Genomic DNA, 114,534 nt, shown 5'->3' with positions numbered 1-114,534 from the left:
GGCTTCCTGTCGCTCAGCAGAAGCAGAGCAGGAGGCTGCGTTTTCGCCAAGCCCGCCCTCCCAGACCTGGAGCAGACTCCAGACTTCTGCTGCCATGTGAGTATTTCAGGGAAGTTTCTAGAAATCCATGAGCCTGAATGTCAGTTGGGTCTCTCTTACCTGTATGACCGTGGGCGTGTTAATTAACCTCTCGGGGCTTCAGGCTCAGCATATGTAAATGGGCACACTTGTGGCATTTACCTCTTAGGTTATTCATACGGGTGAAGTACTTGGCAGAGAGCGAGGGCTCACTCAGTGTTTGCTCTCTCTATCACCATGCCACGGGCCGAGCGAAGAGAGATGAAGTGGACCTGGCCTGGCGCTCACAATACTCGGGGGGTACGGGAGGAGGTGGGCATTGGGGCATGTGAGAAAGCAGAGTGGCAAATCCAATGATAGTGATCCACCTGTCCCTGGGATGGGGCCCCTCTCCGGTTCCCTGTTCGATCCCAGGTGCCGGGGCTACAGGGGGATAGGTAGGTCAGGCAGGCCACAGGTAAGCACCGTTTTCCCAGTCTCTCGGCAGAGCAGACAGTTCTGGAACTCAGCTGCTCCAAGATTTGGGAGGAATGTACTCCTCATGGCTCAGGCTCTTAGGGAACACCCTGGGGGGGGACCCTTCCTTTTTAAAAAAAAGAGCAATTGCCCAACAGTTTCAACAGTAGGTGGTGGTTAGGTAGCGGACATCTTGTAGATGGGATAGAATGCATCAGCGGGACGATGCCACGCAGATTGTATATGACATGGAAAAGCACTTACGTGGTACGTTGTAGGGTCGCTGGTCCCTGCTCAGGTCAGCAAAGAGGAGCAGGGATCACGCAGAACTGTTAGCTGTGTGAAAACCCGCCCGTCACCTCGGACTGAGGACAGGAGGGTGGGGTGGGAGGCCTCGACTGAGAGAAGGGGGACGTACCTCAGTGCTGGGGGGGTGGCTGCTCCGGAGCCGAGGAGTCAGTGACTAGAGCTGGAGAGGGACAGTGAGGCACGCAGAGGAAGAAGGATCTGGACACTCAGAGCAGATGCAAGAGCGGTGCAAAGAGCTGGGCCCAGGTTGGGGTGGGAGGAGGGTTGATGGGAGGGGATGGCCAGGAGGAGATGACCAGTAAGGACTTGGCTGGATGAGGCACAGCTTGGCTTTTCTCAGCTGGTAATCAACCCTAATGAGCTAGAGCCTAAAACATTGACCTGTATTCACCTATCTGGTAAGAAGCAACCTTCCCACGGCAGGTAAATGCTAACTTCTAGAAGTTGAAAAAAAAGGTCAGCGGTATTCCTGCTGGGTTGGCTCCCCCAGGCCTGCCTCTCCTTCCTTCTCACCTTACCCCTCCACTCCCTTCCCTCCTGCACCTCTTTCCTCTCCTGGGTGTCTTCCCCTCCCCCACCCCAGCTGCCTCCGGAGCTCCCCATCCCCACTCTCAGGCTGCCAACCCCACCCCCACCTGACTCGGGGCCCTGAAGTCTCTGACCAGGGTTCCTTTACCCAAGAGGGGGCACCCCAGCTGTTTGATTTTGATGGGCATTGGTAAGAAGGCCCAACTTTGGGGTTCAGAGGGAGGGGGCGGCTGGGGTGCACAGGAGGGGCCACGCACAACCCTTGCAGAGACTGAGCCTACTTTTCTGTCTCTTCACGCTTCCTGGGCAGTTTCTCCATCTTCTGGCTTAAACCAGCAGCTTAAACATGCCGGTGCCTCCCAGAACTACACCTCATCTCTGAACTTTTTAAATTTATTTTTTAAAAAGATTTTATTTATTTATTTGAGAGAGAGAGCATGAGAGGGGGGAGGGTCAGAGGGAGAAGCAGACTCCCTGCTGAGCAGGGAGCCCGATGCGGGACTCGATCCTGGGACTCGATCCTGGGACTCCAGGACCATGACCTGAGCCGAAGGCAGTCGCTTAACCAACTGAGCCGCCCAGGCGTCCTCTCATCTCTGAACTTTAGAGCCATGAATCTAAATGCTGGCTGGCCCCTCCACCTCCCCTGACTCTTTCACAAAGCCAGTGTGTCTAAGACCAAAGTCCCATCCCACATGCAGGCTGGCTCCTCCTCCAGCAGACCCTCCATGGGGCCCCTCACCCAACCCACAGGGCCCAGGGCTGAACAGGGAATCACCCCCAACCTTCCTCTGCCCTTCACCCCAGTTCATCCTCATAGATGTAACTTGTCTCTCTCTCCCTCCCCACTGATGCTGCCTTGGTTGACTTTTCTCCTTCCTTCCTTCCTCCCTCCCTCCTCCCTCCCTCCCTCCTCCCTCCCTCCCTCTCTCCCACCCTCCCTCCCTCCCTCCCTTCCTTCCTTCCTTCCTTCCTTCCTTCCTTCCTTCCTTCCTTCCTTCCTTCCTTCCTTCCTTCCTTCCTTCTTTCCTTCCTTCCTTCCTTCCTCCTTCATAGGGCTTATTTTTTTAGAGCAGTTTAGATTCACAGCAGAACTGAACAGAAAGTATCGAGATTGCCCATATCCTCCAGCAGCCCCCCCCCAGCTCCCCCACCATCCCCATCCCCACCAGAGGGGTGCATTTGTTACAGCTGATGAACCTACACTGACGCATCATCATCACCCACAGTCCATGGTTGACATGAGGGCTCATTCCTGGGGTTGTCCATTCTGTGGGTTTGGACAAAAGTGTGAAGACATGGGCCCACCATTAGAGTCTCATACAGAGTTTCACTGCCCTAAAAATCCTCTGTGCTCCACCTGTTCATCCATCCCTCCCCCTGGCAACCACTGATCTTTTTACCAGAGTTTTACCTTTTCCAGAATGTCCTGTAGTTGGAATCACACAGTACGTAGCCTTTTCAGATCAGTTTCTTTCACTTAGTAACATGAATTTAAGCTTCTTCCACGTCCTTTCATGATTCAATAGCTCATTTTTTTTTTAGTGCTAAATAATATTCCATTGTCTGAATGTACTACAGTTTATTTATTCATCTACCGAAGGACATCTTCTTCACTTCCAAGTTTCGGCAATGATGAATAAAGCAGCTGTAAACATCTGAGTGCAGGTTTTTGTGTAAACATAAGTTTTTAACTCTTTTAGGTAAATACCAAGCAGTTTGATTGCTGGATCGTATGGTAAGAGTATGTTTGGTTTGTAAGAAACCACCAAACTGTCTTCCAAAGCGGCTGTACGTTTTTGCATTCCCACCACAACGAACGAGAGTTCCTGTTGCTCCACATCCCCACCAGCATCTGCTACGGTCAGTGTTCTGGACTTTGGTCATTCTGATAGGCTGTGTAGTATTTTAATTTGCATTTTCCAGATGCCATATGATATGGGGCCTCTTCTGTGCTCATTTGCCATCCACGTATCTTCTTTGGTGAAGTGTCTCTTCAGATCTTTCACCCATCTTTTTTTTTTTTTTTTAAAGATTTTATTTATTTATTTGAGACAGAGAGAATGAGATACAGAGAGCATGAGAGGGAGGAGGGTCAGAGGGAGAAGCAGACTCGCTGCCGAGCAGGGAGCCCGATGCGGGACTCGATCCCGGGACTCCAGGATCATGACCTGAGCCGAAGGCAGTCGCTTAACCAACTGAGCCACCCAGGTGCCCCAACCCATCTTTTAATCAAGTTGTCTGTTTTCTTACTATTGAGTGTTGAGTTCTTTGTATATTTCAGATAGCCATCCCTTATCAGGTGTGTCATTTTTTTGTTTTTTTTGTTTTTTAGATTTTATTTATTTATTTGAGAGAGAGAGAGTGAGAGAGAGCATGAGCTGGGGAAGAGGCAGTTGGAGAAGGAGAAGCAGACTCCCTGTTGAGCAGGGAGCCCGATGTGGGACTCGATCCCAGAACCCTGGGTCATGACCTGAGCCAAAGGCAGATGCTTAACCAACTGAGCCACCCAGGCGCCCCTATCAGATGTGTCTCTTGCAGATATTCCCTCCCAGTCTGTGGCTTGTCTTCCTATTCTCTTGACAGTGTCTTTCATACAGCAGAAGTTTTTAATTTTAATAAATGAGTTCAACTTGTCAATTCTTTCTCTCATGGGCTCTGCCTTTGGTGCTGCATCTACTTTTTATGCAGACCACACCAGTGGTCTCCTGACTGCTGACTCCCCAGGTCCTTCATCTTCGGCCCTCCCTGCCCTGCACTTTGAGGATCTCTGTGAACTCCATTAACACAGACCTTTCATGTCCTCAGATGGCTTCACTTGCTGCTGCCTTTGCCCAGCCAGCTCCTGCCCATCCTGTGGAATTCGGTTCATGAGCTTCTTTAGGGACATCTTTCCTGAAGTCCCAGTCCAGCTGGGGTGCCCTCTCCCCATCACATCCCTCTGAGCCCCTGGCTTCTACTTCCTCCCTCAAGTCACAATTGTAAGATGCAGCTTCCTGCTAAGATGTAAGGTCCGTGAGGGCAGATGTAATTTCTTTACCGATCACTGTTTATCTCTGTCTACCACTATGTTTTGATCCTAGCAATAGTGATTATTATTATTATTATTATTATTATTATTATTATTATTTTTTATTCATGAGAGACAGAGCGAGAGAGAAAGGCAGAGGGAGAAGCAGGCTCCCAAGGAGCAGGGAGCCCGATGCGGGACTCGATCCCAGGACCCTGAGATCATGACCTGAGCCGAAGGCAGACGCTTAACCATCTGAGACACCCAGGCGCCCCAGTGATTATTTTTTTTAAAAGATTTTATGTTTATGTAATCTCTACACTTAGCGTGGGGTTTGAACTCACAACCGCAAGATCAAGAGTCACATGCTCCACTGACTAAGCCAGCCAGGTGCCCCAATAATGCTTATTTTAATAGCGAATACATCTATAGCACTATGTGCCAGAAACCCTCCAAAGCAGGTTGCATATTTGACTTAACTCTGCAATAACTCTGTGAGTGAGTATAAGATTATTTTCAGTTCACAGACAAGGTATCCAAAGCATAGTTTGCCCAAGACCACAGAGTTAGTAAGTAGAAGAGCTAGGGTTCGAACTCAGAAAATCTGGTTCCAGAGTTGGTGTTCTTTATTGTACTAGATTGCCTCTCAGGTTCATTACATCTTTGTTGAATAAATGACTACATCAGAGAGAAAGACAGAAACAAAGACAATTAGGAAATAGTACAAGAGAGCAGGTAGTTAAAGATCAGAGTGAATGAAAGAGGCATTTGCCTCTGAAGGGCTCCTTAAGGTTGTTGACTGACTGATGGATGGACTCTGAACAGGGACACTATCCTGCCCCAGCCCTTCCTTCCTTCTGGGATGAGCAGCACAACGCAGATAATTGGTGAGACAGAGCCTGAGTCTTTTGTGAGGGGTGTGTTGGAAGGATGCCACAGGGCACATTAGTCTGAGCCACAGATAATTACTGCGGAGATATTCAGGACATCAATTAAAAAGATTCAGCCAGTCATTCCCAGCAGCTCTGGCTCAGCCATAGCCTTTTTAGGGGAAGACACTGGAGTGTCCAGGGGGCCCTGAGGTCACTGCCCCCATTCCTGCATCCGACCCAGTTCTAGTCACATCAGGGGTCTCTGCCATTGTAGACACTTGGGGGACCCACCTCCCCTTCCCCACTCACCCGTGCCAGGAAAGTTTGCTATCTGTTGTGTCATGTATAAAAGTAATTTGCCCAGACAGTGAAAATATAATTGAGCAGCCTTGGGGAATGTTCTGCTCCTCCCTGGGGAACACCTAGATGTCATACCCGCAATTGAGAAGGCTGGTTCCCTGAACTAACTTGTTCATTCTGTGAGTCAAGCCATTTCTGTTGTTCCTGCTCTTTAAAGGAGAAATGTGGCACTGTTCACATGGGGAACAGGGACTTGGTGGGCCTCTGGAAAGGGAACCCCGCTTTGACAGAGATAAGAGGCATGGGGCAGGTGCTGACTCACAGAGAAGCTGGTGAGAGGGCGGAAGCCCCTGCAGAGATTGCGTCCACTGTAGAGGCTGCCAAGCTCCTAAAAGCCAGAACCAAGATGGTGGCCCAAGACCTCCAAGGAGATGGTGGGCCTCCTTGAACAAGCCCAGATTCCTGCCTCCAGGAGACATGAGGAAGGTGTGGGCAGGCAAGTACAGGACAGCCTAAAATGCTGGGAAGGAATCTAGAGGCCAGATAGAGATGAGCCTTTCCTACTCAGGAGGCTAGGGTAACTCCTGAGGTCCAGGGCAGTAGGAGAGCAGATGACAAGCGTACCCAAGTGGGCTCCCAGTGCTCACACCTTGAGAAGAGGTAAGGGGACAGGTATGGAAGGGTCAGAGGCTCCCCAGCACCAGAAGTTGGGGCCCTGAGCTTCTGTGATTAACACCCACCTCCTAGAGGGTAAGTAAATGGAACTAGGAATTTTGGAAGCTTCAGCAGTGCCATCCTGTCTTGCCTTTTCTACAGTTGGGGATATGTCATGCCATTGTTTTGGACATTCCTGAGGGATTGCCCTTAACTTCATACAGAAGTCCCCCTGCTTTTTTTAAATTTTAAACCCTGAGATCAAGTGTTGCACGGTCTACCAACTGAGCCAGCCAGGCGCCCCACAAAAGTCTCCTTTTAAAACCTTCTCTTACTACGTTAAGAGGATGAAACCTGGCGCCTGGCTGGATCAGTCGCTGGGGGTGGAGCATGCAACTCTTTTTTTTTTTTTTTTAAAGATTTTCTTTATTTATTTGAGGGAGAGAGAGAGGGGGAGGGAGGGAGAGAACACAAGCAGCGGGGGAGGGGCAGAGGGAGTAGCAGGCTCCCCACTGAGCAGGGAGCGCAATTCAGGACTCGATCACAGGACCTTGGGATCATGACCTGAGCTGAAGGCAGATGCTTACCCGACTGAGCCACCCAGGCATCCCAAACATGCAACTCTCGATCTCTGGGTTGTGAGTTCAGACCCCACGTTGGGTGCACAGATTACTTAAAAAAGAAAATTAATTTAAAAAAAGAGGAAGAAACCCTTTATAGCTTTAGGTCCATTTATGTGAAGCTCAAGAACTGGCGAACTCAATCTATGGCAAGAGAAATTGGGAATCGTGGTGGCCTCGGCTGCATGTGTTTGTTACATGGTTGTATACAGTTGTCTAAGCTTACTGAATGGTAGACTCAACATCTCAAATAAATACACAAAATAACCCTATCGCACTGTTTTTAGGGAAGAGATTTTCCCACTCTTCTTCACTGTAGGTAGGTGGCTGGCCAGGCCCCCAGGGAAGCTGTCATGTGTAGTACAAAGTGCATAAGAGACTCTTAATCTTAGGAAACAAACTGAGGGTTGCTGGAGGGGAGGGGGGTAGGAGGATGGGGTAAGTGGGTGATGGACATTGGGGAGGGTATGTGTTGTAATGAGCATTGGGTGTTGTGTTAGACTGATGAATTACAGACCTGTACCTCTGAAACAAATAATACATTATATGTTAATTAATTGAATTTAAATTTAAAAAAAAAGAAAGAAAGTGCACTGACTTTGAAGTCTGTCTCTGGTTCTAATTCTGTTCTGCCACTATCATTGTGACCTTGGATAAGCTGATCTCAGATTTCCTAATCTTTAAAATGAGTTGGGAGGGGCACCTGGGTGGCTCAGGCGGTTAAGCATCTGTTTTGGGTTCAGGTCATGATCTCGGGTCCCAGGATTGAGTCCGGGTTGGGGCTCCCTGCTCAGTGGGGAGTCGGCTTCTCCCTCTGCTTCCACACTCCTTGCCCCCCCATGCGTGCGCACACTCTCTCTCAAATAAATAAATAAAATCTTGAAAAAAATAAAATGAGACGGGAAATTGTTATAAGTAATCAAGCTATACAGCAAATTGCCAGGCATATAGGTGGTGCCCAGACATCACCTCCTACAAGAAGCCTTCCCTGCATTCTCCAGCCTGGGTCAGGCGTCTTCCTCATTCCCACACAACCAGCCTTGGTGCATGTGTAGTTCAGATCTGTGTTGTCACAGACCTCTGTGGTTGCTTATTGAAGAGTCAAACAGCAAATACAGAATCTACAAATGTTAAGCGTCACCTTTATTGTAATATTTTATCTTTCTGGTCCCCACCCCCCATGAGGCTCTCAGATCTTGAGGGCAAGGGCTGGGTCTTGCTCAGCTTTGTATCTCCTCTGCAATAGCAAGTGCTCAGTCCATGTGTGGCCAGTGAGTGAGCAAATACTACATAAATTAGTACAAGCGTAAGTCACTGAATTGATGCAGGAAAGAATGCACACACTAGTGAATTATGAAGAAATAAATGGGTCCATCAGGGCATAAGTGAGGGACCAGGTGAACGGTGAATCAGTGAATGAGGAGAGAGCTGAATGAAGGAAGGAAAGAAGGCTGCTCAAGGAAGAGCCCCCGAGGGAGGGCTCAGTGGCTGGAGCTCTCCAAATACAACCATTGCAGAGACTTCTCTCCCTTTCCTTCCAGCCAGCATCTACCACCGCTTTGTGGACACAGCCGTGCTGAGGAAGTGCGAGGCAGGACAAGCCTCCAGGAGGCAGGGAGCTAAGTCCGTGGCTCCCTCCTCTGACATCACGTCCCCAGTAAATTGCCCCTGTCTTGTCGGCAACAGAGCACAGAAAGGCTGTCAGGAGTTTGCATTATTTATCTGCTCTGTAACATTTACTGGGATGTAGTGTTTAATAACTGTCATTCCAATATAACTTTTCTTAATCCCTTCAGATCTGCTGCTCTAGCAATTTTAAATATTTATCAACACTCTCCGTGTATTTGCTGGTTGGGTTGCAATTTCTGGTAATTAAAGATTTACAAGACACTGCGTGAGATTTACAAAGGATTGGTAGAGATCAAAGGGGGAGCAGAGGAGAGATCAGGTCTTGGAAACTGTGGTTGGGAATTCCCAAGCTGGAGTTTGCTCTCCCCCAGGAAAGATGGAGGCTCCTTCACTGGTTCCCTTTGTCCTCTCCTTTCCCCTCTTTCCCATAGCCCAGCATTCCAGGAAGCAGACCTCGCAGTGAGACCCAGGTCACAGTGTGGTCCTGCCTCTCTCTGGAGCCCCCTATCACTGCATGCCAACCTGGGGCTGGGTGCTGGGGGACAGCAGGGAGTTAGGCAGAAAAGGTCCCTCCTGACATGGGCTTACGTTCTAGTGGCAGAAGCAGACAATGAACGCCAACAAATTTTTATTTATTTATTTATTATTATTTATTTTATTTTATTATTTTTTTTTAGAGAGAGAGCAAGAGTGTGCAGGAGTGCGCAAGCAGGGAGGGGCAGAGGGAGAAGGAGAGAGAGAATGCTAAGCAGGCACGATCTCAGGACCCTGAGATCATGACCTGAGCCCAAATCAAGAGTTGGACGCTTAAGTGACTGAGCCACCCAGGCACCCCAAACGTCAACAAATTTTTTTTTAAGATTTTATTTATTTATTTGACAGAGAAAGACACAGCGAGAGAGGGAACACAAGCAGGGGGAGCAGGAGAGGGAGAAGCAGGCTTCCCGCTGAGCAGGGAGCCCGATGTGGGGCTCGATCCCAGGACCCTGGGGTCATGACCTGAGCCAAAGGCAGAGGCTCAACGACTGAGCCACCCAGGCGCCCCAACATCAACAAATTTTTAAAAATCATTTTGGATTTTGAAAAATGCTATAGAAGGAGTAAAAAGATAGTGACTGTGGATGGGAAGCTAATATCAGAGTTCCTTCCCTTGGGCAATAGAAACTGACTCAGCAAGAAGAAATTTCTGGAAGGATAAGGAGAGTTCATAAGGGGTCAAAGGAAAGGATAAAAGAGAAAGAAGATAAGGGGAGACATGGGAACCAGGGTTATTTTGTGGCAGGCACCAACAGACAGTCTCTTCAGAGGGTGGCCTTTGGGAAAAATGTCTTCTGACCATGTTCTGTTTTTGTGACACTGCCCAGGAGTTACAATCCAGAGACCCAGGTGTTGACTCTTAGGCAGGGGAGAGTAGGGTGTTTTGACTGACAGCTTCACCAGGACTGGGTCCGTTGGGGGGAGAGGTAGTTACCCCAAACAAAGTCTGAGTGATGAACCCCAAAGAAGGGGTCACAGGTGGTGGGCATGCTGGAACATCAGGTGCACATTCATCTCAGAAGGCTTCCCGGGGGATATCTGAGCTGACATCAAAATGATGAGAAGGGGCCGGACACATGAAGAAGTGAGGGACGAGGGACAAGCAAGGGTAAAGCCCTATGGTAGGAAAGAGCTTGGATTTTCAAGGGTCTGGGTGGCTGGTTCTGTCTTCCCTCACAGACCGGGCTTGGGATTGGGCCCATCTCCAGGTCCCCACAGGCATACCTTGGCCATGTTAGGGGCCAGAATTTTGTTTATTCCAGATGGAATGGAGTAAAAGTCTTAGACCCAGACAGCATTCCCTAACTCCTAGAACAGGGAAACCAGTGAGGGTGGAATTTTGGTCAAGTCAAGTCATGTTTCTGGAGGCCGGGGGAGGAAGCGGTGGCGGGGGGAGGGGACTGGTCATGTATTCAGTTTGGTAGATTAAGGATGGATAAGATACAGCACAGTCCTCAGAGCGTGAGATACACACAGATCATGACAGCAGGGCAGTGACAGAAGGAAGCCTGGAGAGGTGATTCGAAACCTTGCTTCTTTTCTACACCATGTATTTAGTGTTATAAATTCCCCATAAGGACTGCTTTGATTTTTGTTTGTTTCTCTAAGTCTCTGTTTCGTCATGTACAAAACAAGAATAATAATAGTACCTTATTCACATGAAATTTTTCTAGGGATTCAATGAGATAATATATGTAAAGTGCTTACATACACCTGGTACATAATAATAAGCGCTCAATAAATTTTAGCTATTATGATGAATAATAAAGGCATGTAAGTACCACTATTCCAATACCAATGATTTTGAGATGTTGTATTTTTATTTTATTTTCATTCAATTCAAAACACTTCCTAATTTCCTTTTGCTTTGGCCCATGGATTGTTTAGAGGTGTGTTACTTAGTTCCCACATCTTCAGGAATTTTCTAGTTATCTTTCTGCATTGATTTCTAATTTATTTCTCTTGTGTCAGAGAGCATACTTGGTATGACTTCTATCCTTTAAAATTTATTGAGTGTTATTTACAGTCCAGAAGATGATCTTTCTTTTTTTAGTTTTTTATTTTATTTATTTATTTTTTAATTTTATTATGTTATGTTAGTCACCATACAATACATCATTGGTTTTTGATGTGGTGATCCACGATCCATTGTTTTCATATAACACCCAGTGCTCCATGCAGTACGTGCCCTCCTTAATACCCATCACCGGGCTAACCAATCCCCCCTTCCCCCTCCCCTCTAAAACCCTGTTTGTTTCTCAGAGTCCATAGTCTCTCATTCATCTCTCCCTCCAATCACCCCCCCCATTTTTCCCTTCCTTCTCCTAATGTCCTCCATGCTATTCCTTATGTTCCACAAATAAGTGAAACCATATGATAATTGACTTTCTCTGCTTGACTTATTTCACTTAGCATAATCTCCTCCAGTCCCATCCATGTGGATGTAAAAGTTGGGTATTCATCCTTTCTGATGGCTGAGTAATATTCCATTGTATATATGGACCACATCTTCTTTATCCTTTCATCTGTTGAAGGGCATCTCGGCTCTTTCCACAGTTTGGCTATTGCGGACATTGCTGCTATGAACATTGGGGTGCATATGGCCCTTCTTCTACCCAGTAGTGCAATTGCTGGGTCATAGGGTAGCTCTATTTTTAAATTTTTGAGGAACCTCCACACTGTTTTCCAAAGTGGCTGTACCAACTTGCATTCCCACCAACAGTGTAAGAGGGTTCCCCTTTCTCCACAACTTCTCCAACATTTGTTGTTTCTTTCCCTGTCCATTTTAGCCATTGTAACTGGTGTAAGGTGGTATCTCAATGTGGTTTTGATTTGGATTGAAGATGATCTTTCTTGATCAAAGTTTTGTGTTAACTTGAAAGAATGTGTGCCCTTGCTATTGTTGGGTAGAGTGCTCTGTGGTGGTGACTAGGTGAAGTCGGGTGAGGGTTGTTCCAATCGTCGATAACCTGGCTCATGTTCTGACTGCTTGTTCTAGCAAGTATGGAGTGTGGGGGATGGAAATCTCTGGTTGGAACTGTGGTTTTGTCAGTTTCTCCTTACGGTTCTATCAATTTTTGCTTCACATGTTTTGGAGCTCTGTTATACGGTATATAAATGTTTACAATTGTTATACAATAAAGAACTATAAAGGCCCCAAATGTTAACTGAGAGAGTTGAGAAGCCATAATCTGGAGCTGATGAGACAAGACTCTTTGATGTGCGCTGTTCGATGCCCCACAGGTCAGGGGTCTTCCGGTGGGGGCTGTAGGAGCAGGCACCATTCCTCGCTTGTGTGAGTGGTGAGCGCTGTTCACCTTAACCCTTTTGGTTTCCTTCCCCCCACACCCCTTCACACAGATTCTTCCCATGCACATGCTGATGAGTACTCAGCTGAGTAACTGAGGGAGATTCTCTTTGTGGATCTCTAGGGTCCGCACTCTGTGCAACTCTCTCTCTTCAGTTTTCTTTCCTGCGAATTCTACCTGCCCTGCACCCTCAGCACTGTCTCCTCAACTCCAGGAGCCCACCAGGCTCCCCTGGGAGCCCCTCCCCACCTGTGGCCTGGACACTCTCTGAAGGTAGTGAGCCTAGGCAGTCATAGCAATGGTCTTGTTTATTTCCCATCTCAAAAGGATCTGCATTGCCTGGTAGCCATGTCCTGTAAATGGTTGTTTCATATATTTTGTCTGGTTTTTTGGTTGTTTTCAGTGGGAGGGTAAGTCCTATCCCTGTTACTTCCTCTTGACTGGAAGCTGGTCCCTTTGGATTTTGGGGACCAATTTTATGATGCTGACGTCACATGTGGCAAACTCAGTAGGAGCATCCCAGCGGAGGTCCTGAGGCATCAGGAGCAAACATATGCTCAATCTCTCAGGTCACTCTTCTTTTCAGCAATAGTTTTGGCTTTGCCCTGGCCCTGATAGACAAAACCCCTGACCCCTGGACAACACGTGAGCTTGCAGCCAAAGCTACTCATCATATGGACCAAGCCGTAAATTCAGGCATGCCCAGCAGCACCTCAGCATCAAGCCCTAATGCTGTCAATGGAACTTGACCAAGCAGATACCAATGACTCATGTAAATTCTAGTAACAAGTCACTCAAACTCCCCAGTGTGCCCACTCCTGGAGCTCTGCCACCTCATCCTCAATCTATATCCACAGATTCCTGCAAAGTTGACCAAGGAGGAGAATGATCAAGATTGCTTTGCAAAATTCTTTTTTTTTTTTAATTAATTAATTTATTTATTTGAGACAGAGAGAATGAGAGAGAGAGAGCACATGAGAGGGGGGAGGGTCAGAGGGAGAAGCAGGCTCCCTGCCGAGCAGGGAGCCCGATGCAGGACTCGATCCAGGGACTCCAGGATCATGACCTGAGCCGAAGGCAGTCGCTTAACCAACTGAGCCACCCAGGTGCCCCGCTTTGCAAAATTCTTCATGATGTATTGATATCCACCCAAAGTAAACTACCTTAGCATTATTGCTCTTCAGAAGTGCCCTGAAATAGAGAACAGATGTCCTCCTGGTGGGAGTACTTTGAGTAGTACAACCTGTTGACTATTTTGCTTGGAAGGAAAGATGGCCTGAGGTAAGGTTCTTACTAATTCATGTGCTTTGTTAATGGTTTGGCCAGATGGTGAAGAACTTGAAAGGGGTAAGATGCAAGAATTGGTGACAAGCAAGTTTAGTAAAAGATATGTGGATGGGCCTCTTAGAATGCGCACAGAATATGAAAATATTTGTATTCCATTGGATATTTACCAAGCTCCTATTGGTAATTGGGCAGACAAGAAGGTCCACTTTGTGGATGTTAGTTAGAATTTTCCCTCAGCAACCCCAGGGTTTGCTCAGTGGGTTTCTGAACTGAGTGACCATGGTACCAAGCTGAGGGCTTGGCAAAGGCTTAACCAGGGAGTCTCACTAAGACTAACCCACCATTGTTAAATGCCCACCATTCCAAAAGCAGAAATCAGCCCTGAGCTCCTGACTTGGTACAATAACCTATGGGGGCTGGTCAGCTGCTTCAGCCCAGGCTGGTTATTTCAGATCCCATCCATGTAGAGGCTAAGATTTGTTCTGAAACAGATAATCATTCCTAGTGGAATGAGGGTCCTTGCTCTCCAGGGTCAATTTGTAATGATGGGAGTCTGCAGACCTTTGTTTGTTTTCCCAAGGAATAGATTCCTGGAATAGAACCAGGCTATGGCAGACAGACTTTGCTGCCATGGGTGGATCATCAAGAAGGTTCAGAGACAGACTGGGAGGTGGTACCTGAGCCAGAGCCGGCTACAGGAGTGAGCGAATAGCCAAGTCCTAAAACGTTTATGCTTTGCAGAGTTCAGTGATTGCTATGGTGTGTGTGTGTGTGTGTGTGTGTGTGTGTGTTGCATGCCAATATCTCATCTTTTTTTTTTTTTGGCCAATATCTCATCTTTCTGATCAGCTGGGGAGGGCTTTCAGGCCAGGGATGATTAAAGAGGTCTCAGAGGGAAGGGAAGAGTGAGGCAGTCTCTCATCCTTGTTTATTCAGAGGCTAACATAGGTTCTGTCACAGAATGAGAAAAAAGAACCGAAAACAAAATGAGTAAATCTTCGGGTTGGAAGGGATCTCAGAGATGATCCAGCACCGTCCCCCACCGTTCCGAGACTCTCCGCCGACCTCCCCCAGCTGGCAGCCCCCTGGTGTCTGCTGGTTGATTGTTCTAGCTACAACTGATCAAGTGCTTTCTTACCCTGGGGAGGGACTCGCATAGACATTAACCTCATAGAAGCCTCATAACCTGAGGAGGTACTTATGCGTACGTACCAGCAAAGAAACCGTTTCAAGTAGCTTCATCAGAGTCACCCAATTAGTCAGTGAGAGAGTCAGGAATTGAAGCCAGATGGATCTGACTTGGTAGCTTGTGGTTGTAAACCCTCTGCCGTCCCGTTGGAATATGCACAGTGACAGAGGTCTCACCACCTCCCACGGTAACTCCTGCTCTGGCTACAGCTGCAGATATGAGCGATCTCTTATGTGCGGCATATATACATCACTTAGCCAGCGTTGGCTGTTGGAAAACTTCCTTACGTGGGGCTGAAGCCTACCTCCCTGTGACTCGCGTGGCCTGTTCTGAGTGTCCTCTGTGGACTCCTGAGAACGGTGCTCCTCCTGCCTGCACCCGACCGTCCTACTGCGGTCTGAAGCTGGCTCTCGCAGGCTGCAGTGTGCGAGGGTCGCAGCTGACCCCACTTCCAGTGCGCTCGCTGACCGGGGCGGGGGGGGCCCAGGTTGTGGATGCCATTAGCATGGGGCGCTCAGGAAAGCAAGGTGAGGTCTGCCCGGTGCAGAGACTTTCCAGACCATTGCCTCCTGTCTAGACGCTGTGCTGTTATTGATGCCATTTCAACTCGCGTTAGCTTTTTTGGCAAGAGAAATTCTTCCCCTGCTCTGGCCTGCCTGGCTGAATGACTATGGAACTTAGCTCAAAGCAGGAAATAATATGAGAGGGCAGGAACGACAAGCTCCCCTGGTCCTGATCTGAGTCACCTGTGATTCTGGCCTCTGGGTCTAAGTGCTGGGCAGGGAGAGGGGGAGGGGAGCTTGCACGTGAGTTTGTAGGGGTGATGCTTGGCAACAGTCTCTTCTGGAGCAGAGCTGCACTCTGTGTGTGTGCGTGTGATGTAGTGGAGTAATCTAGAAAACAGCTGTTGAGCATTTGTCTCAGCCTCGTCGACCTGGGCCTTTCCATTCTTACCTTGGATGTGACTGAATCTCATTTATTTTATTTTTTTTTATTATTTTTATTTTTTTTAAAGATTTTTATTTATTTGACAGAGGGAGTGAGAAAGCACAAGCAGGGGGAAGCAGTAGAAGGAGAGGGAGAAGCAGGCTTCCCGCTGAGCAAGGAGCCCGATGCGGGGCTTGATCCCAGGACCCTGGGATCATGACCTGAGCTGAAGGCAGATGCTTAACCGACTGAGCCACTCAGGCACCCCGAATGAATCTCATTTCACTGGAAAAAGCATCTTCCAGACTGAGCTGAGCTCTGTACATGAGATAACCTCAGACCTTCCCCCTTCCCGTGCCTCCAGTCCTCAGTGCAAAGAGGTAAGTTAGGAGGCTACACTGGGGTGGGAGCCAGGAGGTCCAGAAGCCCAGTTCTGGCCACCCGTCTAAGGCTGCAAGGAGTGAGCACGCTGCCCTTCCACCTGGGCCCAGACAGAGTCCTCTGTGGTCTGTGCATGTGGGTTATGGTTGTTTTCCATAGATGTGTTCCTTGCATGAAACCCCGTGCTAAATGCCTTGGATTTCCTCCTCATTAAGGTGTAACGTGGCTCCTGATACATAGAAGGGAATGAGCACAAGAGCTCCTGGACACTATCGGACTCTCCCAATTCGTGAGATGGGTAAGAACCAAATGCACCCAGGGGTGAAGAGGATGGTGCGTGGGGCTCTGCTCTCCCCTGCCCGCCACAGTATGGCTGTTGAGAGAGGTCAGGCGTCTTAGGTTTCCGTCCCAACATCACCCTCGGCTAGCTGTGTGACAAAGGGCCACGTCTCACCCACCTGCCACATGAGAGGATGGCTTGGGGAGCAGACGGGCTCTGGTTTGAATCCTGGACCTGATCTTGGGTAAGTCACATAAACTTTCTGGACTTTTGTCTATAAAATGAGGTTAATACTCTTCACCTCCTGGATTTCTGGGAGGATCAGAGAGAATGTGTGCAAAACACCTGTCTCACAAGGACGCTTGATGTGTGCACATTCTCACAGGGACGCTTGATGAAGAATAGTAGCTATCACTGTGAGGAGTCCTTGCTGCAGCTCCCAACCCTCTTAGCGATGGCATGGAAGTAACAGGGCTAATGGAAATGAAAGCTCTTTGGGGTCCTGCATGCTGGATTAGTTAGCATGATAACAACAACCGTATTTACATAAAAGTCCCTAGTCCTCTGTGTTCCCAGAATGTACAGCTCTGGGGGCCCTGGGGAGAGTACCAGCACTTTGGGATGGACCCCCCTCTGCACACCTCTCCCCCAGATCATTGCTCTTCCCTTCCAAATGTTCCCAGTTTGGGGACTTGCCGTTTATCAGTTGCTGTAGGGGAGATTTTTGTCGTGCTAAGTCTCTCCACTCTGCAGGGAATGGCCAATTACTGCCAGGCTTGGAGAGATGCATCACCTCACACCTGGCTCCTAGGACCCCTTGGCCAGGTTGGCTCCCTGGGCAACAGGCCATAGATCACAGCTGTTTTTCCAGCCATGGGCAGGAGGGCCAAAGGGAGAAGGACATGATCACTGGGCAGAAACTGGGAGGCCAGGGAGGCCTTGAAGAAACCATAAACTCTTCATTCCTCAGTGTCACAGGACAGGGGACAGCTAGATAAATTCAAATACATCAGTAGTCCAGAGCTTTGGATCAGATTCCAAAGGAACTCCAGCGTTCGTGTTTCATTGCTTGGTCCCCGCCCTTTTTTGCCTACCCTCATTTCCCATAACTTTGGGAAGGCACTGAAGGCCAGAAGACAAGAAAGAAGTCAAAAAACCTGGCTAATTTTAAACTTGACATTAGTGGTTGCACGTTAGAACACTTTATGTGGGTGGAAGGAGGATGGAAGTTGGCCAGCCCACCCCCCACCCCACTCCTCCCGTGTTTCATCAGCCTCATGATTCAGGACTTCATGCATTTACTCACACATTCATTCACTCATCAGAAACTTATAATGAACACCTACACTGAACCAGGCTGTTTTCTAGGTGTCAGGAATAACAAGTGAACGAGACTCTGCTCTGTTCCCAGAACCTAGTGTTTTTGGAATACAAGCAAGTCGCCAGGGAATACACCCAGTGTGCAAATCCTCTCACGATCCCCACGGTAATGCCGAGAAGAGGCTCTGACTCAGAATTGCGGAGGCCATGGAAGGCTTCCTGGAGGAAGTGACACCTAAGCTAAGACCCTAAGGATGAATAGAACCAGCTAGATGAAGAGAGGAAGGACAGCGTTGTGGGGAGAATGTTCCAAGTCGATAGAACACTGTAAGCCATGTCCCAAGATAGATAGCAATTGCTGGATCTCAGACAAGGAGGGAAGTAATAGGATTGGATTTGAATTTTGGAAGGAGCCTCTTGGCTGCTGATTCCCTGCCACACCCCAGAAGGGAGGCGGGGAGGCCAGGTTGGAGACTGTCATAGTGGTGCAGGGGAGAGCTGACGGTGGCCTGGCCTTCTACACCGGTGTCCTCGGCCAGCCTCCCCCGTGGTCAGCCCCTTGCCCTGGGCTCTGACCACCGGCCCTGTCCCCTGTTCCGACCCCAGACCTTTCTCATTGCGGAATGCTCCTGCAGCGGAGGGATTATAGGAGCACCATTGCCCTTGGGCGTTTGCTCGACTCACTGCCTTGGATGTTCTGGTTTCCTTTGTTCCTCTCAGGCCTGCCAGAGCACAGGGCTGGGTCATGGCCATGGGACTGCCCCGGATGTGGACGTGGGGGCTCGGAGGAGAAGGCAGGGGAGGACAGGACCCCACTCATTCGAAGTGAGGTTCTTATTTCAAGTCCAGAGGTGCTGGGGACTCCTTGTACTCAGTGACCTCTGAAAAACAAAGCAGGTGGAGACAGTGGAGCCCTTGTGCTCTGTGGGTGGGAGTGGAAAATGGTGCGGGAATGGAAAACGCCATGGCGGTTCTTCAAAACATTAAAAATAGATTTACCATATGATCCTGCAATTCCACTTCTGGGTCTATACCCCTAAGAAGAGAAAGCAGGGTCTCAAAGAGATGTTTGCACACCCATGTTTCCAGCAGCATTACGCACAAGAGCTAAAAGCTGGAAGCACGTCAGGTGCCCATCAGTGGAGAAATGTATAAGCAAACTGTGGTCTCTACATCCAAGGAAATATTCAGTGTTAAAAAGGAAAGAAATCCTGAGACCTGCTACAGCATGGATGAACCTTGAGGACTTTATGCTCAGTGAAATAAGCCAGTCACAAAAAGACTGTATGATTCCACTTATTTGAAGTCAAAGTCCCAGAAACAGAAAGTAGCAGGGTGGTTACCAGGGGCTGGGGGAGGGGACAGTGGGGACTTGTTAATGGATAACAGTTTCAGGTTTGGGAGATGAGAAAATTCTGGATCCTGATTGCACAACCATGTGAATACCCTTAACACTTCTGAACTGCATGATTAGAAATGGTTATGCTAGTAAATTTTATGTTATGTGTTTTTTAACCACAATTAAAAATTAAAATGAAGAAATCATATCATTTACGTAATTTTTTTTTTTTTTTTTTAAAGCCAAGCAGGGGCAAGGGTGGGCGGTGGGGGTATTAATAGCTTCCCCTTTCTGAGGTCAGCAGGGAGTGAGAGAAGGTCAACCCAGATTCTGACTCCCCTCGCCTGGGCTGCCCCAGGTAAGGACGTTACCTCCCCAGACATCCCCTTGTCCTCACTGGGGTTGGCGAGGACTGAGAGGCACCTGGAGGAGGCGGAGAAGCAGCTGGGCCTTTAGCTGGGACCCACACGGCCAAGGGTCACAGCTGCCAAGTCCTCGACTGCATCCCTTCTACATGTACATTCTCTCTCTCTCCCCTCAAATACATATTTACCGCTTCCTTCCCCCTCTGTATTAATCTTAGCCTGTTTCTTCTCTGCAAAAATAGTGGGCAGGCTGGGAGGGGGGAAACGCCATATTGCTTTTGGTCTCACACTCCCCCAGGGGTGTTTCTCCCTCCCTATTTCTCTCACCTGGTTTCTCTCCAGAAAACTAGCTGAGGTCCAGCTGGAGGCAGGGGATGGCTGGGATGATAGGCGGGCAGCCCCTTTGATCCATCTGGGGAAGAGTAAGCACGGAGGGAAGGCTGCTGCGGATTTCCCTTTTGCTCAAGTGCGACAGCACCCTTCCTCATGCCGCCTCCGGCTACAGCCCCCGGACCCACTGGGGGTCCCAGCCTGGGCCTGCTGGCAGCACGCCCTGATGCGCTGGGCCTCAGGCACCCAGGGGCTTGCGTGGTTTCTCAGATGCACCCTTCTCTGCCACCTCAGGGGTTTCTCCAGCTCCAAGCCCCGCTCTGCCATTTGGCCTGACCCATTGTATGTCTGTCTTGTGGGTCTTGACCATACACACACCGTGGTTGAGTTCCTCTATGTGCCGGGTACTCAGTTTTCCTAAGTTTTGGGGCTTCTCTCCACCAGGATGCGGTGGGTGTCCGTTGAGGGGTCGGCAAGGAGGAAGAGTCAGTGCTGAGGGTGTCTTTCTTAAAAACAGGGCAAAGCCCCCCTGGCCTCCCCAGTCTTGGTTGGTTCTCCCCTTCCGAGCTCTTCATCTGTGTTCCCCTCCATCTACCTCTGGATCGTCGCCGTCTTGTATTACTGGCCTAGTATAGAAATGCTTTCATTGGGCAAGACTTGACTCCCTAATCACAGTAGACTCCCGGGGGGAAAGGCTCTTCACTTCTTCTTGGACTTTGCAGAGGGATCTTAACACAGGTTTTATTTTTTAAAATTTCATAGCGCTTCATCCGTTTCCCATGGGCCTCTCTCAATTTTTTCTATCCAGCTCATTGACTTCTGACGAAGCTGTTGTGTCGTGATCCTTGTTGATTTTCCCGTCTCCAGTTATTTATTGATCCCCCGCCCCGCCGTCCCCCAGCCTTATTTTTCTCAGTGGCTCTGAGGGTGATTGAAACACTGCTCTCCCGTTGGGGGTCGAGATGCGCGATTTCACTTTGCAGTGGCCTTGTATCGCCTTCTTTTGTGTGGTGACCACCACCCACCATCAGCACGGACTGACGAAGACCTCTGACGCCTGGCCTGGGGCTGTGGATAAACGGGAAAGAACAGTGGAGTGGGGGTTAAGGCCACAGTGTGGTCGGTTCCTCGGTGAGTATTTTGTGTCATGCTGACTCTCGTGTCCCCGCACAACCTGTGAGAGCCAGAGAGTTAGCACTCGGGTCACAAGGACCTCCGTCTCGCCCTTCTGACGCTCTGACGGCGATGTCAGATGCACCCCCGATTTGTGGGGTCTAAGTTCCTCCCACCACCGAAGGAGCCCCCTCTCTCACGTGGGAGGGGAAGCCTGGGCTGAGCTGATCCCAAAGTTCAGAGCTAATGAGTAGGAATCACAGGGCCGGGCTTTTGGTTCAGTCCAAGGAAGAACTTTTTTTTTTTTTTTAAAGATTTTATTTATTTATTTGACAGAGAGAGACACAGCGAGAGAGGGAACACAAGCAGGGGGAGTAGGAGAGGGAGAAGCAGGCTTCCTGCTGAGCAGGGAGCCCGATGCGGGGCTCGATCCCAGGACCCCGGGATCATGACCTGAGCCGAAGGCAGACGCTTAATGACTGAGCCACCCAGGTGCCCCCTAAGGAAGAACTTTTCAACAAACTAAACTGGACGGGCTGCCCTATGAGGTCATGAGCTCTCTGTCACTTACAGTATTTAAGCTGGGATGAGACGATGGGGTGGCTGTAGAGAGAACTTCTCTGGTGGGTGAGGAGGGGTGGGGCTGGAGGACTCTTCCAGATCCGAGAGTCGACTAGTCTCTGTCTTTTGTATCATGGTGTGAACTCCTGAGGACAGGGCCTGCTTTATTCATGCCTGCATCCCCCAGACACAGCGTAAATACAGCCCTAGCCCCCTGGCTGATGACTGAGTGAATGCCTGACTAGGTTCACTGGATGCAGGAACCAGGGCTCATCCTCCCAGTGAGCCTTAGCACCTGGCCACTCTAGAAGCCAGAGGCAACGTTGCTTCCCCACAGTCCTTCCCGTGGAAGCCGGAGTGGGCGACTGGGGCCCTGGGGAAAGAGGAGAGGTCCTGAAAAGAGGGGTTGCTGGCTCAGTCATAAAGGTGGTTCTGAATGTATCGAGCTCCTACTACAGTGACTCTCAACCTTGACTGTACATTTGAGTCATCTGGGGAGCTTTTAAAAAAAGTATTAAGGGCTGTATCTCACCCCTAGAGACTCTGATTTAATTGGTCTATGGAATTGGGTCTCAGTGTTTAAAGCTCCTGGGGTGATTCTAATGCAGCCAAGGCTGAGAACCACTACGTTACCAAGTGCCAGGTGCTTTACCTGTGTTTTCTCATGAATCCTCACAACACCTCATGGGGCAGGGCGCAGCGTCCTAGCCCATGGTTTCCCGAATCCTGGGCCTCACCGTGGGAGCCTGTGTTAGAAATGCAGATTTCTCAGCCGCACTCCAGCCTCGCTCTGGGGTGGAGCCAGGCAATCTGGGTTTTGAGCATCCTCCCGCTGGTTGAGCTGTGTGTTCCAGTTCTCCGTGAGGACCAGAGGGAGGCCCCAGCAGCCCTCCCTCCCTCACAGGTGAGGCAGATAGGTACGGCCACGAGGAAGGATCACAGCAGGGATTTGAATCCAGGTGCATGCCTCTGTCCAGACCCGAACGTCCTCCCTTTTACGGGTGGTCCTCTATGGTCAAAGCCAAGACACACCACGCTGCTTGTGGGGAAGGGACTGGGGTCTCCTGTGAGCTCCGGGTCGATTCTTTCTCCTCTTCGCTTGGCGCCAAAGTGTAAACTCCATCTGGAGCCCAGTTGCTCTTGCCCCTAGGGAAGCAAAGGGCAGAATACCCCAGGATTCATTCTAAAAGTTTTATTAGGTGCCTAAAATAGCTTCTAGCAGATGGTGTGTAGAATGGGGGACCGGAGCAGAGCTGCAAATGACATTTGCAAAGTTGTGTGTGTTGGTGCAAGCACACTCATGGGCACGTATGCATACAGCTGATGTGTGTACGTGCAGGGTTGGGGGGTTTGTCAGAGATGTTGAAGAACTGTGCAAGGGGACATGAAGGAGAAGTAGAACAGGATGGATGACTCTGATCTACCTACGATTAAAGAGGAGAAAGTCTTTTTTTTTTTTTTAAGATTTTATTTATTTGCGAGAGAGACAATGAGAGACAGAGAGCATGAGAGGGAGGAGGGTCAGAGGGAGAAGCAGACTCCCTGCCGAGCAGGGAGCCCGATGCGGGACTCGATCCCGGGACTCCAGGATCATGACCTGAGCCGAAAGCAGTCGCTTAACCAACTGAGCCACCCAGGCGCCCCAAAGAGGAGAAAGTCTTGAGATTGGTTTTCCCAAGGCACTTGTGTGAATCCTGTGCCAGCCCTCTGCACACGGTAGCCAGAAAGATGTCGTTGACTGGCCGAGGGATCTCTAATGTGGCTCTTGGGGTTGGGGAACCCATGGAGTTGACATGGGGGTGCAGCAGAGTCCAGGAGCCTTGTAGATTTTGATGAGTTGAAAGCCCGAAGTTGACTGAAGGTTAGGGGGCAGACACAGGAGCCCTTGCTTTGCAAATGAAAACATTGGGAATTCATTTTCCTCATTTTAAAGGAAATGTCTACATGTGTAAATCCGAATCCCACTTAGGGGCAGAGATGGTGGATGTTCGTCATTCGGATCCTCCCTGACAGACTCTCAAACTGTTGGGGCTGTCTCTGTTTCCCTTGGCAACTCCCAACTATACTCTTAAGGCTTTGTACTTGTGAGTGTGACTCTTGGATCTTCTAATGCGGTAGTTCTTGATTTTTCTGAGTGTTGGACCCATTTCAGAGTCTTATTAAATACAAAGTGCCCTCTCTCAAGAAAATTTCATAATCATATACACAGAAAAATCTGTCAGCAATTCATAGAGGCCCACGGACTCTCCAAGTCCGTCTTTGAGCCACTGGCTCTAGTGGAGGGCCCCGAGGAGGTGGGCTCAGTCCAGCCCTGCCCTGAGCCAGGATACTAGAGTGCTCGTTCCCTTGCACCCCTCACTGTGGATAATGACATTGAAGCCATTAGAAGGCAGGGGCCTGAGTTAGAGGACCCTGTGTCTGGTTTCAACTGCGAGAATTGGGACTTCAGCAAGCGGTGGCCGGTGGCCATTGAGCTCTGAAACTAGGACCTGCCACTGAGGCTCCTCAGCTCGGTCAGCTGCACTCTTGCGCCTCCTGGGGCTCTTACTCCCGCCCACCACACATCCATCCCTCTAATCCTTACCTGTAGGAGTGATAGCACCTCCTCTTTATCCTCTGGAGTTAGTGCCCGATTATTGCCCTCTCGCGTCCCAGACCCCCGAGAGGAGAGTACTCCACTCGCTCCCTTGTTTTCGATGTAGAAGATAGTGTGGGTAGGTGGGTAGAGCAGGAGAATTTGGAATTAGAAGACCTGCGTTCAAATTCCAGCTCTACCCTTGTTGGTTGTGTGACCTTGGGTCAGTTATTTAAATTTCCCAAGCCTCAGGCTCCTTACCTGTAAAATGGGGATAATAATCCTATCTGTTCTGCCTAACTTCTTGAGTTATTACTAGGAGCAGATGAGAAAGTAGATATCCAGGAGCTTAGTAATGGGCTACAATGGGCTGCACGTTATTCTTGTCATGAAGTTGAGCCTGGGTTCCTTCTTCCCTCCTTATAGGCTGACAGCCTGGCCCTTTTTGATTCCTGACAATAGCAATGAGGGGATGAAGTAGAGCTCCTTACCACAATGTCCACCTACTCATGTCCTTTTGTGTCAAAGGGAGCTGCCATTTTTCAATGATGGCTCTTTCAGAGCTCTAAGACATTCACCAGCAAGACCACCTCTGTCTGCAGAGTGGTGCTGAAGGTGGGAGTGGGGGACTGTGGGGATTGGAAATTTTTTTTTTATTATGTTATGTTAATCACCATACATTACATCATTAGTTTTTGATGTAGTGTTCCATGATTCCTTGTTTGTGCATAACACCCAGTGCTCCATGCAGAACGTGCCCTCTTTAATACCCATCACCAGGTTAACCCATCCCCCCACCCCCCTCCCCTCTAGAACCCTCAGTTTGTTTCTCAGAGTCCATTGTCTCTCATGGTTCGTCTCCCCCTCCAATTCCCCCCCCTTCATTCTTTCCTTCCTGCTATGTTCTTCTTCTTCTTTTTTTTTATTATGTTATGTTAATCACCATACATTACATCATTAGTTTTTGATGTAGTGTTCCATGATTCATTGTTTGCATATAAAACCCAGTGCTCCATGCAGAACGTGCCCTCTTTAATACCCATCACCAAGCTAACCCATTCTCCCACGCCCCTCCCCTCTAGAACTATGGAATCTGAAAAACAAACTGAAGGTTCTAGAGGGGATTGGAAATTTCTACAAACAAGGCAAGGGGGAACTCTGGGGTCCTTGGTTGGGGACTGCAGGAAAGAGAACCTGGAGGGGCACAAAGACACTGAGCGTGTGCTCGGGACAGAGTGGGGGTGCTGATTCATGACTGTAGCCGGGCTGTGGAAGCTCACAAGCAGCAGAACCAGCTTTTGGATGAAGATAACAGGAGAATAGCTCAGGCGAGTATTGTGCTAGGGCAGTGATCTGGGCCACTTGGCCGGAAGGAGGCCACGGGGACCGCATTTTCTAATCAATGCTATAACATGGGTGTGAAGTCCAGATGAAGTGGTGGCGGGTCCTCCTGCCATCTAGATACTTGCTTGGTGCATTGCTGGGCTCGGTGTCGAGTCTCTGAGGAGCTCCTGACTTGCCCAGCTGCCGTCTGGCTCAGAAGCAATGGAAACTCACTGGCAAAGCTGCTCCGGACGTAATTCTGACCAACAACAAAGAACTGGTTGGTGAGGGGAGAGATCAGACTCCTGGAGGAAGCCACTACGCAGTTCTAGAGTTCACGGTATCTAAGGAAGGGAAAGATGAGGGGGCAAAAATCAGACACACACCCCCAGGCTTCTACAAAGCATGTTTCAAAGATTCAGAGAAAGGAATCAAAACTGTGATTCTCAAGAGAATCGAGTTCAAGAGGTTTTAAAACTGAAGTCCTGACAATGAAGTCACAAATTATCCTGTGTGTAAAAAAAAAAGAAAGAAAGAGGGCAGCATCTAAAAATAAAGGTGGCTGCACAGGGGAGCTCTCCAGTGCACGAAAATTTTAGAAGTTCTTGTGTTCTCGAAAAACTAATGACATACGTTTAAAGTATATGAATTTGAATATAGCTGAGTGGGGTGGTTAAAACTGAGCCCTTGGAATCCCTGTTTGAATCTCAACTCTGCCACCTACTAGCTCTGTGACCTTGGATAAGTCATTTGACTTTTTTGAGCTCTGATATCTAAATCTGTAAAATGGGGCAGTGGTATCCCGTCTATAAGGGAATGAAATGAAATGGGGCATGTGAGGGCCAAACAGAGGGGCTGGCACGTAGGAAATGCTCAGTAGCCACCATTATTAGCATTCTATTAAAAATACCAGACATGCTCTTAATCAGAGGGCAACTGCAAAAGGATCACGCCAAAGGGTTGGAATTGTACGGGGAAGGTGAAAGACAGGTTGATGTGACACTTGGGGAAACCTCTGCGGAACACACCAGGGTTCTCCTGGGAAAATCATCAAGAAGGAAGGCGGACGTCGAGTCTGGAATAGCCAATGAGTTGTCAGAGGCCAACAGAGGAAGGACAGGGCAGGGACTCCTGCTGTCCCTGCAGCCTCTCCCTCAGAGGGACGTGCTGGATGACAAACACAGGATGCAACTGAAGGCCAGTCAAGGTCATTCCTCACTCCCTTGAATGAGTCTCACTCGCTGTTGCGGGGCAGGACACGGATAGAACCTGCAAACGTGATGGTAGGAGCTACCTTGAAGAATCACCGGGAAGGCTGAGCGGTCAGGAGTCTGCAACAGAGCCAGCATGGCTTTGATTTTAAACACGGGGAGGAGGATAGATTTAGAAGATACAGAGGTGCACTTAGTGCCCATGCCTGGCAGAGTTCTAGAAGTGGTGACTACATGGAGAGAATTATTGGAGAGGCCCACCTGGCCCACCTGCTTCTGCCCTCTGCCACCGCACAACTTATGCTCTTCTCAGTGTAGCAGCCAGAGGGATCCCCTCAAGTCCGAGCATGCCACGTCTGCCCAGGAGCCTGCTGTGGCTCCCTCCTACCTGGAGGAAGAGTCCAAGCCCTTCCAGTGGCCCAACCCCCACCTGACCCCCCCCCCCCCCACCTTGTCTGAGCTCAAGTCTCACAGTTGCCCTTCCCTTTCCTCTCTTGCTCTGGCCACACTAACCTTCTTGCTCTTGGCTTTCACCCTTGCTGTTCTCACTGCCTGGATCACTCTTCCCCCAGACAACTACTTGGTTTCCTCCCCCAAGGCTTTGCTCAAATGTCAGCTTCTCCATGAGGCCTTCCCAGAGCACCCCATGCAAGGCCCCACCCTCCCACCCATCCTCTTCCCTGACTTAGGTTTTTCTCCATAGTCCTCATTACCATCCTACATACTACAGATTCTTACTGTGTGTCCTGTCTATCAACTTTCTCTGCACATGAACATGCAAGGTCCACGGGCTCAGAGATTTGTACCTGCATCCCCGTTTCCTACCACTGTGCCACCCACAGAGTCATGTTCATTAACTATCTGTTGCTTGGGAGGGAGGGACAGAAAAGAAAGGAGGGAGGAAGGGAGGGAAGGAAAGGAAGGAAGGAAGGAAGGAAGGAAGGAAGGAAGGAAGGAAGGAAGGAAGGAAGGAAGGAAAGAAGGAAAGAAGGAAAGAAGGAAAGAAGGAAGGAAGGAAGAGGGCACAGTTAGAAAGAGGCTGCTAGACTAGGGTGACCAACCATACCAGTTTGTCCAGGACTGGGAGAGTTCCTGAAACAAAGGATTTTCAGTGCTGAGACCAGTAAAATTCTAACTGGTCACCTACACTCACTTAGCCAACTGTGTTTACTTCTCTGACGCGGGGACTAGGCTGCTAGCTCCCAGAAATGTCTCCAGCTCACTATCTCCACATTTCACAGCCTTCCACAAAGTCTATCTGTGGGAGGATGCAGAAACGTGGGCTGCGAGATAGTGTGTTTGAGCAGCGTGTGGTTGGCTGAGTGGCCGCACTAGACATGTTGATTGATGGAGCCAGTCAGGATGGTGGGAAGGCTGCGCGGTGAGCCACGGATCTGTGTCCTGGCTCCACAGTCTGAGCTGTGGATGAGCACGTGGAAGGCAGGGGAATCTTGAAGTGGCATGTACCAGGGAGGGAAAGCTAATATGCTCAACAATTGGGCCCGGTTTTGAAATCATCTCGATTGATGGAAATGACAGACCCTATGTAACAACTTAAAATGTAAAGGGAAATAAATCCTGCTTTCTATTTAGGGTTAAAGAAAAAAAAAACCCATCTGAAATGTACAGAAGAGACCAGGCTTAATAGCTGTTTTGTTTTGTGTTAGTTGCCCACACACTGGGTCCAGTGTGAAAGCAGAGACTCTCCCCCCAGAGATGGTGTCTAAACCGTCTAAACAGACCTCGAGGGGCGTCGTGGTGGTGCTGTCCTCCCGCCCGGCCCCACACACCTGAGCCAAGTACCGGGCTCGGTACCAGAGGAGAGGCTGCTCGCTCTCATTTGCTGGCTTTCTAGCTATTCTAGGACACAGCACCCGCAAAGCGCCTCTTACTCCTTCCCCCAGCTGGCTGTGGCCTTGAGGTGGTGTCTCTGCGACAGAGAAGAGACCCCTCCCTCCCTCCTCTTCCACCTAAGTTCTCTGGGATAGCCAGTGTTTAGGACTGGGGATTCAGCTGAAAGAGAGGTTCATCTAACTACAACTGTTTCTCCCCCCAAGAAGGAGGGATTCATTGTCAAGGGCGCAAGCAGTGTAAGCCCCACGGCAGTGCGGTGAGTCCCAGGAGCCAGGGCCGCATCCCCTTCCGCGGGGGGCTCACGGCTCCCACCATTCCCCAAGGGCTTCCTGCCTGCAACTGAGAAGGCTGTGCGAAAGGAGGGTAGCAAAGGGGACTCAGAACAGGTGTTCTGAGCTAGCAGGTCGAAGGCCCTGGGCCCCCGGCTGGGCAGGCGGCCACTCTTTGGGTTGCTAGGACCAGGCCCAGGGCTGGTAGGAAAGCTCTTGGTGGCAGTGGAGGTGGCTGACGGGAGGGGGCTGCAGGGCTCCCCAGGCTTCCCGGGGCTCTGGGGGCTGATTTAGGGGGAACGGCACTTTGATTCTTCGTGCCACGTGGGCCGGACAACAGCCAGCGCCCGTTGTCCTAGAGGAAAGGAGAGGCATCGATTTCCGACTCCTGTCTTTCGTGCTCAGCAACAGGCCCTGCCCCACGTCTTCCCCATGGGCTCTGGATTGGGGTATGGCCCCAACCCTCACCTATGGAGAACAAGCTAGATCCCAGAGGCCAGTTCCAGTCAGTGGGCGGGGCTGCCCGGAGTAAGTGACAGGATCCCAAAGCTCATCAGGAAGGAACATGGAGAAGATTAGGAATGTCGGCCCTGGGTGCCCAAAGGGGAGGGGGAGCCCGTCTCTGCTTTCCCAGCCCCCTCCCCTAAAGAGCACATGCCTGGCCCATGGGAAAAAGCTGGCATGAATGGGGCCTGCTGACCTCAGGGCAGAGGGTGGTCATTTCCTAATGGGGCCTGAGCAGCCCACCCGTGGAGGGGGAGGGGCGGACAGTCCTCCAGCCCCTTTCCTGACTCTCCTGGGAACGTACACCGACAGGTACCCCTATACACGCCGGGGCCTGCAGCGGAGGGAGTGAAACATTCTAGCCCCCCCAGGCCAGACTCCGGGGTTCTCAGAGTGTGGTCCCCCGACCAAGAGCAGCAGCGTCACCTGAACACTTCCTAGAAATCCAAATTCCCAGGTCCTCCCAGATCTAGAGCCCAACCTGGCGGTGGGCCCAGCCCCCTGTGTTCCGCAAGCCCTCAGGTGCTTGTGATGCAGGCCGATGCGGGCGCCCCCTGCCTGACAGAAAGAAGGCCTCTAGACCAGCTGCCCCCAAGGGCTGCAGAGGGGAGCCCTGCCGGCGGGCTGGGGGCGAGTGTCCTCTTTCTAGCTTCCGTGGGGCCGACGCTCCGTGTCCACCTGCGCATGCCTTTGCCATCTCCGTGGCGCAGTGGCTTGGAACCGCCCTGTGTGTCTGGAGCGCGGGGGTGCTCAGCCTCACGAGTTGCTTCTTCGGTCTCAGGAGACCCATGGCTTTCCTAGCCCCTTCCAGAAACAAGCGCTGTGGCCCAGTGGCCTCTGCTCTGGAGCTGCAGCCCCCTTGACCGGCCACAGCAGCCTCCCTCCTTCCCCCCCCCGCCCCGGGGTCTATGGCCTTTCGGACAGATGCTCCTCTTCACATTTGGTCCTAAGAAGTCAATCTGTCTTAGCAAACCAGGCTCATTGCAAATGATACCGAAATGGACCGGAAAGATCAATGCAGCAATTTCTTTCTCCCACAGTCCTCCCCTCCCCAAATCCTCTATCACCCCACACCCCCTCCTGCCCCAGTGAGCCAAAGTTCTTGCTGTCTTGATGATTTGCAATTCTCTGCATGACTCTGCCTCTTGGGTTTGTTTAATTAGAAATAGGCCGGGAAGTGCTTCCCAGGCACTGGCATGTTAATTGCTTATCAGGGAAAGAGAAGGGGTGACAACGTTTAGTAATGGAAATTTCCACTCTCTCCATCTCTCTGAGCTTTTCTCCGTTTTCTTCTCGCACCTTCTCCTCCCTTTCCCCATCAGCTTCTCCTGCTCTCTGCCCTTCTGCCCCCAGCTCTCCCGTTCACAGTCACAGGGGCTCTGGGGAGCAGGCCTGGACTCAGCCCTCCAGGGAACACCTGTGCCCTCTGTCACCATCTCCCTCTCCCCTCCTGTCCCAGCCCCTCCCCCCGCCAGCCCCTGGGCTCGCAGAGATTCCAGAGCAGAGGGCTTTACAGGTGCAGGTACGCTTAGTAGTCAAAGATGAGCTTCCTTTTGTTTCCTTTCCCCCCTTATTATTGTTATTCTTATTTATTTTTATTTTTTACAAAACAGGAGAAAAGAGTGAACTGGGTTGGGGGGAGGTGACACATTTCTCCACAAAGGTACAAAATTGCCTATAGAAAGTCAACCTCGCAGTGCCAACCCGGGCTTGCCAAGATGAGGCGTTCCTGGGCATCCCCCTCCCCAAATGTCTTTCAGATCCGGCCGGGGACCCACTGTGGGAGCGGTCCCCCAAGGTGGGGAGGAGAGGCCTCCCTCAGCCCTTGCCCAGGAGGGGAAAGAGCAAGCAACTGAGACTGTACAAAGAAAGAGAAGAGGAGGGGGGCGCATCCTGTTGGCCAAGGGCCTGGGGACACAGGCAGGGGACATCCAAGCAGAGGCCCAGGAGCCTCTGGGCACATAGACAACTAGGGAGATGGGAGGCTCTAGCCAGAGTCCTTCCTGTTCCTCGGAGATGCTCCTCAGAATGTCAGCAGACAGGCCCCCAGAAGGTAACGGGGACTTCGTGGAGGCGGCGGGAGCTGCAAAGCCCCGTCTGTCTTGGTCTGGCTGCCAGGCCTCAAGCACGCGGGTCCCTGTCACTTTCCGGGCAGGGCATCTGGCCCAGACTGCCTCCCTTTTGGTCAAAAGGAGTCCTAGTTACGTGTCTACTGCGGAGAGCAGGCTGAGCTTCGAGAATTTTGCAGCAATGGTGGGGACAGTGTTTCTGCTTCTGAAGACCTGGACAGCTTCCTTCCTGGATTCCAGGCCAGGATGAGGGGCGCGGACACCACTCGGACCGCGGGGGCACTCCAGCCCCAGAAAGCCCAGGCTGGAAGGAGAGGCCGCCCACCCACGCCCTGCCTGGGCTGAGCAGTGCCAAGGTGGGCAGCTAGCCCGGCTGCCAGCAAGAGGACAGCGAGGGCCAGCATGGCTATGAGCCCGGGCCGGTCCCCTAAGGCTCTGTGGCAAGGAGTGGCCTCCTTAGTCCTGGTCCATACGCATGCCAACTGGGTGTGGGCATCAGCAAAGGCCACTTGCAGGCAGGCCCAGTACTCCGTGGCCTGAAGGAGGCGGGTGATGTTGTAGCTGTGGGTGCCCCTCGGCAGGCGGGCCAGAGCAGGGGCGCCCTGGCCCCGGAGGGAAGAGGCGCTGGACCAGGTGAGGTTGGTAGAGACTGTGTTGGGTGGGGGGACCCAAGACAGTAGGATGTGATAAGGGTGGGTCTCCTGCACCCGGAGCTCCAGCCCCCGTCCCTTGTCCCGGCCTGGCTGCAGGGGAGCCCGGCCAACCACCACACTGACCGTCTTACTGTCAGCCCCCACCAGGTTCTGGGCCACACAGGTGTACAGCCCCGCCTCTTCCGCCGTCACCCTCCGCAGCTCGAGGGTCCCCTCGGGGTACACCCGGTACTTCCTGCCAGCACGGGCAGCCGTTAGTCGAACCCCGGCTGGAGTGACCCAGTAGATCTCGGGTTCCGGTTCGGCCAGGGCCCGGCAGTGTAGCAGCAGGCTCTCTCCACTGGCCACCTGGAGGCTGGGGGGGAAGCTGCGGGGGGAGATGAGGGGCAGGCAGTGGTCCGTCATCTCCCGGAAGGGTACCTCGCGGACTGGGCGGCGCTGGAGGTCTGGCGGCTCGGCACACAGGGTGGACTGTGGCTCGATGAAGCGGACACGGGTGCTCGTGGCATTGGCCCAGCGGATGACGCAATCACAGCGGATGGGGTTGCCGTGGAGACCCACCTCCTGCAGGTTGGGCAGGGACTCCACCGTCTGCTGGTGCAAGGCACTGAGAGCATTGTTGTTGAGCATGAGGGTCTCCATCTGGGGCAGGTGGTGGAAGGCGCGGGGGTGGATGAAGGACAGCCGGGGGTTGTTGGTGATGTCCAGCTTGGTCAGCTCGGGGAGGTTGACCAGGGCGAACTTGTCGATGGAAACCAGCTCCTCCATGTTGTTCAGCCCCAGCTCCTTGAGGTGCAGCATGTTGGCAAAGTCCCCGGGCCCCACCCGCTGGAGCGGGTTCTTGTTCAGGTCTAGGAACTTGAGCCCGGGCACCTGCTCCAGGGCCCGCCTGGGCACCCGGGCCAGCTGGTTGTCATAGAAGGAGAGGCTCTCCAGGCTTTGCAAGCCCTCCAGGGAGTAGTCGGAGATCTCCCGAAGGTTCATGCCTGCTAGCACCAGGCTGCGCAAATTGGCCAGAGGCCGGAAGTTCATGTCCAGGATGGCATCTACCTTGTTGCCACCGATCATGAGGATCTCTAGGTTGGGCAGCATCTCAAACCAGCGGCTGTCGATGGCCCGCAGCAGGTTGGAGTTGAGGTGCAGCCGCAGCAGGTTGCCGAGGCCAGCGAAGGCCCCGGGGGCGATGCGGTAGAGCCGGTTGTGGTTGAGATAGAGTTCCTGCAGGCTGGTCAGCCCTGCGAAGCTGTGGTCCTCCAGCCGGGTCAGCTGGTTCTCCTCCAGGTGCAGGCTCAGCAGCTGGGGCAGGGCACGGAAGTCACAGTCTCGAGCATCCGAAAATCTGTTCTGGGACAGGTCCAGCTCGGTGAGATTGGCCAGGTGGTTGAGCTCACTCCGGTCCACACGGACAATGCCGTTGCTCTGAAGGAGCAGGGTCTGTGTGCCCGCGGGCAGCCCGGGGGGCACGGCTGTCAGGAGCAGGTCGTTGCAGTCCACGGTGGTGGCCTCCCGGTAGGACGATCGTGGTGTATACCAGGGCCGGATCTGGCAGGCACACTGAGGGGGGCAGGGCACGTGCCAGGGTACCACGGGCACGGCGGCAGTGGCACCAGCCACCCAGGCCAGTAAGAGGGGGGCCACAAGGAGCCTCATGATGGAGCAGCAGGGTAGGGGACCATCCACAAGAAGAGTCTGGAGTCCTCCACTCTTAGCAGTTTGCAGGCTGAGGGTCAGCAGCCCTGCCAGGGCCTGGGGATCCACCCTCCCAGGACAGTCATTCTACGTGGGGATGGGTGGGCATCGCTTCTTACCCTTCTGGGTGTGGCTCTCCATCCTTGTCCGCTGGGGCTGGGCCGCTCATTCATTACCACACCCCATCAGGGCAGCCCTGGAAGAAGAGGATGCAGAGTAAGGAGGTGGCAGAGAAGCGGAATCCATTCCCTCTGCCCGTGTCACCCCTGTTTGCAGAGGGCAAAGGAGCTGAGAGAGATGGACTGGGCCACAGCCAGGGCTCCTGGGTTCTGTCCTACAGCCCTCAGGCTTTATTTTATTTTTTTAAATTGATTTATTTGTCAGAGAGAGAGAGAGAAGAGAGAAGAGAGAGAGAGAGGACAAGCAGGTGCAGCAGCAGGCAGAGGGAGCCTGATGCAGGGCTCCATCCCAGGACCCTGGGATCATGACATGAGCCGAAGGCAGACACCTAACGACTGAGCCACCCAGGTGCCCCAAGGGGTCCCACTCTTAAGCTTCAGTGTCCTTTTCTATTATCTGCTGGGGGAGTGAGTCTTCATGGAAGGAGGGAAAGATTGAACCAAGAAGCTTCCAGGATAACTCAGGAAGGGGTGTGTGTGCGTGCGTGTCTGCAGAGGAGAGGGGATGCTGGAGTTCCTGTCATCTCCACAGTCCTTCTGAGCCGAGACGTGTGGAATGGATTCTCCTACCTTTCTCACATCTCCCTGCCTCCCTCCTTGGCTCACTGGGTAAATGGAAAATAAAGTGAGAGTTTCCAGGCCTCCCCCTGAGCAGTGTGGGTAGGGGGTGGTGGAAACAGTACAGATTTTAAATTCCAGGGTGGGCTCTCAGGACCCTGGAAGTGGAAAGGCAGTGGTCCCTGAGCCCACACCCAGACTGGCTGGGGAAGGGGCTGGTCCTGCCTGGGGCCTGCTTGGGCTCTCCTCATGTATGGCTTTGGTTTTCCCCACTCTCCCTGCCCAACAGCCTGGCTGAGCTCCCTGGAAGGAGGAGGTGGGGTTAAGAAGCCTGGGCCTGGGCTCTCCCGCTTACCCACTGTGCATAACACTCTTAAGCTGAAGTTACCCTGACACGCCCCCCTTCCCATGTCTCCTTTTCACTGTCTCCTAGACAAGGCCTACTTGTTCTTTGTGCCTCAACTCAAGGTCAGTCACCTCCTACAGAAGCTTCTCCCAAACCTCCCCGCCCCGGGCTGGCCTAAGGGGCCCGCCTTATGCGCTTAGAGTGCCCCATGCTCCCCTCTGTCCTCACCCGGGCCACGTCTCATGGAAATGGCTCCCAGCTGGGAACCGGTCTTGGTCATCTCTGTGTTTGGGGCATACAGCAGCTGCCCAGTGGATGTTTACTGTATGAATCGATCTCTGTGGCTCCAGGGCCCCATCCCCTCAGGAGGGTCTCCCCACCCCCAGTGTAGAATCGAAGCCACTGTTCTTTCCCACCTCCCAGGTATGGCTAATCCAGGCTCTCCCACAAATCGCAAGGCCAGGCTGCGTCATCCTGGAGGCAAGGCCAGCCTTGGCCTACAACCAACATGGGAGAAAAACCAGGGGGCCTTGCTGCGCCCGGTCCCCTCCTGAGCAGAGGTCCCATTCGGGTAGTCTTCCAAATGCGGGTATCAGGGAAGCACCCCAGCACTTACTGGGCACCTGAGATCTGCCTGGACCCTTCCAAGACTCTGAATATCTTATTTCATTTAACCGTTACAACGTCATAACGAGTCGACAAGATAAGCATTAATACCCCTAGTTTGCAGATAAAGAAATTGAGGTTCATTAGAGGTTAAAGAACTTGGCTCAAGGCACATAGCCGGTAAGCGGCAGGAGACGGGAATCCACCCAAGTCCAGAGGTTGGGCCACTTACACCATCCTTCTTCGTCCCCAGGCCTGGCTGTGGCTGCAGGAGGCTGAGTGCCCATTCTTGTCCCCTGGGGTGACGTCTACTACCACCCTCTAGGCAGGGTCCTCTCAGCTGCCCAGAGGGGCTCTGTGCCCATCTCACTCCGCTTCCCGGATGCTGGGGCTGGGGAGGGGAGCAGTTGGAGGAGGGATACCTTCCCTTGAGCAGGAGAGCGGTACGCCTGTTTACATTTGACTACTTCCCACCTTCCTCTGCAGCTGTTTCTGAAGGTGGGAAAACAACCGTGACTTAAAATGCACAGAGGTTTTGTGTAGGGGTGTGTGTGCCCTGACACGTACAACTCAGAGCAAACAAACACACGTGTACACACGGACACATGCCCGCATACACGTGCGGAGGGGAGCCCAGGGAACTTGGCCACCCAAGCCGGGGAGTGGTGGGCAGGAAGAGGGTGGGGGATTCTGTAGTCTACTGTGTGGATGGAGAGGCAGCAGGAACCAGCTGAGCCCCAGGATGGCCCTGTCATGGGGCTGGACCTAGGCCGGCGCTTACATACCAGAGGCCCCTGCCTCCTGCCTAGACCTGGCATGAGGGAGCAGAACCCACCTGCAAGAAGATCTTACTATTACTTACCCCTTCCTACCAGAGCACACTGGGAAAAGGTACTGACTTCTCAGAGCATCTGCTCCTTATGTCTAAAGTGAGGTTGTCATTAGGATTAAGGGAGCTGAGTGTGGCACACAAAGAAAGAGCTCAATAAATGTGAGTTCTCGTCCAGCTCCGGTCATCCTCAGGGTTGGGAGACTCTGCAGCTACAGGACTTCTCAGGGGCAACAGATCCTGTTGCTCAATAAGCCCCTACGGAGCTTGCCCACTGTGGCCCAGCATGGCCGCCAGGTGGCATGGGGAAACAATGAGCAGAGATAAATAAAACGTCACACCTTTATGGAGTGACCCTCTGGCAGGACTGAAAAATGCAAAATGATAAGAAGAGCCCAAGACAGTTCTGAAGGGCAACTGGGCCTAGTGGAGCATCCTCCTGGCTTTGGCCGCTGACTGAGCCACAGGTGTCTCTCCTCCAACACCTTTGTTCTGACACCTTTGTCCTACAGATGCTCAGCCGTGTGCAGGGGATGAAGGAACCACTTAAAACTTAATTAAAAACCTCCTGAGACTCGCCTTTCCCTCTATCCCAGGCAGCACCCTCCTCCTCACCCCCTCTGGCTGGGCAGGTGGGTGAGGCAGAGTGCCTGCTCCTCAGCCAGGAGCCCAGGGCTGGCGTTTGGCACCCAGAGAGAGGTAGGGGCTGGATGACACGTTTGGCTGCACCCCTGATCCCAATGCTTGGCAAAGGCCCAGACAAGTCCTCCCCCTCACTGCTGAGCACACAGCCCCCTCCAGGGAGGAGCACTGAGCTGCCCACTCACCTGAACACGGGTTCAGGCCGTCTTGCACATGCCCACTCATGCCCACTCATGCAGGCTGATTAGCGATCTCTGCCGGGAGCTGCAGAGAAAGCTGATTGTCTTGTATCTATAATCTCCGGGTGAGCAGGAGTTCAGATGATTGTGTGGACACTTTCCCCAACTGGATTTCAAGCTCCTTGAGGCAGGGGCCATGTCTTACACGCTTTTTGTGCACCCAAAGCTCGGAGTGCAGGGCTGGGCACGCAGAGGGTACTGGTAAAGGACACCAGCAGTGAAACAGATGACCCTCCCATCAACCCCGTGTGTAGGCAGAGAAGGGATTATTCAGTCTGGTTCTGCAGCAGAAGCACCTGAGGCTTGGAGGGCTCACGTGACTTTTCAGAGGTTACACAGCTTCCATGTGGTGGGGTCAGAATTCGAACCTAGGTCTTGGACTCCAGAACCTGAGCCACCAGCCCAGCCAAGGCTTGCTGCCTGGTGGATCCAGGTCTGCCTTAAAGGAGCACAGCACCAGGCTGACCTGGAGTGCCTGCCTAAGAGCTGGCCTGGGTCCTCAGCTCCTCTTCCCCCACAGCCACCTGATGGGCCCCCACAGACACCTCTCCTTGATTTCGGGCTGGAGTGACACCACACCCCCCCAACTTGGACAGCACAGGGAAGACACTGTCCCTGTGTGAGTGTGGCTGGCCCTGGCACCACAGGGACAAACAGCCGGCAGGCTGCACACGGACCTCAGCCTGCCTTCTGATTGGGGGCTGGGGGCTCTTGGCCAGCCTCGGCTTTCAGTGATGGGAGACTGAAAGCCCTGGAGCCACAGTCAGGGAAGCAGGGCTGTCCAGTTCAGGTGCAAAGTTTCTTTTTCAAGAGCTGGCTCTGCAAGCTACGTGGGACCCACCTCTTCCAGGCAGCTGCTCTGGATTTAGCATTAAGTGTGGAATGGTCCCTTACACTCCCTATTAAATTCAGACCCTTGGCAAAGCTCTGAATGAAGTGTTTGGGAGAAGCTGTTGTCAAAGGCGGCTCCTTCTCCCGCCCCGCCCCCCCGGCCCCCTCCCTCGGCCCCCTCCCCCGGCTGAGTCCCGCCCCGCCCCGCCCCCCGGCTCAGTCCCGCCCCGCCCCGCCCCTGGCTGAGTCCCGCCCCGCCCCCGGCTCAGTCCCGGCGCTCCTGCGGGTCGTGACAGTGCGCTCCTCCAGGTGGTTTGGTGGATGCGGAGTCTCTCCCTCCCCTCCCTTCTCTCCCCTTCCAGGCAGCCTCCACCCAGCCTCCCAGAGCCAGAGCCAAGGGTCCGGAGGGAGGAGCGGTGGTGGTGGTCGATGGCCTGGCCTTCGCCGCTTCAGTGCCACGTCCCCCTGAGCTGCGGAGACAGATGGGCAGCATGACTGAGTGTAGCGTTGATAAACTCCGGCCTCCTCACCGGCAGATAAGCGGTGGGAGGGGCGCAGGGGGAGGGAGGCCAGCCCTCCATCTGCGCACCTGGCCTCCTGCTCGGCCTGGGAGGTGAGCCGGGCTCCTCACTCCCACCTCTCACTGAATCACAGACAAGCAGGACCTCAGAGCCGAGGAGGACTGAGCGTTTATCTAGCCTTGCAGCGTCTGAGTTCCATAAATTACTTATGCAAAGGAGGAGCGGTGGAGTGGAAGGAGCCTGGCTCTGCCGCTTACAGTGTGACCTTGGGCCAAGCAGGCAACCTTCTGAGTCTCAGATGCTTGAGCTGGAAAGGGGGTATTACCCTCCTCCCAGAACCACCGCTGGGGGGCGTGCAGGAGGTCAGGTGTACGAAGTGCTGTTCCTTCCCTTCATTCGTCCCCCTCACAGCTGCCTCTCATTCCATCTTACCACTTACTTCTCAGCTCTCACCTTTTGTGATAAACTTAAAAAAATATTTTGAACTGTAACATATGTACAGGAGAGCGCTTCCATGGCACTCGTCCCAAGTGGGCGGCTCCATGAATTTCCCCATTAGTAGGTACCCGGACAGCCACCAATCAGAACAAGATGTAAAGATTTCCAGCACTCCAGAAGGATCCCAGGGGGCCCTCCCAGTCAATATCCAGCCCCCACCTGCACTTAACCATTGTCCTGACTTCCATCACCATCCATCAGTTTCATCTCTTAAACCCAGAATTCCCCTTCATTTTCCATCACAACCTGGGACCGGGGTCTTTGGAAATGGTGGACTCTGGCTTTAGGGAACTCCAGAACTTCAGACTTGAAATTCCCTTACATCATCTTCCTGCTTCAAAGTGGGCTACGCTTCTCAGGGCCTCACACTATTCTTTTTTTTTTTTTTTTTTTAAGAGAGAGCACGTAGAGTGTGCATGCGAACGAGCAGGAGAGGGGCAGAGGGAGAGGGAGAGAGAGAATCCCAAGCAGGCTCCATGTCCAGCGCAGAGCCCGATGTGGTGACAGGGTCTTACACTTAATCAGCCATCTCCAAGAGGGCAGGGAGGCTGTTTCCTCTTATTCCCCTTTCCTGTTCTACAATTCCCAAACCTGGAAATTGCTGTACACCTTAGGCCCCTGCTCTGGTTGAGTCCTCATGGCCGGGTCTGTGCCATGTGCCTGGGGCAGGAAGATGGCAGAATGGCCTCCTGCCCCACGCACCCCTGGCCGCCCTGTGTCTCTCCTCCAGTCTCCCTTCCCCAAAGCCCTGCGGGGTCCTGGCCACCTCCTGGGTGGCATTGATGCTTCCTTTCCACCGCCAACCCGCTAGGTCTTCTCATTACAGAGAATGGGGCACCAGGCACGAGGAAAAATGTGGGGGTGGCCAGGGAGGAGCGGCCCAGACTCACTGCTAACTGTCCCCGGCCCTCTCCACCCGGCTGTGTCAGAGGCTCTTCCACTCGACTTGTCCCACATCCAACATCCCACATCTCCCACCACACCTGCTCTTGCTTCTGCCCTCCCACGTCTGTCCATCAGCAGCACTGCCGTCCAGCAGTCTCCAAGACCCGACATCTCCACCACATTGACCTGTCCCTCTCCCACCTCCCCACACCCACCACAGTGCTTGCACTGACTTTCCCCTCTCATTTCTTGTCGTGACCCTTACATCAGCCTCTTCGGGGGCCTCCAGCTCACCTCTCTGTGGTCGTCCCGTTCCCAGACACCCCATGCTCCTGCGAAACTGGACTTGCTATTTCCTTCCACACCTGGGGCCCCTCACTCCGTGAAGCCCTTCTCCAACTCCAACTGTCAGGTCCTCTTCAGCCATAAAAGCCCATCCCCTATGCCCCCTCCTCTGTGACACTTTCTACAGGTTTGACTCCCTCCGAGAAGGGTGGTCTCTCCCACCGCATCGCAGTCTCCAAGACTCTTCGAACAGACCTCCTCCTGAATAGCACCTTCCTCATGGTCAGTCCATGAGTCTGTCTTCCCAACCAGGCTGTGGGCTCGTGGAGGAAAGGGTGCTTTGTTTTTGCTTCATGTGTCCTCAGAGCCCCATGCAGGGCACACTTTCCCTGTAGGGGTTGGAGGCGTTCTACTGTGTGCACTGTTATCTCAACCCACGTAGTGGGTCATGAAAACAATTTAAAGTGAGTCACAATCTGCATTTAAAAAAAAATGAAACACTACAGAAAATATCACTGAATGCAGCTACACTAAGCACTGTTTTGAGAAGTTTTAGCTCTCTATTTTACATGCACACATACACACTTGTGCACAGTCAGGAACATGATGCAAAACCATGCCTTTTTTTTGCCCTTGGCTCACCGTGATAAAGGCTTGAAAACCATTATTCTACCGAGCATCTCTCCTGGGTAAGGTGAGTCCCTTCCGCTCTGGTTGATGCTACTGGAAGGATGACATAAAGCAGAGTCTCGGAAGAAGGCTATGACATTCCTGAGCGCCTGCTCTGTGCCAGGATTTCCAGTGGCTCCCAACCACCTGAGAGGAGGGTCCTTGACAAAGCGGGAAGCTCAAGCTCAGTGGAGCTGTGGGGTCAGACCAAGGCCCGCAGCTGGCAGGTGGGAAGCCCAGACTGGAATCCAGGGTGTCATTGCCAGCCCTTTCTATTTCCTTGGCTCTGGTGCCAGAAGCTGATTTCTGAGAGTGGGTGTGGGGGGGTGGCTGGAGGAGAATAGGGAGGGAAGTGGGAGGGCATCCCCTGGGGAAAGGATGCGGGGCTCCCTCCTCCACCCCTGCCCCCTTTCCTCTGCAGTGGGAGGAGTCAGCGTTCCAGGAAAAACCCCTCCCTGGCCCTGGAGGACAGGGCCTTGTCCTGAATCGAGGTCTCTCCATTCCCTGTCTCCTGGCTGGCCTGGGCAGAGGATGCTAGAATTCTGGTGTCTGGAAGGGAGCCTGACTCTTTCTTTCTTAATGAGCAGTGGAGGGTGCCAGGAGGGAGCGCATGGGCCATTGCCCTCTGGCTGCACTGCTCTGCACAAGGCTGCAGGGGAGCAGGGAGCGGTGCAGGCTGAGTCTGCCGTCGCCCTGTCCTGCCAGGTTCTGCTGATCATCTGCCCACCTGCAGGACGCCTGCCCTGACCCCTTGACCCCTCTCCCGGCTCCCACAATGCCCCAGCATCCCTCCATCATGAACCGCTGGTTCCTTTCAGTCTGTCTCTCCCACTAGACTGTGAGGCCCTGCTCCCAAGTCTGGCACACAGTAGGAGCTCGGGGACCATCTGCAGGACAGCAAGAGGGAGGGCAGCTGAGGCAGAGCAGGGAGAGAGGGGGGCTGCTTGCGCCAGTGCTCCTGGAGACCAGGCCAGTCAGAGTCTGCGCTCAGGCCCTTCTGCGTCCTTTCTTGGCACCTGGAAGGAGACACACACTGCTCCTGGGGTCTGTATCCTTAGGCATGCACCTGGCTCCCCTGGCCCGGGCTTGCGCCTTCCCTCCGGTGGAGAAGGCACTTCTCTCTGACTCAGGCTTCTCTGCCTCTGGATTCGACATGATCCTACGACGATCCTCGCCCTTCTAGAGCTCTCCCAGGCTCCCCCTCCAGAAATCCTGTGGACTCCACCAAGCCCTCTGAGAGCGTAGGTTAGTGGTTCAGGGGTGGGCTCTAGAAGCAGCTCTGCGCCTGAATCCTAGTGTGGCTGTGTGACCTTGAGCATCCTCACTTGGGTTCTTCCTCTGGGCATGGGGAGAGAGCCTACCTCATGGGGGAGCCTGAGAGAGATGATGTCTGTAAAGTGCCTGGTGTTCAGTAGCGCCCTCTTCTTGTTTTATCCACCTCAGTTTGTCTGAGGCCCAGCCCCTGGCTTCTAGACCATCTCTGCAGCAAGCCAGCACCAGACTGGCCCGTCCATGGTCGTGTGGCCTCTAAGACAGGCACCGTCTCCTAGGGACTCTTCCACCGCAGGCTGCCACTCCTTCCCTGTGCAGCTGGCTGCCCTCCCTGGGACCTCCAAGTGGGGTCCTGTTTCTAGTCTCCAGGACAGCTCTGGGACCCAGCTCATTTATAGGTCACTGATGTCCAACACAAATCTCACCCAATAAACAACAAGGCTCCTCCTGGCTTAGGTGAGCAGTGGCTCTGTTCCCCCCAGATGCTCTCTGGCAGCTGGGAGAGGGCCCCTCTTAGTAGCCGAGTTCTAGATGTCCCGCCTGCCAACAGCCCATGGTCATTCCACACTGGCTGTGGATCCTCCCAAGCCCAGCTGCTGACCCGTGAGCCTCTCCGGCCTCCCTCCCTGTCACTCTCCATGGCCCTCCTACAATCAAGTGGGGGTGCTGGGCAGTTCCTGCATCGTCTGGAAAGGCTCCCCTCCCCCGCAGCCAGGGCCCCAGAATATCTCTTCAAACACAGTAGATCCCTGGAAGCTAGGTGCAAGGGCAGGGGGAAGGGGTGTGTTTGGGGGTAGATTTCGGAGAGATGCAAGCCATGCTCTCTCCTGCCCCTGAGCCTTTGCACAAGCAGGGTCCTTGCCCAAAAGGCCCCTTCCTCACCTGTGTATCTCAGGACTTCCTTCCCATCCCTGAAGTCTTCCCTGACTGTGGCCTCTCCTACAAATTCATCAATCCCTTGCTCCTTCCCCCCTCCTCTGAGAGCCCACACCTCCTCTCAGACTGTGAGCTGTCCCGGCACAGCTCTGTGGTCCCAGAAAGAACACAGGGAATCAGCGCTGTCCGAGGTGAATGGGGAGATAGACGAGGAGGTTTCTCTCTCCACGGTGTTGGGGGTGGAGGGAGGGACGCCAGGGCACACTGGGGGTCAGGGGAGATGCCCGGGGCAGGGGGGGGCAGGGTTTGGGGCCTGGAGAAAGGGAGGAGAAAGGGAGGCAGAATGAATGGGGAGCAGACCAGTTAAACAAGGAGAAAGGCCAAACCTCTTCTAACGGAAAAGGAAAATGAAATCAGAATGAAAATTGATGAGGCGGAGAGACAAAGAGACTCGTCTCATCAGCAGGTTTGCCAGATGAAGCTCGGAGATCAATCACGCAGTGGAAGGAGCCTCGGTCCCGGCGCGGGGCAGCCTGCGGGATAAATGGCTGCGGCTGAGGCCCCGGCAGTGACGATGGCCTGTCTGTCCTCAGCACCTCCTCAGGGTCCCCTTCCCGGTGCTGCTGGCCTCTCCCCATGCAGCCCGGGTCAGGCCTGGGAAGAGCATTTCTCAGAAGCTCTATCCAGCCTTCTCCGCCCCTGGCCCATCTTCCCTGAGGCCCGGAGCAGGAAGCAGAGGTCAGGACATGGGAACCAGTGGTAGAGGACACAGGAGAGGACTGGGCTGCATTCTAGTCTCGGCTTGGGGACAGACCCTGGGACATGTCCTCTCACTTCTCCGGGCCCTGGGCTCCTCATCTGTGAAACGAGGTGGTTGGGCTGGAGTAGCAGCTCTCAAACTGTGGTCCCCGGACCAGCCATGGCAGCGTCACCTGGGAACCTGCTAGGAAGGCAGGTCCTTGAGCCCAGCCCAAGGATGACTGCAGAATCAGGAGCTCAGAGGGTGGGCCCTGGGCTGAACAAGCCCTCCGTTGCGTGATTCTGGCAGATGCTCCTGCTCAAGAATCGCCGGGCCAGATCATCTCTAAGGCCCCTCCAGCTGAGATCAGAACTCCGTCAATAGGAACGGTGTCAGCTGGGAGCGCTCAGTGACAGCCACGTGGATGATGAGCTTCTCATCACCATGCTGACAGTGAAGGCTCGGGTATCCCAGACCCCCTCACCCTTTGTGTCCCGGCTGCAAGGAAACGCTTTACCCAATGAGCATTAATAGAGCCCCGACTGCATTCTGGCCCTGTGAGGGGGTAGGGATGCAAGGTGATGGGAAGGGCAGGCAGAGAGTCGCAGATTAAAAAAAAAACCTTGATCTACTAACATTTGATAAAAGCGGCACAGAAGTATATACTGAGGGCAGCAGGGGCACAGCCTAGAGGAGAGAACACGATTCTGCTGCATGTGGGAAGCTGGGCAAATTTACTAAAAGTCAATGAATTATACAAGAGAAGTGAGTGGAGTTGATGGTATGCAAGTTGTATTTTGATAAAGTTCTTTAAAGCAAATGGAAATGTTGCCTACATCAGTAGGTCAGTAGATGCAGAGGAAGTGTTGCCTACATCAGTAGGTCAGTAGATGCACAGATGGTGGGAGGCATTCTACGCATATCGGGGACACCAGGAGCAAAGGTCCTGGAATGAAAGCAGATGAAGTGAATTCCAAGAACTGCGTGGTCCCCCGTAGGGCCCGAGAATGTGGGTGATGTGGCAAAGAGACTGGAGCAGCCGGTTGGAGCCAGAATGGTCTGGACATGATACTGCATGCAGAGTGTGGCCAAAGGGGCATCCAGGCAGCGGCTACCACTGTCACCAATAATAGTCTATCAGGACAGGATGCACCTTGCAACTTCAGTTCTTCCGTGTTTGTGATCCCATGTGATTCTCACGAAAGCTCTGGGAGGTCATAGGTGTCATTACCCCATTTAAAAAAAATATTTTATTTATTTACTTGAGAGAGAGAGAGCGTACACGCGCGCGCCAGAACAGCGGAGGGGCCGAAGGAGAGGGAGAGAGAATCCCAAGCAGACTCCCCGCTGAGCGTGGAGCCCAACGCCAGGCTCAGTCCCACAACCCCGAGATCATGACCTGAGCCGAAATCAAGAGTGAGCTGCCTAACCGACTGAGCCACCCAGGCGCCCCGAGTCATTATCCTGTTTTACTGGAAAGGATATTAAATGACTTGCCCAAGGTCCTACAGCAAACAAGTCCTGGAGCCAGGGCTAGAAGATACACTGTACTTCCAAGGCTGGCCCTTATTTTCCCGGTGGGACAGCAGTGCTGCTAACGGCAGCTGTTGATTGAAAACTGATTATGAGCCTGGCCTCCAGCCAGCAGCCTGACATGAGCCTGCGCTGAGTGCTCAGAGGCACGCTATGAGAGGGGGTTAGAGCCCTATTTCCCAGATGTGAGAGGGTAGGGACCTTGCTCAAGAACATCCAGCTGGTAGAGAGAGGACTCAGACGAGGTTCTGGCTGGTGCCAAAGCCTCAACCCTGCTCTAAAACCTGTGCTCTAGACCCTGACCTCACATCCTCCTCCTCCCATCCCCCACTGCCCAGTTCTCCTAGGACTCAGAATGCAATGGGGGAGATTTCCAGTGACTTCTTATTCAACTTCCCTTGGCGTGGGCCAACACAAGAGAAAGAAACTGGCCCCTGGCCTGGGCTGAGCAGCCCCCCTTTCCTTGGAAAGGGAAGGCCCTTTCCAACCCGGCAGAGGCACCCTCCCCTCCAAGCCCGTCCATGCCTTCTGAGCCCAGTGCACCTGCTAGGGGATGGGGGGGCCCCCGCGGGTCGCAGAGCCCAGAGGATGGAAATGCCTCCGTCTCTGATCAATAACAGGCATAATTCAGTGACTGCGGCAAGTACAAAGGAGCGTAGGTTAAATCAATATTTAGAAGCTTCAAAATTACACTAATTAAGAACAAGTCTTAATGATTTTTACTGTTGGGGAATAAAAAAGATAAAAAGCTCACGATTCTACCTTAGTAGCTTGTAATACTTTGGGAAGAGCAGAAGACGAAGCGTGCCCCCAGCCAGCCCCCCTTTCTGCATTGCAGGAGAGGGGAGAACCTTCTCCGTGGTGGCATGGGGAAGAGAGAGGGGGAGTGGGATGGGGCACAGCATGCAAGCAGCATGTTGTAAAAGGCCACTGGCTTGGGGTAGGGACCATTATGGGTTGAACTGTGAGCCCCAAAAGATATATTTAAGTCCTAACTCCCAGTACCTGTGGATGTGGCCTTAATCTGGAAATCGGGCCTTTGCAGGTGTAATCAAGTTAAGATGAGTTCATACTGCATTAGGGTGGGCCCTCCTCCAGGGACTGTTGTCCTTATAAGAAGAGGGGAGTTTGGACGCAAAGAGGCACAGGGAGAATTCCATGTGATGGCACAGACAGAGATGTAAGTCTGACAACTTTGAGCCGAGGACTGCCAAGGGCCGACTGCCAGCCCTGGGAGCTAGGAAGAGGTGAGCAAGGAGTCTCCCCTGGGGTTTCAGAGGGGGCTTGGCCCTGTCACACCTTGACTCCAGACTTCTGGCCTCCAGAACTGAGATGATAAATGTCTATTATTTTTTTAAAATTTTTTATTGTTATGTTAATCACCGTACATTACATCATTAGTTTTTGATGATAAATGTCTATTATTTTTAAGCGCCCCCAGTTTGTGGAGCTTTGAGAGGGCAGCCCCAGCACACGGCTACAGGGCACTTGGATTCCAGTTCCGTTTACTAACTGTACAAGCCTGGCAAGATGCTTCCCCTCCAGGAGCCTCGGTTTTCTCCTCTGAGAAACAGGGATAAGACTAGCACCTTCTGTCTCTTGTGCAGAGATATGGTACAGAGGAGATGAATACATGAGTGTGAAAGGTGCACCCTGAGCTGTCAGTGCTACACAAATGTCACGAGGGCTCATCGCTGGCGGCAAGAATCTGGGAAGGGGCCCAGGAACCGTCTGTCGGATGGTGCCAGCTCGTTGGCCCGGTCTAAAAACCCAGTCAGATCCCAGGTGTGAGATGTCTGCATCGTTAGAGATATTATATCCACGAAGGGGATTTTATTGTTGTTCTCAACACTATTTTTTTTTAAAGATTTTACTTATTTATTTGAGAGAGAGACAGAGAGAGAGAGAAAGTGAGAGAGAGAGAGAGAGAACACGAGCAGGGTGAGGAGCAGAGGGAGAAGAAGACTCCCCGCTGAACAGGGAGCCAGATGCGGGGCTCAATCCCAGGACCCTGGGATCATGACCTGAGCCGGAGGCAGACAATCAACCGACTGAGCCACATTGGTGCCTCTCAATACTATTTTATTTGCTGCCCATTTAGCCCTGGTTTTCTCATCTGTAAAATGAAAGGCTTGGACAGCATTATTTTATAGGTATTTTCCGGCATCATTCTCTGGGCTTATTTATGTATGTATTTTAAAAGGATAGTATGTCTTAACAGCCCAACCTTGGTAGCCCGGGACAGTTCAGAGGGACGCCAGCTAAGAGCCGTAACAAGAGATCAGGAGTGTTCTGGTGCTTTGCACCCCTCCTGCTGGGTTAACGGAGGCGGACCCAGAGCACTTTTCCTCTGTCTTCCCTCGAACGTACCAGGCATGAAAGGAACAGGAAACTACGTAGGCAGCAAATAAAATCTCTATTGATCATGAGATGGCTGGCATCCCACTCCGGCTGGCTCCCAGGACTGTTCGTCTTAAACACACATTTCTAGAGATCCACTCGTACGTAATACGGGAGCTGTGTCTTGTTAAAGTGTGGTGGGACAGGGCGACTGAGCGCGGAGTTGCTGCCCCTCTGTTGGGCCCTCTTCCAGGTGTCTGGGGGCAGATAAGGTTCTCAGGTAACTTCTCAGAATCTTGGAAGGAGCTGCACCTTGCTGCAGTGGGGTTCTCAAATAGGGTGGCCAACCTTCCGGCCCTGTGACAACCAACATTCTTCCCAGATGGTATTAGTGTGGAGAAGGAGCATCTGTTTGCACATGGCCCTCCCAGGATGGGTGACACCAGCAGCATAACCGTGATAATGATCGCCACGGGCCATGCCCTGAGATTCACCGCCATGATGCCGCACCATCATGGTGGCTGCCACACCTGCCTCCTACCATCTCCACCATTAACACCAGCCCCATCGCGCTGCCCTGGCTGCCATCACCACACCCCATCACCTCCTCCATCTATTGCCACATCACAAGTACCCTATTCATCATATGAAAGTGTGTATGGTTTCATCACCGTGACAGGTATGGAATCTGAAACAGATACGGATTTTGCCACTGGAAATACACGTTAGGTGGTAAGACCTCTATAATGCTAACACGAGACTGAGTGGATTCACATGGACCCAGAGGCCGCCCGCAAACAAAGCATGGGCGTGGTTGTATGATGCACACAGGGAGAGCACCAGGGGAAGGGAAGCAGGCAGGGGACCTCCACATTCTGCTTGGGGGAAATAAGAATGACCGTCCTTTGCTTCTTATTATTTCTGTATTTCTGAGCTCTGGCTGCACCATCGAATCATAGAGGGATCTTTTATTTTTTATTTTTAATTTTTTTTAAGTAACTCCTCACTGGGAAGTTCTCCAAAGTGGGGGACTCACACCCTGAGATCAAGACCTGAGCTGAGACTAAGAGTCACAGGCTTAACTAACTGAGCCGCCCAGGCGCCCCCATATAGGGATCTTTTAAAATATTCTAATGCCTACATCTCACTCCAGTCCAGTGAAATCAGTCTCTGGGGGTATGATGCAGGCATGGTATTAAAAACAAAAAAAACCCACAAAAAGAAAACAAAACAACTCTCCAGGATTTCTTTGTATGTAAATCTTACATCAAAAGAGAAAACCCTGTAAACCGAAATTGAACTCCATTGTCGTTGATGCTGAAGTATTTAGGGAAAAGTGTACTGATGTCTGCAATATCCTTTGAAATGCACCAAAAATAAGATGGATTGATGGATAGATGGGAGAGGGAGGTGAGAACAAGTCTAGGAAAAGGTTAAGGGTAGAATCTAGATGGTGGGTATATGGTTGTTCGCTGCAAAATCCCTTCAACTTTGCCATATATATCAAATGTTTCATAATAAAATATTGGGGAAAAAAATCCCCAAGTGGTTTAATAGGAAGCCAGGACTGAGAACCACTGCATCTGATGGAAAAATCCATACCCATGTGTGTTTCTCTTTCCTTCACCTTCCCTTTGTGGAAGAACATCATCCCCACCCCCCAACCCCGCCTGCCCCTCCGGTTCTCATCATTTGCATCAGAATCTGGCCCAGTACTCCCCAACCCTTCTTTGGTCAGGGCACACACAGGAACGTGTATTTGTACAGTGCCCCTGGGGAAGCAGAGGTGGCTGCCTGCAGCAGGAGGAAGCGGCTGGGGAGGGGCCACGCTGCTCCCCCCACCTCATGGGGTGGCCCTGAGCGCCCAGGGCTGTGCCTGGGACCCACCGTGGCCCTGCTGGTCGGCTGGCTCTGCTCTGCTCAAATACCCCCGAGTGTCCCCTTTCTAAAGCTCTGGCTCAGCATTCTTAGCAGGGATTCAATGCTATCCCAGAAAAACCAGAGCAGAGGCTATTGCAGTGCGTGCATGCGTGCATGCGTGAGTGGTGGGGAGGACACTGCAGGGCACGCGTGAGTGGTGGGGAGGACACTGCAGGCAGGGCCGACCCCACGCCTCATGCCTCATCTGCATGCTCCTCCACAGCCTGCCTGCCCTGCGGGGGAGCGCCATGGCAACACCGTGCCCTTTAAACACGCGAGTCTCTGCTCCCCGCGCAAAGCTGCATTAGGCAATTTAATTAAGGAGCTGGCGGCAGACAAACTTTGTGAGTTAAAGGCATTTTATTAAATCCCACTGTATTATGCAGCTCAGATCCCCCAGGAGCTGCAGAGCTGGGGGAGGACAGAGAATTTGCTGGGGTTTTCTTTTCTCTTCTTTGCTTTTCCTGGCCTCCCTTCTGCTTCATGAAAGCATTCACTGAGCGTAGGGGGCCCAGCTGTGACAGCCCCCCCGCCCCCTCCAGCTTTGGGCCTTGGCCTAGGTCTGCGGGCAGCAGTCTGGGGACCATGATCAGCAGCACGGACCCTGAGTGTCGCCGTTCACAGAGCGTCTTCACACTCGGTACCTCTGGGGCCAGGCCTCCGACCCTGCTGCAGGATCCAGCACACACGCCTCCCGATGCCCGCACCAAGCCCTGTGCTTCCAGGCATTATCTCACTGAGTCCTCCCACACCCTTGGAGTATGCCCTGCTGGCATTCTCCTTTTATAGCAGGAGAAACTGAGGTTTGCAGACACTAAGTAGCTTGCCCAAGATCTCGTAAGTACAATGCGTGGAGGAGAAGCAAGCCCAGACAGGCCTAGCGCAGAGGCCATGGTTCAAAGCAGGACTCCCTGCTACCTCCCAAGGTTGGGTCTTCTCCTCTTTCACCCTGCAGAATGGGTTCCACTCCAGACACCCAGCCAGGAAAACAATTCCAGGGCGAAGCTGGGTGGGAGTGGGGGTTCCAGGACCCTGACCTCCTAACCCATCAGGCCTAGAATGTGTGAAGTTGTCTCATGAAAGTTACACCCAGGCCCCGGGAACTTGCCGACAGGCTCAGAGGGTCCAACCCCTCTTCCTGGCCACCCATCTCCATGTAGGACCCAAGGTCAGGAAACCAGATGAAGAACACTAGGATGCAGGTAAGAGAGAAAGTGTGACTTGCCAAGAAACTGCAGCAACACCCAATCTGCCCTAAGTGGAGAGGGCTTTGGGCCTGTCTATGGGGGCCTGCCACCAGGTTCCTGCCCCTGGGCTGGGGAAGGGTCTCTGGGGCTCTGTGAGCCCACCAGAGGACCCTGTCCTGACAACACCTTCCTCTGGCGGGTCTCCTCAGCTCCTCAACTTTGGGAGTCCCTCCTGTGTGGGGAGTCCAAGCATAGGAGTCCAGCATGACCCCTGGGCAGCTCAGGAGAGGCCCACTGTCCACTTGGGCTCTGGTAGGCCCTTGGGCCTCCAGGGCCTCCTTAGCCTGCCCAGTTGGTCAGCCAGGCCTGAGGGGAGAGCCCAGGCTTAGGAGCTGTGCCGGGGGTGGGGGGGAAGCCTCTCCCCGTGCAGACATTCCCTGCACCCCGCCCTGGGCACGGCACGGCAGAGATGAGTGAGACACGGTGCCTGCTTTCCAGATCTGTCCTGGGGGACAGTCCTCTTGGGCTCAGTGTCCTCAGTTCTAAAATGGGGACAATGACATATGCCCTGCAGGCTAAAACAGATGCAAAAAACCTAGTTAATTTCATTAAGGCTGCCAGGGACTTGGCCCTTGTCTCTTACTCCTCACAGTAACTCTATTATCCCCATTATGCGGATGGCAAGGATGAGGCTAAAAGAAATGAAGCCTCTTTCCCAAGGTCATACAGCTAGTCAAGGGCAAGAACCAGTGCTCTTAACAATGCATATCTATATAAAACATGCACATGATATGTATATGGGCATCTACATGTATATATTACATGATTATATATTTTAATAACAGCGTTGAGATAACAATTCATGTACCATAAACTCACAATCACATTATATCTGAAAAAGAAATTTAATAGCTGGATTTGCCACCAGGCTTAAAGATATATTCTTGTCTGCTAGGAGGACACAGGTTTTGTGAATGTGGGCTGCATCGTCTTGGAACAGGCCCTTGGGAGCTGTAGCGAACCCCACTGCTCCTGGAGGCCTGTGTCCTTTGCCCCTCCCCCACCCTTGCTCTTTATCCATCACCACCCTCTCCCTGCCCCTGCCAGACCCTCAGGTTTCCACCTGACTCTGGGGTCTCCCGTATCTGTCCCCACTGTCTCACTCCACTTAGCAGAAACTGAGACACAGCTGTGGGTGCTAGCCCCAGTGACCCCCCTCCCTGAGAAGTCCCTGGAGGGGTGGCTGTGTGTGCGGTGGGGGGGCGGGCAGCGCATCAGGGAAGGCAGGGCTGGCTGCCGGGAGGGCCAAAGGGCCCATTCAAGGGACCTCAGTTCGACACTACCACCAAGTCTCCCAGGGAAAAATCCGCCTCTGAAGGGTTTGGCAGTAAGAGATCTTGTCTGGGTGGAAATTCAGAGGTTTTGATCCCAGCTCCACCACTTACCAACTTTGGGACAATCTCACTGAGCCCTGTTTCTTCTCATCTGTCAAATGGTGACAAGAATGTCTGTCTTGAATTTCAATAGGTACCATTTATTGAATGCTTACCATGTGCTGGGCCTTTTACAAAGCTTATTTCTTACTTAGTCCGCACAACCTGCCCCCCACCCCCTGCCGCCATGAGAGTGACAGCGAAGTGACAGCACAGAGAAGTTAAGCAACTTGCCCAAGATCACACAGCTAGGACACAGAGAAGCCGTGACTCAAGTCAGGCACTGTGTGATGCTGAAGTCCTCAACTGCCAGGCTGGGAGGGAGCCTATGGAATGACGTGTGCGAAAGTGCTTGTGAACAGAAATCTCCAGAACAACGAAAGCAGGGGGTCTTCCCGCGGACCCTCACATGGCTCTGCTATATAGAGCTTCACCAGCTTTCTTCCAGTAAGAATGAGTGTTCCAGGGGCGAGTCACCCTTCGCTCTGCTGGAGCAGCATGGGCAGTAGACATGTGTATGTGTGCGTGTGAGCACGTGTGTATCTTACACAAGCATGCGTGTGTGTCAGGGGAGGCAGCGGGCAGAGAGGTGTGTGCCCAGCTAGGTGCACCAGCTTGGAGCGGAGTGGATCTTGGAGGGGAGTGGATCTGGAGGCTGTACTTTGCCAGTGCTTGCTCTCCTGGGCACAAGGCCTGGGTGGTGCCAACTTGTTTTCATAGCCATTTTCCCAGGGAATTAACAGGGGAACATTCTCCTCTGTAATAAGGATAAAAATAATAATAATTAACACAGCTGTAGCTTATATTTCTCCAGTGCCTCTCTCCCCAGACCTCAAAACTCTGGGCCTACAGCAAATCTGCTGGCATTATAGCCCCACCCTGGGACCCGGGAAGCCTCAGCATCACCACGCTTTCCGACTCCTCCAGCTCGGAGGCCAGCGCAGGTGCACACGAGACTGACCTGTCCCTCTAGCTGCCACGGCAGGGCTGGGAAATGACCCCGGGCCTCCCCGCTCCATCCCCCTCGCGTTCTGGGATGGCCTCGCGCCCAGGAGTAGGAGAGAGGGTCAGGGAGGGAGTGAGGTGTCAGCTGTCTTTGCCCAACCTCCACAAGTGCCCTCATCACCACCCCTGGGCTCCCGCACACAGCCAGTTCTGCCTCGGGGAGGACTGCCGCCCCGCTCCTACAGCCCGCAGGGACCCAGCCGGCGGGTCCGGTCCCTGCAGAGGATGGCTGATGGCTTTCTCTGGTCCCAGACAGGAGTCATTACGCACCAAAGGTCTACTGTAAACAGGTGATAAGGCAGCTTTACTCAGGGCGCACATACTTCCAGCCAGGGAGGGACAGGAGCTTCCAGGGGTGGCCAGGGTGGGGGTGGGACCTTGCCGCAATGGGCTCTTCTCCAAAGCAATTTCCAGGGAATTCAGTGCAAGGTGGCGCTCCCAGGGTCCCGAGGGGCGGGGAGCCGGACAGAGTTTCAGACAGAGAGCCCACGACAGATTGCCCAGGCAGCCTACCCACTCCCTGACGGACACCAAGAATAGCAAGCAATTTAAATACGCAGAGAAGACAAGGCGCTCATGCAGCCAGCAGCTTCAACCTCGCCATACACACTCTTGAAAGAAATTGGTAGACCTCAGTCCCATTTCCTTTGCTTTCTCCAAACACTGCAGGACAAAGAAGGGGCAGGTAGGGCAGACACGGTCAGGAACTATGTTTATCCTGAATATATTTCCCCAGCATCTCCAGAGAGAAAGCCTCCTGAATCTCGAGTCCACAGATGGACTGAAGAGTGTGGAAGCACGTACAACTGTGTGCAAACACGTGTGTGTGTGTGTGTGTGTGTGCGTGTTTCTTCCTGGAGGGAAGGGCCAACACTTGCCTCAGATTCTCAGGGCGGGGGGTCTATGACCCCAAAATGTTAAGAAGTGCGGCTCTCTTCCTTGATCAGTTCTGACAGTGATGGGTGCCTAACTTTTCCATAAAGGTCCCTTCATCTTTCGGAATGCAGAGGTGGATTCCACCTGCTTGAAGAGGGGGGCTGGGATGAGTGTGGGGACGCAGAGAATGCAGACCGATGACAGAGTCCTTTGCCACGCAGAGTCGTGGCTGCCTCTGAGCCAGAGGCAATGATGAAGTGATTTCCCCCTCACCTCATTTTTCTCATTGTGACACTCCGTATCTACCGTTCCCTGTCACTCTCATGACAGCCTTCTGACGGTGAAGGCAGCATCAGTGTCATATAAATTCCTCCAGAGCCCCACGGCTAAGAGGAGATCAGGTTCAGGAAGCTGGGAACCAAACGCTCTGCACAGCAGTGTGGAAAGAACAAAGCCTGTAGCGTAAGAAAGACCTGAGTTCATACCCTACTTCTGTGTCTTACTAGCTGTGTGACCTTGAACAAGTTACTTGGCCTCTCTGTCAGTTTCCATATCTGTAGAATGGGAATAGTACCTCACGGGGTTATCTTGAGGATTCACTGAGGTCCTGCTGACAATCTGGCATAGTGTGGGCACACGGAAGGAGCTCAGCGAGAGTCCTCTTCCCCAGCAGGCATGGGTAGGGACCTGCGTGCCTCCATCCGTCTGCTGCGTCACTATACTATCCGAGGAAAGGGCACCCCAGGCGCGTGGCTGCTGGTCACATGTGAATGGCAATCAGAGGCCACTTTCCCCACGTTGACCAGAATCTTCCGATCCTTCGTGGCTTGCCTGGGGCCCTTCCTCTTCCATGAAGTGTCCCTCACAGTGCTCTGTCCTGACATTCCACATTTGCCACGTGCACGTCCCGTCTCTCCATTCCATCTCTTTCCCTCTGATGAGAGGTTGCTTCTCCCCTCGACTGAAGGACAGACCCCTTGGCTCCTCCAGCCGTAGCTGCTCCCCCCTAGTCCCATCCCTGCCCACCTCTCCAGACCCTCCCCTCCTCTTCTCTTTCCCCAAATGCTATAGGGACTGGCTGCTCTCTTTTGGGCTTTCAGGTCTTTGAACTTGTTCTGGAATATCCTTCCATTCTCTGCTTGGGGAGCTCTTAATTATCCTCCAAGTGCCAGCTCAATTGTCATCGCCTCTGTGACACATTCTCTCCCTCCTCTTGCTCCCACAGCACCTTCCCTGGCTTAGCAGGTGCCATGGGGTGGCCATCTGCCTCCCAGAGCATGGGCTGGGCCTGCTCCATCCCTGCTCCATCCCGGCCTCCCCTTCCTCTTGCACAGAATCTGGCAAGTGGTCCGCGGTCAATAAATGTGGGCTGGGGTAAAATAACAAATGGTGTGCTTGTCCACGGCTGGCAGTGGGGTCCCCCTTAACAGAAGGCTTCCTGTGAAGGAGGCAGTCCCCCCTCAAGGGTGGCTAGCTTGGGTCCTGCTGACGTAGGGCCCAACCCTGTGTCCCGGCTAGACGCGTAGGCAGGTAACAGAGGGTGACGTGTGCATCCCATTTGGATTCCGCAGTTGGCTACTCCAAGCCACGAGGCAAGGGCAGAGGACGGCTGGAACCTTCTCCACCTCACACCTGCATGCGAGAGGGAGAGGCTGGGGAGGGGATGAGGAAGGGGGCTGACAATCGTGAGCACTGGCAGTGTTAGGTCTAGCTCTACCAGACTGCCATCCTTGACCCATCTCACAGATGAGGACACTGAGGCTGAGAGGCTGGCTTCCTTGCAGAGAGCCATGCACGAAGGGGCAAAATCAGAGCCAGGTTTGTTCAGCTCTAGAGTGAGCGTTCTTTTCTTTACAAGATGCTGTCTTCTGCAGAAACCATCACAAAGCACCCAGAAGAAACAGGGATGGGGGAAAGGCTCACACTGAAACACTGTGTCTGTGTGCATGTGCACATGTGTGTGTGTGGTGTTTCTTCTTCACCGATGACGAAGACAAAGAGAATAGTTGGAGGATGGTTTCAATCAGTTGCCAATGTGGTTTTGGACAGACAGCCACCATGTCTGTGGGTCAGAGGATTTCACACCAGGGTTTATGTCTACAAGGTAAAGCTCTAAACAAGTATTGCCATCTCCATGAGGTATGGCTATTTTAGCATAGTGATTTCTTTTCTTTTCTTTTAAAGATGTATTTATTTATTTTGGAGAGAGAGAGCGCACAGGCAGGGGTAGGGGCAGAGGAAGAGGGAGACAGAGAATCTCCAGCAGACTCCCCACTGAGTGCAGAGCCCCACACAGGGTTCGATCTCATGACCTGAGATCATGGCCCCAGCTGAAACCAAGAGTCCAGCCCTTAACCGACTGAGCCACCCAGGTGCCCAGCATAGCGATTTCTTCCTCTAACTCAGTGACAACTCGGGAGCCTTTGTCCTGCCTGTTTCTAACCCACCATGTTTGGTTACTTACACTATTTGGCCAAAGCCTTAACCCCCAAAGGGTGGGGAGAAAGTGCGGAGAGGGTGGGGGAGAAAGCCCTCCAGAGTGAGAAAACGGAGGGGAACTCCAGACACAAGGGTGAAACGGGGGAAAGAGCCAGGAGCAGCCTGCTTGGACTGAACTAGCCCATCCCACCAGGGACTTGAGCTGCCTTTACTTTTGATTGGAAATATGTGATCTGAAAAAACTTGGGACTGATTTCTATGCTTTTTGAGTTTCTTTCCCCAAGTGTGTTATTGTTTTTCTTTAGTTTTTAGTGAACGTTCCTTTCCAAAAACCTACACCTGTTCCCGTTGAAATGAGAGAAAGTAGGGACCCTAGGTGCTTGGGTTAGCGCACAGCTGGGGAGCAGTAGAGCCCCTGGGGAGAGCAGGGCTGCAGGAGCCAGGGCAGGGTGGGAAGGAGAGGGGGAAGGGAAAAGGGACCAGCAATTGCATCCAGGAAGACGGTGGGTGCCTGAGAAGGGGGCCCCATCTCCTCCCTGCTTCAGGACCCAGGTGAGATTCACGGACAACTCCAAGCACCTGGATTCCTAGCCAGGGCCCTGCAGGGGGCCAGCAGCTCTGACAGCTTCCTGTAGGGGTGGCACGAGGGTGGCTGGCTTGAGTCCTGCGGGAGTGGGAGAGGAGGTGCCCAAGAGCGTGGCCTACAGTAACTGGAAGATTCTACCTCCAGGTGGGAAAGGAGGCCGGAAAGCAAAGGCAAAAGAAGCCCTTGAGGAGCCTGGTGTGGCAAGGTTAACAGTTTCTTTCCTTCAAGAGAGATTTCGTGCCACGCTGAATAAATAAAATATGACGCAACTGCAAAAGACGCATTCTACAGTGTATTAGATGCCACCACACTGTTACCCGTCTGTCAGCCGCCATCAGGGTGACTGATGACTTATCAAAGGCCACTCCAACGTTTCCAAATGAGATGTTTTGATAGAGGTGCCATTCAACAGAGCCAAAAATGCCAGAGAGAACCTCAATGTAAATGAGAGACATTTGTCACCTTTGTCTCACCTATTTAAAGGTTTCTTGTCTGACAACGAGACCTTCTCCAGGAGAGAGCTAAGGAGGGAGAGGGGATGAGAGGGACAGAAGGCGTACTGGAAGACGGGTGGAGGAGAGGGGAGAGAAGAACACAATCCGGAGAGAACCCAGAGGAAGGGGGGGCTGCTCCCCCAGGACAGCAGGAAGTCAGGGGCAGCAGACGCCTGGGAAGATGGCTCCGAATTTTATGCCGAGTCACCCTGTTCAATATGATAGCCCCCATATGTGGTCATCCGGCTTTGGGAATGTGGCCAAAGTGACATGTGCTCTACACGCAAATGCACACCAGCTTGAGAAGATTTAATGTGGACAAAGAATGCAAAATACCTCATTAATAAGTTATGGCGAAAAAATGTTGAAATGAGCATTTTGGGGATATAGTGGGTTAAATAACGGTATTAATTTCACCGTTATTACTTTTTTTTAAAGATTTTATTTATTTATTTGAGAGAGAAAGAATGAGACAGAGAGAGCATGAGAGGGGGGAGAGTCAGAGGGAGAAGCAGACTCCCCGCCAAGCGGGGAGTCCGATGCAGGACTCGATCCCAGGACTCCAGGATCATGACCTGAGCCGAAGGCAGTCGCTTAACCAACTGAGCCACCCAGGCGCCCTACTTATTACTTTTTTTTTTTTTAACGTGGCTACGGGAATATTAAAATCACACATGTGGTTTGCATTATAGTTCACTCAACAGCGCTAGCACGGACTGGGTCAGAAAGACTTCGGTTCAAATCCCACCTCCACCCTTTACTCAAGGATCCTTGGTTGAGTCGTTTGACCTCTCCAGGTCCCAACTTCCTCATCTCGTCAAACGTGAAACTGTGGTAGAGTGCTCTTGGGAGCTTGGTGTGAGGACTGAATCATGTCATGTGTGGAAAACATGTGACCTGACACCACACCAGCTACACGGGTGCCCCGCTTCCCCGTCCCCGTTCCTGGGGGCCAGGACTGAATGCTCTTCTAGCCTCGTCACTGATTAGCTGCACGCTTAGCTCTTCTACCGCTCTCTGTGAGAATCTGGGAAACCACTACCCCTTTGTAGACCTCGATTTTCTCAACTGTAAAACGAAAGGACTGGGGCATGTGCCTTGAGTCCTCCCGAAAGTTAGACCCTTAATATGAATTAGCTAACCTCCGGGAGCCTGTTTCCTCACCTGCATCATTTTGAAGGGCAAGCAGCCGTGGTGGCCCGGGGACGGGGGAGGGACTGCAGCACTGGTGTTCCCGTGGGTCCTAGGGTGACATGATGTGCTGGTGTCTTCTGGCAAAAACACCACTACCCCCTGGGTTGGGGTCTGAAACCAGCCAGGGGCTGTAGCTAAAGCTTCCATAGCATCTGTATCTGACGCCGGGGCTGTGACCAGCCGATCGAGCCCACGTGGAGAATTCAAAGTGCTTTGGTCACAAGGTATGTCTACAGAAGGTGAGAGGGGCCTTTAAACCTTTAGCCAGGGACACGACAGCATTGCCTTATCCCTGGGAAAGAAATATCCTTCCCACAGAGATTATCCCTGCTCCCAGCTGCCGCCCCCAACCAGCCCCTCTCCTCCCCTGTTGCTCCCACTCCTCCCCTGTTGCTCCCACTCCTCAGCCAGTGCACTGGGGATGCAGGTCAGGATTACCAGGGCCGAGCAAGGCAGGATGAGGAAAACCTAGGGTCAGCCAGTCCTCGAGGCCTCTGACAAGGCCAGAGCGGGGAGCTGATGGTTTCTCTCTCTGATCCTAAGTTCCAAGGCCTTACAGAGTAAGAGACAAGAGCTCCTCTGGATGGATCCAGACGAATGTTTCACAGAGGGTGGTCCATGGTCCCCCTGAGCCATAAACACCCAGCCAGAGTGCCCGTTAATCATGAAGATTCCTGGAATCCACCCCAGACTCCCAGCATTGGATCCTCTGAGGTCAGACCCAGGAACCTCTGTGCTTAACGTACTCTGGAGATGTTCTTGGATAGCCACAGGTGGAGATCCCAGGTCTAGTGATTCTGAGGACAGAACCCTCACCTCCCATCCCCCGCGCATCACCCACTTCTCCAGGGAGCAGGCTTCCTTTCCGTCAGCCCCCTCAGCAGCTGGGCGTGAGATGTTTGAGCAGAAGCGCAAGGCCAGATATGCATTATGAGGGCAGGGAAAGCTGGGGGCGGGGTGACCACACACCCGGACACTTGGGGGTCACAGCTCATGCTGCAGCAACAGGGGTCCCCGTAAGAACGCCCGCCATGAGGAGGCAGCCGCACTGGAGTGGCTGGTTGTTCTTTAGTGACAAGAGACAGGTGTATGATGATGGGTTCTAAGCTCCCTCTGAGCGGACTGGGTATTGAGGCTGTGGAGCTGACCTCCCAACACCCTGCCCTCGGGCCAGGCCAAGGAGGGGCAGGAGGGAGGTGCACTGCTTCAGCAGAGGTCGGGGCAGCGTGGGGGGGGGGGGGGGAGTTCGAGGCACCGAAGTCACCAAAGGCCCAACAAGCCATGGGGGAGACAAAGGGGCTAGAACTGAAGGGCTCGAGGCCTGGGAGTAGAGGGGGAAGACAATGGAGAAAATGTGAAGAGGAGGAGAATGTTGGAGAAGCGCAGCTTTCCCTCAGGGGAGAGCAAGAGGGGCCCAGAGGAAGCTGCAAGCTCTCACAGGCTGGCCCCCCTCACCCCCCGTCAGAGGAGTCTGTACTACGGGATTGGGGGTGTCAGGGTTAGCAGCCTGAGACATGACCCAGTCCAGTGGCCCCAGAAGCTGAGGCTCAGAGACAGGAAAGCCCTTCCTCTCCCAGTTCCCAATTCCGTGTGCCTCCCACCTCTCCACCTGCCTCCACTGGGCTGAAGGGTGGCGCCCGAGGGGCAGTAGGGACCACCAGGGCACGCCAACACCACCCTCCTATGTGTGACGGCAGGGTTTCCTCACCGGCTCATGTGGGCACTGGGGCTTGTTCTCGACTTTGTAGAAACACTTTCACTTGCGTGGGGTTGTCACCACGCAACACACTTTTGTCACCACCTTCCCCACTTAGCAGATGAGGAACAGGGATTTCAGGCTACTTGGTGGTGGCTGCAGGCCTGGACTGGACCTCCGCTAGCAGGTGAGGCTGGGAAGAAGCTTCTGCCAGAGTCACAGGATCCAGAGGGGAAAGCTGCAGAGCCCAGGGCCCTGGCTTCGGGATGGGGGAGCCCAGGGAAGGGGCATGTGTGAGGTCACAGAGCAAAATCGAGAAAGCCAATACAAGAGCTCAGGATTCCCGATTCCAAACTTATAAGCAGCAGCTCCTTGAAGATGTGGGCAAGCTGAGGGTTGCCCCCCAGCCAGGGGCCGAAGCCAGGAGCTAGGGTTGATTCCCTGACCAGCTGCTGCTCAGGACCTGGGGTCAGTTCTCCCTGAAGAGCGATCTGCTGAGGGTTTGGGGGCCCAGGGCTGAACCGCTAGACTGTGAGGTCCTTGAGGGCAGGCTGGGTCTTACTGGCCTCTGGATCCCAGCACCTGGTATGGCCCCCAGCACGCTGCTACCGCAGGGAGCAAAGAATGAATGATGTGTGAATGACTGAATCGAATCAGCCTAACCAGAGTGGAGGCAAAGTGCGGGGACAGGTGTAGTAGGAGGACACGGACTAGGACTCGGGACTTTGCATTCTTCCTTCTTTCCTGCATCTGCAGCATGCCAGGCACTGTGCTGGGTGTCAAGCCCGGGACGTGAGAGGAAAGAAGAGTCTGGGGAGGGAGGACGGAATTCAGCAATAATAACAAAGCATGGCAGACCTCTGTTTGACCTAGAGCAAGTCCCTTCCCTCTCGAGGCCTGCGTCTGCTCAGTGGGAGTCGGCATTAGACCACCCACCCGACCCCCAGGACTAGTGGATGGCGGGCCTGCGAGCCCTCTCCGGCTGCAGAGAATCACAGCCTCGCTGCACCAGAGCTGTGGGCAGGGTGGGGAAGAGCAAGGCCAGGCAGAGGCGCCCTGGCCCAAGGGAGGCAGCCGGACGCTCCTGGAAGCGGGTCCCTGGAGACTGCGCAGCCAGAGTTAACTGGCTGTGACAGAGGAGCGAGCCAGTAGTCAATTCTGTTCAATAAAACTTTGATTGCCTAGAAGCCTTGTAAACAGGCAGCTCCCCTGTGGGCCGGAGGCGCTCTCTTCTTCCCCTCCTCCTGCCAGGACCTGCTTTCTCGTGCTCAGCCCAGCCCCAGCCCCGTGCCAGCCCCAGAATGTCCCTCAGCCACTGGTGCAAGGCGGGAAGCTAAGGGTAAGTACCCCTCCTCCTCCTCGCAGGTGAGGACCCAGGGCCACAGGACAGTGTGGGGGGTGGGCAGAGGGGAGGAAGCCAGAATCACTTAGCCCTCATTAGTCCAAATTAAAATCAGGAGTGAGATGACAATTACAATTTGCAGTGGGCTAATTGTTTTCCCTCTGAAGCTGATCGTTTTGTAGATTGGGGAAATTAATTGTCTGAAATCCCAGGTGGATTGGCTTTGAACCCAGCTGAGGCATGGCAATCTCTGCCGCCTCCTGGACTGGTCCTCCACCTCGTCACCATCCCCAGGGTAGCCACCCAGCCTCGGGTTTTTGCCCTCTGGGATCCTCAGGCAGGGAGAGACTGAGGGTCTGCGGGTCCCGGGTGGGAGGAGGGGAGAACATGTCAGAAAGGCGGGGCTGGGGAAGCAGTTGGTCAGAAGGTTCAGGGGCTCAGAAGCCCTAGAGCTCAGGGCTTCCAGCTACCAGGAGGGGGCGCTCTAGCCTTCGGGTGTCTCCCTACCTAAGGTGTGCAATCTGACCAGCTGAGCGGTGGGCTCTGGGAAGTCTCCTTCCATTTCCCAGAAGTTCTCATTTCTACTGAGCATTCAACAGCCCTTGCAACGTTTCATTCAACAAACACCAATGGCCTCCCGTGTGCCAGGTACTGTTTAAGGAGAGTTAGGGACACAGCAGTGAACAACAGAGACACAATCCCTTCTCTCATGGAGCTTATGATAGTGAAGAAGGATGGACAATGAATGGTGACTCAACATGTAAGTAAATATGACATCAGATAGTGCCAAGGGCTCCGAAGGAACACGGGAAGCAGCATGGCCCTCCAAAGATGTCCACGCCCTCATCCCTGGAACCTGTCGGATTTGTTAGCCTTAACCCAGAAAAAGGAATAGTGCAGATGCAATTAAGGTCAAGGACCTCCAGATTAGGGAGAGTGTCCTGAATTATCTGGATGGAAGAAATCCAATCACACGAGCCCTGAAAAGTAGAGACCTTTCTCCAGGGGGAAGCAGAAGAGGGGTTCCGAGCATTCAAGCATTTCATGTCCTATTGCTTGTTCTGAGACACACAGGGACCAAAGAGAGGCCTCTAGGAGTTGACAGCCAGCAAGGAAACAGGGACCTCAGTCTTATAACCTCCGGGAACACGCTTCCACCAGCCACCTGAGTCAACTCGGAAGCAGATTCTCTCCAGAGTGGACACTGGATTTTGGCCTTCTGAAACCTGGAGCAGAGAAACGAGCCGAGCGAATCCGGACGGACTTCTGACCTACACCACTGTGAGGCACCACGTCAGTGCTGTTTCGAAGCTGCTAATTTTTTTTTTTTTTTAATTCGACGGAGAGAGACACAGCAAGAGAGGGAACACAAGCAGGGGGAGTGGGAGAGGGAGAAGCAGGCTTCCCACTGAACAGGGAGCCTGATGCAGGATCCCGGGATCATGAACTGAGCCAAAGGCAGACGCTTAACGGCTGAGCCATCCAGGCACCCCTAAGCTGCTAAATTTATGGTAAATATATGGCAACAATAGAAAACGAGTTCAGGAAGTAAACACGGAGTTAGGGTAGAGTGCCATTTTCCTCTGAGGGGCCAGGGAAGCCCTCTTTGAAGAGGGGATGTGTGGATAGAGACCTGAATGAGGAGGCAGGGTCAGCTGACTCATTCATCCCCATTTCCTGGTGTTAGCACCTAAATCCTGAAAACGCCCCAAACCCCCTCCGTCCTGGGCAAGCCAAAGGGTTGGTCACGGTGAGGCAGAGAGAACAACCAGCAGAGGCTGAGGGGGGTGCCTCTCAGGGGAGCCGCCACAGAGTGGAATACAGGAGCAGGTGACAGGGCTGATGGGGAATCTCACTCAGAAAACTCTTCAGAAGGGGGACTGGGCAGTTCTGGCTAAGGTCGGGCGGGTGAGAACTCCTGACACCCCCCTCGTCCCCAATGCGGGGCTCCCCTGCTCCGCCCACCTTCGGTGGCCGGCCTCTGCCGGCGCACAGGTGTCTCCCGGAGTTAGGGTACCAGGTGCCGCCTTCCCCAGCGGGCTGCGCGTGCACTGCCAGCCCCACACAGCAGGGGGAAGGAATCTGCGCGTCTTTAATTAGGGAGACAATAGGAGGCTGAGAAGGAAGGAAGCCAGGGGTTGTGGATGCCTCACGCCCTGTCAAAACAGCACCTAGGAGCCCGAGGAATGCCCGAGAGGTAGAGGGACAGAGAAAAGCAGAGATGGGCAGTGGGCCTCCTGGACACTCCACTCCTCCTCAGCTCGGCCGCCCCGCCTTTGCGTGAACCCCACCTCCTCCCCCAGTTCAGCGGGGCACCTCCAAACACTGGAGGCAGGCAAGAAGCAGCTGGTTAGGCGTGAAGCAAGGAGCTAGGGTTGTGTTGAGGAACAAAGAAGGACCGGAGTTAAAATTTTTGGCTCTTTGGTTAGCTGCGTGATGTCTGGCAAGTTAATTGCTCTGGGTCTCAGTTTTCTCTTCTGTACAATTACAGTAATAATACCTACTTTACAGGGTGGTGGTTGTAAAGATTAGAGATGTCAAAAAGTGTCCCACATGGAGCAGGTACTGGATAAATGGTAGTTATTTCGATTATGAGCACTGAACGTCCTCTCCCAAATCCCAGCCCCCTTAATCCGACATTTCTCAAATCAACATGCCCCAGGATCACCTGGAGCGCTTGTGAACATGCAAATACCCATCCCACCCCTCTGGTCCCTGAGCCCAGAAAGCTGCAGGTTGAACTCGTTCCCAAGCAGGTGACTGTAACACAGGCACATGGGTACACACTCGCCGTTCCAGGCCGGTGTCTGCCTCCTGGGGGGAAACGGCCTCAGGCTGTCCTGCTCCTGTATCCATTTCAGAAGCTGCTGGAAAGAGCTGGCTGGGAGGCGGAGCCTTCCGCCCACCTTCTACCCTCATCCGGGGGTCTGTGCCTTGAGCGGCTTCCCCACCTAAGCCGGGTGAGGTGGTCCTCCATTTCCTGGGATGTCGTAGAGCCTGGGAAGGTCAGAGCTGGAGGGCACCTGCACATCCACCTTGTTTTACAAGGGAAGAAACTGAGGCCCAGAGCAGGGAAGTGACTTGTACAAGGTCACACACTGGAACTCTGGGCTTCTGGCTCTGATACGCAAGGTGAAAGGACTCGGCCACGTGAAAACTAGTCCCTCTCAACTCTCAGGTTCTATGTTGGGGGGATGATCGACTGCAGGAGTTGGCTCCTCTGGCCCCAGGTTGGGGATCCCTGAGGGAAGCCCAAGGCTGGTCACTTTCCTTGATCACTAGCCACCCTGACGTCCCAGCCAGGGGGTCTATAAAAAATTTACGGCATCCCGACCCTGGGGGTGTCATTCAGTTTATGGTCTACTTTTGGTGGCGGTTTTCTCTTTCCTATTTTTTTTTTTTTCCTCCTTCTTCCCTCCCTCTCTCCATTCACTGAAGCACAGATTCTGTACCTGCTCTCTGCCACACGCCGGGGATAAATGAGATGAACAAGACCCAGCTCTGTCCTGGGGCCGCTCTCAGCCCAGCAGAGCTGATAGACACTCAGATCTGACTCGGCCCGGGAGCTGGGAGGGGCGCCAACAGGGCAGGGTAGCGGTAATGAGAGCTGGCCCTCAGGGCAGCACGTCTTTCCCCGGCACCGCTTCCGGCTCGGGCTCTCTGTATCCTCATCTGCCAACAAATAGACAGTAATTTGGGTACCATACAGCACTATTATTGAAAAATTAGGAAATATGGAAAAACATGTGGAGAAGTAAACCATATATATTTTTTTTTTTTTGAGAGACAGAGACAGAGTACGGGGGTGGGTGGAGGGGATGGGATGGGGCAGAGGGAGAGGGAGAGAATATCAAGCAGACTCCCTGCTCAGTGCGGAGCCTGATGCAGGACTGGATATCACGACCCTGAGATCACAACCTGAGCCGAAATCAAGAGTGGGGACGCTCAGCCTATTGAGCCACCCAGGCTCCCCCGCAACAACCTACTTTTCCACCTCCTCATGCTAAACACTGCTATATTGGTGCATATCCTTTCATGCTTTTTCCTATGGTGGTAAGTATTGTTTGTCTCTCTCCCTGGGTTTCAGGTCATCTTTCTTATTTTTGTGCAGTACACCCTTTAGTTACTTTTGAAAAAGAAGTAAGTTTCTTGAAAATCTGCATGTTTGAAAATGTCTTTAATTGTTCTCCATAATTAATTGACAGGTTGACTAGAAATATAACTTTAGACTAAAAATAACTTCCCCTCGCAGGTTGGAAGGCATTTTCCCACTATCTACTTACTTCCAGGGTACTGGGGAGAAGTCTGCTGCTACCCTAAGGCCTGTCTCTTTCTTCCTAGATAGTTGTAGAATCTTTATCCCCGATGTTCTGAAATTTCAAAATGTGTCCTCGTGAGGGTCTGTTTTCACTAATTGTCCTGGGCACCTAGTGGATCCTTGCAATTTGGAAATAATCATTTTCATTTAAGGAAGCAGAATGTATATGTTCAATTTATAAGAGCTCCTTCTTGTTCTCTGCATTTTCCTTAAAAAACAAAAATCACCCAAATGTCCATCAAGTGATAAATGGATGAATAACACGTGAAATAGTCCTACAATGCAGTGTCATTCAGCCATAAAGGGAATGAAGTGCTGATCCTTGCCATACCACAAATGCCACTTGAAAACACGGTGCCGAGTGAAAGAAGCTAGTCACAAAGGCCACGTGTTGTATGCTTCCACTTATGAAATGTCTGGAATAGGCAAATGTCCAGAGATAGAGGGTAGATTAGGGGTTGCCACGGGCTGGGGGGAGGAAAGAATGGGGAGTGACTGTTTATGGGTATGAGGTTTCTTTTGGGGATGATGAAAATGTTCTGGAATTTGGTAGTGGTGATGGGTGCACAGCCTTGTAAAGAGAGGGAAAACCACTAAACCGTATATTTTAAAAGAGTGAATTTTATGGTTTGTAAATTATTTCTCAAATTTTTAAAAAGGCCCCTGGGATGTTCTGTGGGCATCAAATCCTCTCCTCTCCCTGAGGATGTCCAGGGTGGTGGTGGTGGTGGTGGTGGTGGTGTTTATGTTTTCTTTGGCTCCTTGCATAGGACTTGCTTCTTCAAGTTGTTTTCTGTTTACTTTGGCTTTATGCTTTTTTTTTTAAAATATTTGATGCTTTCCTCAAAAATCTAGTAATCCTTAGCCGCCAGTTCATATTCATGAGTGAGGCATTTCGAAGGTGCCCGGAACTCTGCGTGCATGGACAGAGCCTGTTAACTGCTGGTTTCACCAAGTGGGGGGATGTTCGGGGGAGCCCCCAGATGTGGCCATTTGTCTGGCCGCCAGCATTCCCTAAGCCAGCAGGAGGAAATGGGCAAGGGGCTCCCCCATTGTCTTGCAAACTTGAGCAAATGCTCAGTTTTCAATATATTGTCTCATCTCCACCCATGCTTGTCCCCATGTTCCCAAGCCAGCACTTGTTGGGGTCAGTGTCCCTGATGTTCTTCCCAGGAGGCTGTTAGGTTAAAGCAGGGATAGTTCTGTGGTGAAATGGGGTGAGGAATCACTCTGGGGGAGCACTCTCCTGTTTTGGGCCCTACTCTATACCCTGTTTTCAGATGTCACCAATTTCTGAGCCTTTCGTGGTTCGAGGGCAAGAATCTGCCCATTTCTCACTGGTTCCTCCATTGGGGTCTCCAAGTGTTTCTCTGTCAACCCAAGTCAGTTAGTTTCCAACTCCCAAAATGGTATAGGCGTTGCTGATTGGCTGTGTTCTCCTCTCCCTTGCCCTTGCAGGCTTGCATCTTTTTTACTCCTTTGCTCTTATGTGGGTGTGGTAGCAGACGGAAATATGGACGTGTTCTGTCTACCGCGTTTAATCAAAGTCCCTCTTTGCTTTGTCATTTGAAAAGCAGCAGACGGTTGGCATGGTCAGGTTTCTCATAAAGTGACTTCTCCTGTAACAGGCAAACCCTACCTGACATGAAAGAGTGTGCAGTGCTGAGCTGCACGGGCTGGGAGCCTGATCCCGAGAAATGTCCCAGCGAGCTGAGTTCGATGACTTTGAGCTCGCTAACCATCCTCACTGCAGCGCTCAGTCCTACTTGGCTGCATTTTATGGGGAAAATTACATGGCAGTGTCTGCTCTATGGATCCATGAAGGGCTGTGATGGATCCCTCAAGATGTCAAGGGTCTAGTGTACCTCTGTTGCTATGGGAACTAGTTCCCTGGTGACAGTGGGGCTTAGTGATATCCACAATGGTGTGATGCATGTGGATTCTGGCTCTGGTAATGGGCAGAGGGCAGTCCTTAGAGAGAGGGCCATGCTCACCGTCATGACCAGCCATCGCCTTCAGGACGTCTCCTGGTCCCTCTCTCCCTGAGCACCTAGCGTGGGGCCTCACTTGGAGCACCTCAGCTCAGGGGATGAGGATGAGGACAGGGAGGGAGAGGGTGACCCTCTGGCCCAAGATCTGGAATCATTCGAGTGCTCCTGGAGCTGCTTCCAGATCTAGCCCCCCCAGGACTTCTGCTTCATGGTCACCCAAGCGAGGGAGAGTGGGCTTAAAGCTCTTTCAGTGGTCGGCTTTCATCTGTGCTGACTTCGTGGGGTGGGGAGGAGATAGATAGTTCAAAAGTCACTGTGTTTGGCTTTGAAATGTATTCTTATTCCTCCTCCCCCCACATATTTATGATGCAAATGAATTAATACAAGTTAAGGGATTAGAACAGCCTGGATCATGATAAGTGCTTTATAAGTGTTTGCTATTATTATTATTATTATTATTATTATTATTATTATTACAAAAATTGTATTTAGCTTGGATCCCTATGAAAACAAATTTGCATGCCCTGCCTCTCTGCAACTCCCTGGACTCAGAAAATGCATGAGGCCCAGGGATTGAGCATTTCTGGGTTTTTGACTCCTCTTTACACAATACGGAATACATCCCCATCCAAATATTTTGCTTATTGGTTCGTCCCCTTCACTAGATCAGTGAGCTCACTCCTTGCCACTTTACCAAGAACCAATGAGCTGTTTGTGAGGTCTCTCTCTCCAGGCTGCCCTCATGGTTGTCCCTCCCTGGTGCAGGGGTGAGAGGCAGGCCCAGCTGCTCCTCCTTCCAGTTCCTTCCTCCCTGCTTTGTACCTACTGCTCCAGAATATCCCTGGTCCTGAAATGGCCTTGGCTTGCCCGGGGGGTGGGGGGCATGCTCTGCTCCTCCTTTCCAGCTGTGTGCGCCCACTCCCCTCCATCTCTCCTGCCTTCTCTGTCCTCCTCACGCCTTCTTTTCTCTCTCTCTCCTTCCCCTGGGCTGGGAGCCCCTTAGGGGTGAGCTTTGTCAGTCTTTGTAGTCTGAACACCCAGCTCAGGGCCTGGCACATAGTAGATGCCCCAAATATTTATTTCCCTTCTTTTTGGGATGACAGAACCCTCTTTCTGTATTGTTCTGTTTCTGCTTTGTGTCCTCTGCCCCCCCACCTGCCCCCCACTCCCCCCACCAGCTGCCCCCCAAAGCCTCTTGGGTTGCTGCTCTGCCTGGCCGGGTGCCAAGGGGATGGGGTTCCCACGGCCGGGAAGCCTGTCTGACCTCGGCTGCAGGAAAGGCCCGAAGAGGGGGCTCCACTCAGCATGTCAGGACTGATACCTCCTGATGAGGAGTAGGCTTGTTCTGTGCAATTTCCATCTCATTTGTCTTTTCATTTGTACCTTAAATTGGTCAATTTCATCTGGAATGTGCTTGGACTCTCTGGCAGTCCGCACACAACAAATGAGGTGCCCCAGCAGCCAACAGAGAGCCTGGCAGGGGAACGGGCCCTGGTCTTCCATGGCCACAGGGCGATGGGTGCTCAGCCTCCGGGAGCACTAATGCTTGAGGGCCGGTGACCAAACGTGATCTCCACAAGGCTGGAGGAGGGGAAGGGGGAAGCTGCAACAAGAGGGGGTTTAAGGTGAGGACCTGGGAAGAGCGGGTTTCTTTCTTTTTTCATTTGTTCCTATCTATCTGCTGGCCTACCTACCTACCTACCTACCTATCGGGGGAAGGGTAAGTGCAGGGAATGGAGGAGAAGTTGTTTGGGCTTTTAGGAGTAGGTAGTATGGGGCGCCTGGGTGGCTCAGTTGGTTAAGCGACTGCCTTCGGCTCAGGTCATGATCCTGGAGTCCCGGGATCGAGTCCCGCATCGGGCTCCCTGCTCAGCGGGGGTCTGCTTCTCCCTCTGACCCTCTTCCCTCTCTTGCTATCTGTCTCTCATTCTCTCTCTCTCAAATAAATAAATAAAATCTTAAAAAAAAAGAAAAAAGAAAAGAAAGGAGTAGGTAATATGAAATAACACTGAGTGAAAGAAGCCAAGTACTCCAGTCATATGAAATTCAGAAACAGCAAAGATAACCTATGACACTGGAACTGTGAATAGTGGCCACCTCTGCAGCTGTTAACTGAGTGTAAGGGTGCGTGAGGGAGCCCCTGGGGGCGTTCTGCATCCTCCTCTGGGCTGGGGTCACATGGGGGGTTATTACAAACCCCATGTACGAATGCATCAAGCTGCACACTTAAGGATCTGTGGGCTTCGCTGTATGAGTCCCACCTCAATAAAAATGAGGGAAAAAAAAAGACACCAGTAGTTTTCAAATTTTACTGTGCATAAGAATCACACGGGTACTTATTTAAAATGCAGAGTGCTAGATGCCCTGGAATCTATTATTTGGTCTGGAGTGCTGCCTGGGAATGTGCATTGTTAACATCTCCATCATCCCCAAGGGTGATTTTTGAGACAGGTGGTCTACAGATGAGACAACACAGGGGCTTGGGCATCTGCCCAAATGGCCTAAGTGCCATCCTGCTGGGAGCCATGAGGGGTGGCTGGTGGTTAAGGACTCCCAGATGCCCTTGGCAGGGAGGGTAAGGAAGGGTTGGCCACACTGCCGCATAGAGGAAGCAGGTCATGGAAAGGTGGGGCAGCTCTCCGGGCTAAGAAGCATCAGGACAGGGGCGCCTGGTGGCTCAGTCGGTGAAGCGTCTGCCTTCGGCTCAGGTCATGATTCCAGGGTCCTGGGATCGAGCCCCGCATCCGGCTCCCTGCTCAGTGGGGAGTCTGCTTCTCCCTCTCCCCTTGCTCGTTCTCTCTCTCTCTCTCTCTCTTGCTCACTCTCTCTCAAAGAAATAAAATCTTTAAAAAAAGGATTAGATCAGGGAGTGCGCCCCCTCATCAGGGAAAAGCATTATTCTGAGCAAGGAGCCCTCTCGAGCACTCCTGCCCCCTGGGCACCATCGGAGCTGCAGTGGCTGGGGAAGCAGAGGTCAAGGACATTGGAATGGCCCACTGACTACAGGGACTGGGCACTGGGTATGGTCCATCGTGCATTCCTCAGCAAGCACCTGCTGCTGGACAGGAGGAAGGAACCCAAGCCTGAAGGCACGTGGCTAAAGAGAAGACCCTGGGGAGGGTGCAGACAGGCTGGGAGGGCTGAGGTACAGGGAGGGAGCCATGTTTGGGGAGCATTTACCATGTACCTGATCCTTTACAAACGCCATGTCACTTGACCCTCACAATAATTCCCTGACCTGGCTTACTTATGTCCACCTTACAGAAGATGAAACCAAGATGAAGACACATTCATCAACTCATCCAAGCCACAGATTCCCAAACAGCTGCACTGTGAACTCTGGTCTGTAGGACTCGAGCCCCTCGATCTTTCCCTGTCCCCTGCTATCCCTCCCTTTCAACCTCTAAGAGTGACAGCACATGTAAGAATTTGCAAAAATGCTTTCTCACACATGATCTTACTAGATTTTCACAAACATCTTATGTTAGACGGGTATGAGTCTTATGGATGGAAAATTGACCTTCAGGGAAAGGTTAACCTGCTCAAGGTCAAACAACTGATAAATAGTGGGAACAAGGCCTTCAACACAGGTCAGATGGCTCCATATTTGCCACCGTCCCTCGTCCGGACCCTGAGAAACACAGCCCAGCCCTGTCAGAAGTCATCTGGGAGGATCTGGGGATGCCACTGCCTAGGGCACAGCTTGGTTTCATGATGACTGGAAACTGGTTTTCTTAACCTCCCCCATCCAGGGACCGAGACGGAAAGCTGGCCTTAGCAGGGACATGGAGACCCTGGAAGCTTCGGTGAGCTGCTCAAGATTATACCGGACGCCGAGGCCAGAGTGGAAACCAGAACCCCTGTTGCTCAACCAGTTCATTTCCAGAAGCCTTTTGGGGTATCCCTTCGATCTCACGTGCTTTGCCTCAGAGGCCCTCCCCTTCCTCCTTCATTTGGACCATGAACTAGCTGATGCCAAAAGTGCAAAGGAAGCATCAGCCGATGTTGGGGGGAGGGGGGAGGGCAGGGCAGTAGCCCCTAGGAGTCTTCACAGTCCTCCGGCAAAGAGCACCCAGAGGCAGGAGCCCGTGGACCTGGGGCATCTGAGCAAGGTACAGGTAGGGACCGGGATGTCACACTGGTTTGCTGCCCTGACCCCACCCCTAAGGGATTTCTCCAGGCACTCTCCCCCGTTAACGTGGCCACGAAGGGGTCGACACACAACATGCGAGGAACACGCTGCTTAGGGCGCTGTGTCCTGGGGTGACCTGCCAGCATCTGGACTGCTCCAGGGTGTCAAGTCTTACAGTGGTGGCCGTCACGGACCCTCCATTCTGCTCATGTGTGCCCTAGAGGAGTATTCGCTTGGTGGCTTCTGTCCAGCAAACATTCTTTGCCCATCCTAGTTTCTTCTCATGGCCTACTCTGCCCTGGGAAATGAAGCCAGCGTTCTCGAAGTCAGACCTAGTTAGACCAGCAAATCGGTGGCCTGGAGCTCATCACAGCACACACCAAGCACGCGTGGCAACACTGTTTGGATTATCCTGCAAGCTGCTCCTTGTGCCTATTTGTCTCCTTGGATTATCCATTCTCTGTTTCCCGCCTTCCATCACCTCCCTCATGGAGACGCAGGATGCAGTCCCCCACAGGCTGGCATTCATCTTCCCAGTCTGACCCTCTTGCAGCCTATTAAGCTGCGGCTGCAAGATCGAGGAGGGGAGAAAAATGAGAACAGCGCAGAGAGAGCCGTGGAGGGCAAATGGGACTCTTTTAGAACCGGGCCCATTGATAAGTCAGGCCAAGAAGAAATGGCTTCGAGCTCTGAGAAGTGGAGAGCTCCCCAGACGGCAAGGGCAAGGCCAGGCAAACAGACCGTGTTGCTGGGTTGTGCACAGCAGGAGGCCAGGCTGGGTCTCTCTGCAGAAGTCTGGGCAGCGTGGGAAACAGGCCACAGCTGCCCTGCCTCAGTGAGGAACCTAGCAATTCTCCCCACTCGCCTCTGGTCCTCTCCTCCCCAAGCACTGCAGGAGTATGTACGGAAGCCGACAGCCCAGCCCTACTATAGATTCAGGATTCTCGCTTCACCCGCACTCTGCTGCAATCTGTTCATTCCTCCCTCTCCCGCTGCTGCCCTGGCACTCTGCAGAGCCCTCTTCTACATCTGCTGCTCACCGTGCTCCATCCGCACCCTGCCCTCTGCAAACATCACCCGGCCGGCCTCATGGGGCCGGTGCGCCGGGCAGGCGTGACCTCCTTTGCCCACCTCCTCGCTGCCCACTCCCTCTTGCTTCCCTCTGACTTGGGAGAGAGGTTTCCTCCCTGGAAACACTTCCCTTCTCCCGTCCTCGGGAAACCTACTCCTTCTCTTACTGGCTCCCCACCTTTGAAAACCACCATCAAAATGCCCCTTCTGTCTGTTACTCCCTCTAAACACAGAGCCTCTTGCAGATACTCCCGCGAGCTGCTTCTCAATCTCCCAGCTATGCTCCATCCAGCAGCATTTCTCAGCGGCGGGCTCTGGAGCTCTGGCGAGAATCACCCCACGTGGCTAAATCCCTTCCTTCTGGGGCGCCTCTAGGACCAGTCTCTCCCCACTCTTCCGTGGCACCTCTCCTTATGGCCTCATGTAGCCTCCTGTCCCCCTGGCATGTCAGGGGTAACGTCGCCCCCTTTAGCTCCCTGCAGTAGCGAACGTCCGCCTGCGTCCTTAGAACACGGGTCCTGGGGCGCCTGGGTGGCTCAGTCGTTGAGCGTCTGCCTTCGGCTCAGGTCATGATCCCAGGGTCCTGGGATCGAGCCCCGCATCGGGCTCCCCGCTCGGCGGGAAGCCTGCTTCTCCCTCTCCCACTCCCCCTGCCTGTGTTCCCTCTTTCGCTGTGTCTCTCTCTGTCAAATAAATAAATAAAATCTTAAAAAAAAAAAAAAACAACACGGGTCCTGAATCACACGCACCTTGGCCCCACTTCTCCACTTGCCCTTTACCCAGCAGACCCTCTACCGCCCCAACTACCCCCAACCATGGGTCCACTCTTCTTTGGCTCTTCCTCCGAAGTGCCTCTGACAACAGTGAATGGTCATGCATTCCCATGGGTCTGAGGACACAATCCCAGATGGCCTGCCGAGAGGTCAAAATTACTCTGAAGTCTGGTGTTATGCCTCTTTGTGAACGTCCCCCTAGCTCCGTATTTGCAGTTCCTCCCTGAATCTGAGTCACGGGGGTGGCACGGCTGAGAAGCCTGTTCCCCGGCTAATTCTGCACTCGGGCCTGTGTCTCACGTCCTCCAGGACACCTTCTCCAATTAACCTGGTCTGTCCTTTCCACCAAGTACCACTGGCTTTAGGGCCGGTACCATTTAGTTTGGTGTTTAATGATTTCTTAACTGCTTTGAGGGTAGGTCAACCCATTAGCAGTTCCTTGAGGGCAGGACCTACCCTTCTTTATGTGTCCCTCTAACGCATGGCCCTTGGTGAGGCCCTGATTGGAATAAAACCGAGGGTTCCCTTGGAGGCCCTGCGACATGTTTCCCCAACACCCTCTGTGAGAGTCCCAGCCCGGACGCTCCACTTATGTACAACGTGTCGCTGGAGGCTGGGGCGGGCTCCCTGTGACCTCACCTCTCCCAAAGGGGGGAGGGACGGCTGGGGTGCTTAAGCAAGCCCATCTCCTGGGCGCTGTGCCCAGAGCGAGACTAGTCCGACTTGTGGTTCCTTTCCAATCACTTAATCGCATTTGGCTCTCCACACCTGAGCTTGAGGACTTCCAACAGCTCCACAAATCCTCCTTAATTAAGCCTCCGGAGGCCCCTGCCGAGTGGCAATAACGCAGCTCCTCTTCCATAGGTGAAAGCAGCCTGGCGGGCTTTCCAGCTTCAGGTGGGCACGCTCAGGACCCAACCCGCTGTGTCTGCGGGCTGCCCCAGCTCAGCCTGCCCCAGGAGCAGTACGCCTGACCCGGAGACGGCTGAGAGGCCAGTGGCGACAAGAAGCATGAGCCCAGAGGGTTTCTCGGCGTTGTGCTAAAATGAACAACCTGCAAACCAGATGCAAAATACCATGCAAGTATGGCATATATTAATTTGGAACCAACAGCTTTGGGCATTTTAGGCAATTAAGTGCCAGCCCTGTATATGATCATGTTTACTTCCCCAGTTTTCCTTTTCTGATATTCCAAGAAACACTGGCAGGGCGCTTCTGTAAGACCTTGGGAGGGTCCTACACCCTCTCTCTCGAATGCCTAGGCACAGGGACACGTTAGACGTGGCTGATACCTGTGCAAATGTAAGACGCCATCTCCTCCCCATGCTCACTGGCAACCCTCTATGGAGCACCTCCTCGGTGCAAACCACCAGAGAAGAGCAGGAAGTGTCCTCAATGAGTTGAGCTTGGTACAATAAACAACTACTGGGTGCCTGTTACTAAATGTATATTAAGTGCCACTTACTAGCTGTGCGACCTGGGGCAAGTCGGTTTCCTCCCTTGAAATGGGGTAACGCCAACGTGCTGCGGGGCATGAGTAGTTACACTGCAGGACCTCCCTATCGCAGGATACTGCTCAGCAACAGAGAGGAGCAAACTACTGATACAGGCAACAACCTGGATGAACCTCCAGGAAATTATGCTGATGGGAAAAAAAAAAAAGCCAATAATAAAAGATTATAGACTGTGTGATTCCATTTATGTAACATTTGTGAATTAACGCAATTGTAGACACGGAGGGTGGATGAGGGGCTGCCGGGGGTTAGGGATGAGGGTGTGTTGCTCTAAATGTTGGCACAGGGAGCCTGGTGATGGTCTAGGTAAGTAACCTTGATTGTGGTGGTGGGTACACAAAGCTACACACACACACACACACACACACACACGAATGCATGTATGACCGGGGAAATCCGGATGAGCTCTATGATCTACATCAATGTCAGTGTCCTGGTTTTGATATTGCACTGTAGTTATGTACGGTGCGGTGTTAATACCAGAAGGGCTGGATGAAAGGTACTCAGCACTTCCTTGGACATTTCTTTGCAGTTCCAGTGAACCTATGCATATTTTAAAATAAAAAGTTTTTTAAAAAATAGGATATAGTACCTAGAACATAAGGCTTTTTTGAGGCCCAACGAGTTAATATCAAGCACGTCACATGGCGTCTAGCACATCATAAGCCTTCGTTATCTATTGTTGTTGTGACTACAACACGCCAGGCACCGGAGTGCTGAAAGTCACAGTCTGTGTCCTTGAGGAACTTCCTATCCAGCCAGAAGAGGAAGACACAGCAAAGAGAGATTTTTTAATAGGATATGTTGAGTGTGCCCAGTACCTGGGAGGAGTTCTGTGGGTCTGGGGGAAGGTTTCCTGGAAAAGATATCATTAGTGCCAAGTATTGAAGCATGGCCAAGAGTCAGCCAGGTGAGGAGAATACGAAGGGCACCCAGACAGAAGGAATGGTCCGAGCCAAATTGAGAGGTATGAGCAGCACGGGATGGTGGAGAAACCAGGGGCAGTTGGTTTTACTTGGTCCTTTGGGGGCAAAGAGTGGCAGGGAAATAGGCTGGCAAGGTAGGCATAAGTCAAGCCAGGGAGGCCGTGTATGTCTCAAGAGCTCAGACTTTGTCCTTCAGGAGGCAGGGTGTGAGGAGTCACTGTCCTCCATCGGCCTCAGCCACCCTTGCTCTTGACTCTGTGGATTCCCAGGGCGCTCCTGCCGCTGGGACCCCAGAGAGGGCTGGATCAGTGACTCTGTCCCAGCCTTGAATGAGGGGTTATAAGTATCTGAGAAAGTGAGAGGCCCAGCACAGGCTCTGCAAAGCCAACTTGGACCGGCCTTAATTACATAGGACATAAGCCTGCTGCAAACCGAACTGCACGTCACCTTCCAGACCCACCCTCTCCTCCCCACCCCACATGGATTTTTGTCTTTTGTGGACTTTTTTGGGACCACTCCTCCTTCCACTACTGTGGATAATCCAGCCACTCTTTTCTACAAGCCTGTGTATGGAGCGGTGCCCCACGGAAGTGGGGTCACAAACACCAGGTTCAAGTGATGGACTCCAAATGACTGACCCCGACTGTGGGAAAGCCACCAAACCGTCCCGAGCTGTAGGTTCCCCCACCGTGAAACAAGGGTTCCTAAGGCACCAGAAGCTGGGGTGTGGCTCCAGGGACACAGATAAATCAAACCCCATAATGTATGTGAAAGAGCTTTGCAGGTTGTAAGGAACTGTTCAGATATGAATGATTATTGTTATTGCTCCTGAAATTGGTTCTTTCAACCTGCACCTCTGGTTGGAAAATCAGAGTAAGTCCCCTTTGAATCTGGGCAGAGTCTTTAGTGAGGGAAGGACAGAGAAAGGAAAGGAAAAGAGAGAGGAGCAGGGGCCAGGCAGCGGCTATCTGGTCTACCAATGCCACACTCAGAGGGTAGCTTTTCCCTCCGGCTTTTCCCATGAGATCCTTTTTGTATCTAAAGGTCTTTCACTAATGAAGTCACTCCCCAAATATTTTTTGAACACCTAATAGGTGCCAGGCACCAGTGCCACGATGGTGAACTCAACAGCTAGGGCCTTTCCTCTCATGGAGTCACAGTCTACTGGCAAAGACAGACATTTATCTAATAAACACCCAATTATCTAATTAGATATCATGATGCACGTTATGGGAAGGAAGCATCCAGGACATTGTGAGAGTGTCTACGGGGCCTGAAAAGATTCTGGAGGTAGCCTAAGGAAGCTTGTCAAAGAAGGGCTATTTGGGTGGAGATCTGAAAGATCACAAGAGTCTAGGGAGGACCAGTATGGGTGGAAAGAGGGACTAAGGGCCAGGGAACAGCATGAGTAAAGGCCATGAGGGCAAAAAGAGCCTAGCAGTCAAAGAACTGAAGAAGCCAGTGTGCAGAGTGCAGAGCAAGGGAGGGTACTGAGAACCACTAAAGTGTTTTGAGAATATGAGAGATGGTGACCAGATCTAGAGACTCGTGTCTCTAGAAGGTCATTCTGGTGGCTATTTGGAGACAGGACTTGAAGTGCAAGCGGAGATGCTCGCACGCCAGTGACAAGGTGACCCCAGTGGTGCAGGCTGGGCTAAAGTGGAGACAGGGAGGAGTGGCCGGTCTCCATGCTGTCCGGGGATCAGACAGGCACTGGTGAGGGACTGGACGCAGAGGGGTGAGGGGAAAGCGTGGACACTGACTCCCAGGGTACACAACTGGCTGGAGGAGGGGCCATTCACAAACACAGGTTAGGCTGGAGGGGGACCCAGCAGGAGGCGGAGAAGGCACTGAGGGGTTTAGGAGGAGAATCATAACTCTGTCTTTAGATATGCTAAGTCTGAGGTTTTTGGAGACATCCAACTGAGTCAACTAGGCGGGTGGATGTAAGGATACAAACTGAGATGAAAAGATGCAGGCTAGAGCCGTACTTCTGGGTGTCACTTGCATGGGGCTGATCACAGAAGCCTTTCATCAGATGGCCTAGGGACAAGTGTCTAGTCGGAAGAGAATGCCTTGAACCAGACCAGACGGAACGCCAACGTTTAGAGTTGGAGAAGGGAAGGATGAGTCAGCAAGATGACTTGGGAGTGAGCAGGGAAGCCAGGAATATGGGACCAGAGAAGCCAAGGGAAACGAAAGTGTCAGAAAAGGAGTGAAAAATGCTTCTGAGAACTAAAATATGCTCCCTGGTGTAGTGATACGGAGAGCTGTTTCGGAAGAGCAATGGGGGAGGAAGCCAGGCCGAAGTGGGGCAGAGGAAGAAGCCGGAGGTGCGGATGTGAGGAGCGCTAGGGTAGTCAACCCTTCCAAGAGACCTGGCTCAGAAGGAGAAAGGACCCAAGGTGCGAGCAGGGAGTGGAGCTGGGCTTGAGGAAGGCTTTTGCTTTTGTTGTTGAAGATGGGAGAAGCTTGAGCACGGTGGGAAGGATGTTCCCGAGGAGACCAGATAGCGGGACCAAGACCAGAGGTTGAGGGAGAAGAGGACTGGGACCAGGAACCTGGCCTCCTCTGCTGGAACAGGAAGGGGGGCGGGGCGAGGACTGGTGCAGAGGCAGGTGTGTGTTGGGTGGGGGAGTTGGTGCGATGAGTTGAGGGGTCCTGCCCAATGACTTGTATTTCTCTGGCAAGTGGGAGGTGAGGTCCTCCACAGAGCGTGAGGGCATAGGTTGAGGTCTGGGGAAGAAGGTAGGAAACAGGCATTGTGGAGAGTCACGAGACAGCTAGGGGAATGTGGTAGGAACACCAGGCACTCCTGAAGAATAAGGTGGGTTAGTGATGGTGAATTTCTGGAGGTGCCTATCTGCCTTCTTTTGTGCCTTTTTCTAAGCAGGTTGAGTTATCTGGATGCAGGTGGAAGGCAGCAGATAGTGATTCATCCAGAACTGGGGCTTTGCCAGACAGGGGCAATAACAAGACAGGGGGTCCAGAGAGTCTGGGACACTGGAGGGGGCGGTTCTTAAAATGATGGGACATGGAACGTATCTGGACTTGGAGAAGGGAAGGCAGAGGAAGGCGATAAGCGGCAAGAGAGGAGAGGGGCTGAGGGGGCCAGTGGATGGAAGATCCCCATGAGGCCACAGAATGGTTGTTCGGGAGTCACTGGACAAGCAAGCTTGGTGACCAACAGGGGGTGACCAGAAAGCGGGGTGCTCCACCAGGTGATCTTCAGGTGATGGCAGATTTTCAGGTGACTGGCTGAGGCGGGAAGGGCTGATGGTCTAGGGTAGTAAGAGCAGCCCATGGAGTCGCTGGTCTCAACCAGGACAATGGATGGACTGGGAAAGGAGAGGGTGCCTATGGGCAGATGCAGAAGGCTTCACTGCATGAGGAGAGTGGCTGGTGATGATGGGGGGAGGGGTGTAGCCTGAATTTATGAGATTTGGGAATAATAGTCTCTTAGAGAAATTATATTCTCTTTCACTCTGAAGTACATTCTCCAGAGTGAAAGTTCAGGAAAGAAAATGGGAGGAGTCATAAGAAGAGGTAATAGATACAGCACAGGGTCAGAAGTTAGGAGATTCACAGGTAGTCCTGACGACACCAACATGCTGTGTGACCTTGGGCAAATCTTTTCCCCTCCTGGAGTCTCAGATTTCTCATCAATAAAAATAGGTTGGTGGGGACTGGCTAAGCTAGACCTTCCCAAATGATGTCAGGGAGCCACGAATGGGTTCAGGCGTGCTGAGGTATTGATCCCCACCCCCACCCCAGCCCTTGGGTCGGAGTCCCCGAGCCATCATCACTGTGTATATGTGCTCTAATGTGAATGAGAAGGTGCGGAAGCGTGGGCCAGACACTCCTCAGGGCCCCCGCCATGTCTGATGTTCCGTTGTGCGCATCTCTGCTGCTCGGTCTTGGAGGGGGCTGTGGGGAGGCTGATGGAAGAACAGACAGACTCCTGCTGCAGGCAGAAGTCCATCTGCTGGCAGAGATGGAAGCCAAGTCTCCCAGCTCCCCCCTGCTCCTCTCGCCTCCCACCCAGCACCAGCCGAGGGAGTGTGATCTGCTCAGGTGCCCAGGTGGCGGTAGGTGCGTCTGCCCCTCTTCTGTCTGGTGGCTGGGTGGTCCCTGGCGGCCCCCTCAAGCCTCAGCAGTGGCTTATGAAAGTGGAGGAACAGCCACCCACTGGCTCCTTCACCCACTTTCCAGTTCCAAAAACAGACTCACTGTTTCTGAGGAGTCAGGCAGCAGGTCTGTCTGCACAGGACCCAGACAGAGCCTTCACAATGCACACGTTTCTCTTGGGGCTAGCCACTTCTCAGGAATCCACGGATGATCCACTTCTGTGTTTGACCTTGGACCACCCTCCCGAGACTACTGGCCCTCCTTGGCCTCCCTCTCCCTCCGTCTCCCATCGGATGTGATATGCTTAGAGAATGTACATGCAGCCTAATTCCACCCTAATCACAAAATATCAGGAAAGACCCAGCACTTGACCCAGTATTTTGTACACAGTAGATACTCAATAAATATTTACTGAATAAATGAAGACTACTTTCAAATACTTAAAAAAGAAAACCCTACCAAGCCCACTGGAATTTTTAAAATTATTGACCACATTGCTCCTATGTATTTGTGTAGATAAAAGATCACTTTTAATATTCTTTAGTATTTATTGGTGCTTACTAGGTGCAAGCATTTTACGAGTATGAGCTGGTTTCCTTTCCACAACACGTGAGATGGGTACATTAACCCCATTTTACAGATCAGCACACCAAGGCTCAAAGACAGGTAGAGAAACACGTCCAAGGTCATAGAGCCGGTAAGCAGTGGCCACAGGATCCTAACCCAGAGGTATCCAACTTTAAAGACGGTGATCTTTGTGGCACATGGGGCCACCTCTTATGGTGCACAAACAGAACAGAATGGAGAAAGTCGGACGCAAAGTGGAGGCAGAGAAGTGCACAGGAAGGCTCTAGCAACCCAGTCAGAGACTCCCTACTGCCTTAACCTGGGGAGCTGCTTTTGAGGTTGGGTAAGTTTTGCTGAAGAAAAGTGCAGAGGGTCAGGCGCTCGCTCACCTCGCCCCCTTTGATTGTTTGGCTGCTTCACCCACTACCTATGCAGTCTGGCATTTCATTCAGTGCTGCCGGGCTTGGTTCTCTGAGCCTGCGGAGGCCAGGGAGCGGCAAGGACTTGTCCTGGCGACAGACCTTCCCTGCTTCCCTCCCCATGAGGCAGAGCGACTAGTGAGCCCAGGGAGCGGGCGGGAGAACGTCAGGAAACACAAGCGCTCTGACCTGCCGGGATGAACACGGCTGTTGGCCGCCCCCCCCCACGCTTGCCCGCCTCTGCCTGACAGGTGAGCAGCTGTACTCTACATCTGTCTGTCCATCTGTCTCCCTCTCGGGGCCGGGAGAAAGCTGATGCTCCTGAGAGAGGAGGCCCTGGACCAAGCAGCTCCCTTACTCCAGAGATTCATCAGCAGGGACTAGAAAGGGTGGGGCAGGATGAAGAGCATGCCTCTCTCCATCCCAAGCCCCAACCCCCTCCCCACCGTGGCCCTCTCGCTGCGCCCCCCACCTCCTCACTAGCTCCCCCAGCTCTGCCTGCCAAGCTCTGCAAATTACCACACATGCCAATAAGTCATTAGAAACCAGAACGACAAATGCGGGGTTGCCATGGAGACCAATACCAGGAGCCGGAAGCCCTGGGGCCGCCCCGTGGCTCAGGTGTGCTGTGGGGAGAGCTGGGAGGGCCCACATGCCTGGCAGAGGGGAGAGAAGGCGCTCTGCTCTCAGGGTGCTGATTCCGGGCCTTGGCCCCCCTCCCTAGGCCCGCCCTGCGCCCCTGCGGCCCTGCAGTCAGGTGCTGCGGGAGGGCAGGTGCGAGGGGGCCAGGGGGCCGAGCCCCGCCCTTCATGGAGCTGTGCCTGCACCCTGAGCAGGTGGCTGTGATAAGGCCCAGCTGGGGGTTGGCCCTGGGGCCCTAAGCAGCCTGTGCTGACTGTCCGGGTTTGGAGGAAACTGAGTCAGGGAGGGGCTGCGGGCAGGACCAGCACTCAGGCAACGCTCTCCCATCTTCCCCTGGAAACTCACTTTTGCTTCTGCCCCGTGCTTATTGCAAGAACACACACGTAACACTTGTTGAAAACGGATGAGTGGACGAGCGAATACGTGTAAGCCCCCGAGATTTCTGACAAGACAGGAGCAGCCCCCGCCCGTCTGCTAGCCCAGCGTGGCCTCTGACACAGGCCCTTCTCTCTGCGGCCTCAGTTTCATTATCCGGAAAACAACTGGATCGTGCTTCACGCACACACAGTGTATCTCCAACCGAGCTCCCCAGAGCTTCTGTTTGGAGGGGTTCGTCTGCGATTATGGGCCAGGAGGAGGCCGAGGCCATGGGCTTCCGGTCCCCCAGCTTTCCTCCACTGGCAGCAGCCTTATATTAACCTCCTGTTGCTGCCACGTGCCACAGAATTAGCAGCTTAAAACAACCCATTTGTTGACTTACAGTTCAGATGGCCAGAAGTCCCAAATGGGTCTCACTGGGCTAAAGCCAGAGCGTCAGGCAGGTCTGTGCTCCTCCTGGGGGCTCGGAGGGGAGAATCTGCTTCCTTGCCTTTTCCAGCTTCTAGAGCTGCCCACATTCCTTGGCTCATGGCCCCTTCCATCTTCTCAAGATGGAAGTCTTTTGGCAAGTCTTTTCTCACCTCTCATTGCTCTATCAACGACTTCTGCCTCCCTTTTCCACATTTAAAGGACGCTTGCGATTGATTACATTGGCCCTACCTAGATAATAATTCAGGATAATCTCTTTGTTTGAAGGGCAGCTGATTAGCAACCTTAATTCCACCTGCAACCTTAATACCCTCTTGCCGTATAACGTAACATATTCACAGGTTCTGGGGATTCGTAGGCGAACGTCTTTGGGAGGCCAGGAATCTGCCTGTTACTGACCTTCCAGAAGCCCTTCTGCTAACATAAACTGCTGACCAACACATATTTTGCACGTTATATGTATTATACACTGTATTACAATCAAGTAAACTAGAGAAAAGATGTTGTTAAGAATGTCAAAAAACTAAGCTTGGGCGGCTCAGTCAGTTAAGGGTCCAACTCTTGATCTCAGCTCAGGTCTTGATCTCACAGTCGTGAGTTCAAGCCCTGTGTTGGGCTCCATGCTGGGTGTGGAGTCTACTTAAAAAAAATAAATAAATAAAATAAAATTCAAAAGGAAGAGAGAATATATTTACAGCGCTGGGCTGTATTTATTGATACCATAAGTTTATGTCATTTGTTTATAAGATGAATCATCTGTCAGTACCTATTTCGATACTGTCTTACAGGACACAAAGCACCGGAGGTGTTAAACATGTTACTAACGCTGGACATCAAAAATGAGAACGATATGACAAAGAAATTCATATTTATTTACAAAACAGTTTTTCCGATATATTTTTGAAAAACATCCACGTGTAAGCAGACCTGCACAGTTCAAATCTGTGCTGTTCGAGGGTCAGCTGTATACTTTGTTTTGAAAACAAAAACAAAAACGGATCCATTTCTAGAAATGTTTGAAAGCCACATGACCAGAGGACTCTCGGTTGCCACCGGTCTTAAGGTACTATGACCTGGACGCCTTCTTTCCTCCCTGGGGGATCCTTGCGAAGAAATCCGGAGGAACTCTGCGGACTGCCCCTGGAGTATGAATGTTGGCAGGCTTGGGCTGTCCCGATGGGGTGTGCAGAGAGATGGGTCTCTATGTCCACCAGGAAAGGGGGACCCAGGGAGGAGAGCAGGAGGGATGTTTTGGGGAACCCACCTGTCTTGGCTCTCTCCTCAGCATTCCGTAAGCACCCCTATATTCAGACTCCTCTGCCGTCATCTGTTCTTATTTTTATTTCCAGGGAAGGTCAGATGGAACTGTGTATGCAGAGTACAATCTCTCCCACCAGACTGAAAGTTCCCTGAGGCCATGACCTTGTTCTTTGTTGCCCATTACTCACCCACATCGCTCGGCACTGCACCTGGTGCAGAAGGGATACTGATTTCATAGTCATAAAGTGGAGAGCGCATCCTTCCTTCCCATACTCTGACCTCTAATACTGTCTGTCCTCTTCCTGGATTTATCCAGAGCAGTCCCCAGATTATTTATAACAAACTCGGGAAACCAGTACCCAAGTTCAGGAAGCACAGGTCTTAGAATCTTCCCGCTAGCACCTTTTGAGGCCTGTAATGATCAACTCTAGCATTGCAGGTGGGGCAGGCCCTGACTTGCCCCTGGGGGGCACGGTGGGCTCTGTTCCTCCTCCCATTCAGCATGGCCTCTGTTCTTACCTCTGCAAGACACCCCCTGCTGACCTCCCAGGGCCCAGTACAGCGAAACAAAACTCTTACAAGAAAGGTGCCCCGGGTATTAATCACAGCCCTGGTGTTTTAAGATTTTATGCAAATTCCTCGCCCTCTCTCAGCCTTATTTTTACCCTTGGTATAAGCCAACAGCTCATTCTCATCGCTCCCTCTGTCAAATGTCTCAGGGGATGCTGGAAAAGAAATGTGATGTGGTGGGGAAAGCTGTTCTTTGGAGGAGCGGCCCTGGGGACATGGAGGAGAAAAGGAACTCACATTTATTGAGCTTCTACTTTGTAGCAGGCACTTTACACAGATTAGCTCCTTTAATGTGGTGCCTGAGAACCAGGGTTCTGGCGTCAGAAAGGTTTGGGGCTGAATCCCAGCTCTGCCACTTGCTGGCTGTGTGGCCTCTGGCAAGTTACTTAATGCTTCCCAGCGTGGTTTCCTCAACTGAAAAATGGGGGGAAATCATATCTACTTCACAGTGTTCTGTGGATTAAATGAGATAAATGAGGTAAAGCTTTCGGCACATCCCGAGCACTCACCGATTTTAGCTCTTGGTATTAACCACCCCATGAAGTGGGCACTATTAACCCAGATGTACAGATGAGGAAACGGAGGCTCAGAGAGGTTAGGTCAAATGCCCAAGGGCCTGTGGTTAGGCAAGGGGCTCTAACCCAGCTCTGATTCTGGTCCCTCTGTGAGCCATAAGGACAGCTTTGGGCTTAGGCCTGTGTCTTCCAAAGATTGTGCCAGGAGCCTCTGGGGTAGAGCTGCTGGGCTCTCCTTTCTCAGGCTGCCCACGGCCCAGAGGAGGGGGAGAAGGCTGTTGAGCAGACGGCTTGGTCCCGCGGCCGGGGCAGGGAGGGTCCGCCTGTGGCCCCAGTGGGCCAGGGCACTATCAAGGGGTCCCACTCCATTCCAGAGCGATCTCTCTCCAAGTAACTGGAGTGAGCCCAAACCGCCAAGCCCCAGGCAGCCTCTCTCCAGGGTGAGGACAGACTCACACCGCGCCCCCCCCCCCCCATAGGGGAATGTTTGCTCCTTTCAGCACAATTTTATTTCCAGTTCACTCTAAGTGAAACTAACTGGAATGGCCTAGGAGTAACCTACCCAACAGGAGCTCAGGCGGTGAGGGGAAGGGTGACAAGAAGCTGGCTGCAGACAGGGTGGAAAAAGGGAGCTCACGGGAATTAGAGAGAACCAGCTGGGGGGGATGGGGCAGGATGGGAGCGGGAGGGGGGAGGCTGGTGGACGGCAGCAGACCAGGAGAGTGCAGATATAGGAAAACAACTGGAGAGCTGGAAACAGGGCCTTCTCAAAGCAAGAGGGCTTCACAGGACAGAGATGGCTGGCTCTCCAGAGGAGAGGGCAAGAGCACAGGAACATGGTTTTCGTTCTCTGAAGGGCTGCTCTCCCGTCCCAGGATGCTGGGGTAAGGACTGTACCAGCGACTGAGGGCCTGCCCTTGGGCCTTCCTCCCATGCATGCCCCTGTCTCGGTCACCCTTCTCCCCCTCCCACTCCCCAAGCTGGAAGTTGCCCACGGGAGAGCCCTCCCCTCTGCAGAGCCACACTGCACCCCCTTTCCCAGGCCCAAGTCAGACGCACTTCCTCAAGGAAGCGTTCCTATATACTCCCACACACAGCTCGCAGTTCTGATAACATTTATAGTCTAAATCACACAGTTTAGCACTTGGTTTTAAGTAACTGTCTGGTATTATTCCCTCGTCATTGCTTGTGAGTATAAGTTTTGCCTCCCCAACTGACTGGTGGGTTTCCTTACCAGTGAAGATCGTGTCTTATGCTTCTTTACATTCTCCTCCATCCCAGAGCCCACCCTGCCTGGGAGACAGTCCCCGTGGAAAGGGGACTGAGTGGGTAAGGACTGATGGACCCCATTGGCTTCGATGGCTGGAGAAGGTCCTGACTAGCCACCCAGGGAAATACTGAAATGGACAGAGGAAACCTCAAATTTTAAAGGGTTGGGTCCTGTCACCCTTGCCCTAATCCCTGCAATGCCTCCCCATCCGGCTCTGAGGAAAACTCTTCACTCCAACTCCAGGGCTCTCCAAGCTCTGGCCTCCTAATATCCCTCAAACCCACCAGACACAGCCCCACCTCTGAGCCCCTGCACCTGCTGCTCCCTCTGCCTGGTGCACCTTCCCATCTCTCCACCACTTCATCTTTACTCACGAGTCATCTTCTCAGCAAGGTCTCCCCAGGCCATCCTGTGCAGAATCACAAACTCTCCTCTTCCTACCACAGACTGTCCCACTGCCCCCGCCTTGCTTTATTTTTTTTCCAGCACTTGCCATTCTCAAACGTACTATTCATTTCACTGTATTCCCCAGACCATAAAGTCTAAGCTCCTCAAGAGCGGAGATCTCTGGGTGCTCACTGTTTTCTGTGCCCCCAGTGCCTGGCACAGATGCTTAATAAATACTTGCTGAATGAAGAGATCCCAGGCCCACGCTGTGTCTGAGATGGCTCAGAGATGGGTCATGGACAGGAACATTCTGGAAGTCCCTTCTAGAAATGGGATTCCAGGATTCCACTCCTGGACCAACTTGGGGGAAGCACCTTCCTAAGTTCAGAGGCCTGGAGCTGTGTGAGCCCCAGCTACCTTCATCCCACTGGGAGGTCTGTCCAAAAGTAGAAGGGGGGCACTTTCAGGCAAGGGCAAGTGTCAAGTCCCCCCCCCATACACAGCTTTTTAATTTCTAGCTTGCCCAGCAGCTGCCCCTCTGTGCTCGCTCCCTCCCCTGGATGTCGCACCTTTGCCCTCCCAGGCCAAAGACAGACACTTCATCCCCTGCCTTTGAATGTTCATTTTGAGAACACTTTATAGAGGAACATAACCTTTTCTGCCTTTCTTCTCTCCTCCTCCTTTGTCTCTAAAAAGACAGGGTCAGGTAAGACAGACCCACTTTTCCTGGGGACCCATGCTGGCTGTCTAACTCTGCTGCCCCTTCTTGCATATGTTTTTTTCCTGGATAATCCACCTTGTGACATGCTTGTAAATGTGAAGGATTGTACTTGTTCCTCCCAAGACACACAAGCCTTCCCACTGACGGCACTAATTCCAAACCATCCCCACCTAATCTGCCTAATCTGGGCTCTGTGCCCCATCCTCATGTCTCCTAGCAGTCACCTTCATATTGGTTCCCACTACTGTGGCTGTGGGGACTGGCTCTTAGGTCCCCCTTCTCCAAGGCCCCTGGCTCCCTGCGGCCCCAGAGGCACCGAGCTGAAACAGAAGGAAGCAATGTTGGCTCTCGAAGAACTGTGACCTACAGGGGCAAGAAGAGGGGAAACCCTCTCTGAAGGTCCCCCAAAGGGGACAGGCAGTTCCCAGCTTGGACAAGACTTGGGAACTTTTCAGAACTTTGGGGAATGGGTAGGATGGTCCCAGAGAATGTTCCAGGAGGTCCAAGGGGCACTGGATTCTGGGAGTGGTGCAGGAGACTTCGGGTCAGAGAGAATATTAACTCCTGTTTTTTTTTTTTCTAGCTGCACTCCTTGAGCAAGTTACTGAACGTGAGTCTTGGTTTCCTTGTGTTTAAATTCGAGATAATAAAAGTACCTACCCAATAGGAGTGTTTTGGAGGATTTAATGTGCTAACGTATGTAAAGCACTTGGCATAGCGCCTGGCACATAGTAAGTGCTCAGTAAATGCCCGCGGCTATCGTGAGTGCCATTTCAGTGTGAGAGGTGGAGGCTGAGACACAGCTGTTGCCCCAGGAACCCCCTGCCTCCTCTTCAACGCGGGACCCACTTCAAGTCCATCAAATGCTGATCAGCAGGGAAGGAGTGGGGGGAAGAAATGTACAAAGAGAAACTGAGTTCTAAACCAAACCTGGTTCTGCTCACCTCCTAAAAGGCAGCTCCCTCAGCCCATGTGAACATCTGAGAGGCCATGGTCACGAGACCAGTCCCAGCAGGGATACACCAGATCCCTTGCCCAAAGGCCAACAGTGTTAGGCTGAAAAGTGTGGGGATGTTCTGGGCAACCTGCCAGCCCCACTGGAAGCTCAGCTCTGAGCGCTGGAGACAAAGAGGCCAAGGTGGGACATGTCCCAGGTGTTCCTGAGATCCACAGACGGCGACACACATACAGCGCAGCATCCACGACTCTGGGGCCCCAGACCCCCCTCGGCACCACGGTCCCCAGACCCACCATCTGTGCCCGGCTGACTCCTTTTCAAGCCTTGCCCCAAATGTCACGTCCTTTGAGAACCATTTCCTAACCTGCAGACGGAGCCAGTCACCTCTCTATCAGCACATCCCTGTACCCTGTATTATGGTACTTGCTTCACTGTTGTAAGACTGACCCTCCACTTCATGATAATGGTAGTCACACAGCATTTACTAGGCCAGCCACTGTTCCGAGCTCGCTACATGTATTCACTCATTTAATCATCATAACGACTCTCTGAAGTAGGTACTACGATTATCCCGTTTAGATACAAGGAAACCGAGGCGCAGAGAGGTTAGGTGACATATCCAATGTCACTCAGCTAGAAGTGGAGCTCCACGCAGGTGGAGCCTGGATTTGAACCCTCGCGGTGTGGCTCCAGACTCTACACTCTTACCGTGAACTCCTGGAAGGCAGGGGCAACATCTGATGAGTCTCTGTCCCGAGCACCTAGCACGGGGCTGTGCACACGTACGTGCTTAGAAGAGATGGGCTGACTGCAGAAGCCAGTGCCTGTTTAAGGCTAACTTGGTGACTATTCCAGCCTCTGAGCAGCAGGACTGAGAAACCAAGCTTCTCAGGGAAGTAGAAGACAAAAGCGCCCTTCTTACTCGCTCTCTTAGCGATCCCACCGCACCCCTTGTCTGCCCTGTCTGCTTCTGTCTTGTCCCTTGCCTTCTGTTTTTGTTGTTTCCCAGGTTATCTTCTGCCTTTGTGCTCCTCCCCTTTTGTTCCTTGATCACTCTCCCCCTTTCCTGCCCCATCCAGCCCCTGCCCATTGCCCTTCCCGGTAGCTCTTGCGTACTTCAAAGCCTCCCTCCTACCCCCCCTCTTGGCCTTGGAGCTTTTATAGCGTCCAGGCTTGCCCAAGGAGGCTGAGAACACCAATGATATTTACTGGCCATGGACCAAGCTCCTACAGCCTGACCCTGAATGAAAACAGCAATTTCCCATCAATTCTACCTGGATGCAGAGTGGGGGTGTTGGTGGGGGGTGGTTGCCTGCCTACGGCTTGTCACCAATCTGTGTGGGATGAGGAAGATCCGCTGCCCTTCCCGCCTCCCCTCTCAGGGTCCCAACTCCTCCAAGAAGCCCTCCCCGAGCACTTGAGAAAACTTACTCATGCCATGAATCTGAATGCAGCAGATCCTTATATATTCTAATACTCTGAGGAGAAGAGGCACGCTTCTGAAAAAGGCGGTTACAGTGTAACTTGGGACGGCTGTGCGAGAAAGGAACTGCAGACAATTAGTGATTTCAAAACAGAGACCTACGTGACCTGGGACAAGTAGTTTATGCTCTGTGGTCCTCAGTATCCTAGCTATGAGGAAGGGGATGATAATCTGGACCTTAGATTGTCAGGAGCATCGAATAGGATATTTTTTGTAAAGCTCCTGACAGACTGGTCCTTAGTAGGTGCTAAATAACACATTTGTTTCTTTCTCCGTTCTCTAAAACACTGGCTGTCTGCTCCACCTCTCAGATAAGTGGAGAGATATGAACAGTCCAGCCTTTCAGATCAGAAATGTCTTAAGGACAGGATGACCCTGGGTCTGTAAGCTCTGTGGTAAGTGGTATGCTGTAAGAAGCTAAGCCTGTCCTGCTAGAGGTCACTCGCTGTGTCGATGATGACGACAATTCACTAGGATTGTTCACACTACCCTCCCCCGCCCCCAAGCAGTGGGTCTTTGAAAGAGCCTGGTGGGCACAGAACTAATCAGCTGGGAAGTCCAAATACAAGTTCAGTTCTGCCCTGAGACATGGAGGTTTGTTTAATTGCTATATCCTCAGCTCTTAAAATAGTACCAGGCACATAGTAGGTGCTCAATAAATTGGGAATGATTTTTTTTAATTTTTAAAGCAATGGACTTTCTTTCAAATAAAAAGATGGATAGGGGTGGGCTAGGAGGGGTAAATGGCAGGGGACAGGGGGCATGCCAGGGAAATGTCGCTGCCAGGCCCACCAGCCCAGGCTCCTCCTCTGCAAAGGGGATACAGCAAAGCCAACAGTGTGTGTGTCCCCACCTTCAGGATGTTCGGGAACCGAGTGCACATGCCTGGCTTGTGATTTATGCTGCAGTTTTCAGGAGAGAAGGGGGGCAAAGATGGAGACAGAGATCAGGAAGGGAGGGAGGGAGAGGTCTTGGAGAGCAGTGTGAGGGAAAGGGAAACAAGGAGATGCCTGTGGAAGAAAGAGAGTGAGGGGTGGAGAGAAAGAGGAAGAAGGAGGGAGGCACAGGGAGAAAAGAACGGAAGCGGGGAGCAATCGTGGACAGTTACAGAGGAAAGCTGCTGTCTCAGCTTGCCGGGGAATTCATCTCAGTAGACCCGTGAGTTCCCACTGCCTCTGCTGCCTCCTTGGGGTTAGTCAGGCTGTGCCAGGGGGACAGTGTGCATCTGGGGGTGCTCCTGGATACCAGGTGTCCACCAGGCCCCGGGCAGGTCTCAATCCCTGAAGTACTGTGCCCTTAATTCCATCCCTGCCAGAGAATGAGGCCCCATCCAGGTCCAGAGGGACCCCCTAGGCAGGAAGGAGGACACTCAGGGTGAACCAGCGCAGGGGGAGGGAGAAGGGCCTGGAAGGCTCAGACCCCTAGCTGTGCCCTTCTCTTTCCTCCCTCTCCACACAAGGGCACCTGGCCAGCCAGGAAAGTGGGTCAGGCCACCTACATCTGACTTTTTTTCTGAAAACAACAGGCAAGGGGAGGTTGTCTCAATGCCCTAATCACAGCCCTTGCCCATCCCATGCCCAGTGATCTTTGTTGGTGGGACCTTTAAGCAGTGGCCAGTGGGAATCAATCCTGGCCTTCTCACTCAGGAAGAAGACACGAGGCCAGAGCCCATCCCAGGCTGGTGGGGAGGAGGGAGTCTGCTGTTGGCCTGGGTACGTGGAAAGACACAAATCTCAATGATGGTGACCAAGCTGGGGGGGGGGGGGGGGCTGTCTCTACTACCCTGACCCCGGGAGGCTGTTTTCTCTACCACCCCACCACCTGGGGTCTTCAAACTGCGCACTGACCCGTCCATCTCTGGCAACTGAATGCTGTGCCCAGCCCACCGCTTCCCGACCCTGCCGTCGCCCAATTAGAAGCTGCGTTGGCTCCAACAGATGGGAGCTGCGGCAGGCTGAGGAACAGAGCACAAAGCCCAGCTGACATTTTCCTTCCTGTTCTTTCCGCGGGGGAGGAAGAACAGGGACGGGGTGTGTGTGTGTGTGTGTGCGCGCGCGCGCGCACAGCAACACCCCTAGGGCCCACCCCCCAGTGCCCAGGTCTCCTGCACCTCTTTAGCGTCTCAGCTCAATCCTAAATGGAGGTCAGTTCGCCCTCACACCCGCCGGTTCCTCGCTGGCTGGGCAGCCAGAGCCTGCGCCGCCCTTCGCCTGCAGGACAGACGGACCACCTGTGGCTGGCCAACCCCTCCTGTCTCCAGGGTGCCGCGGTGGGCCCAGACCTGTCCTTCCGAAGCCGCTTGCCACTCCCAGAGCCCCCAGGCTGGGCCCAAGGCCGGCCCATCCCCCACCCCAAATGTCCCATCTCAGGCTGCGGACAGACCCCTACCGGCCCAGGAGAAGCCTGGTTCCTGGTTCCAGATACTTCGGACAGACACCAAGGCCACCTTGTCCCTCCGCACGGACACCTGAGCTCCAAGCAAGGGGAGGTCCCCGCGGCCCCGGAGAGCTTCCACCCCGCCAGTCCGCCCCTGTCCCGCCTTCCCTATCCCCTCGGCCACCTCTCGGCTCCCCGACATCTCCGGGCGCCGCTCTACCCAGCAACAGTTTGGGGTGGCTCGGGCCTCCCCGGGGGGATTAAGGCCCAGCCGCCCCCTCCCCTGCCGCCTCCGGTGCTGCCCGCGCGGTCGGCCGCCTTCTTTACCTTCTCCCGCCCTGCCTCCGTCAGCCCCGGCGGCCGCCTCCCCCCCGGAGTCCACGGCTCCCGGGGCCGGCGTCCCCGCGGCCGCCCGCGGCCCGCCCCTCCCCCAGCCCCCGGCCGGCCCGGCGGGGGGGAGGGGGGGAGGGGGGGAGGGGGGAAACCCGGCGGCGGGGACCCCGAGCCCAGCCGCTCCCGCCGCCACGCCGACGGCCCCCCACGCCTCCCGGGGCTCAGCCCGGGGCCGCACACTCACCCGCGGGCGCCGTCCGGGCTCCCGGGGCCGCCGTCCGCCGCTCGGCTCCGGCTTCGGCCCGGGGCTGGGCTGGGGGAGGCCGGGGCGCACCCTCCCTTCGCGCCGCCGCCGCCCGCGCAGGCCGGGCAGGGTCGCGGGCGCCTTCCCCGCCGCCGAGTTGTCCGGGCAGCGGTCCTGGGCCCCGGCCGGGCGAGCGCGGCCGCAGAATCGCCGTCCTCGCCGCCCCCGCCCGCGCCGTCCGCGCCCCGGGCTCCGCGCCGCCCTGCGCGTCGTGGCCGGAGGCTGGCGGGCGACAGCCGGGCGCTCCCTCCGCGCGGCGCGGCCGCAGGTGCACCGAGCAGGCCCTCGCGCGCCCCGCGCCCCTCCGCGCGCCCCTCCTCCCGGCTTCGCGCCCAACCTGCCCGCCCGCTTCGCCGCCGCTCTCCCAACCTCCGCGCCCCGCTCCGGTCGCCTCCTCCCCGCCTGCATGCCACGCCACCGCCCCCCCTCCCCCCCCGGTCCCGCTGCCAGTTTAACTCCTGAGTGGCCGGAGGCCCCCCTCTCCCTAACGCGCACACGCACCCCGGAGGGAGGAGTTGGGTGCGGCGGATGCTAAGGCTGGAGTCGCTGGGGCTGGGGGTGGTCCTGTGCCTTTGCACGCCGGGCTTGGCTGAAAGAAGGGGGCACGGAGCCCAGATCTGAGGGGAAAGGGGATGGCCCTTCTGATACTGCCTCAGCCTCTTGCAAAGGCCAGGAGGACAGAGGGGGAAATTCAGCAGCTTTTAGAGGACAGGTGCGTCTCGCAGGCATAGCGTGCTCGGAAGAGCACATTTTTGCCACCCTCCCAAGTTAACAGCGGACTGAGGAATACAATGAATGGGTTGGAACTTGTTCCCGGGCACAGGCACCTCTCATCCTCAAGAATGAAGTGGAATACCCACCCCACCCCCCACCAGTTCTCATGCCCTTCCAGCATTGCCCCCTGAGCTGGCAGCTTTGGCATTCTGGAAGGTCCCATCATGACCCTAAGTGAAGGATGGCAACCTACATAGGCGTTAGGCAGGAACTGGCAAGTCCGCTCAGGGGCTTGGATTTGGGGGATGCCCGTTCTGCTGGCTGTGCTATGAACATTGGGAAAGGAGAGCAGGAGCTGATCCGTGCTTGGGGGCGGGGGGGGGGGGGGCGGCGGCGGTGCCGGGCTGTTGCCCGGTGCCTTAGAAAAGCTGGGTCACTATTACTGACTGGGGCTTCGTAGAGTGAGTCTTCTGCGGGAAGCAACTGCTTGAGGCCCTTGCCTTGGGGGTGGGGGGCCTTCATCCTGGATCACTCAGAATGCACACAAGCTCAGCTCCATGATAGGCCACACCCCGCGGATGGGTTTTGAGCAGAGCCTGAAATACCAACCACCGGGGAGTGGGCGAGGGGGAGCCCAAGGTACTGGGAGTCCTGCCGGGAGTGGCATCCATCCAGTCTGTCTTCCTTCTTTCGGGGCTTGAGCTCAACACCTCCTGCGAGCTGAGCTCGGGACAGAACACTGACGGAGCTTTCTGGTTCTGTCTTTTCCAAGGGCACAGTCAATGGTAACGCCATGCCTGGAGGCTTTTATAAAGTCAGCTTGAAATTCTGTGTGTTCTGTGTGCACAGAGGGGGTTCTCACTTTCGTCTAGCCAATAAGCAGGTATTAAGTTCCCATTGTACCTCCTAAACCCCCACCCCACCCTCCCACCCTCCACCCCTGCCGCGGGGCATAATGGTCTCAAGGAGCTTAGGAGGATGAGTTGGAGGTATATGAAACAAATTTTAACATTTCGAGGGAATGGAAGTGCCATAGAAATACAGAATGAAAAAGCCATTATTGGCTAGGGTTTATTCATGGAAGGTTTTATGGAGGAGTTGAGATTCAAGCTGAGTCCAGATGGTAGGATAGGATTTGAAGTGACAGAGAAAACAGGGACCAGCAAAGGCAGGAAAGTGGAGACAAGCAGAGTAGAATGGCTTGTGTGGAGGCTAGGGGGCAGGAGGAAATGTATAGAGCTACTAGTAGATGCCAGGCCTTTTCACGTATTTCTCTTATTTTCCCTTCTGAGTTGGTTCTCACCCCATTTCACAGACAGGAGCATGGAGGCTCAGAGAGTTTAAGATCTACAGGCAGAATTTGAACCCTCTTCTAGAAACACACGGTGCCCCTGCTATAACACTATATTGGAGATATGCATGCAGAGTGAGGGCAGCTGGTGAGCCTGAATTGCCAGGCTGAGCAGTTCAGCTATGGCCCAGAGCACAAGAGATTTGGGGTAAAAGAGGCAGGAAGGTGGGAGACCAGAGAGGAGGCTGTGGTAGGAGTGATGGGGAGCGAGCACGGACAGTAAATGCCGTGGGCCTTTGTCAGGAAGACCCGGCAGAGCTCTAACACCGACTAATTGAATGAAAGAGGTCAAAACTTGCCTCCAGGCTTTTGAGTATGAGTGTTTGGGTCCTGCGTCAATTCAGTGGAGCCGCCTCGTCCTCCTAAGGTCAGTGTATTCACAGACTGATCCTGAGAAGGAGGAGAGGTTACCAGTCCTTTATCTCTCAATGACCTGAGCGTTCAATCCAGTGCCCGCCCCCCGCAATATCTGTGCATGCTGCCATGCGTGTCTCAGCTCCTGACCAGACGGTGAGCCTCGGGCGGACTGAGACCGTTCTGCACAGCATCAGGTCAAGACTAGTACCTTACAGCAGATGCTCAATAACCAATTGCTGAAGAATAGATGGGGCAAAAGCACGTAAAGTTTGCCAAGTGGCTGGGTCCTAAGTCACAGATCCTGCGAGACACACAGTGGGTAAGGGATAAGGGAATCATTTCCTGTGGGGAGAGAAGGAGGCAATGTTCTCTTGAGCTGACTCTAAATTTCACATAACCCAATGGGACGGAGCAAAGAGCGTAGGTTTTCGAGCCAGAGGTTTGAAACTATTTATCACTATTTATCAACTTTGTGTGGCTTCAGGAAAAGTGCTTAACTTCTCTGACCTCTAATTCTTTCCTATGTAAAAATATTAATTCAAGGGGTAGCAGTTAATACGTGGTGAGTACCAACATGGAAGGCATGATGCTAAGCACATTTATGCATCAGCTCATTGACAAGTCCACCAACCCTAGGACTCTGGAGGTAGGGGGAGAAACGTTTCACATTTACATAACTTGTAATAATAGAGCTGAGATCTAAACCCAGGGCTGTCTGATGGCCGAGTCTAAGCCCTAACTGCCACCTAGCAACACTTCTTCAAGATGAGGGTAGTAACAAGGGTATTCATTCATACTCACAGGACTGTTGCAGGATGTAATGGGTTGTGCACGTCTGGCAGCGAGCATCGTGTCTGGCACATAGCACACCTCAATAAATAAATGGGAGTCTCTCTCTCTCTCTCTCTCTCTCTCTCTCTCAACCTGGCTCTCATGGCAGCCACTCCGAGCCAGGTACTTTGCTGGGAAAAGATGGGGACTCAGTTCAGTCTTTTGGAAGCTCTTAGGTAATTACCAGAGGACTTAATGGCCCTGTTACTGACCTTTTGCACTGTAAGTTTAATCTCTAGGCTTAGCCATGCCTAACTCCCTGCCAGGAAGGCGGGGACGCTGTGACACCCAGAGTGTCTGTGGAGAGAGATGCTGAGTACACGCCCCTACGAGTGATCCCCCTCAGTGCACTTAAAGCAGGGGTCAGACACCAAGCTAGTAGGCATGTAGGCATGCTGTTTGTGTGGTGGGGCAGTGAGGAGAGGGGGGCTCTTCCTGGAACCTGGCAGATGAGCCGAATCAGGGAAGGAAGGCTGGGGGTGTGGTGGCGCCTCCTTCTGTGGGCCTTCCACTGCTGAAGACAGCCTTTGCCCAGCCCCCACCTCCGGAGGCCCTGGATGGGGCCTTTGGAGTCCCCGGGGACTGTTGCCCCACCAGCGCTCTAGGTAGGTACAGAGTGAGGCTCAGAGCGGCGGTCCCTAGGCTCAAGCTTCACCTAGAGCACGTGTACAAATTCCGGCCCCGCTGGTCTTCCTGAGAGCCAGATTCTGCAGTTCTCGGAATCTGCATTTTGGCACACTCTCCAGGTGATTCTGATTCAGGTCAGTAGATGAACCCTGTTTTGAGACACGCTGACCCAAGGTGCCCATCGCTCTCTGACTGCTCCCTGCTTGGGCTCAGTGAGTACAGAGCTCTGTTCTGACTACTGGGAAACAGTGAAAGGTGAACGCACTACCGGAAGTGGGTTCGTGGGAAAGTTGGTGAAGCTTAAACTTTAGGGTTGCTCACTTGTGGGATGAGGGGAGAAAGCTGGAAAGTTGTAGGGTGTTCTCGGTGGGGAGGGGAGGCCATTTTGCAAATAGGAAGCATTTTTATGTAAGCTTTTCTGGTCAGCTGAAAGAAGAGACATTAGAAGAAAGGGATCTGAGTTTCTAAACCTTGTGTACATTGCTGTGATCTCTCTAGTTCTGAAGAAATATCACCATTGGATTGAATTTTGTATGGGTTCTTTTTCTTGAGAGACCCCCATGAAACCTGGCTCTTCCCTGGCCCCTGCCTTCAGGGAGCTCCCAGGATTCACAGATACCCTTGGAACACAGAGAACCAGAAGGGCAGGAGGACATTGCAGATGGCAGAGCTGTGTGGAGCTGTGTGGAGTCCTCAGATTCCTGGAAAAGGCACTGCAGGTAAAAATGACGGAGGTTGAATCTGTTTTTGCCCAGGAACAATGTGATAATGGAAATTACATTCCTCACCAAGGTCCTGGTGCCCAACTTTTTATAGGAATAAGTATACATACCATAAACACCACATTTAATCAACTGTAAATGATACACTTGTGCTCTGTTAAATTGAATCTGAGTATACAAAACAGCTAAATCGGGCAATATGGTGACCAAATCCCATTCTGTTTAATTTAATGTATTCAAAAGATTCCCAGGAGAACTGCCATTTTGGGGGGTGCAAGAGGGAGTGGTGGAGAGGATCAGAGAGACTCCCCCTTCCCTCCATATGAAATCTGTTTAGGCAAGGGGGAGACTCTCAGAGGTCCAAAGCTGGGGGACAAGGTTTCGTACCCCATGGCGCATCTGAAAAGAAACCAACTCGGCAGCATCATTTGTGAATACACCTGGCTGATTCCGATGTGCACGTCTGTAAGTCGAGCGCTGCCTACACACACAACAGGAATGGGGGACATTTAAGAGGGCTTGGGGTGCTTGACATTGGATGAGGCTGATCTGGAATGATCTTCCTGGAGGAATACATTTTTGAGAAGACACTTGAAGGCAGGCGTGCAAAATGGTTAGGTTTCCTGAGAGATTAGCATGAGGGATGCGCAGGACATATCCGTTTGATTTTTGACCCACCTCATTGTAACCCACAGTCTGTCAAAAAGACTTTGTCCCTAAGTGTTCATTTCCCACCTCGCATCTTCTCCAATATTTTTCAAATTGCGGGTGGAGACCCAGGAGCAGGTTACAATAAGAACTTGCTTTTAAAAATGAAATAGAATAGGAAACAACATACTTCATTAGTACTTTCGTTCAGTGTCATGTAAACATATGTGTGTACTGAGTCACGGTGTTCAGTGTGTTTCTTACCATGGGTCTTTTTTTTTTTCTTGAGGAACTAAAAAAGGAATTTGTTTATTGAGGCGGGCAGGGGTGTTGCTCAATGTTGCCTATTTCTTTCCCTTCTGCTTCATGTGTATTACAAAACAGTCATTGCATGCGATGGTGAGCCCAGCGATTAGCGAGAAGAAGCTCTAGAAGCCCACTTTGCCATCTCGACACTGGTCTAGGTCCTTCATTATTTTGTCCACGACCCCCAGAGGGTCCTTTTGATTTTCCAAAAATCCAGGGAACCCCTTTTCCATGAGTATTCTCAGGTCCTCCTTTGTTAAGTAGCCTTTATCCCCAGCAAACTTGTGAAACGTGAACATCGTGGTTTCCATGGTGTGTTCCATTTGAGATGGCGTTTTGGTGAGGTCTGTTGAAACCTTGGCCCAAGGCACAGCGGGGATGATTGGCTGGCTGGGACATACCTTACCATGGGCCTTTATCAAACTTTGGTTATTTATTCCCAAAGCCTGCAAATAAGATACACATGGGGTATCTCACATGTTAAGAATAAAGTATTTACTCAAATCCAGCCTTTTTACTTGGCATTACTTTTGTTGCTTGTCTTCTTTTCCAATCAGACTCTATTCATTTCTGAACATTGCATTTCAGAAGTGGTTCACAGGGCAAAGAAACTGGGACTCCATGTATCCGGATCCTGTCCTTTTCTCTTTGTACTGTCTCTGACCCCTCTATTTTCCTTCTTATTTTCTTTCAGAGAAGGAAGTCTTTATGATCTTACTTCCAATATTTGGATTAATTCCAACATAGCTCTTAGAGCCCACAGGGCTCTCCAAAAAATCATTCCTAAGGTCTATCCTAGTAGCCACCACCTGGGTCTATTTTTGCTTCCTAAACTCATGCTTCTGAAGCTGGGTGTGCAAAAGAACTAGCTGGGGAACTGATTAAAATGTAGTTTTCTGGATCCCACCTAGTAGCACTAAACTGGGGCTTCTGAACTGCATTTTTGACTAGCTTCCTCAAATGGTTCTGAGGACCACACTTTAAAGACCACTATTAATAAACCCTGGAGAAAATTCCACTCTTTCCAGGATTCCCTCATCCCCCCATTCTTCACCCATTCACTCCTGATTCTGATCACTCTACTCTGTTTCCCTTCTGCAGGAATAGTCTCAGTGTATGCCACTCTATGTTTATTTGCAATCATTTGCACTTTGTCCAAGAAGTTACCTTATCTGGGTATCCCGCCTTCCTACTTAACTTATAAACTCCCCCCAACGAACTGTATCATTCATTACAATTTCCCCAGAGCGCCCAGCAGAAGACCTTGCTCCTGGCAGACTTCCCATAAGCTCTCTGTGCACAGGACAGAATCCTCCCATATAACCCCCTGCCCCTCCGGGCCCCTATCCTCTGGGTGGGGGGTTCCCATTCAGGAGTTTTTAGGGCAGGGATAAGTGACTGAGTTGTTCTCTGTATCAAACAGCACTATCGACTGGGTGATTTTGGCTCAGTCTGACTTTGTCCTTTCCATCTCACCTCCATGGGTTTAGGGAAAAGTCAATCGGTAAAAACTAATGAGTCCAGATGACCCCCCTGGGATTGTAGCTTCATCGAGGGCTGTTATATTCTTCAGTTCTAGAAACACATCGAACAGCGAAGGCAGAGGGCTGAACAGCAAGGCTAAAGCAAGAAAGAGGCAAGCTAGTGCCTTTATGGAAGTAGTCGCTCTCAGGAGCTCACCCTGCACTTGCAGGACCCTGAGAGAGAATGCCTTTATACATTTTGGCTCTAGGTGCTTCCCTGCCTCACCTTAGTCCCAGCCCAGTCCCAGCCTAGTTGCAGTCTAAAGCAAGCACCCTGGGCCCTAAGTCCTGACCATCAGGCCTTACAATGGACCAAGGGAGAGAAGGCTGAGGATTGATGGTTCTTCAGGCAGAGGTCAGCCTGGTCCATTTTCCTGCCCTGAGCAGCTGTCCTGCATGATGAGCAGCTTGAGTAAAATTGACACCGAGCCCCTGATTCTGTGCCAGGAGCATTCTGGTCCTTATGAGGCTCACGGAGCCTGGGCTCCCAGCTAGGAGGGGGCCCCAGGTTTTCTGGTGGAAGTCCACTGGATTTGTTTGTTCATTTGTTTGTGTTTTCCTTTCTTCTCCTTCCATCACTCCCCTGCCTCTTGTGGAAAAGAGATCCCACAATCCCCGAGAGCCACTTGTCAAAGGGACTAAACTGTTCACCTTTGGAAATCTCATCTTTAGGTTTTATCCCTATTGCTCCTTCTGCCACAAATCACGTTTCTGCCCGTTTTACCCCCAGGGGAGATGATGAACAGCCTGTCACTGGGTACCAACTTCTCTATGCAGGGACCCTGGGGCCTTTTGGTTCATAAAGTCTTTTTTGTGCTCTTTTTCTTCAGACACTCTAAACTCATCTCCTTTGCTGGGGTTTTTCTTTTCTTTTCTGGAAGAAGAAAAATTATAAGGAGAGGAAAAAGAAAAGCAGGGGGAAGAAGTGAGCTAAGACATAAATTCGTGCCATGTCTCCCTGAGCTGAGGGGGACCAATCTGCCTGAAGGCAGGACATGGGGAGATGGCCCTCCAGATGCTGTGCTCCTTACAGACCAGGACCCTTATCAGAGAATCCAGGAGCTTGGGCCACTCTTGTGCATTTCTGCACAAATAGTTCATGGTCCAATTTCCCTTCACGGACCCCAGGCCCCTGCCACTGTTGGGTGGGTCTCGCCCTGGATGCCTGGGTCACAGAGAAGCAGAATTTTCAGCCTCCGCATGGGACGACAGAAAGCTGAGGACCGGGGTCAGGCACTCAGCCCCTCTCCTTCCCTGCCCCCCTGCAATCTCAGGGATGGCTTCCCCATACACTGACTTGGGTGGCTGGAGTGGATGACTAATGCATGTCATTTTCAAGATGCTCTCTCTGCACAGGAAAGTACATTCAGATCCAGGTTTTAATTGTGTGTGATTTTAGCTGAGATGGTGTTAATTTATTTCCTTTGCTACTTCAGCGGTTCTTCATCACGGTGAAATTATCTGGAATGTATCTTTTTTTTTCTTTCTTTCTTAAGGACAAAGAGAAGAAGCTGATCTTGCTCTTTTCCCATTGACTGAGGTTTAGAACATTCTAGGGGCTGCCAGATGCTGTTCAGGGGGAGCTTCAGGTTGGAGACCCTATCACCTCCCACTATCTAGTCTCCCTGCTTCCAACAGCCAGATTTCCCAAAGGGAGTGCTTGATGCGAAGGATCTTTACCACCCAGACAGACTCTTGGGCAAATTGACCAATACAGTGGATTTTTCAGGCAGAGCTGGCCCCAGTTTCCAAAATGAGAGATGCTTTCTTCCTTGGACAACTTGAGAAAAGGGGAACAACCTGACATCTACAAAGGGCTTCTTGGAGGAAAGGGACTGTCAATCAAAGAAAGATGGTGCAGGAGGCACCTAAGACCCCCGACTGGTGCTCTGAAGCTCATGTTATCGGACTTTGGTTGCAAGAGAGGGTCTATCATGTGGGTAGGGCAGCATGAATATGATACCCCCTAGAACAACATTGTGTGGTGGTTTTTTCTTCACTCAAACTCTTCCTGTGATGAGCATAAAAATAGCACACATGCCTTCAGAGATTCTGCTGCGTCTTGCCCCAGAATTTTGCCCTCTTCAGGAATGATCCTTTTCTATGGACCTGCACTAGCTAAGACCATTTTATCAAGCCTGACTTACTCTAGTTTTTACTATAAAAGTAAAAGAATGTTTATTTTTCAAATGCAGAATTATAGTATCATTTCGAATGTGCTCTTCAATCTCTATTTAAGTTCTAAACTGGAGGTTAAACTTCCCCACCCCTCCCCATTGGAGAGTCACTGAATCATTGCTTAGATATCCAGCACAGGAAATCAGAAGAGCATTAACTATGCCAGGCTGGGACTATTCTAGGACACTTTTGTCTCTTGTCATTCTCCCCATCCCGTGAAATCTGCATCTTCTTCGGTCATTCTGGCACATAGTAGGAAATTCAGGAAGTACCTGTTGCATAACTCTTACAGTATTAAATTATTATCAAGTGCTTGGCACAGTCCTGGTGCCTGACAAGGTGTTCAGTGAGTGTTAGCCATTGTTCCTAAGGTCCCCCGTCCCCATGTCCTGGAGTCCACCTTTCTTAAGAAGCTCCAGCTGGTGGAGATGCTTATATTCTTTTCTTTTTTTTTAAGAGAAAAATGCTTTATTTAATTTTTAAGTTTTTTAAAAAAATTTTTTAGAGAAAGAGAGAGAGCATGAGTTGGGGGGTGGTGAGCAGAAGGAGAGGGAGAGAGGGAATCTTAAGCAGGCTCCACACATAGCGCGGAGCCCAGTGTGGGGCTCCGTCCCATGACCCTGAGATCATGACCTGAGCTGAAATCAAGAGTCAGACACCCAACAGACTGAGCCACCCAGGCATCCCAAAGAGATGCTTATATTCTTAAGGTGCCCTGGGACAGCCCTCAACATCCTCTTATTCTGCAGAACTTAGGTGTTATCTCTAAATGGTTGCCGCTTGTCCAGATACCAGCTTCTTTTGGTGTAGACAGAAGCCCAACACAGTGCTTTGCTCAGAGAAGGGCCTCAGCTCATGTCTGTGGAGGGAGAGAGTGAAGGGTCTGGGGCCCTCCCCTGGCAGCCCCTTTGGTCAGGGGAGGCTGGGGCTGGACCACACAGCTCCTTGGTAAATAATGAAGCCTCTCTGGTTGTGTTTTTTTGTGTATAGCGCCCTGACTTACCAGCACATGATCATGGCTTGAAAATCATTCTGGTCAGCCCATCTTTCTAGCATGGCTAGGGGTTTATGGGAGGCTAGTATCATTCTGCTGTTCACAATTTGTTTCTGACTTCTCCCTAGATTGCTTTGAATAGCTTTGGAGCTCAGACAGCTCTTCCTTCCAGTTGCCTTTGGTCATTTCCTGGCCATGTCTCCTGCAGCCTCAATCTTTATAGGGCAATAAGTGTACATTCCTTTCCCAGCCTGCTGTTCCCAGACATGTCTATCTGTCCATTCATCCCCCACCCCCCAACTGCTGTTTCTTAAACACTAAGCATATACTTACTATGTGATCCTGCACTCCCCTTCCTAGGCATGTGTCCCGGCAAAATGAAGACTTGTGTCCACATAAAATCTTGTATGTAAATGCTCGTAGTAGTTTTATGCGTAATAGCCCCAAATTGGAAACAGCCCGAATGTCCTTCAGTGGATGAATGGTTAGAAAAACTGTGGTACATCCATGCCACGGAATACGAGCCAGCAACAAGAAAAGGAATGAACTATTGATACATGCAACAATCTGGTTGGATCTCCAGGGCATTATGTTGAGTGAAAAAAGCCAATTTCAAAAGGTCACATATTTCATGATTCCATTTATATGACATTCTCAAAGTGACAAAATTATACAGATGGAGAACAGATTAGTGGTTGCCAGAGTTTGGGGAGGAGGGGTGGTTAAAAATGAGAAGCGGGGTATGGCGTTACTATAAAGGGATAGCACGAGGGATCTTTGTTCTGTTTCTCGATTATAGTGGTAGTTACACGAATTCTACGTGTGTGATCGAATTGCATAGAGCCACACGCATGTGAGCACATACAAGTGCACGTGAAACTTGCGTAATCTGCATAAGGTCCGTGGCTTGTCCCAATACCCATCTCCTGGTTTTGGTTTTTGTTTTACAAAAAAAGAACCTTCAGCTTTTGTAAGGGCGTGATGCTCAGAATAGGTTTGGAAGGGCTAGATTCTCCAGTATTAGGAATATAGCTAAAATACTTCAGTTCTTCTAACCTACAATGAATCCATTTTCCCAGAATCATTATAATCTCATCTGGGAGCTCTGTTTGTTTCCAGCCTATGCCTCCTCTTGGGGTATTGTATTCTAAGTGGATCATCTACCCTGTGAAGTAAGACTACAAACTTATTTTGTTTATTTGATTATCCTAAGCCTAATCAGCTTCACCTTCAAGTTTAAGGGAGGTTCTGAATTCAATTACCGTAGGACTTGGTTGTGCTCCTGCTTTATTTTAGGGCCAAGTCTCTGAGCCCATGGTGAGCTCCTGGTGATCTGAGGCCCCACCCTGCGGTTGTCGTGGGGTACCTAGTGCTGCCTGCCCTTGGGGGTATCCAGGGGAGGGGGGGCTGAAAGAACCATTCTAAGACTTGATTCATTTAACCTCTCTCACTCCTTCCCCAAGTGAACAATCGCAAGAGCTCTGCTCTCTTACCCCTCCTAAACTTCTGGAGGGGAAAGACAGGGCCTTATTCTGCTCCGGTTACTCTTCATCTCCCTGTGGCTCGTCTAGGCCAATCCCCACCTTTTGCATCCTGATCTTCTGGGGCTCCCAGGATGGTAGACAATCAGCTGGGAGTGAATCTCACCCCCTTTCCTATCTCCTTAGAAACAGACTAGGCTTGCCTGGACAGAGCCCCTCATTTTGTGGGTGAAGACCCTGAGACCCTGCAGTGATTAATGGCAGAGCTGATCTGCAGCCCCCCGTGGTCAGCCTCTCTTGGAGAAGGAGTTCTGTTCATTTATTTCTGGTTGGCAGCCCTGGTTTGTTAACTGGGGGAATTTGGGTGACAAGAGATGTAGGACTTCATTGGAGCTGCCCTGGCAGTAACTTAGAGCCAGCCTTGCTCTGGGCCCCCGCCCACTATTTCCCCTGGGACCAGATCTTCAAAAGAGGCGGATGGGGTGGGGAAAGATCAGGAGGAGGAGAAGCTTCTGGCTCTTCTGGGGGCTCCTTTGCTTTTTGTTGTTCTGGCTTTTTGGAGTACCAGGTTTATCCTCTGAAGGATCAGCCCCTTCCACGTCAGGAAGGCTGAGCATTGGACGGTGTGGGCAGGTGGAGTGATGCTGGGGAGTACTGTGGGCAGACTGGACAGCAGTCATCAGTTGGTTAAACAAGCACCCTCCCACTGCCCCAAACCATGCACACATGTACCCATGCACATAGCAGGGGGTTTAAGCATACTTCTTCCTGACTTCCAGGATGGTGAATGATTGAGGACACAAAGGTTAAGACCCATACGACCTGATGTGAATCTGGACTCTGCCACTTTCTGGCTATGTGACGCAGGTGAGCCTTGTAGATACTCTTAGACTCCATTTTTTCATCTCTAAATAGGGGTAATGAATAGCACCTCTTTCATAGGAATGTCTTAAGTGTTAGAAGAGAATGTACGTAAAGTACCCAATCTAATCCCTGGTACTTAGTGAGGGTTCAATAAATGTAAGTTATTTTGACAATGCTGATCATGATGATAGTGAATATGAATGTTTTTTAAAAATTCCATATTTGTGTCCCTCATGTTTCAGCTTAGACACTACTTCCTATAGAAAACCTTGCCTGGCCCCACAAGAATGGATAAAGGGCCCCTCCTCTGGCTCCTCTAGCACCCTAGACTTGTCTACCTTAATATTTTCACCTTGTCTAGTCGGTCTTGCCAGCCAGACTGAGTGTGAGAGCAGTGTCCACACCTTGCCCATCTCTCTATCCCCAGGGTTTAGCACAATGCTGGGTAAATAGCAGGTGCTCAAGAAAGATGTGTTGGATGAATGGATGAATGAAAAGATGAATGAGTGAATGCAAAGATGATACAAAAAGGTGGGACTCAATGTGCCCTCTCCACACTGAGACTAGTCCTACCTCTGGGGCTTTGGGCATTCCATTTCTACCTTCTGGAACGTCTATCCCTACCTTTCCATTTTTCTTGAACGTTCCCATCCTTCAAGGTCCAGTTGGACTTCCTTGGCTCCTCTGTGAAGTCTTCCCTGATTATTCCAACCCGCTGTGACCCCTCCTGGGTTGGAACTCACATGGGATTATTTGGTGTTGATTTGACTGTCTGTTACCTTGTTATATTTATGTCCTCTCTGCCCAAACTCTACGTTCCTAGATGGCAAGGATTTTACCTTCTTCTCTCTGTAGCCTCCGTGTAAATTTGTAAGCCTCAGGGGCTCAAGAAATGTGTATGGCTGAGAGTCAGAGGGCTGCGTATGAGGCAGCGGGGCCAGGAGAGCACAGGCAGGACTGGGGGGTGGGCGCCCACTGGTGCTTCTCCCACCCCCGTTCTCCAGGCAACCTGGGGCAAGTGACTCATTTTCTTCACCTGTCCTCAAAAGCCAAAGTGCTTACTCAGAGGGTGAATGGGAGGAAGTGCAAGTGGGGTCCTTGCAACAGTCACGTTAAGCCGCCCTTACTGCTCTTCCTTCTTCTGGACTCACCCTCCCCCCGCCACACACACACACACTACCATCTACTGAGTTCATTCTGTGGGCCTGTGCTTTACATCATCTTACTCTGACCTTTATGAGAACCCTGTAAGCAACGCATTGGTCCCCTTGTTTGAAACACAAATAAACTAAGATTCAGACATATTAGGTAACTTTTCAAAGGTCACACAGCTAAGAAATGGCAGAACCAGAACTCGAGCCCTGGTCCGATGCCAAATCTGTACATATTACAACATAATTCAGAAAAAGCATGAAAGTCTAGCCCTGCTCTGCCACTGGCTTGCTCTGTGACCTTTCCCAGCTTCCTTACCGTGAGGTGGTTGAGCTGGGTGGACTTTGCCATCACTCCTGACTCTCAAGCTAGAATTTCCTACTCGACTGTGAGCTCCTCGAGGGCAGAGTCAAGAACTCAGTCCAGGCTCCCTCCCCAGCATCTCCCATCCTCCCTACATTGAGGAGGCCCACATGCTTGTGGAATGACAGACTAGCTGAGTGGGGGGGTGAGTGGGAAGGGGTGCTGGTTGAGAGTGAGGGGGTGTGATGCGTTTGCACCAGTGGAGGGCGGCCTGGCCTGGGCAGGAGAGACAAAGAGCAGGGCTTCTGTGGTCTGTCTCTGTCTGGGTTAAAGAACATGGACGGGGTGTTGCTTAGGTTGGCAGTTCTACCACAATCCCAGGTGGGTCTAGGTGAGCTTGTGGGTTGGGTGGCTGTGGAGAGAGGGTGGTCTCGACTCAGAGCTATAGCTGCCGCTGGTTATCTGCGCTGAACCAGAGCAAACAGGATTCAGCAGTTGAGTTACCGTGACCTATCCTGCTCTCCACAGCTGTCTCTTCTCCAGCCGGGAAACTCAGCCTTCAGGACTCAGCTCTGTGACACGCTCCCGGATGCCCTGGGAGAAGCAATCTCTCTTGTCTGCACTCCTGTGTGTGATTAATGAGAGGCCTTGCCTTGACGTTTCTCACCGCAGAAGAGGCCATTTGAGGCTCTCGACATCTAACCGAACACTTGATGTGTCTGAGGCCCACCGGAGAGGCGTGGCTGTCAGAAATAGCCAGCTGCCCTTGCCCCCTTCCCCGGAGTCCAGTGGGAGGGTCCAGAGTGGTTACCAGCTGCTCCCCTGGGGTCCCTTACATCTACCTACCACTCAGCCACCTCCTTCATGGGCTTTTGCCCCCTTTCCCTCCCCGAATCATGCTGTTTCATCCCGCACATACATATCCATCACCTGCCTGCCATGGGCCCTGCCCAGGAATGACAAGAAGGGGGCCCTAAAGCTCTCTCATTTTATAGAAGACACTATTTCCCACGAGGGAATAGCACAGTCCACTCAAGGGCTAGTCTGGAGGCCAACCGTTATGGACCCTGAGGGCTGTGAGCTGGCAGAGTGATGGCTGGGCTGTCCCTGGGGGGTGAGGGAGGGTGGCATGGAGCCCTGGGGTGATGACATTATCACCACCTTCTTCCTGCCAAACATCCTCCTTGGCCCTGGTCCGCTCAGCACCGTGGGGAAGCTGGGGAGGGAGCCACACACAGGGCTGGAGAGCGGGTCCCAGGTACGCTCAGCCAGGAGGCAGCGGGTGGGGGCAGGTCCTCGGTTCCCTCCGGAGGGGGCTGGGGAGCTCTCCACTGAGGGGTTCCAATATGGTTGGTCTCCCCACCAACCTCCTCCAATGTGCCTCCCACCCTAACCAGGCCCAGAGGGAGTCACTGTGGAGGGTCTGTCACCGAGGACGTTGGCTCCCCAGCCCCTGAGACAGAGGCCCTGACACAGCAGACAGGCTGGGAGGGCCCAGGCAGAGGGGAGACATTGTTCTTTTGGCTACTTTATTTCTTTGGTTTGTGGCTGTTTGACAATAGCAGTAAAAACAGCTTATAAATTAGGTGCCCGGCTGTAAACTGCAGACACAGCCGTGGTGCAGGGAGCCGAAGGGCCCTCCTCCGCGTCTCCCTGGGCGCTCTGCTAGCCGGCCAGCACCCCATCCACGGCCGAGGGCGCCCCCAGACCGTGGGGCTGGCAGGGCGGGCAGGGTGGCGCCTCTGGTCACCGCCCACCCGGGGATCCGCTGCTGTCGGCTCCTCAGGGGGCTCTTCAGACAGAGATGTTTATATCTTTCGGTGCCGTCCAAATTACAAGCAGGAAACTGGAGGCTAGGGAGCATAAGCCAGGGGGCTACGAGGTAGGGATTTCTTTGTTTTTTAAAGCTTCGATTTTTTTTTTTAAAGATTTTATTTATTTATTTGAGAGAGAGAGAATGAGAGAGAACACATGAGAGGGGATAGGGTCAGAGGGCAAAGCAGACTCCCTGCCTAGCAGGGAGCCTGATGCGGGACTCGATCCAGGGACTCCAGGATCATGACCTGAGCCGAAGGCAGTTGCTTAACCAACTGAGCCACCCAGGCGCCCTTTAAAGCTCGATTTAAATCAACCTCCAGAAGATCTCAAATGAGGCCAGAGGGAGCTGCAAGAAGGCAAGGAGGCCTGGCGGTAAGTCAAGTGTGACCTGATGCGCGTGTCCTCTAGGTCTCCTCCTTTGTGCGGTGGCTTCTCCCTCCCAGCCTGTTCAGAAGGCCGGTTATTGTCAGGGAGGACCCACAGGACGGAGGAGGGGTGCTGGTGCAGCTCTGTGGCTGGGCCGGGCCACGCCTGGCTTTCTGGTCGCCTTCTCTGGCCCGAGGAGGTGGCTGGCCCAGCCCTCGATGACAGAAGCACCTCCTGTCTACCCCTCGCCGGGCACAACATCTGGCCTCTTGCCACTTCACCTTCCTGCTCCAGACCCAAAGGGAGCCTCAGGACCTGGGTCAGGGCCTGTGGTGTCTAAGCAACCCCTCCACCCAACCCCTCCCCCCACCGGATGTGGGTATGTGGAGGGGACTCTGGACTTACATACCGACCAGATCGTAGCCCGAGAGTGAGTACCCAAACCCAGAACCCAGCTGTTTGGTCCCGGCACCCCCCAGTGATGTTTCTCTGCTCCTTCATCCACCCCCTGGCGTGGCTGTGCAAAGCTCCCGTGGCTGGCTGGCTGTGGCCTCTGCATTTGTTTGTTTTCTTTGCCTGTGTCAAGTCATTGGGTGTGTGTATCCTGCCCACATGAGCAGAGCTTGGAGAGCAGGAAGGAGGGCTGCTCCCCCTTTTAGATCGGGGATTCTGCTCTGGGAGCAGGCCTGGCCACAAGGATGCCAAGAGGCAGGGAGAGGACATCCGGGGCACCCAGGTGATGTGTATGTATGCAGATAAATTGATATTGAGGTGCAGGTCACGAGTCTTGTGGGGTCTGCCTTTTTTCCAAGAATTTTGGTCTTTTACTTATTGCCTCATCTTGTGGGGCGGCTGCCCACACATTCCACCCTGGCCCAAGCCCAGAAGGTCTTACAGGGGCAAGTTCCTGGGCTGTATTAGACCAGTGTTAGACCTGATGTATATTAGGCCAATGAGCCACAAAGCAATGTGCTGTCTCTTTTTGAAAAAGAAGGCATTTCTGGCCCACTGGAAACATCAAACATTAAATCTAATAAGCTGTGTGATCTTAGGCAAGTCACTTAACCTCTCTGAGTTCAGAGCTTTTTATCCTGGCAGTTAGGAAAGTGATCCTTGTGAAATTGCTCTGAGGATCAAGGGAGATATTAGATGAGAAAGCTCTGAAAAGTCAAGTGTTCTAGAATGTCACAACAACCGCTAGATCAGCAGGTATAAACTGGTGAATACCGGGAGAAGCGGAGCACTCCACAGGCCCTACTGAGTCTGTGTGCTTACCACCTGTGCTTGCTGGCTGGGTCCTGTCTCTTCTCTCTCTGCGAGGTGTGTGTTTCAGTCATTTCACACACACACACACACACACACACACACACACACACACGTGCAGCTCTACGTGCTGCTGATTGATCATTGACACCCCAACCCCAGGCACTTGGGGGGCCCAGAATCCATGTTTCCCCACAGCATGGGGCCCTGGACCAGGAGTAAAGGCTCTTGGGGTGACAGCCCCGCTCCTCACCACCCACAGCCCAAACTCTAGGGTCCAGGAGACGCTTGGGTGACTCTGGATATAAATCTGGATCCATTTGGGGATCTCTGGGGCCAACAGTTCCCTTGGGGGGCCCAGGGTGACATCCTGGGACATTCTTTGGCTAGCCTGCACCTAGTGTAGCTATTTCCAGGTGGGGAAGGCTCCTCGGTGGGTAGTTGCCACCCCCCCACCCTCACCCCCCACCGAAGATAAGGGTCTGTGAGCCTCAGGAAATGTGTTTATGGGCCTTAGTAACACCTCCTATCTCATTGGGTGGGTTTACAGCTAAAAAGCATTTCTAGTTTAGCAGAATGGGAATCAGAGGACCTTCTTTATTATTGAACTTTAGTTTCAGTCTGGAGAAAGTCTTCCCAACCGATGTGTCCACACCAGACATTCAGGCCAACCCATGTCCCCCCTCCCAGGCCCAGGTCTTGGGCCATCCAGCACACAGGCCTGGCATAGCTGTTCCAGCAACTCTGGGGGCTCCCCAGAGCAGGGACCCAGCCCCCCTTTCCCCCCACCTCCCCGCTTCCTTGGCACATCAGTATATGACTCTGTATGCAGGGGCTTTTGGGTAGCTTCAGCAAATGCAGAATGCCTAGGATTTCTATGGGGCTGGGCCCAAGATGAACCACACTTAAGTTCCAGTTTCCCCATGAGTCTAGAATCACAGTGAGCTGCAGTGTGGTGTGGCAGTGTGGGGCCCCTCTCTCCTTCCTTGTCTCCTGCTATCAGGGAGGGACAGTGTTGGGCTGGGGTGCAGGCTGTGAGTGCCAGGGTGCGTGGGTGACCTGCATCCCCATGGTAATGCCTCTTGGGATCTCTGCTCTGGTTCTACTGTGGCAGGAAGCAAAAAGCCTACCGTTAAAGCCTTCCTCCCTGCTGTCCCCAGCGTGGTATTTTTCCACCTACTCCTCTGGCTCTGGTATCGATTTAAATAGAGAAAGCAGGTGGGGGGGGGTCGAGTGGGGAGAGGACCTGGGGAACAAGAGGCAGCCTGAAGGAGAGAAGAGAAGAGGAAAAGGAGAGAAAAGCAGGGTGGGTGGGCAGAGAGGCAGGGCGGGGAGGAAAGAAGGGAAGAGCTGCAAAGGAAGTTGAGCAGAGGATAGGGGAGCCAGGGACTAAAAAGGGAGGGAGCCAAGGGTGGGGGTGGGTGGGTAACACAGCTTCCCTGGTGGTCGGCGGAAACTCCTCCCAGGCCACCCCTCCCCCAGCCAACTGGAGGGATCTGCCTTCCTGGGATTCATCTGGAGCCCAGCACCCCATCCCAGGGAGAATGCGGCAGGGACCTGGTCCTGGGGATGAGCCCCTGTGGCTTTGTGGGATATGTGTGGGCAGAGCTGTGCCACTTTCTGGCCCACCTGACAGGAAACCTTTCCCTTTCCCCCTACAGCCCCACCGGTCCTAGTGGGTAAACCCTGTGCATAATCATCAGGTCCCTTTCTATTAGATGAAGGCCCTTGGCATTCGGGGCTTTCCTCTGTCTGCTCCAAGGGGAGAGGTGACCTCTGAAAGGAGCCCCCCATTCCTGCCCCTGTTGGGGGGGTCCCTGGGCCTCTGTGCGGGGCCCAACCATGCTAGGTGCAAGCTCTTTGGGGGTGATCCCCATACCCTGGGCTCTGTTGTCCCCCTTCCTTTCTGTCCTGGGGCTTTGGCTTAGAAAAAGACAAAAACACAACTGTGTTTATGGGCACAGTTGGATTTGTCTGTGTTGCCATGACAACAGTGAGGGAGTGAGGGCTGCCCCTGTTCTCTCTCCACCCCATACTCTGCTCCTTTCACAGGCTAAAAACCTCTCTCTGTCTCTGTCTCTCCGTCTTTCTCAATTTCCCTTCCCCCTACCATTATTCCTAATTTCCATGGGACTTAAATCTCCCTCCCCTGTCTCTCCCTCTGGAAAGAGTAAGGATGTGCATATTTCTCCTCAGTCCTAAGACTGTGGGTTCCTAAGAACTGGTCCCAACCACTGATGGGGGTAGTGTCCCCATGTTGTAACTGGGAGCAGAGGGGGAAGGGCCCTGGGCCAGGTTTGTTCACCAAACAAGATGCTGAGTCTAAAGAGAGAGCAAGGCAGGGCGACCTCTGCCTTTGGGGATTTGGCAGAACTTGTGTGGGTTCTGACAGATGCACATAGGGCATCCAGCAGGGGGCATTGCGAGAAATGGCCCTACTGTGTGAGGGCAGGGCTGGCATGGGTGTTTGGCATCGGGGCTGGTGGAGAAGACATTGCAGACTGAGATAACAGCTTTGGCAGAGCCACGAGGTGGGAACCAGCCTTCGGGCTCGGGGGCTGCAGGTGGATGCAAGGCGTGGCAGAGAGGACGAGGCTGGACTTGCCCTGGTGCTCAGGGGCGTCATCCCTATCTCCCTCTCCTCGACCCTCCCAGGCAGCAGACCTTCAGGGAAGCCTCTTCAGCTGCTGGCCTGTGCAGGCCTTCAGGACAGGGCATGGTAGACATGCTGGGCTCCACGCTGTGCTGCCAGGGATGACCTTCCTTAGCCCTTGCCCTCAGGGTACCATGCGTCAGAACTCATCGACATATGTCTCAGCAACCAACTCTATCAGAAGCATAAATAAAATATGAAATTATCAAAAGATAACCAGGGTGATGTGCTTTATCAGCTCAGGGTAACAAATCAGGTGGCGGATGTTTTTGATACTTACATTAATCCTTTAAGCATCCATCGGCAGGATTTAGCGAGAAGCCCAGGATGTCTTTCTCGATGTTCCTGTCTTCCTCCCCATCTCTTGCCCCTTGTACTTGTCAGGAAAGTCCTTGGGCAGTGGGAAGGGACCTGTGAGCAGGTCATTGGAGGGCTTGAGCAGCCCATGCTTCTGTCCCTGCTAATGAAACAATGGTCCACATTGGGCTCACACGGTCCCCTGGGCTTTCTGTTGCTGATCAGATTCCTGCACAGCCCCACACAGGAGTGTTCCAGGCTTGGGCCCCTGACATACCACAAATGAGTGTCTACTCACAGGTTCAGCCACTGTCCCCAAAGATGGCCAGCTAAGTAGCTGGGTCGGGGAGAGTTTCCAGCCATAGAACCAGCCAGTCTGCCACCAAGATATTCTAGACTCCAGTAGGAAGGCCAGATAGTCTAGATCAGTGTGTCCCGGATCGTATTGTGTACTACAATCTCCTGTGTAGAACTTGCTGGAGCACAGATTCGGGGCCACACCTCCAGAGATTCTGGCTGAGCAGGTTTGCGATGGGGGGAGCCTAAAAAGGTGCATTTCTAACAAGCCCCCATACAGTGCTGATGCTGCAGTCCAGGCACCACAATGCAGAGCCTTGTCTAAATTCTCCTTGGTGTCCATTCCCGCCAGTGATGTTCAAGGTCACCGTCTCGGTCCGTCAGGACTTAGTGCATCTGAGTAAATAAGAGATCGACGTCTTGGCCCTTCTCCTTTCCAGAGGCTCCTTGGGCCCTATGCAAATGTGTCTATTCCTCTCTGGCTACTTTGGAGACACCTTTACCAATAGTTCTCAGAGTGGGGTTCCTGGACCGGCAGCGTAAGCATCACCTGGGAACTTGTTAGAAATTCAAATTCTTGGGCCTCACCCCACACCTACTATACTGTGTCCTTCTATGTGATGGTCGGTGAGAGGCAGCCACAAGAAGAGATGCAGGAGAAGCTCAGGAAAACAAAGTTTATGATACTCACAGATTCCGGAAACAGAAACACACCGCGCAGGGCCATGTGGGGCCACGCCAGCGTTGTCAGGAGGCGGAGGACC

At 52.7% G+C, this 114,534-nt stretch overlaps 1 protein-coding gene, 1 long non-coding RNA gene and 1 pseudogene across 2 annotated transcripts; 1 reads left to right on the top strand and 2 right to left on the bottom strand.

Annotated features, from left to right (window-relative positions):
* Positions 1-2,597: 2,597 nt before the first annotated feature.
* LOC135364707 (uncharacterized) lies at positions 2,598-19,218 on the top strand. Its single transcript, XR_010412211.1, has 3 exons — positions 2,598-3,234; positions 15,812-16,084; positions 16,301-19,218. It is a non-coding gene; the product is annotated as an uncharacterized LOC135364707 (long non-coding RNA).
* An 11,464-nt stretch (positions 19,219-30,682) lies between these two features.
* On the bottom strand, positions 30,683-93,375 carry LRRN2 (leucine rich repeat neuronal 2). The gene is made up of 2 exons (XM_045876972.3): positions 92,966-93,375; positions 30,683-33,736 (listed from the first exon to the last, which is right to left on the bottom strand). Exon 2 carries the CDS (start codon positions 33,499-33,501, stop codon positions 31,339-31,341), a length of 2,163 nt encoding a protein of 720 aa, XP_045732928.1. The 5' UTR covers positions 33,502-33,736; positions 92,966-93,375; the 3' UTR covers positions 30,683-31,338.
* Positions 93,376-98,619: 5,244 nt separating this feature from the next.
* Positions 98,620-100,063, bottom strand: LOC123845666 (protein S100-A10-like; annotated as a pseudogene).
* Positions 100,064-114,534: the final 14,471 nt, after the last annotated feature.

The sequence above is a fragment of the Mirounga angustirostris genome, unplaced genomic scaffold (assembly GCF_029215605.1).
Source record: "Mirounga angustirostris isolate CCGP_5_RB_7025 unplaced genomic scaffold, mMirAng1.0.hap1 SCAF_6, whole genome shotgun sequence".
Lineage (NCBI taxonomy): Eukaryota > Metazoa > Chordata > Mammalia > Carnivora > Phocidae > Mirounga > Mirounga angustirostris.
The sequence above is the reverse complement of the archived record's forward strand: the minus strand, read 5'-3'. Positions and strand labels throughout refer to the sequence as shown.

What these genes read in the sequence shown, in the direction of transcription:
- LRRN2 (XM_045876972.3), bottom strand. Translation starts at nt 33,501, where the DNA reads ATGAGGCTCCTTGTGGCCCCCCTCTTACTGGCCTGGGTGGCTGGTGCC.